Here is a 144,179-nt window from a genome sequence, read left to right as displayed (position 1 = left end):
TAATGATTGTAGAGGTTTCCTGGCATAATGGGTATTCAGCCAATGTTAGCTGCATTTATTGGAGAAGGAAATGGCAACCCACTCCAGTGTTCTTGCTTGGAGAATCCCAGGGACGGGGGAGTCTGGTGGGCTGCCATCTATGGGGTTGCACAGAGTCGGACATGACTGAAGCGACTTAGCAGCAGCTGCTGCATTTATATTATGATTATAGAATTCTTATTCATTCTTTAGGTTTATTTTTGTCCTGACTTTCCCAGTTGTTATATATTTACACACAAAAATTAAATGCATGGTCTCAGTGCAGTAAAAATGCATTAATTCCAGAGATTAAAGGTCATAGCCACCATTTTAACTGATGCTTTGAGAGGCTGCTTGGTAATGGTTAAGATCCCTGGTTTAGGGTTCAGATCTGATTTGGCTTCCAAGCTGGTCTCCGATTCATCGGATAATCTGAGTTCCCTTTTCTAGAACTGGACAAGACCTACCTCCTATGCTTGCAGGGAAGGTTAAGTGAGTTTACCTCTCTGCGTGCTTGAAAGTGTTAAAGGCACACTGGCTAGTACTATTTGTAGAATCACCCCCTATTCTCTCTGCCTGGCACATTCTAAGTGGCACAAGCTTGCCAAAGTGAATTAAAACAAACATTGCTTCATTCAAAGTGAAGCTGTAGCCAGAGAATCTTTTGAAGAGAATCATAAGAAAATGCTCTCTGGAAAGAAAGGTAAGGAAAAATCTTAGAGAGGATTCATTCTAAGGTCTGTCTGGTATGTGCTGTTTTAGGGCTCTTCTTTGGGCTTCGATTTTTTTTTTTTAAGGGTTGTTTCTAAGACCCTTGGCGACAGTGCTTTGAGATCTTGATAATCCTGTGGAATTAGGAAGGTGGCCCAACAGGGCGCCCCCAGGGGAGAATCCGGGACGCGCAGCTCCATGTCCTAGGGCGGGCATCCTAGAGCCAGTGGTTTCCTGAGTGGGCCGAGCTCCGGGTCATTTCTCGAGGACGGGTTGGCCTTGCCAAGGCTACCAGGATGCTGTCATCTCCATGACAACAGAGTGCGGGCGAGGAGACGCAGCGAGAGAGTGGTGTCATCCTCTGAAACCAAAAGCCCCCGCCCCCACAGAGGCCGGGCCCCTGGCCACAGGCGGTGGAATTCTTCTGGGAAGGCGGCTGACATCGCGGGCGGCCCCTGCCCCGGTCCTGGCAGCGCTGATGCAAGCGCGCCCCGCGCCTGCAGGCAGGCAGCCCCGGGGGAGAGCTGGCGCAGTGCTCCGTCTTGTTCCCTTCCGGCCACCCCACCCGGTTTTCCCAGCGAGGAGTCAACAGCTCCTGGGTGGTTCCGCATCGACCAGCCCAGTAGGGGGGTAGAGGCAGGGTGGGGAATGTCTTTGCCCAAACCAGTTCCTTCCCTCTGCTCTTCCCAGACATACTTCTAGGGAGAATCCGAGCATCCCAACCTGGCCACGTTTAGAGCAATGTGAAGGGCTCTAGCGGCTCGGAGTCATCCCCCGGGGACAGCCCAGGTTGCCCAAGATACCTGGTGCCAGCTGGCGCCAAGGAAACCGCCCCGATCACGAGGGAACCTTCTGTCTGGGTGGTGAAGGCAGCGAAGGGCCTCCGGGGTGGAGGTGATCCAGCCAGGGATGGTCTCCATCGCCCTCTGCTGGGCAAATTAGAGGGTTGCTCTAATGTTCCCGCTGGGACCTCCTAGATGCTTGGAGGGTGGGGTGGGGACTTGAACATTAGAGATCACCCTCCTCATACAACAGACCAGGAAACTGAGGCTCAGAGAGGATAAGGGAACTGTCATTACTTTTGCAGCTACTCTAGGACCAAGTCAGGACCAGAATAGAGACAGACCAGCATAGAGATCTCACTGCACGATCTCTATGCTGTTGAAAGTGGGAAGTCTTCCCGTTAGGACTCTTTTTCATTCAGAGCACCCTTTTAAACGCCACCCCACTGGGAGGCCTTTCTCCACTGCTAGATCACTTTGCGTCTCCAGTTCTAAGTGTGGTCTGCGTCGGACCCTCTGTGTGTGTTGGCGGGTGGGGCCGGGCCGACGATAGGCAAAGTCAGAACTATCTTTGTTACAATACGTGGTGGGTATTTGTCTTTTTCACTATTTCTTTCCCATATATGCGGTGGAGTTTTCCAAAGTCCACATGACATGTGATGTTGCAAAAGACTGAATGTAGAAGCAGATATGAAATCCAGACATCTTCTCTTAAGGTAAATATTTAAAGAGATCAGCAAACGTGAAACTATGCCACTCATTAATTCATTTGGTTTTAGGGAATATAGCTACTTTAATAAAATATATGTTAATAGGTAATGTCTACTATTTTAAAATGAATTACAATATTTAAAAATATTTTTCATTTTAGTTTCTAATATGGCAAATACTAACAGATATAACCCACATTAAGACTTCCCTGGTGGCTCGGTGGTAAAGAATCCACCTGCAATGCAAGAGACGTGGGCTCCATCCCTGGGTCGAGAAGATCCCCTGGAGGAGGAAATGGCAACCCACTCAGTATTCTTGCCTGGGAAATCCCATGGACAGCGGAGCCTAGCAGGCTACAGTCCATGGTGTCACAAAGAGTAGGACATTTCTTGGTATCTGAGCACACACGCACATAACCCACATAAAAAAAAAAAAAAAAAAAAAACAACAACTCAGCACTCTTTAAGAGTGTAGGTGAATCCTGATACCAAAAGATTTGAGAACAGCTGATCTTTATAGTCTATTCCCAGTCACTCTCATGTCACTCTCTCTTTTATTTACTTCAAGGTCCTTTTCACTAAAGATTGGGTTGGCCAAAATGTTCCACCTTATGGAACAACCCAAACAAATTTTTTGGCCAACCCAATATTTATCAGTGAGTCAACTGGAGATTTTATTCAAATGCAGATTGGGATTCCACAGGTCTAGGCTGGGGTCCAGAGTGTGCATTTCTAACAAGCTCCCAAATGTGTGATGCTAGCTGATGCTACTGGCCCAGGGACCACACTTGGAGCCACACTTCACTAGGGTTTGCTCTGTTCTTTCAGATGGTGCTTGTTGGGGACGCCTTAGGTGAAAACAGATCAGGTGGCCAGTCCCTGTGCAGTGAGGGAGAAAGTTTACATGGTGAGGACCACCCCCTCTTTGCTCGGTGCTCAGGGGCCTTGGAAGAAATTGAGGGTCATCTAATTTGCAAAGTGGGAGAGGCAGAAAAAATGGTGTCAAGAGTTTAAGAGGAACTTAACTGCCTTTGAAAATATGCATTGAACTTCAAACAATAAACTAAAGAGCAATTCAACTAATGAGCTTTAAATCAGATGACACTAGGGACTACATTGCTGAACGTTAGGCTTCTTCAGTTCCAGTTCTGGAATCAGCTAGAATCACCTCCAAATCTTTAAGCACATGGTAGGTAGTCGAATAATGGGAATTTCAGTTGTCATGAAAAAACAAAAAACCTTTACTGTGAGATGGGGAAAGATTCTAAATATGCCATATAACATTTTTGCATTGGGGTGGAAAATATGTTGAAAACCAAACTGCATGTAACTGCTTCTGCTATCTAATTTGGGGTGGTAGTATAATTTACATCAGTGGAAAATGAATCTCTAAAACTGGGTCTTTCCACTTAGAGAAGGGAAGAAAGAAGACTGACGTAAAACCTCTGCCAGTTGGGTTACACAGCCAGAGCAGGGATTACAACCTCAAATCCTTCCAGAGGGCAGACAAGTCACGCGAACTTGGGAGCCTGGTGGATTCTGGCGCAAAGTAGCAGTCTGAGCTGGCTACCGGGGCAGCCATGTCTCTACTTGGGCTTCTTGCTGCTGTGTTTGACCCAGGAGCCTTTGTTGCCCAATCTTCCCCATTTTTTTTCTTTTTTTGAGAGAACCCAGAAACCAGGGTTTTCGTGAAATTTATTTTTTATTTGAATTTCAGGAAGAAAATAAAATTAAGCACACCATCGAACAAATTTTTGTGCTGGGCAAACACAGCAAATCTTCCCAGCTCTGAGATAAATGAGGCAAGAGACAGGTTAGGGGGGGTCTTTCTCTGAGCACTGGTCTCTGGGTCCTATTGAGCAGGGTGGCGGTGGTGGAGGGTCAAGTGCTTTGCTTAATCAAATGATATTTCAGTATTTTTGTGGGAAAGGATCAGCTCAGAGGGAGGGGCATCTTGGGAAATAGAGGAGCAGAAAGTGTGAAGGAGAGAAAAAGGGTGTAGTTGTGTGTGCGCGCAAGTGTGCACATGCAGGGGCGAGGGGAGAGGGGAGGATCATACCTCTGTTAGGTGCAGGAGATTTGACTGGGGGCGGCCGGGGATGGGAACTTGAGAGGAGGCTGGGTTCCACCTGTCAGGGGCCTTCAGTCACTTTCATGTCCAAGGAGCAGGCAAGACCCCAGCAAGTACCCTTTGTAGGGTGCTGAACTGTTTCAGGTTTGACCCCTGGTGCCACTGTTCGCCTTCTCTGCAATTTGGGTGAGATCATTTAGCTTCTCTGGACCTCAGCTTCCTTTTAAAACGGGTAATAATAATATCTGTTTCACTTCCCGCATGGTTCTTGCAAAGGGCAACTACGGTACTTATTATATGAGCGATGCTTGGCAAGAAGAGGAGAACCAGATAAATGTGAGGTTTTGGCTGACAGTTGATATTCAACCAATCTGAATGACAATGCCAGTCCAATAGTAATAATAAAGCTGATAATAATAGTGACATACCCGCTGTGTGCTGGTTCCATACTGAGCACATCCCATGCTTTATCTGATGGATGCTTCATAACAATGACCCAATGCCATCACCTCCATTACAGGGAGAAGAAAACGGAGGTTCAGAGAGATAATGTAACCTGCCCAGGGTTACTTAGCTGGCAACTGGTAGAACCAGGTCTGAATGCCTGTAAATATTATATCCTTAACCGCTTATGTGACATGCTATTTCAAAAATCACTCTTAACATTATAGTTGCCTGCATATTGGAAAATATTAATTATGTGTGGAGTTTTTTCCTTGATAAAGTATTAGTATAGAAGTGGTGCTTGTTCAGTAGTTTTTAAAATATCATTTTGGTCCTTCATTCAAACTCATATCTAGTGAACACCTACCAAGTGCCAGACTTGGGACTCCAGATTAGGACTACCTTCAGCTGTAGAAGACATAGGGCCTCTTGCCTTCATGAAATTTACAAGGTAAGAGTAGAGAAAACGTATTAAACAATTACAATACTGGGTGCCAACGGGAAACCCCTTGGTTTGAGGAAGGAGGGGACATCTTAGCCAAAAGATTCAAGAGGAGTCAGACCAGAAGAGAAGGTGGAGGGTGAGACAGCTTTCCTCCAGGTGGAGGAAACACAGAGCAAGTGAGAAAGCCAAGGGGTGAGAGACGGCACAAGGCCAGGGAGGAAACGAGAGTAATGACACTCTGTGCCCAACTGGGAGGGTAAAGGGTGGGTGGTGAGACATGATGCTGGGCAGAAGGTCATGGATCAGATCACACAGGACCTTGTGAGTCACATTGTCATGCATATATCTGTTTGCTAAAGTGTTAGTCGCTCAATCATGTCTGACACTTTGCGACCCCATAGACTCCTCTGTCCATGGATTCTCAAAGCAAGAATACTGAACTGGGTAGCCATTCCCTTTTCCAGATGATCTTCCTGACAAAGTGATCGAACCCAGCCCTCCCGCATTACAGGAGAGCAATTTACTGTCTGAGCCATGAGGGAAGCCCCATGTATCTGATTACGTATATATGTGTATGTGTGTTTAAAATGTTTTCCTTAAAAACCAGACCAGAATCATGCCCAATCCTGCTTTTTAGGCTTTATTAAGATATAATTGATGCACAATAGACTACACACATTTAAAGGATATAGCTTGATGAGTTTTGACATTCATATACACCTAGAAAACCATCACCAGAATCAAGAGACTGAATTCTATCATCCTCCCAGGTCCTCATGCCCTTATAATCCCTCCCTCCTGCCACTCATGGCCGCTGACCTGCTTTCTGTTACTGTCAGTTTGTATTTTCTAGAATTTCATCAATTCCAGGTATCACATCAATGAAATCATACAGCATATATACTTTTATCGAATTTCTTTTACTCAGCATAATTATCATGAGATTCATCCACATAACTTGGCTTGGTTCCTTTTCATTGCTGAAGAGTATCCTATACTGTTTTCAGATCTGCCTTTATCACTTAATATATTAGGACAGCTGGCTCTAGGTCAGATTGCCAGAGTTCAAATATCAACCGTGCCATTTACAAATAAACCTCAGTATGTTACCCCTCAGACCCCAGTGACCACATCTGTAAAACTGAGATCACTGTAGTGGCTGCTTGGTAGGCATGTTGTGGGTGTTGAAGGAGATGTTCTGTGTGCCTGTGTCTAGCAATTGCTCTATGAAAGTCGTCAGGGACGTTATTACTGTTGAGTTCACAGCTGGTACAGTTTGAGAAAGCATCAGGTGCAGCTGTGGAACACTGACACTGAAGCTAGAAAGCAGGAAACGGAGGCCAAGTGCCCTTTGTGGTCCGCTCCAGGGCGGACCAAGCCCATTCCCGCACCTCTTTGCTCCCCAGACCCTCTCCCTTGAGCCCACAGTGACCCAAAATGGGAAAGAGCTTAAAGGGACTCGATGGGCAAGAGAAAAGGGAAGCTGGGTTAACTGTCATCAATTTGGTCACACAGACAGTTATGCTTCATCATCCCAGCCCCAGAGACCCACGTCTTCCTTGGTGGCTTGCTCTAATAACAGATTATATCATCTCCACACATAATGAGCGTGTTATATTTAAAAAGAGGTTTCTCTAAGGCTTGCCTGCAAAGAAGTGTCTGCCTTGTGTCCTGACCACAGTAATATAAAGTCTGCAAAAAATTATCTACATCAGGACTTGGCTGGTGGTCCAGTGGTTAAGACGCCACCCTTCCACACAGGGGGTGCAGGTTCCACCCCTGGTCAGGAAACAGATCCTACCTGTTGCATGGCCAAAGAAAAAAAGAAAAGAAAAAAAATTAACTACACTGATGTATTCCTTCCAGTGCTACATCATATCATCTTCTAGAACTTGCTGGTCAGTAGCAAAGAGGGCTATGTATCCTACTAGAAATATACCTAAAAGGCCCAGCTTTAGAGTCAAGTTGAGATCTGAGTTCAAATCCCAGTTCTACCAAATATTAGCTCTTGACTTTGAGCCAGTTATTTTAATTCCTCTGGTCTTCATCTTTTAAATGGGGGTACAAATTATCCCTAAAATCATGTGTGGGTTGTCAGGGCCAAAGGGGAAAGAAGAAGGGGTGTGTATAGGCCCAAGCACAGTGCCCTGACCCGGGGAAAAATGGTAGCCGTGGGAAGTAATGGGGCTGTCAGAAACCTCTGTGTGTTTTTCTTTCCTTTTCTTCTTCTCCTTATGTTTTTTTAAAGAATAAAATAAACACCTTCTTTAACTGTAAGCCTTCTGTCTTTCTGTCCCAGCTTAAGTCACACCTTGTACAGAAGTCTGTCTACTTTAGGCATCTCATCAGCTGGACATGAGGTCCCACGAGGAAGAAACTGAGGATGCTTTAGAAGGGAAGTTAAGTGGGACAGGAAAATTGTCTTCAGGAAGGGCTGCCCATCAGAAAGGTGTATTAATTTAGCTCTGTTTCACCCCCAGGGACTCAGATCCGTGGGTGGGTGTGGGTGTTACCACAAGGCTGATGAGGAACTATGTTGGTATCAGAAGAGTCTGCAAAAGGAAGTGGACTGCCTCGTGTCTTCATCAGCTGCCTGTTGTAAATGTGTCTGAGGCTCGATGACCAAGTATCAGAGATGTGATCAAGGTGATTTCTGATGTAGGAAGCTGGACCAGACACTGACTTTGAGATGGATGCAGGGGAGGTAGATAGAATCAGGATGGGGTGGGCAGGGTGGAGGGTCTCCCACAATTTCACAGCAACAAGGGCACTTCCTCTTTTATCTGTGTTATATATTTGGGTTTCTGAAGATGTGAAAAGAATGCTTTGGCTTCTTCAAAGTTTCTTATTGTTGCCTTTTTTTAAGCCACTGTCCTGGATGACCTTTGAGGCCTCTTTGAACTTTGGGCTCTAAGATGTTGGTTCAGAACTGCCGGTGACACTGTCGGCTGTGTGATTTGTCAGAACTCTTGGTTGCAAGTCTCAAAACTCCTCTCAACTTGGCTACAGAGAGCTGGGGAATGAGTGACTAGAGAAATTTGTTGCAGGGCAGTGGAGGTAGTTTGCAGAATTATAAAAAATAAAGGCAGCTGTGACAACCATGGCCTCAGGGACCGGGACCTGCCGCTCTTTGCTGCCCAAATGCTGCAAGTTCAGGGCTCATTGCTTCCCGAGTGCCAGCCTCCTCCGTGAGCATGGCTAGCAGCAGTGTGAGCCATGGGAGGGAGAAAATGCCTTGCTCACAGCATCTTTGTATTGATCTCAGGCAAGGATTATGAATCGTCCCTTAAAATCAATAGCCCACCCCTTGACGGGGATGGAGAGCTAGGATTGGCCAGGCCTGGGTCACCTGGCCCTTTCTATAGCCAGGGCAAGGACCAGCCTTACCAGACTGAAAGTACAAAAAGCAGTGGCTCCTTCTATCTTGGAAAACCTTGAGAAAGTGTGTACCAAAAAAAAAAAAAAAAAACCATGTAGGGAAAACTTCAGCAAAACTCTTTGGCACCCCCTTGGAGAGGGGTATTCCAATGAAAAGAGTTCCTATTCACTGGGTATTGGTTTTAGGTCATAGGTCATACACAATGCATTGCAGTCAATATAATGCCTTACATATATTATCTTTTAAATCTGTCACAACCTTGATCTGAGATGGACTTTTTTATGTATTAGTTTTTGCCATTTACCTATTTTTAATAGAAGGATAATTGGTTTACAATATTGTGTTGGTTGCTGCCGTACATCAACATGAATCAGCCATAGGTTCCATTCCTCTTGAACCTCCCTCCCACCTCCCACTCCTTCCCACCTCTCTAGGTTGTTACAGAGCCCCAGTTTGAGTTCCCTGAGTCATACAGCACATTTCCATTGGTTATCTATTTTACATATGGTAGTGTTTATGCTTCCATGCTACTCTCTCCATTCGTCTTGAGGTAGACTTTTATGATCATTTTGCTGATGAAAAACTAATGCCCAGAGATGTTTATCAGCTTTCCCAAGAGAAAGTAAGAAGCTAGAAGTAAGAGCTGGGGACTAGCTCAGGCCATCCTGTGGGCCTGCATTTTGAGCTCTCTTTCACCTCAAATGATGCAGAAGATGAGGAAGTGGGTAACTGGGCTTGGACACACATGGAACAGGCTTCCTTAAACACAAATGCTGAGAGCAGGGCTCATGTTCTGAGACTGATGAAGAAGAAACAGAAAAAGAAAAAAGAGACAAGAGACCTGAAATCGAGGCCCAACTCTGACTCTGTTACTGATCAGCTGGAGCTGGAAGAATCTTTTCAAAATGCAGTTCCAGCTGTGTCATCCTGCTGCTTAAAATGCTTCCCTGTTCTCCAGAGAACACCCAAATCTTTCACTAAGGCCGACAAGCTCCGGCGTGTCTGCCTTTCCCTGGAGCAGCTCTGCACCTCTGCGCCCTCATGACTCTTGACAGTTTCTTACAGGTTTGATGGGTTTTTTTTTGTTGTTGTTGTTGTAAATGCATCCCCTGTGCTTGTAATATCTCTTCTCTGCCTGCCTTCTGAAGCAGCACCAGTTTTTTTCTTCTGGTTGCAGGTTTCACACATCACCTCTTAGATAGAGGCCTCCTTGCTTGCCAGTGGGTCACAGTCCTCTGATAAACACCCAGCTTACTGCTTATACTTCTTTTCTTTCTTTCTTTCTGGTCACACTGTAAGGAATGTGGGATCTTAATTCCCAGACCAAAGATAGAACCTGTGCCCCCTGCATTAGGAGCACAGGGTTTTAACCACTGGACCACTAGGGAAATCCCTCTTTATTTTTAAAATTTATTTAAAAAATTTTTAAATTGAAGCATAGTTGCTTTACAATGTTGGGCTTCAGTTCAGTCAGTTCAGTTGCTCAGTCATGTCCAACTCTTTGTGAACCCATGAACAGCAGCACGACAGGCCTCCCTGTCTATCACCAACTCCTGGAGTTGACCCAAACCCATGTCCATCGAGTTGGGGATGCCATCCAACCATCTCATCCTCTGTCATCCCCTTCTCCTCCTGCCCTCAATCTTTCCCAGCATCAGGGTCTTTTCCAATGAGTCAGCTCTTCTCATCAGGTGGCCAAAGTATTGGAGTTTCAGCTTCAACATCAGTCCTTCCAATGAACACCCAGGACTGATCTCCTTTAGGATGGACTGGTTGGATCTCCTTGCTGTCCAAGGGACTCTCAAGAGTCTTCTCCAACACCACAATTCATTTACTGCTAAATAGCAGAGTGATTCAGTTATTCATTTATATATACATAATTTTTTTAATACTTTTCCATTATGCTTTATCATAGCATATTGAATATGGTTCTCTGTGCCATACAGTAAGGCCTTGCTCCTTATCCAATCCACATATAAAAACCCACACCTGCTAACCCCAATCTCCAACTCCATCCCTCTCTTGCCCCCCACCCCTTGGCAACCACAGGTCTGTTCTCTATGCCCGTGATTCTGTTTCTGTGTGATAGGTTCATTTGTGTAATATTTTAGATTCCACATACAAGTGATAACAGGGCTTCCCTTGAAGTTGGTAAAGAATCCGCCTGCAATGCAGGAGACCCTGGTTCGATTCCTGGGTCGGGAAGATCCACTAGAGAAGGGTTGGCTACCCACTCCAGTATTCTTAGGCTTCCCTTGTGGCTCAGCTGGTAGAGAATCTGCCTGAGATGTGAGAGACTTGGGTTTGATCCCTGCTTTGGGAAGATCCCCTGGAGAAGGGAAAGGCTACCCACTCCAGTATTCTGGCCTGGAGGATTCCATGGACTGTATAGTCTATGGGGTCGCAAAGAGTCAGACACAACTGAGCGACTTTCGCTTTCACAAGTGATATCATATGGTATTTGTCTTTCTCTTTCTGACTTACTTCACTTGGTATGATCATCTCTGTTTGCTTGCTTACACTTACTCCTGAACACTTAACACTGAGGGCACCTCTCTCAACGACAATGAATGATCCTCCTCTGGCTGGTCCCTGGGCTGCAAGCTCCATGAAGGTGGCTGCCATTGCTGCCTCATTCATGTGTATCCACAAACCTAGCATGATGCTTGGTACATGGTGAGAGCCCACTCAGGATTTATTGAAAGGCTCATCGGAAGTCAGAGCACCCACTCCAGGCCTCCTCTTCCAAGTCGTAAATGTCAGATTGTGTAGGTGTCAAATTCCAAGACTTCAAGAGCACCTGGGCAGAGAGGGAGCTCGTGTCAGTGGGTGGAATTCACTTACATCTCACAGGGTGTTGCAGTTTATTTGAAGCCTGTGAGAGAAAAGGCTAGCTGGGGCCATCTGCCCTGGTAACAGGTGGACTCAGAGATGAAGAAGAGAAGTTCACTGAGAAAGCAGCCCTGCCTGTAAAAAAAAAAAACTCACACTCCTTCCCGGAAGAAAGGCTGTCGCTTGGTTTCTTTCTATGCTTTGACATATGCTTCAAGCCCTCATTCCTAAATTGTGATTGGTATTCAGAGTTTGCTGCCATGTGAGGAGAGCTGCTGCGAGAACTGAAAATGGCTTCTGGGAGGGCAGTTAGTGGAAGGAAGGACTTAGTGTCGCCTTCAGACCCGACGCCTTTGCATAGTGTGGCAGTGGGTCAACCCTGGTCCCTGGGGGCTCAGAGCAAGGCAGTGGGGCTGGTTCTGTGCAGAGGAATGGGGTCTCCTGAGGCTTTGGCCTTTACAAATAGTCGGGGTCTGCTGGATGGAAACATTTGTCTTGGCTTCCCAGGTGCACAGACTCTGGAGCTAAGCTAAGTTCAAATCCCACCCCCTGCCCCCTCACTAGCTATGCAATCATGGACAAGTTCTTCAACATCTTTGGGCCTCAGTTTCCTCATCTGTGAAATGGGGGTAGTGATAGCATCTACATTAGTATTGTCTTGAGGATTAAACAAGTTCATTTGTGTAAAATTCTCCTGGTCCATAAATGTTTCTAGTATTATGTTTTGAAAATCTTCCCAATGCTTCATCTGGTGTCAGACCACTGGACTAGTGTTTCTCAAAGAACGGCCTGTGGGCCACCTGCATCAGAATCACCAGAGCCAGAGGTGATGTTCAAAATGCTAACCACAAAAAAGGTGAGGACCTCTACAGGTCAGAACTGAGAGTAGTTATGATCAGAGAGGCCCATCCTATGCCAGGCATCTTGGACCCACTGACTCATGCCGATTTGGGAAAGATCAGGGTAACAGGGGTGGCAGGGGACACTCTACTCCATTGATGTGGTTGATGACCCTCCTGCTTTTCCCAGGATGTGGCATTTTCATTGTTGAGACTAGGACATTCCCACAAAAACCTAGGACACTTGGTCACCTACACTCAGGTCCTGTGGGGGCAAAGTCTGTGGACCAAGTAGTTTAGAAATACGTCAGTGTTTTAACCAGTGCGGCCACGTCAGTGCCTACTGGTGGAATGTCAGCCCTGCCTGGGGCTGTAGGAAAATGCAGATTCTGGGGCCAAGTCCAGACAGGTTGAATCAGAATTTCCAGAGCCAGGAAATCAGCATTTTCAACATGCCCACCAGGTGAGTCTGATGCTTGTGTGTGTGTTGCTTTATGTCCAGGACTAACACAAGTAGGTCCTCAGTAAATATTTGTTTGAAGAATGGATACAGCTCATAGTGTTGTGAAAAGACTCCAAAGTGACTAGGGCTTGGGTTTTCCAGCCAGACTAAACTCAAATCCTAGTTCTTTTCTTTATCAGTTGGCCAACCTTAGGTGAGTTAATTGACCTCTCAGAGATCGTTTCCTCACCCAGAAAAGGAGACAGTAATAGTACCATCTTACACAGATGCGTCTTAACTAAAATATACATAAGGCAGTTAGCCACAGTGCCTGGAATAGAGTAGATGCTGAACAGAAAGTAGCTATCACTGTTGCTGTTGTTATTAATAATTCAATTTTCTTTAATTCAGCATACAATTCCTGAGCTAGATACTAGGCACAGGGCTGGGTACTGGGGTTTCCAAGATAAATAAGAAATGGAAATTCCCTGGCAGTCCAGTGGTTAGGACTCCATGCTTCACTTCCAAGGGCCTGGGTTTGATCCCTGGCCTGGAAACTAAAATCCCATAAGTCACATGACAAGGCCAAAAAAAGAAAAATGCTTTGTGTCTTAGAAACATAGGTAACAAATGTGCCAGGCGTAGCAGTGATATGGCCTCTCTCATATACATTGTTGGTGCCCTAAGTGGCAAGCCACCCAGCAAGGAATCAGAAAAAGCGTCAGGTGACATTTGAGGATGGAGAATTTCTGGAATTTGAATAATGAGAGACTTAAAGATGTAGCCATGGGGAAAGGATATGTCTTTCAGGAAAGGGCCTGCCATTCAGGGTGCCTAGAAGTGACAACTCATGGTGTTGAGACAGGCGAGTGGCCCTAGGCGACTGGCCTAGCCAGTCTTGGCCTATGGGCACCATGGCTGTGGGAAAATGAAAACCAGCCTAAATGTCTTTGTGAGCATTTGGTTGAATGACTCGGAGTTCACTCATATCTTAGAATGCACTGCAGTGCTTTAAAATGAAGTAATAGGTTTATTATGTGGAAAGATCTTCAAGATATATCTTTGAGCAAATAAAGCAAAATACATAAAAAGTATGATCCAATTTTTTTGTATTCAAATAATAAAAAAGACTACTTTCATTCAATTCTACCCCACCATTTATCAGCTGGGTAATCTTGCACAAGTTTCCTAACTTTGCTATGTCTCAGTTTCCCAAACTATAAAATCAGGATATTGAATTGAATTATTGTGAGGATAAAAGAAATAATAACCCACATAAAGTATTGAGCCTAATTCTTAGCATGGATGAGACTCTCAATAAATAATAGCTAGTATTATTTTATGTGTGGAGAAAACAGTCTGGATTTGTATACATCAAAATAGTAATAACTCTCTCTAGGTGATTGAATTATAAATGATTTTAGTTTACTTTCTGCCTTCCTGTATATTCTAAATTGCCACAGTGAACATAAATTACAAACAAGAAAGGAAATGAGCCTTTATGGTGACCCTGTGCAAAAGGTAAGTGCATAGTAAATATTTTTAGAATAACTGAGTGGACATTTATATGCCCAGGTCATACAGTTTCAGAGACTTTATTCACATCAAAATATAGTTCTTTACTCTTCAAATACTCCAACAAGGTGGGGAAAAAATGTAGGACATAGATACAACAAGATTGGCCAAATGCTGAGGCTCACTGAGTATGGGGAACATGAGTTTTTATGATACAATTATATTTTTGTGTATATTTGAAATTTCTCATAATGAAAATTAGAGAAAAAAATATAGTTTTTGGATTTACCAAGGATTATCATACTTCAAGTTTTAAAAATAAATGGTTTTCCCTAAATTCTTTTGGTATTGTTTCATAAATCACTTACTAAGAACTGAAGCTTTCAAATTTATAAGCCATTTCTATTAATGATTCAAAGAAAAAGATAAGGCTTTATATTGTTACCAGTTGTATTGGTGAGGACTTGTTTAGAAACAAGTTGCAAATATTCAAATGAAACTGGTTTAAGAAAAAAAATTTGTTTTAACTCATAAATAAGAGTCTTTTGGCTTTTTGAGGGGCCCAGATGATTTCATCACGCTCTCTTTATACATGGTAAATGAGATGACTGCCAGTGGCCCCAAGCTTGCAATCTGAAAGAAAGAGATCTTTTCCCAATGGCTCTGGCAAGAATCCCAAGCAAGCTTCTGATTGGTCAGGTCTGGGTCATGGGGCCACCCTTGGGAGGAGGTTGAAGGCAATGAACTGAGTGTGTTTATCATGGAATAGAATGAAGAATGGAACCCAAAGCAAAAATGTTGAATCAGACCAAAAAAACAGTCATTATTCATGAACAGACAGGTCCCTTATTCATAGAGGAAAGTATTAGTCATTCCGTCATGTCTGACTCTTTGCAACCCCATGGACTGTAGCCCACCAGGATCCTCTGTCAATGGGATTCTCCAGGAAAGAATACTGAAGTGGATAGCCATTTCCTTCTCCAGGGGATCTTCCCAACCCAAGGATTGAACCTGGGTCTCCTGCTTTGCAGATAGATTCTTTACTGTCTGATCCACCAGGGAAGCCCTTCATAGAGGAAGGTTCTGTATAAAATTCTTTGACTTCACAGGGAGAATAATGCTACATAAATGCAAGAAATTACAATTTTGCTGACAGATCTAAACTGCCATCCAGGTTTCAGTCTTCCTGGATTATGAAGAGAAAAGAAGCAGAAGTGACTATTGAAATATTGCCTAGTGATAAGACATTAAATTTGTGTGTCATACAGTAAATCTAGCTGTGACTTCTTGTTCTGCCACTTATAATTTTCAGGCCCCAGTTAACTTTTTGGTAAAATTAGAGAACTGGCTTTGATGACTTATAGCATCTCTTTCTGCTCAAAGATGCTATGATCCTGGACACCGCTACACCTAAACAAATTTTGCCAGAATTTCAAAGTAACTTTCATTTGCACAGGCCCATAGTTTCCAAAATACTGATCTTCAATGAAGAGTATTATAGAATGAGTTCTTAGGGAACAAAGAACATTGTTTATCTTTTAAAGTATTTTATTTTTCTATTTTGGGTTTGTTTTTTTTTTCCTTTGGAGTTATACGGGTATATGTTAAGTGGGCCAAGATTTTGTTTGCTTGTTTTGACTGCATTGTATGGCATTGTGGGATCTCAGTTCCCTGACCAGGAATCGAACCCGTGTACCCCGCAGTGGAAGCACAGAGTCTTAACCACTGGACCTCCAGGGAAGTCCTGAATATTGTTTATTGATTACCCACTGTGCCAAACCCTTTCCATAGATTACTTCATTTGGCTTTCACAATAATTCTTAGAGGTAGGCAAAATAATGGCCTCCCAATGCTGTCCACTTCCTACTCCTTGGAGCCTCTGTATATGTTAGGTTACACAGTGAAGAGATATTCAGGTTGCCAGTGGAATTAAGATTGCTAATCAGCTGATCTTGAGAATTTATCTTGAGTTATCCCACAGTAATCACAAAGGCCTTTATACGTCAACGAGTGAGATGGAAGAGTCAGAATCAGAGGAGAAGATGTGAATCAGAGGAGAAGATGTGATAACAGAAGCATAAGACTGGAGTGACACAATCACGGGACTGAAAGGCATAAAAGGGTCATAGACCAAGGAATGCAGGGCCTCTAGACAAGAAACGGATTCTCTCCGCAAACCCCCAGAGGGAGCACAGCCTGCAGACACCCAGATTTTAGCCCAGCGAGACTGATTTTGGACTTCTGACCTCTACCACTATAAGGTAATACCATTTATGTTGTTTTAAACCCCTCACTTGTGGTAATCTGTTGCAGCTGCCCTGGGAAATGAATACAAGTAGGTGCAATAAACCTAATAAACTGAGGAGGACACAGTCATAGAATATTTCAGTGACTTGCCCACGGTTACCCAGCCACTAAATGGCAGAGTCAGAATTTGAGCTCGAGTGTATTGGCCTTGAAGCCCATGCTCTTAACCACCACATGATAATCTCTGACTGCTGTGTATATGATGCAACTTTGGGCTGTGCAGGCTACAAAGAAGCACAAGAACATAGTGCTTAACCTTGGAGAATCCATGAAACTGCAAAGGGTCAAACAACCTGACAGAATGAATAATTACCTTGAACTGGAACAACTGACCACCAGGCACTTTACCTATGTACTGTTACCCCCATTGTGAAGAGGAAGGGTGTTACCCTGTCTTAGGGGCTAAATTGTGTCCCCCCTTCCCAAATTCATAATGTGAGGTCCCAAACCCCGGTACCTTAGAATGTGTCAGCATTTGGACAGGGACCTTGAAAGAGGTGAATAAGGTAAAATGAGGTCATTTGGGTGGGTCCCAATGCAAAACGACTGATATCCTTAGAGGAAGAGGGGATTAGCACCCAGACTCACACACAGAGGGAAGACCAAAGCCCTGCAGAGAGAAAGCGGCTGCCTGCAAGCCAAGGAGAAAGGCCTCAGAAGAAGCCAACCTTGCTGGACAGGTTGATCTTGGACTTCCAACCTCCAGGAGTCAGAAATGAGAATGCTGGTTTTTTTTTTTTTTCAGCCACCAGCCCCAGGAAATGAACACACCACTCATAAGTACATGGATCTCCTCTTACCCAAACTGCATACCTCATAACTAGAAGACTTGTTTTACTCCAGATTTGAGGGCCTAGTTCTAAATCAGGACAGAGGAACCCAGGAACGACCTCTATCCTCTAGCCAGTCCACTTCCAGCTCCTTGATCAGGTGCAAGACCTGAGTCTCAACACTCCAGGAGGGCCGTGTGACTTCCCTTCCTGTCACCTGAGCTTCTCTTTACCCCTCTGCCGCTCCTAGGCTCCCTGGGTTCATTCAGTCTCTTTAGTCCCTTCCTTCCACTGAAAGTCTGGTCTTTTCTTTCACTGGCTCTCTAGTGTGGCTTCTCTGTCTAGTTCTACTGATGAATGGAGCATGAATCTTAAAGGCAATGTGGGCAGGGGATAACAATTCTTTACAGTAGTCTGGCCTTAGAGTGAGTTATCTAAAAAGGAAGCAGATTTTTCACATCACATGCATGCTGAATCACTTCAGTCATGTCTGACTGTGACGCTGTAGGCCATAGCCTGCCAGCTCCTCTGTCCATGGGTTTCCCCAGGCAAGAATACTGCAGTGGTTTGCCATGCCTGCCTCCGGGGGATCTTCCTACCCAGGGAAGGAACCCGCATCTCTTATGTCTCCTGCATTGGCAGGTGGATTCTTTACTACTAGCACCACCTGGGAAGCCCTTTCACATCACATCCATTAGTAAATCCCTTATACCTCCCCCTGCCAGAGTTCCTGCTCTATTATTTGAATGCATCAATTGGATGCACTTTAGTTAGGAAAGGCTAGGTTGTACCGCAGTAACCAACACCCAACCCAACCTCACTGGTTTAACACAACCAAGTTTATTTCTTACTCATGTCACATGTACACTGTTTATCATAGTCACTGGGGAATTCAAGCTGATGGAGGCTCTATTTCCTTGATGGCTCAGGCAGAGAAAGAGGATGTGGAGAATCATCCTGGCACATACAAACCTTTACTTGGAAATGACACACAGTACTTCCCCTCACATATCATTGGATGAAGCAAGCAGAATATTTACTCCCTATGTCAAAGGAGGTAGAGAAATGTGATGTTATCATGTGCCCAGAGAGAGAGAGAGAGAGAATACAAACAACTGCAAACAGCCTTGACAACCACCTTGAGTTATCAGGGGGTCCACATGGGCGTGCTTTTGACTGCGTGTAACAAGACACCTGCCAGAAGTGGCTAAAACCAGGGGGAGATTTATTTATTTATTTATTTGGATTTTGGAGGAGAGACAGGTTTATTGCGAGGCGACTAGGGACGAGGTGGTTTATGCCCTGAAAAACACTGGGCTCCCTGAAGTGTTTTGGCAAAGCATTTTTAAAGGGCAGTTTCGGAGGGTGGGGGTGGTCCGCAGAGTGCAGAATCAGTTGTGCACAGTTCTCAGATTGGCTGATGGTGAGGCAGCAGGGTGGTATCACAGAGGTTAATATTATCAGTCCCTAAACTCCAGGAGTTAAATATATAGCCTTGACGTACTCCTTTTCCTATTTGGAACCAGTCTGTTGTTCCATGTCCAGTTCTAACTGTTGCTTCCTGACCTGCATATAGGTTTCTCAAGAGGCAGGTCAGGTGGTCTGGTATTCCCATCTCTTTCAGAATTTTCCACAGTTTATTGTGATCCACACAGTCAAAGGCTTTGGCATAGTCAACAAAACAGAAATAGATGTTTTTCTGGAACTCTCTTGCTTTTTCAATGATCCAGTGGATGCTGGCAATTTGATCTCTGGTTCCTCTGCCTTTTCTAAAACCAGCTTGAACATCTGGAAGTTCATGGTTCATGTATTGCTGGAGCCTGGCTTGGAGAATTTTGAGCATTACTTTACTAGCATGTGAGATGAGTGTAATTTGAGCATTACATAAAATGAGTGCAATAGTTTGAGCATTCTTTGACTTATTTAACTTATATTCAGAGTACATCATGAGAAACGCTGCACTGGAAGAAGCACAAGTTGGAATCAAGATTGCCAGGAGAAATATCAATAACCTCAGATATGCAGATGACACTACCCTTACGGCAGAAAGAGGAACTAAAAAGCCTCTTGATGAAAGTGAAAGAGGAGAGTGAAAAAGTTGGCTTAAAGCTGAACATTCAGAAAACGAAGATCATGGCATCTGGTCCCATCACTTCATGGAAAATAGATGGGGAAACAGTGCAAACAGTGTCAGACTTTATTTTTCTGGGCTCCAAAATCACTGCAGATGGGGATTGCAGCCATGAAATTAAAAGACGCTTACTCCTTGGAAGGAAAGCTATGACCAACCTAGCTAGCATATTAAAAAGCAGAGACATTACTTTGCCAACAAAGGTTCGTCTAGTCAAGGCTATGGTTTTTCCAGTGGTCATGTATGGATGTGAGAGTTGGACTGTGAAGAAAGCTGAGCGCCGAAGAATTGATGCTTTTGAACTGTGGTGTTGGAGAAGACTCTTGAGAGTCCCTTGGCCTGCAAGGAGATCCAACCAGTCCATTCTAAAGGAGATCAGTCCTGGGTGTTCCTTGGAAGGACTGATGCTAAAGCTGAAACTCCAATACTTTGGCCACCTCATGCAAAGAGTTGACTCATTGGAAAAGACTGATGCTGGGAGGCATTGGGGGCAGGAGGAGAAGGGGATGACAAAGGGTGAGATGACTGGATGGCATCACCAACTCGATGGACATGAGTTTGAGTGAACTCCGGGAGTTGGTGATGGACAGGGAGGCCTGGCGTGCTGCGATTCATGGGGTCTCAAAGAGTCGGACACAACTGAGCGACCGAACTGAACTGAACTGAAACTCCAGGAGACCTGGGGCTATGTGCTCAGGTCAGCAAGTAGTTTTTCCATTGGTGGGGAGACAGTGGGGTGGTTCACATCTGCAAAACTACTCCGGAAATTTGCATCAAATAATACTATCTAGGAACTTCAGAGAGGAGCTAAAGCAGAAGATATGTAGGAAAACCTGTCCTGAGGAAAGCCCCACAGGGTCCTGCTTGATTACAATTCCGAAGTGAGAGACTTGTTATCTTGTGATTACAATTCCAAAGCGAGAGACTCGTTATCTTACATGGAAAGGGCCCGTATACCGGAGAGTCTCTGGCTTGGTTCATCCACTGGCCGGTGCCATCACCCAGCACCCAGATTCCTCTAGTTTCTGCCCTGTCATTCTCAGTTTGCTGTCCTAATCTCAGAGGCTTGGTCTCTTCATGGTCCAAAGATGGCTGCCTTCTCTCAGCCACAGCACAGATGACAGCACGTGGAGATAGAAAAGGGAATATATCTGCCTCGTACCCTTTTTTCAAAACAGCGCAAACCTCCCCAGAGACTCCCCAGCAGATTTCCCCTATCTCTTTGGCCAAAGTTGTATCATGTGTTCTTGTTTAAACCACCCACTTGGCAGGAGGCCCGACACCTCCAGGGCTGGCTTAAATGAAACAAGATTTATTTCCTAGGGCTGCCTGGGGAAGCCAGTACTCCTACTCCCCAAAATAAAGGACATGGCCACTCAAAAAAAGAATGGATCTAGCTGGGATCCTGTTTCTAAGACAAAAGGGGTATGGAATTACCCCTGGATAGAAAACTAAGTGTCTGCTGCCACGGGCTCTAGGAAGCGAAAGGTGAGAGGGCAAACCCTTCTGTGTCTGATCTCACTGAATCTTCCCACTAAATTTATATCGCAGATTTTCTCACCCCATTTCACAGATAAGAAATGCAGCATTAGAGACACATGGGTTTATCTGACTCCAAAGTCCTACTTATTCTCCTTGGCCTGGCCATTTATACACCAAGTACGATTACAGAGCAGAAGGTCAAATTAATTTTTTTAAGTCCTTTGAGGAAAGCAGAGGATGATGAAGTGAATCCCTGCTTTAAGTTAATCAAAGATGAGCCCTGGTACAAAGAGGATATCCATGATCAAACTGGCTGCTGGTGAACTCTCTTACTAAAGACGTCAACCCAAGATCCCTTTTTTAACCAGGGACAGTGCTTACTTCGTGGCAAGGAAAAAAGAGCAGGTGTGTTAATCTGCAACTTTATCCAGGGCTAAAATTAGAAGAGGAATGTGGCCAAGTTATCTTTGAAGCAACTCTCCATTATTCCAGGGTTGAGGCAAAATGTTTTATGTCTCTCTCCTCAGCAAAATTTGTATTAGTTTCCTGGCCATTAAAAAAAAATGACATCAATTTAAAATTCAGCTCTGCCTTCAGCCTAAGCTGTGACTAAGTGGTGAATGTTCTAAGGGCCCAAACTTAAGAATCCAGTTGGATGGGTGGAGAAGCAGGGCAGGCAGCTCTTAGCATGGAAAGAACAGGCCAGGGACCCCACAGCCCATGCTGAATTGCTTGCTGCCCAACTTCAGTCTGGACACTTGACTTCACACTTCCGGCCAGATCATAAAGAAGTCCAGGCTCTATTCCTGCCCATGGCTGATAGATAGGACTACCCTTCACAGGGGCTTCCCTGGTAGCACAGTCAATAAAGACTCTTCCTGCAATGTGGGACACCTGGGTTTGATCCCTGGGTCGGGAAGATCCCCTGGAGAAGGGAATGGCAACCCACCCCAGTATTCTTGCTTGTTAAATCCCAATGACAAAGGAGCCTGGCAGGCTACAGTCCATGGGCTCACAAAGAGTCAGATACAACTGAGTGAATAAACCACCACCACCACCCTTTACGGACACTCTCCTAAGCCCCAGGTGCTGCGGTAAGCACACAGCTTGTATCAACACACATAATTCCTACTCCAAACCCTCTGAGGTGGGTGGCTTCCCCAGGGATGAGTAAACCGAAGCTCAAGGAAGTTTAGTGGCTGTTCCAAAATCACAAAGAAGTGACCAAGCTGGACTTCTGTCTCAGGTCTGGGTTGCAACCTTAATGCTCTGAACAACTGTACCCTACTTCTTCTCCTCACTGAAGAGCTGGATTTTATTTTAAAATCCCCTTGAAAAGTTGACCAGGTAGATATGGATATGACTATCTCATATTGGTTTGGAGAAGTTACACAAAACTTGCCCCAAGTTGCACAGTTAGTTGAATGGTGGAGCCAGAATTTGAATCCAGGGCCAAACAGCCCCACACCCAGGGGTCTTTCCATCCATGAATCGCCTCCCTTGGTATATGAGCTGCTGATTCCAGCTTCGCCCACTTCTGAGTGACCTTCCACCTCTTCTCTATAACAGAGCATTGCCATATTTTTAAAATCATGAGAAAAAGGATTCTGCTTGACATCACAGGCTGCTTTTGAGATACATATGTGTATAGATTTCCCCCTCTTGGAAATAGCTGCAAGTTTTCTAACGGGTCTTCTGCTGGTAAAAACACCCCATCCATTTTCCCAAGGTCCCTTCAGTTTGGTATATTTAAAGAAAGAAAGACTTGAACTTGTCACTCAGCTCTCACTTTGCATGAATCATAACAGAACTGTTTGTGGGGAAACAGCCTAGTTCTAGGAACTGGTAATAGAAGCTGGGGTTTGTCACCTTCACGGGTGCATCTCCAATCCCACTTGGGTGCTTGTCTGGGCCCCATATGATGCTGCACCCTTGACCCAAGGGGAACTGAGCAATTGGGCAACGGCCACCTCAGCTGATGAATGCCCAAGTCATACACACACAGCTGCCTCTGTGGCCAGACCCCGGGCAGAGGACAAAGAGGAAAGAATCTTCAGAGGGATGGCCTATACCTCCCTTCAAAACATTATTTCTAAATCATGAGTCATATTATAACGACAGTAACAACAATAGCAGGGAACCTGCATTGAACACTTAGTATGATTATTCTCACTAGTGTTATTGCTTCATTAATTGACTGAACAAAGTACCTTGTAAGTTGCAATTATTCTTGCAACAAAGTGCAGCACTTAAGAGTTCAGGCTCTGAGGGCAAAGAGACGGAGGTTTGATGTCACTGTCGCCTCTTGCTGGTCGGGTGAGTCTGAAGGTTACTTCAAATTTCTAGGCCTCAGTTTTCCTCATCTGTAAAATGAAGAGGATATTAGCATTCCCTGGAGGGGCTGGAAGGATTAAATAGAATCATTTATGTAAAGCAATTAACAACATACTTGTTAGTTCAGAATGAGGATTCAGAGATTTGGGAGAAGGTAAAGCCTCTGCCTGCAATGCTGGAGACCCGGGTTTGATCCCTGGGTTGGGAGGATCCCCTGGAGAAGGAAACGGCAACCCACTCCAGTACTCTTGCCTAGAAAATTCCATGGATGGAGGAGCCTGGTGGGCTACAGTCCATGGGGTCACAAAGAGGCAAACACAACTGAGCGACTTCACTAATGAACTATTAGAAGTGAAATGCTAGGAAATTGCCATTTCTCTTCCTTCAGAAAGAGCTGGCTTTCTTAGGTCAGCTGTTCTCTGCCTGAACTCTGTAAGCCCCTAAAAGGATCTGAGCTTCCCATGAGTGATGATAGAGAAAAAAATCAAAGAGCAAAGAATGAAGTGACCTCTAGAAACAAACTACGATTTCTTGACCATGAGTCAGAAAAGCTGCTCAGGTGTCTCACTCGTCAGATTTCAAAGGGTTGCAGGATGGTGGAGTGCACAGGGAAAAAGCCTGTTTTTTCAGTTTTTTAAATTGAAGTAATATGTTAATTACTGTTGTACGACAAAATGACTCAGTTACACATTATATATTAATACATTTGTTTTCATATTCTTTTCCATTATGATTTATCACAGGATATGGAATATACCTCCAGCTTTCATTTCTGCCTGGGATTTAGTCCTGAACGTATTTTCTCACTAGCAAGATCAAAGGGATGGTGTCCCTAACATCACTCATGGCATCTTGCTGGACAGCAGGGAGGTGGGGACACAAATCCAAGTACTTGCTACCAGTCACTTGTGTTTGAGGAGAGAGGATGGTATTCATTTTTGCTGTGGGGCAGGCTTTGAAATAGAGTGAGAAATTGCTGCAAAATGAATATTCAATTGGGGAATGTCAGTAGTTGAGTTTGTCTGTGGATCTGATAATTTTTCAGGACAAACCCAGTGACCCTGCTCTGAGTTTCAGGGTCCCCTCTCCTTTCCCCTAATATCTACTGAGCAGTAACCATGTACCAGGGCTAGGCTACATACCGCAGGATATGGGGTCATGGACTTGATGGAGTGTTTGCTTTCAGCAGTGTCCAATCTAGTCGGAGAGATAGACATTGAGCAGATTTTTTTTTACCACCAAAATTGTCATTGCAATAGATACGAGGAAGGAAAAGGCTGGAGGCAGTAAGGATAAGAATGAGGAAGAGGGCCACTGTACCTGGTCTGGGAGTTCAGGGAAAGCCTCTCCCAGGAAGTGATGCTTGAACTGAGAAATGGAGGGTGAGCAGAAATCAGTCAAGCAAAGAGCGTCTGGTGGGGATGTGGGTGGAGGAGCTCAGCGTTTTCAAGAAACGAGGAAATGGCCAGCGTGGCTGGAGTCCAGCACGCAGAGGGAAGAGAGACGTGGCCTGGAGCTGGTGCGGGGGTGGGGCAGAGGAGACAAGGCTGGCCTGCTTTCCTCTCACTTTGCATGGCTCCTTTTAGCTCTGACATGTACAGCTCCCAGAGGGGAACTGTCATGGGGTTGCGGGTCTGCAGGCCAGTGCGCTCCTCTGGCTCTAGCTCGGGCCTCCTCCCTGTGGCTGTCTGGCCCTGCCACCCTCGCTCGCCTGTGGTAGGTTTGTCTGCCATTTTCCTGGGGGCTCAGCAGCCCCCTGAGCACTGAGACCACAGCGGTCCTCACTCAGAGAGTCTGGGAGCCCTGGTGCAGTGTTATCCAGGTCATCTGGCTTCCTCTTGCATTGCCTGTGATCTGACGCCCCAGTAAAGAACCAAGTCCCCACTTCCTACCCCAGCCCCCAGTACTGGTGCGTTCAGAACAGTGGGAATGGTTGCCTTTCACATGGCTGGTTCAGAGCTGGCTCACTGGACCAGGGCTGAACTGTGGTTTCTCTGGGTCAAGTTCTCTGGGTACAAAGGGGAACAGACCTAGATAGAGTTCTGCTCGGGAGCAGCTTGCAGGCTACCAGGCAGTATGCTCAGCCTCGTGGCTCTGATCTTATCTCATACCCAGAAGGACCCCGTGCAGTAGCGACTGCCACTGGTGCCCATTTTAGAGATGAGGAGATTGAGTCAAAGAGGAGCTAAGCACCTGGCCCAAAGTGACACTTGTCAGTGGTGGCAAGGCTGGGATTTGAACTCGTCTGATCCCAAGGCCCAGGTTTTTAACCAGCATCTTCCACTCCTTTTTCTGAATTTTTGGAAGTGTCCTTAGACTGTGATTCTTCCACAGCTGGGGCCCTGTCTTCTGGATGTCTTGTGGGTACTCCACACTCCATGCTTCCCTGTGGCTGCAGCTCGCCTTCCGGTTCTCACAGGCAGGGCTTCTCTCGGTCCCTGCCATCTGCTGGCCCAGTTCCCTCCACTGGCCTGCTGCTGACACTTTGACTCCCAACTGGGTGACGGGGACACAGTAGGCACTGTAGTAACCCAAAGAATGACCCGAAGGCCTGAAGTTCTCCTAAGAGTTGTGTCTTCAAGGAAGTGTTTCTCAAAGCGGATGGCATCATCCTTAGAGGGTGTTTCCTGGTGACAGTGCTTTTAGTTTTCACAAGGATCGCAGTGCTGTGGGGATGGAAATGAGGAAGTCTCACATCCCCCTGGCTTTGAGGACCAGTATGAGACGGAACCGCGGGGCAAAGAGCTGTCCTGTGTCCCCTCAAGATTTGAAATGCACCCCTCCACAATGATATAGATTAAGAACTTATTTTTTTTTTAATTATTTGAGCACATATCTTAACTTTTTCTTTCTTTCTTCTTTTTTTCATATAAACACAAACACCAGCATGGTTTTAGTAGGCACCATGCTTCCTAGGAATGCTGCTGCCGCTGCTAAGTTGCTTCAGTTGTGTCCGACTCTGTGCGACCCTATGGACAGCAGCCCATCAGGCTCCTCTGTCCACGGGATTCTCTAGGCAAGAACACTGGAGTGGGTTGCCATTTCCTTCTCCGCCTAGGAATGCTACTTCTGTATAAATGGAAGGAAGGCTCCAGCACTTTACCAAGAGTTGTTCGCCATTTTGAAAATGACATCATGAACGGCAGTATCACATTCGGAATCTGAGTCACTAGGGCCACACAGTTACATCAGTTTTCATTTATAGCTATTTCATTCATGGAGAGTCTGCGTATGCCTCTCTAGCCCTTATTTGGAAATAGCAAATATAAAGCAAAAAGGTCAACAACATTCAGTCAAATATGGTCTAATTCCTCTGAAATCCAGATGTAATCCTTAAAAATAGGTCCAAACATTGACTACTCACCTATTCATGAATCATCTGAGCATTTTCATGTTACAAAATACTTATTATACTGTAAACTATATTTTTTGTATCTCCCTTATGTGACGAAACAGTACATTGATTTTTAGAAATTGTTTGTAGGTAGATTATACCAGCTGTGAATTGCAATTCAGGAAAGTAAGGACAATGTTACAAAAACATTGTTTTAAGAAAAAGGGGTTATGATGGAATTTTGAACTATAGTTTTAAGAAAATGAGATCGATTTCCTAATTTTGGCACAAGAATTTATAGAGAAAATATATAATTGCCCCATCCAAGCCTCCTCAGTAATCAAGAATTTACTTTATTGGATATTTTTTTCTCTAAAGACTTTCCTATTCTTCTCTTGGAAGTATCTTCAGAAACAAGGCAGGATTTTATTTGCACTCTGCCCATGCCCTGCCCCCCACTCCACCTTGAGAAGTTTCTAGGGTTTTGCTTATTAAGGAAGATTTTGGTATTTGAAAAGAGCCAATGGTTTTTCAGGCCAAATTGTCATGGCCAAGCCAGGTGATCAAGCTAGGGGATGATATTCTTGGTCACCGGCTGTAAGATTTGGGGGCAGAGATTGTGTTTGATCTATCTTTGCCTCTTCACCCCAGCTCTTAGTGCACAACAATAGTAGATGGTCAGTATTAAGATGAACCGAATTTGGCAAACATGTGACATGAACTAAATCAATCCATGTTATCATACTGTATTTAAATAATATAGCAGTGTGTACTGGACCAGAAAATGGAACTTCCTCCTCTGGATGTCAGTGAACACATTTAAAAGATGCTATGCTACCACCCACTCCAATAAGAGGGGACTGGGGGCTTTGACTAGTGGATCAGCCCAAGATGATGCATTTCAGTTAAAAATTAGTCCTTCTGCACTCTATCCATTCCCTTGGGAATCCTACTTTCAGAGGAGTAATGGCAGATTTTGAAAGTTCTTATCTCCTTACAGTAAACACTGATAACAATTTAGTGAGTCTGCTTCCAGACTCAAAATACAGACTTATGGCTTCTCTAGTCCCTCAATGGTAAAGAATTCATCTGCCAATGCAGGAGAGGCGAGTTTGACTCCTGGGTTGGGAAGATTCCCTGGAGAAGGAAATGACAACCCACTCCAGTATTCTTGCCTGGGAAATCCCGTGGACAGAGGAGCCTGGCAGGCATGGCGTCTCAAAGAGTCAGACAGGACTGAGCAACTAAGGAACAACAACAACTCCACATCCTCCAGGCACATTCGGGCGTTCAGCTAACCAGAGAGCGAGTCTAATGGTGCATGAGGAGTCCGTGGATATGGAGCCGACTGTCTTTTATAGAAGGGACATGAGAATCCATGATCTCGGTGTCCACGTCCTGGAATCAATACCCCATGAATACCAAGGGACAACCATGTTTCCATAGAAGATGTGTGTGTGAGGGAGGTAGGCTCAGGGAAAGGGAAAGTTTCATGTGTTTCTTCAGCTTGAAAAATGAGATGCTATCACAATACTGTTCTAAAATGCACTCTGTTTCTGTATCACAGTCCACTTAGAACTGTTATTGAGCCCAAGCTTGTTCCACTCACCTCACGACAGGCCAGTAAATTGGAAGACGATGTTTGAACAAGGAATAACGATTGTAATCGGAAAGCTACCAGACCCAGAAGATGGCAGACTAGGGTCCCAAAAAATATCCCCTCTCAGCCCTAATTCGGGGCTCCTTTTATACATGGAAGGAGAGGGGAGGGGCCCGCTGTGGCACTGACCAATGACTGAGTGGGGCTGTTAACGGTCGCTGGTTGGCAGTTGCTCTTGCTAACGGTTGCTTGCTTCGGGGAGGAGCCCACGGTGGCCTGATCAATAGCTGAGCGAGGATCATTTAGCTCAAGCCTGCCCTGCTGATGTTACAGAACCCTGTTGCTGTCAAATGTTTTCACTAGCCTGGCTCTGAAGGAAATTCCAATGCAGGAATGCCAGAGATGTTCTTAGGAAAGACAGGAGGACGATTTTAATGGAAAATATGACTTCAGATACTGGCTCAGATGGTAAAGAATCCGCCTACAATGCAGGAGACGCCGGTTCTATCCCTGGGTCAGGAAGATCCCCTGGAGAAGGGAATGGTAACCCATTCCAGTATTCTTGCCTGGAGAATTCCATGGACAGAGGAGCCTGGCCAGCTATAGTCCTTGGTGTCACAAAGAGTTGGACATAACTGAGCGACTAATACTTTCTTTCATGCCTTCCGGTACATGAGTTCTTATGAATGCCATCTTCCCCTCCTCTTTTGAAACACATTGAAACTTTGAAGTTGCTAGCTTTGAGTTCAAGTTACAGTGGAGAACAAAAATTTATATTCTAGTGTGAACAAATAAGGAAACACCATCACCTGATTTACAATCAGGGTCAGCATTCTGAAGGATAAAATAGTGTGATGGTCTAGACACTAGAAGAAGAGACCACTTTAGATAGAGTAATCAGGAAAGGCTTCTTGGAGGCCCTCACCTCCCCTAAAAGGAGATGAGAGATCATGCAATGGCCTGAGGTCAAAGAGAGCTTTGGTGTGCTTGAGGAACCACAGAAAGTGTAAGAGACTAGTGACCAACCAAAAACGCCCTGGGAGGCAGGAGCCTGACCTTGAAAGGTCTTAAACTTCCTGAAAGAGCTTGGATTTTATTCTAAAGGGGGTGACGTGCTCCTATGTGGTTTTATATGATCTCTTTGTTGAATGAAAGATATCTTTGGAGAAGGACAATGGTCAAAGCATGGGGACCAGTTAGGAGCCGTGTAGTTGTTTGGGTAAGAGAGGATGACAGCTTGGTGGAGGGAGATGTTGTGAACACAGAGAGAAGTAAATGGATTCAAGATCTCCTAAGGTGGAATCACCAGGGTTTGCTTATGAAATGATGTAGTGTGTGTGTGTGTGTGTGTGTGTGTACACTCTTTTGAAAACTGGCTAAGATTTGGACCTGAGCGACTTTGGGCATGGTGGTACTATTTCTAGAAATAGGGAAGATGAGAGAAGAGCAAGTTTGGGACACAGAGGGGTCAGGGAAGTGAGAGTTCCTTTTTGGTCAAATTTCATTTCAAAATGAATTTTTGACACCCACTTCAGATGCCAAGTAGGCAGTTGGATAAACACATTAAGAGATTCAGGGATGGTGGGTATCCACATTTAGATATTATTTAAAGCCAAGGGAGCTGACATTGGAAGGTGGCTATATTTTCCACTTTCTAAACATCTTTATCACAAAATTTCTGAGTAATAAGAAAAAGAAATTAAATCAAGGGGAAGAGAGAGAACAATTCCAATTTCATCTATAGCCCATGTCTTGCCACAGAACAAGTGTTTGGCTAATGCAAATGCCTCTGAGGATGACACACTCTTATGACACGTGGGACATGCACACCACCTGCTGGTCATTTCTGGGCATTTTCCAACACACCCTTCAGGCCAGAATAAGTCTTTTCGTTTCTAGTGTAAGCTGGCAGGAGAGTACAAAAGAAATCCAGGTCAGGGTTGCTGCCCTCCATAGCTAAGCAGGAGACCACAGATGCCACGTGTGTGGTGGCATAGTGGGTTTGGAGCAGAGAGAGCTTGTTTGGAATCTCACCTTTGCGTAAGCAGATGGCAAGGCTCTTGCCCCTAGAGTCTAGAGTAGCACGTCCAACAAAACTTTCTGTGTTGTTGGAAATGTTCTGTCTCTTCTGTTCAGTGTGGTGCCACTAGCCACCCCTGACGGTTGAGCCCTTGAAATGTGGCTGGTGGAACTGAGAATCTGACTTTTAAAATTCTAATTACTTTATTTTTTTCAAACTTTATAAACTTTTTATTTTGTATTGTGTGTTAGTTGTTCAGTCATGTCCAACTCTGCGATCCCATGGACTGTAGTCTGCCAGACTTCTGTGCTCATGGGATTCTCCAGGCAAGAATACTGGACTGGATTGCCATTCCCTTCTCCAGAGGAGCCTCCCGACCCAGGGATCAAACCCTGGTCTTCTGCATTGTAGGCAGATTCTTTACCAATTTTGTATTGGGGCATGGCCAGTTAACAATGTTGTGGTAGTTTCAGGTGAACAGTGAATGGACTCAGCCATCCATATACATGTATCCATTCTCCTCCCAACCCCTTTCCCATCCAGGCTGGCACATAACACTGAGCAGAGTTCCATGTGCTATACAATAGGTCCTTGTTGGTTATCCATTTTAAATACACCAGTGTGTACATGACCTTCCCAGACTCCCCAACTATCCCTTACCCCAGTAACCATAAGTTCATTTTATGTCTGTGAGTCTCTTTCTGTTTTGTAAGTTCATTTGTATCATTTTTTTAAGATTCCGCATATAAGGGATATCATACTATAGTTCTCATAAGTTTAAATATCCACCTGTAGTTAGAGACTGCTGTATTGAATAGCAGAGTTCTTTGTTTGGATTTTTTTTGGCTATACCACAAGGGATGTGGGATCTTAGTTCCCTGACCAGGGATCAAACTGATGTCCCCTGCATTGGACGCAGAGTGTTAACCACCTGACCACCAGAGAAGTCCCTTGAATAACACAATTTTAAAGGCTTAATTTCTTCACCTGTGCAAGGGGGATGATAACACATATCTACGGGATCTTATGCAAGTTAAAGGAAATTTTTTGAGAGGACTTCTAGCAAGATGCATGGCTTATAACAGGCAGTTATAATGTGTGTTTGGATATACACCCACTGGAATCTGTGGAACATTCCACCTGCACACCCATTGCTAAATTTTTCATTAATCTCCTGCTGTGAATTCAAAAGGAAAAACAGGGAATATTCATTAGCACCACAGGTCTGTCTCTCTTAAAAAAATCTGTTTGGAATGAATCAGTCAGTGTGGTGTTTTGTATTTTTTTCACCCTCTCTCTGAGATGGGAGACTATATCAGCTTATGGTAAAAGAGTCATCCCAGTCAATGAATAATCAGAGGCAAAGCCAAGCAGATGAGAAATCTTGGCCTCCATCCTGTGAAGCCACCCCCTAAGCAACGTTGAATAAATCTGTTAAGGCTTAGCATATTTTTCAGGGTAATTGGCTGCAGTTTTCTCAGAGTCTTCAATTGGTTAACCTTAAGTTGGACTTATGCCAAGCTAATGAAACAGAATGAAGTAAGTTCTGATTTTTGTTTTAAGTTTCAGGGAGGGGACTATGGCATTAGACTTGACAGTGCTGAGACCAAAAAGAAATGTTTGTTCAGGCTTCTTTACCCTGAATGCAAGCAACATCTGGGTTTCTGTTATTTTCCCAGATGGTTCCCTTCTCCTTGGAGAGGGCTACAGGTGACTTAGAGAGAACTTCACGGAATACCATGTAATTAAACTAATTATGGCTCTGTTGAGGCGGGATGTTCGCATTTGAAATCATGGGGTGAGGAAGCTGTGAAGATAAACAAGTGACACTTTCTAGAAATGGTTAACTGTGTGGACTTAAGAGTCAGGAGATCTGGGTTCAAGTACTAGCTTCTCCCTTTGGCCACTGGGTGACCTTGAGTAACTCATTAAGGTCTCAGAGCCTCTGTCTTCTTGTCAGTAAAATGGGCATAATGCCACCTGCCTCAACAGACAAGGAGAAATAAGATGTTGCGTGTGAAGCATCAGCATAATGCCTGGTATGTGGTAGAGACTAAAACCATGCTGGTTGGTTTTAGGTTTCCTCTTCTTTAGGGTGATACAGTGATGCTTCTGAGAAAAAAAAACTCACAATGTAGCCTTTCTGTGTCTCCACATTGTTATGGGCTGTTATGTTTGTTATGGGTTGCATCATTTCCCCCAAAATTTGTATGCTGAAGTCCTAACCCCCAGCAATTCAGAATGTGACTCTATTTGGAGACAGGCTCTTTAAAGAGGTGATGAAGGTAAAATGAGGTCATTAGGGTGGGCCCTCATCCAGTGAGACTGGTGTCCTTTTAAGATGAAGAAATCTGGACACACACATGCACCGAGGAAAGACCACGTGAAGACAGAGGGAGAAGACAGCCATCTGCAACCCGAGAAGAGATGTTTTAGGAGAAACCAACCCTGAGCCTGGTTGGAGGCCATCTATGGGGTCACACAGAGTTGGACACAACTGAAGCGACTTAGCAGCAGCAGCAACCCTGCTGACAGACTTGTAGCCTTTAGAACTGTGAGAAAATATATTTCTATAGTTTAAGCCACCCTGTTTGTGGTAGTTAGTTACAACAGCCTTGGCAAACCAATGTATGCACTCTCCCTGGTCCTCAAGCATTCACTGTTTTCAGCAAATATTTTTAGGCCTACTGTGTTCTAGGCTCTGAATATACAAAGATGAACAACACAGTTTCTATGCTCACGAAACAGATCTTCTAGTCGAGCCAACAGATGAGATCATTCCTTAATCTGACCTGCATTAAGGAGTTAGGTGGGTGAGGGAGAACAGTTATGAGATAAGGTTGAGGGGACAGGAAGTGTGCGCCCAGTTCATCAACTACAAGTTTTTATGTGTGTTGACAGGACGTGTGCACCCAGCTCATCAACTGCAAGTTTTTGTGTGTGCTTTGTTTATAAAAAGCCAGCACTGGAACTCAGTCCACCCATTGTTGTCCTCATGAACACCACTGTGATTCTTGTTGCGGGTTGAGTGTGCTGGGATGCACCACTCAGATCCTCCTTCTGCCCCAGGAGATGGGAATGGTGCTGAAAGACAGCCGTCTGTTGTCACCCTGCTTTGGGGATCATATTAATTGAAGAAAACTGCCTTGCTTGGTCACACTTCCTTCCAAGGTCATGAGGAGGCAATGCACATCCAGTGACTAGGAAATGTGAGGGTTTAAAGCTGACCATCTTGATGCAAATCAAGACAATTCTGGAAGGCCAGCACAGCTTCAGAGCTGCCCATGAGATTAACTGAGACCTCTAAGCCCACCTCATGGGTCAGCTTTTCCCTCCGTCCAACCCTGCTTCTGTCCCTTCCCTTTCACAAGTCTCATCTCCAAAACCTAATAGTCATGCTGCTACCAGTCTTCATCCCAGAATCTGCCTCTTGGGAGTCCCATCTGTGACAGTGTTCCTACTGAAAATCAAGCATAGATGACTAGCAAACGCAGATCTTCAAGGCTTCCTTCTTTATGGTCCAGCTCTCACAACTGTACATGACTATTGGAAAGACTATATGGACCTTTGCCAACAAAATGATGTCTTTACTTTTTAACATACTGTCTATGTTTGTCATAGTTTTCCTGCAAAGAAAAGGGAAAAAAATATTTATTTATTTATATTTTTGGCCTTGTGGCATATGGGATCTTAGCTTCTCTACCAGGGATTGACCCTATGCCCCCTGAAGTGGTAGCAAGGATTCTTAACCACTGGACCACCAGGGAAGTCCCCAGAATTTGTATTTAGAGGAGATCATGGCTCCTCCAGAAGTGCTTGCAGTACTCCCAGTCCCTTCCCAGGGGTCCTTTATGTGTGGGCCACCTCATGATTTTGCACCTTGGATCCAGCTGCTTGGACTAGGTGTCAGACCCAAAGGCAGTCTTCTGTAGGTGGGCCAGCAGCCAATGAGATGGTGCTTTGCAAGCAGTGGGTCTAACAGATGACCCCCATCTACCTCTCCAGACTGTTCCACACCGTGGTCTCTACCTTCGCTTTCTGGGGAGGCTGACTTCCTGCCTCTTCTCCTTGGTTAAGATATCTCACATGCCATGGCCTCTGCCTAGAGCACGAGGCATTCCCTCCTCCGCATGCCTTCACAGAATGACTCCTTATCCTGTTATCTCCTAAAAGTTGCTTCTTTAAGGAACCAATCCCTTACCACTTCGGAACTTTTTGTTGTTTCCTTCACGTAAGGACCCCAGTTTGTAAACTGCTATTGGGATTAATGTCTGTAAGCCACACTGGGCTGCCAGCAACTTGAGGGTAGAGTCCACTGCTCGCCACTGTACGCCCAGCTCCACCATGGTGCCCAGAACACAGGGAGACCCAGCACTATTAGCTGAATAACTAATGTGCATTTTCTTCTTTTTTATTTATTTTTTAAATATAAATGTATTTTAATTGGAGGCTAATTACTTTACAATATTGTATTGGTTTTGCCATGCATCAACATGAATGCACCACGGGTGAACACGTGTTCCCCATCCTGAACCCCTCTCCCACCTCCCTCCCCATACCATCCCTCTGGATCATCCCAGTGCGCCAGCCCCAAGCATCCTGTATCCTGCATCGAATCTGGACTGGTGATCTGTTTCATATATGATATTATACATGTTTCAATGCCGTTATCCCAAATCATCCCACCCTCTCCCTCTCCCACAGAGTCCAAAAGACTGTTCTATACATCTGTGTCTCTTTTGCTGTCTCGCATACAGGGTTATCATTACCTTCTTTCTAAATTCCATATATATGCGTTAGTATACTGTATTGGTGTTTTTCTTTCTGGCTTACTTCACTCTGTATAATAGGCTCCAGTTTCACCCACCTCATTAGAAATGATTCAAATGTATTCTTTTTAATGTCTGAGTAATACTCCATTGTGTATATGTACCATAGCTTTCTTATCCATTTGTCCGCTGATGTACATCTAGGTTGCTTCCCTGTCCTGGCTATTATAAACAGTGCTGCGATAAACACTGGGGTACACGTGAATTTTCTCCTTGAAGGGTGACTGAATGAGCCAAATCAGTTCCCTCTTCTTCAGATCACAAGTTTAAGTTAGGTACTTCCCTGGTGCTCCAGTGGGTAGGACTTGGTGCTGTCAGTGTTAAGGCCTGGGTTTAATCCCTGGTCAGGGAACTGACCATGGACATCACCAGATGGTCAATACTTAAATCAGATTGATTATATTCTTTGCAGCCAACGATGGAGAAGTTCTACAGAGTCAGCAAAAACAAGACTGGGAGTTGACTGTGGCTCAGATCATGAACTCCTTATTGCCAAATTCAGACTTAAATTGAAGAAAGTAGGGAAAATCACTAGACCACTCAAGTATGACCTAAATCAAATCCCTTAAGATTATACAGTGTAAGTGACAAATAGACTCAAGGGGCTAGATCTGATAGACAGAGTGCCTGAAGAACTATGGATGGAGGTCCGTGACACTGTACAGGAGGCAGAGATCGAGACCATCCCCAAGGAAAAGAATTGCGAAAAGGCCAAAAGGTTGTCTGAGGAGTCTTTACAAATAGCTGTGAAAAGAAGAGAAACAAAAGGCAAAGGAGAAAAGGAAATATACTTATTTGAATGCAGAGTTCCAAAGAATAGCAAGGAAAGATAAGAAGGTCTTATTCAGTGATCAATGCAAAGAAATAGAGGAAAACAATAGAATGGGAAAGACTAGAGATCTCTTCAAGAAAATTAGAGCTACCAAGGGAAATTTTCATGCAGAGATGGGCACAATAAAGGCCAAAAATGGTATGGACCTAACAGAAGCAGAAGATATTAAGAAGAAGTCACAAGAATACACAAAAGAACTATACAACAAAGATCTTCATGACCCAGATAATCACGATGGTGTGATCACTCACCTAGAGACAGACATCCTAGAATGTGAAGTCAAGTAGGCCTTAGGAAGCATCCCTAATGACAAAGTTAGTGGAGGTGATGGAGTTCCAGTTGAGCTATTTCAAATCCTAAAAGAGGATATTATTCAAAGTGCTGCACTCAGTATGCCAGCAAGTTTGGAAAACTCATCAGTGGCCACAGGACTGGAAAAGGTCAGTTTTTATTCCAATCCCAAAGAAAGGCAATGCCAAAGAATGCTCAAACTACCACACAATTGCCCTCATCTCACACGCAAGTAATGTTCAAAATTCTCCAACCCAGGCTTCAACAGTACATGAACTGTGAACTTCCAGATGTTCAAGCTGGATTTAGAAAAGGCAGAGGAACCAGAGATCAAATTGTCAACATCTGTTGGATCATCGGAAAAGCAAGAGAGTTCCAGAAAAACATCTACTTCTGTTTCATTGACTATGCTAAAACCTTTGACTATGGGGACCACAACAAACGATGGAAAATTCTTCGAGAGATGGGAACATCGGACCACCTTATCTGCCTCCTGAGAAATCTGTATGCAGGTCAAGAAGCAACAGTTAGAATGGCCATGGAACAACAGATTGGTTAAAAACTGGGAAAGGTATATGTCTAGGCTGTATATTGTCACTCTGCTTATTTAACTTATATGCAGAGTACATCATGAGAAACACTGGACTGGAAGAAACACAAGCTGGAATCAAGATTGCCGGGAGAAATATCAATAACCTCAGATATGCAGATGACACCACCCTTACGGCAGAAAGCGAAGAAGAACTAAAGAGTCTCTTGATGAAAATGAAAGAGGAGAGTGAAAAAGTTGGCTTAAATTTCAACATTCAGAAAATTAAGATCACGGCATCTGGTCCCATCAATTCATGGAAAGTAGGTGGAGAAACAGTGGAAACAGTGACAGACTTTATTTTGGGGGGCTCCAAAATCACTGCAGATGATGACAGCAGTCATGAAATTAAAAGACTCTTGCTCCTTGGAAGAAAAGTTATGACCAACCTAGATAGCATATTAAAAAGCAGAGATGTTGCTTTGCCAACAAAGGTCCGTCTAGTCAAAGCTATGGTTTTTCCAGTAGTCATGTATAGATGTGAGAGTTGAATTATAAAGAAAGCTGAACACTGAAGAATCAATGCTTTTGAACTGTGGTGTTGGAGAAGACTCTTGAGAGTCCCTTGGACTGCACAGAGATCCAACCAGTCCTTCTTAAAGGACATCAGTCCTGAATATTCTTTGGAAGGACTGATGCTGAAGCTGAAACTTCAATACTTTGGCCACCTGATGTGAAGAACTGACTCATTTGAAAAGACCCTGATGCTGGGAAAGATTGAAGGTGGGAAAAGAAGGGGACGACAAGATGGTTGGATGGCATCATCGACTCAGTCGACATGAGTTTGAGTAAACTCTGAGAGTTGGTGATGGACAGGGAAGCCTGGCGTGCTGCAGTCCATGGAGCCACAAAGGGCCGGACACGACTGAGCAACTGAACTGAACAGGGAACTGAGATCCTGCAATCCATGAGGCGTAATCCATCTTAAAGAAAAAGTTTAAATTAGAAAAATAAGGTGGGATTCATTGGGAGATTGAGATTGACTTATTACACTAGTATGTATAAAATAGATATGAGAATCTATGAAATAGCACAGGGATAATGAGACTCAACTATATAGCACAGGGACTCTACTCAGTGCCCTGTGGTGACCTAAACGGGAAGGAAATAAAGAAAAGAGGGGATAGATGTATACCTATAGCTGTTTCACTTCTGTAAAAGCAGAAACCGATACAGCATTGTAAAGCAACTATTCTCCAGTAAGAAAAAAAAAAATAAAGAAAAACACACACAGAGTCAGAGTTGATGAGGTTTGGGGGGGATCAATAGTTCTCCAAGTGTGGTCCAGGGACCCCTTCTCCACCTTTATAAAGAGCACCTTTCAGGAGGTCTACAAGGTCAAAACTATTTTCCTCTTAAATCTAAGATATTACTGTGCCTTTTATCACCCTCATTCTCTCATGAATATATATTGCATAGAATATGAAAAGCTCCTTTTATAGTTTCACATTCCACACTGTAACAAATCTTTAAGAAACTACCACTTGTCAAGTTTTGGGAAAAATGCCAAAAAAGAAAACCCACAACTCTCTAAAAAGTCTACTAAAATCTCCGTCTTTTTAAACAATACATATCTCTGTGAGGCCAGGTTTTCTTCATATACTTGAACCAAAACAACATATGGCGATGTCATGATGAAAAAACATACATGAGAATTCAGCTACGTTCTATTAAGCCAGACACTGCAAAAACATTGAAAAAACGTAACACAGGGGAATACTTCTCACTAAATATATTGTTTTGGGAAAATAAAGTTATTTTTCATAAAAAATGTTATTTGTATTAACACCTAATAAATTTGTTGTTAGTTTTGTTAAGTGACACTACAAAATTTTTTAATTTTAATTTATAATATGATAAATATCTATAAAAATAATTCACACAAACAAAAACTCTTTGAAGTGCAAAGATGTCCTGAGACCAAAAAGTGTGAGAATTATGGGGGGTCAAGTATCACCCAGAATTCTGAGTAATTTTGCAAAACTTTGATATAGTTCCATGTATTTTGGCATCTAGTATTACTGCTAAAAGTCTAGAAAATTTATTATCTTAATGATTTTTAAAAATTGAATGATGTTTGAAACTTCTAATTCAATTCTGAGAATATAAAGAAACACTGCTGCTGCTGCTGCTAAGTCGCTTCAGTCGTGTCCGACTCTGTGCGACCCCATAGATGGCAGCCCACCAGGCTCCTCCGTCCCTGGGATTCTCCAGGCAAGAACACTGGAGTGGGTTGCCATTTCCTTCTCCAATGCATGAAAGTGAAAAGTGAAAGTGAAGTCGTTCAGTTGTGTTCGACTCTTAGCGACCCCATGGACTGCAGCCCACCAGGCACAGTCCATGGGATTTTCCAGGCAAAAGTACTGGAGAGGGGTGCCATTGCCTTCTCTGTAAAGAAACACTGTGTTGCTTAAAAAAAAACCAGGAAATTAATATGTGATACAATATTATTAACTAAAGTACAGAATTTCAAATTTCACAAAATTTTATGCTAGTGTCCAGTATTTATTTTCATAGCTTATTCAAGACTCTAGATTGTATTTAAGTGCATTGAGCAGATTCAGCTGCATGCAACAAATTCTGGTAAATTCTCTTTCCATTTTTATTCTGTTACAAATATTTTCTAATTTTCATTGTTATGGCTTCTTAGATACACCCATCATTTAAAAATGGACATTCAATTTCCAGATACATAGGATTTTTAAAAGTATCTTTAATATTAATTTTTCATTTGATAGTAATTTCTCATTTAAATGCTTTCTTTTCTGCTATCACCCTCTGTGTTTTTTTTCAGTCTTTTAACTTGATTGAGATTTTCAGTGGCTAAGTCAAAGATCTCTCTTGGCAGATGTCACATAGCACTTGAAAATACATAGGTTATTTTCAAATATCTTTTGATATTGATTTCTAACATAATTTCTAACATAACATATAGTGATAAGAGAACAAGACTTTGTATGAGTTCAATACCTTTAGTCCATGAAACTTTTGCACCTTGTTTTATGTCCCTGGATATGTTTCAGTGTCTTCTAGTTTATAGTCTATGGGAATTTGAATAGAATTTTTTCCTACTGTTGTGTGAAAATTGTTTACATCATTATTATGGATACACTTGAATTGGTTCATACTGCTTTTCAGGTCTACTATAGCCTTCTACTTCTCTGTATAGTCATTCTATTAATTTTTGAGAGTTTGATTTTGAAACTCCAACTAAAAATCTTAATTTATCTACTTAAAATAGCTATAATATATAGCAGAACTATATGTAACCTTGTTTGGCATTTTCCAATTCTCCTGGAAATGTGTTATCATACTCACATGTATACCTGTGGTGGATTCATTTTGATATTTGGCAAAACTAATACAGTTATGTAAAGTTTAAAAATAAAATAAAATTAAAACAAACAAACAAACAAAAAAAGTACCATTTTAAAAAAAAATAAAAAATAAGAAAGAAAGAGGAAAACATAGCAGTGTCAAAAAAAAAAAAAAAGAATTCTGAGTAATTTTGGATGCAAGAGACAAACTCAGCTCAAACAGCCATAAGCCAAAGCCTGTCTCTCTTCACCTCTTGGTCCCTTACCCCCTATTATTGGCTTCATGTTGGGCAGGCTTTCCTCTAAAAGCAGATAATGATGACTGTCTGCAGCTACAGGTTTAGGTCCTATTAGCTTAGCAACCATAGCATATCCATTCCAGTAGTTCTAGCAAAATCCACAGTGTAGACCCTCTTTCCATTTTCATCCCTGGGCCAATCCCCATGACTCTGCTTGGTCAGGTCTTAATCTTCCATTCATCTCTGTGATGATGAGTTGTATGTGGTCAGTGTTCAGTGAACCATGTGGACCAAGGAGGGTAGCTCATCAAAGGAAACTTAGAAGCTTTTACCAAGGAAAAGGTAAAAGGGTGTCATGTGGGCAGGTAACAACTGTCATCTTGGAAAGATTGGGGTAGAAGGCTGAGAAAATGAGAAAAGTAAGTTTTCTCTAAGGAGAATTCAGTAGAGGTGAAGAGATTAGGGAAGGCTGGGTTGAGTGGCACGTGTTGAGACAGGATTGGTGGAGGGAAGCATTGCTGGTTTCCTGTTCCTGTCTGACTCATGAGGCCTTGATGATGATGGAAAAAGGGTAGCTGTGGCCTGTGTGGACTGGATATAACATCTTCAGCATTTGGGGGCTCTCTTTCTGCTTCCCAAGACAAACTGGATCACACCTCATGCTCTGATCACCAGACTTACCTATCCTGAGTAATGTTGCCTGTAACCTCTGATCCACATTAGGGAACCCTGAGGCAGAAGAGGTAACAGTATAAGTGTTAGGTCAAGACTAGAGTTTGGAAGGAAGATTCAGGATTTAGAGTCCTTTGCTGCTGCTGCTGCTGCTGCTAAGTCATATCAGTCGTGTCTGACTCTGTGTGACCCCACAGATGGAAGTCCACCAGGCTCCTCTGTCCCTGGGATTCTCCAGGCAAGAATACTGGAGTGCGTTGCCATTTCCTTCTCCTTAGCATCCCACAAAACAAAACACCAACCATGAAAGACGTTGCATGTTACTGCTGCAAAGGAGAAAGCTACCCAAGGAGAATTAATCCTTAAGAAGTTTACCCTCTCCCTCTGCTCTCTCATGGACAGAATTTCACTGTGGACTTTCACATGTGAAAGATGAGACGTGTTCCACGTGGACCCAAGACAGGAAAGAGAACCAAAGATGAGAAATAGAGGCAGCTAGATTTTGTCTCAGTATAAAAGAAAACGTTCAGTCTCATCATCCAAAGCTGGAATGGGTTCCTTCAGGTGTGTGTTTGGAGGGGACAGGTCAATTATGTGCTAATGCATGACCTCATTTTCTTCCAGGTCATGAGTCTGGGGAGTGCTGAAAACCAGAGTTTGAGGTAAGCACAAGATGATTTACTCTTTACTCTGAAGAGCTCCTTCTCTTTCCTTCCCTCCCTCCAACTCCCCTCCCCCCTCTCTCCTTTCTTGCTTGCTGTGGTGAATATTGATACTTTATTTTGGCATAAAGAGAGGAATCTGGAAAATGCCTTATATTTGAAATTTTCTTGATTCTCCCTCCCATGGTGGAAACCCTTCCTTCATCTGTTCAGATCCCAAATACTTGGAAACTGCAGCAGCAATACAAATGCACGACCAAAGGTCAGCCAGGCAAAAAGTGGTGTCACTCGGACAGACACCAGGGTGCTAGACGGGAGCCTCTGTTTCTGCTTTTCCTTTTTTGTCCCCAATTCTCTCAGAGAGGGCGTCAGAAGTAGCTGGTGGATCTAGTGTTGTGAAGGCTTTTCAGTAGCTTGGCTGGAGGCATCTGGCGCCGGCAGGGATCTGGCTGTTCTCATCTTTCTCTGGCGTGGTTTGGAGCCAAACATCTGCATTTGCTTTCCAGCCCTTAGAGTCTGGGCAAAGGAAAGAAAGGGCGAGTCTCCTTTCAGACTCCTGAGGCCAAAGGAGGACTGCCCTGGGGCAGAGGGTGACAGAGGGGTCAGCAGGAAGTCTGTGTGGACACTGCACTTCTGCTAGAAAGACCAAGGGAGAGGGTGCCCTGGCCCCGAGTGCAGTCAGTGAGCAGGTGTAGGAACCAAAGGAAGAAACTGCTGACTCTCCGGGGGAGCACAGGCTTCTCACCTGCCCTGTCATCCCTTGCTCTGCTCCGTCTCCCTCCCAAGTTCCCAGCTGCATTCTCCCACGCCTTCACTTCTCTGAGTTACCTGAGAGCACCTCTGGGATTGTCTTAGAGACCAAGGGGGAGGGCTCCATTTCCTGAGGCTCAGTCAGAGATGGACCTACCCTGGGAGCCCTCCATCCTCTCATGTCTCACGTGACCTCACCTGTGCATCGTGGAAACGATAGCTCCTATCTCATCTCTGCTGAGGGCCCCTGAGTGTTGTAAGATGTGTTCGTGCCCAGAGATTTTGATGCTAATTCCTTCTGGGTTCCTGGTACCCCAGTCTCCTAGGGCCTATGCTGCTATTCCAACCACCCCACCCAGGTTTCTAAGGTCCTGACAACTAAATAGGGAAGCTGCTTCTATGCCTCAGTTTCTCTGACCCTCTGGAAAGTGGCAATACAACAAAAACCTGCTTATCAATCTATTTAATATTATCACCAGCGTGTGTTATATGATCACTTGTATAATGCCAGTAAGAACAAAAGCCTTCATTTCTTGAATACTTAGTGCCTTTTGTATGCAGGTCAAATCTGTATGCAGGTCAGGAAGCAACAGTTAGAACTGGACATGGAATAACAGGCTGGTTCCACATCAGGAAAGGAGTACATCAAGGCTGTATATTGTCACCCTGCTTATTTAACTTATATGCAGAGTGTATCATGAGAGATGCTGGACTGGATGAAGCACAAGCTGAAATCAAGATTGCCAGGAGAAATATCAATAACTTCAGACCAGCACATGATACCACAGTTATGGCAGAAAGTGAAGAACTAAAGAGCCTCTTGATGAAAGTGAAAGAGGAAAGTGAAAAAGTTGGCTTAAAACTCAACATTCAGAAAACTAAGATCATGGCTTCCGGTCCCATTACTTCATAGCAAATAGATGAGGAAACAGTGAGAGACTTTATTTTTTGGGGCTTCAAAATCACTGCAGATAGTGACTGCAGTCATGAAGTTAAAAGATGCTTGCTCCTTGAAAGAAAAGTTATGACCAACCTAGACAGCATATTAAAAAGCAGAGACGTTACTTTGCCAACAAAGGTCCCTCTAGTCAAAGCTTTGGTTTTCCTAGTAGTCATGTATGGATGTGAAAGTTGGACTATAAAGAAAGCTGAGCACCAAAGAATCAATGCTTTTGAACTGTGGTGTTGGAGAAAACTCTTGAGAGTCCCTTGGACAGCAAGGAGATCCAACCAGTCCATCCTAAACGACATCAGTCCTGAATATTCATTGGAAGGAGTGACACTGAAGCTGAAATTCCAATACTTTGGCCACCTGATGCAAAGAACTGACTCATTTGAAAAGACCCTGATGCTGGGCAAGATTTAAGGCTGAAGGAGAAGGAGATGACAGAGGATGAGATGGTTGGATGGCATCACCGACTCAGTGGACATAAGTTTGAGTAAACTCTGGGAGTTGGTGATGGACAGGGAGGCCTGGCGTGCTACAGTCCATGGGGTTACAAAGATTCAGACACAGCTGAGCAACTGAACTGAACTGAACTGAACTATGTGAATGAGGTCCTTGACTTCTCTCAACAACATTATGACCTAAGTACTACTATTATGCCCATTTTACAGATGAGGAAACCAAGGCTCAGAGAAATTAAGTGGCTCGGCCAAGAACACGTAGCTAGTTTAGTATTGAAAATGGAGTTAAAAAAAAAAAAGGTTTGCAGCTTTATATTTCTGGTTTTGATCATAATATATTTTTGCTTGTTCTAGATTTTAAAATAAATCAAACCATGAAGTATGTAGAAAAATGAATAAACATTGTTGCATTCCTGAGAAAAACAACAAAAATATTAACAAAATTAAATTCAAGGCCTCATCTGCCTGACACCAGTGTCCATGTTCTTAGCCATCATACCAAGTGCTTCTGGTTATTCCTACTAATATCCCTGAGAGGAGTTTTAAAGGGAGTTAAAACATTAAATGGAGAGAGGAAGATGGAAGTTGGTCTCTGTGTTAATTAGGGAAGTGCTAGCTATAGTAGCTGTTAAACTGCCAATTTCAGTGGCTGAACACAGTAAAAATGTATTTGCTACTCACGTAACAATCTGATGAAGATTTGCTACTCACGTAACAATCTGATGAAGATTGCTTCTGGCGGCTTTCACCCATGTGGTGATTCAGGGACCCAAGCATGTCTCTCTCTCTCTATTTTTTTCCCTTTTGAACTTTTTATTTTGTATTGGGGTATAAAAAGCAGAGACATTACTTTACCAACAAAGGTCTGTCTAGTCAAGGCTATGGTTTTTCCAGTGGTCATGTATGGATGTGAGAGTTGGACTGTGAAGAAGGCTGAGCGCCAACGAATAGATGCTTTTGAACTGTGGTGTTGGAGAAGACTCTTGAGAGTCCCTTGGACTGCAAGGAGATCCAACCAGTGCATTCTGAAGGAGATCAGCCCTGGGAGTTCTTTGGAAGGAATGATGCTAAAGCTGAAACTCCAGTCCTTTGGCCACCTCATGAGAAGAGTTGACTCATTGGAAAAGACTCTGATGCTGGGAGGGATTGGGGGCAGGAGGAGAAGGGGACGACAGAGGATGAGATGGCTGGATGGCATCACTGACTTGATGGAGGTGAGTCTGAGTGAACTCTGGGAGTTGGTGATGGACAGGGGGGCCTGGCGTGCTGCGATTCATGGGGTCGCAAAGAGTCGGACACGACTGAGCGACTGAACTGAATCTGAATCTGAATCTGAGTAGCTGATTAACAATGTTGTGGTAGTTTCAGGTGAGCAGTGAAAGGATTCAGCCATGCATGTATATGTATCCATTTTCCTCCAGACCCCCTCCTCCCATCCAGACTGCCACGTAACACTGAGCAGAGTTCCATATGCTACACAATAGGTCCTTCTTGGTTATCCATTTTAAATATAGCAGTGTATACATGACCATCCCAAACTCCCTAACTATCCCTTCCCCCCAAAAACCATAAGTTCATTTTATGTGTCTGGGAGTCTCTTTCTGTTTTGTAAGTAAGTTCATTTGTATCATTTCTTTTTAGATTCCACATATGTGATACTTCTTCTCTGTCTGAGCCTTATTTCACTCAGTATGACAGGCTCTAAGTGACCCAGGCATGTCTTATCACATGGCTTTGCCATCCCTTAAAGGCTTAAGCACCTCTGTACCCAGGACGAAGGGGAGAGGAGAAGAAATAACATAGCCTATTCTTAACTGTTTTGGCCAGAAATGACACATGTTACTTCTGCTCACTTTCTTTTGGCCAACACTAGTCACATGTCTATGAAGGGGCCTTAGGAAATATGTTGGGTCCCTGGGCAGACATGTTTCAGCATCAACGCTGCAGCATGGGACAGGGAGCACAAAATATTCAACAAAAAGTTATTTCTGCCCTGATCTTAATGACCATAAATTCCTTCTATCCCATAGGTTCTCTGGTTACATGATGTTATTTGTCTGAAATACATGAGAATTTGATGAGGGTAAAGGTCCTTTCAATAGGGCAGTATTCATGTGAGAAATGGCCGAGACAGAAAATGTCTATAGTAAATGTTCTCTATGGCCTGAGGTTTTCAGCATCTGAAAAATGAGTGTCTGGATCTTTTACATGTGGTCCATTGTAGGATTCCGTTGCCAGCATGGACTCCAGAGGCAGCAGCCTCACTTAGGCTCCATGACTCACTGCAGAGAGAGGTACCCAGAGATGTGGTTTTAACATACTGTTTAGAAATAAGCATCTGAGAAGTGTGGAAACATGCCGTCCTGATTTGCTCAGCTCTATCGTTAAGCGCTGGCATTAGCACCATCTGCCAAAATGTGGAAGTTGCTTAAAAATGAGTCACCTGGCACCAGAAATCATTTCTGCACAGAACCTCCCCCACCATCTCCTGGTATCAACAACAAGTCTCTGCTGCTTGTAAGTTCTAAGAAGCCTGAGAGAATGTGAGTCCCCCACCCACCGTCCCCACCAGGTGACACTTGGTTATTAATCCTCCAGGGCAAAGGCATCAATTTCCTTGAAACTTATCAGCACACTTACTTTTCAAAGATGCTGAATCATATTGCATGGACAAAGGCAGTATTATTTCTAAGTTCATGTCAGTGCTAGCTGAATTAGACTCCTTTTCATCTCTTTCCCATTTCAAACCCAGTGTTTCTTCTATAGGTGGCAGCTTAAACAATGAGAAACATAATACAATTTGTCTCATACATCCAGAAAGATGCCAAATCCTCCACAGTCCATTTTTGGGTGGTTTCTTTTCTAGGTGAGTCAATGTCTCTTGGATATCCTGTAATTTAAATAATGAAATATGAGATTAACTCCTATAGCTCAGATGGTAAAGAATCTGCCTGCAATGCAGGAGACCCAGGTTCGATCCCTGGGTCAGGAAGAGTCCCTGGAGAAGGGGAGGCCACCCATTCCAGTAGTCTCCTTGCCTGGAGAATTCCACGGACAGAGGAGCCTGGGGGACTCCAGTCTCTGGGCCTGGGGACCCCCAGACTTCATGGGGTCCCAAAGAGTTGGACACAACTGAGTGACTAACACTTTAACTATTAATACATCTTATGTTAAAGTCTAGAGCAATGAAAGAGGGGGAAAACTGGTTGGTATATAATCCCATATATTCATGTCAAAAAAGGAAGAACACTCACGACTATTAATTACAGTCCTGGCTTCTGTGCCCGGTCTGTGATCTTAGCTGATATTTATAACCACCATATTCCTTCACCCACCACACATTCCCTTTGCCCTTAGCAAGCATTGGCCAAGGTCTGTGTCACCTTCATTTGTAACCCTCTGACTGTGTAACCCCAAAAGCCATGATTTTCTTCGGGGCCTAGAACACCAGAAGACTATGGTAGAATCAGGCTGCTGACTGCGTGGTGCTTGCATGCCTGCTTGGCAGAGGGATGCTGTTCTGAGCCACTGGTGTGCCTCCTACAGGTGCCTCCCAGCAGAGCACCTTAGGATTTGGAGGCAAAGCTGCACCATTCAGTTTTGGAGGCAAAGCTGCTCATTCAGTTGCTTTTAAAGAGACTTGGGGCCACCAGGTTACCAGGTGACCTTAGGTGACCATAACAACGGGCATTGTGCTGACATGGTCTTCATCAGCTGGGAAATATCAGAATATGTACCCATATACAACAGCCAATTTTATCACAAGGATTTCTGTAAAAGTTATCAGGGGACCTGAGCTATGATTCTAACTGGTGTTGCTAGCCAATTTTGTGACTCAAATGTCCACTTCCTCATCTTTGAAGAAAGGGCCCACACTCACTGACAAAGGACCAAGCTTACCTGGTTTAGAGTGGGGTTCTATCTGCTGGGTCTGTAGAGCAGTGGATCTGCTCCATAGGGGATAATACATAGGGGATCAATAGAATACAAAAGGATTCTATGGTTAAACCAGGTTGCTAAGCCTAGTCATGTCCATTGCTGTCTTATATGACTTTTTATCACCTTTAATTTTCTAATGTGTATGTGATAGGCAGGTGCAGAGGGACATTGTGAGAAGGGCATATGTACCATTTCCCAAATGTATCATGAATATATATATTTTACATGTAATATAAATATGAAAACTGGTTTAAAAAAACACTTTTTATTGCAGACACCTGAATCAAGATTGCCAGGAGAAATATCAATAACCTCAGATATGCAGATGACACCACCCTTATGGAAGAAAGTGAAGAGGAACTCAAAAGCCTCTTGATGAAAGTGAAAGTGGAGAGTGAAAAAGTTGGCTTAAAGCTCAACATTCAGAAAACGAAGATCATGGCATCCAGTCCCACCACTTCATGGGAAATAGATGGGGAAACAGCGGAAACAGTGTCAGACTTTACTTTTCTGAGCTCCAAAATCACTGCAGATGGTGACTGCAGCCATGAAATTAAAATACATTTACTCCTTGGAAGGAAAGTTATGACCAACCTAGATAGCATATTCAAAAGCAGAGACATTACTTTGCCAACAAAGGTCCATCTAGTCCAGGCTATGGTTTTTCCTGTGGTCATGTATGGATGTGAGAGTTGGACTGTGAAGAAGGCTGAGCGCCAAAGAATTGATGCTTTTGAACTGTGGTGTTGGAGAAGACTCTTGAGAGTCCCTTGGACTGCAAGGAGATCCAACCAGTCCATCCTAAAGGAGATCAGCCCTGGGATTTCTTTGGAAGGAATGATGCTAAAGCTGAAACTCCAGTCCTTTGGCCACCTCATGAGAAGAGTTGACTCATTGGAAAAGACTCTGATGCTGGGAGGGATTGGGGGCAGGAGGAGAAGGGGCCAACAGAGGATGAGATGGCTGGATGGCATCACTGACTCGATGGACGTGAGTCTGGGTGAACTCCGGGAGTTGGTGATGGACAGGGAGGCCAGGTGTGCTGCGATTCATGGGGTCGCAAAGAGTCGGACATGACTGAGCGACTGATCTGATCTGATTAATATCACCAGGAACCAGGTTTCCATGGAATACAGAATAGGAAATTCTGTTAAGTATTCTATAAAAATGATAAACAGCTGTTAAACTTGGTTAGTCCAAAGTCTGAATTTATATGTGAGAATTTTTATAGAAAATAGATTTAGGTTTAAAAGGAGCCAAAGATGAAATTGCATGTGCATATTGATGATAGGGGAATTACATCTAAGTACTTTGCAGAGGAGAGGAAATGAGTGAGGTCGTATTTGAGAAGCACAGGACTGTTTTTCCATTGAGTGATGTCAATGATAGTCTAACAGATTAAGTTATCAAGTGTTAGGCTTGGATGGGTGTTTTTTAAACAACGCTCCAGGTGGCCAAGGGTAAAGTCAGGGTTAAGGGGAGAATGAACCAATGAAATCCACACTCTGCTTTAACTAAAACACTCTGCTTCTATCTGAAAGTAGAGACACAGGCCCTGGAGTCAGGAGCCCTGCCTTTGAATATCACATGCCACAACCGCTGGCAACATGACCTCAGCCATCTCTCTGACCCTTGGTGTTTCCCTTTTTCAACTGGAAGATAAGGGGAAAAAAACAAACCTCACTTTTAAGGTTTTAGACAGGATGAAATGAGATAATTCTGGCAAAGTGCAAAGCACAGTAATAGGCCCTATGAACTATTATTAAAATTCTTTCACAGAATGGTTTTTCACATAGATGTGTGAAGAAGGGGCCTCCCAAGTAAAAGGGCTTAAAAACACAAGACTAGATGATTTTTAAGGTTTTTTTCATGGTTAAGAGTCTGTGGTCCAACAATATAACAGATATGTCCTATGACAGAAAATTTCCCTGTTTCTACTTCTTAGTTGTCACTTCTGGTCAAAAAGAGGAAAAAAAGCAAGCAAAAAAAAAAAAAAAAGACATTTGTTGTATAGTTCCTCAATGCTTGTTTTTTGCTAATTTCATTTGGTTTATTTAGAAGAAAATATGAGAACTGGCAGAAGAGTCTGAAGGACTGCAGTTGGTCTTGAAACCAAGGCACACTTAGCTCTTGATTCACTGAGGGAGAGAACAGGTTCACCAGCTTGTGCTTTCAATGTAAAAATTGTCCACTTGAAAAATAAAATTGAGTATAAAGCATCTACATGTTAGAAAATATCTAAAAATGGACATGGTTTCTTTATAGAAATGCGCTCCCTCTTTGCCAGTTGTACTCACAAAGTGAATTAAAATTTTCATGGTGAACAGATTGTTTAAGGCTTAACAGATAGTGAATTCAGGATGTTCACTGGGTGGGTAATTCTCCATTTGCCCCTAGATCTTTTCTCCACATTTCTAGACTCTGCTCTGAACCCTGGAAAGCTGATCCCTATGAACCATGTTTGTCACCCAAGTCCTCTTGCCCCCTGACTTCTAGTTGGCCAGTAGGAGGCACCAGCTGGAGGTTTGAGCACGGAAGAGGGAGAAAGGTCTGGATATTCATTCCTCCTGCTTTTTCATGACTTGGCCTGATTAGGGCTGCATCTGTATTCCTTTGTGACTTCAACCTCCCTCAAACAGCCCCTCTGCATGGTGTTAACTCTGAACCAAGCTCTGGAAACATCATTTTTCTTTTTTTGACTGTGTTGGGTCTTTGTTGCTACATGCAGGCTTTCTCTAGTTGCAGTGAGTAGGTGCTAATCTAGTTACCGTGCAAGGTCTTCTCTTTGCAATGGCTTCTCTTGCTGCAGAGCACAGGCTCTAGTGTGTGCTTGGGCTTCAGTTGATGTGGTGAACAGGTTTAGTTTCCCTGTGGCATATGGGATCTTCCAGACCAGGGATTGAACCCATGTCCCCTGCATTGGTAGGCAGATTCTTAACCAGTGGACCACCAGGGAAGTCCTGGTAACACCTTCCAGCCTGCAGGTGGTAATGGCTTCTCAAGTTGCTAGTCCCTGGGTACCTTGGCATCCCAGTTACTTCCTTGAACCCTGGCCACCTCTGTAAGTAGTTGCTCAAAGTCTGTTTAAAAGTACTAGCTGGTTATTCCAACTGTATGACATTTTGGAAAGAGCAAATCTATGGAGACAGTAAAAAGATCAGTGACGGTCAGGAGTTAGGGGCAGAGAGATGGTTGAAAAAGCAAGAGTGCAGAGGATTTTTAGGGCAGTGACAATACCGTGCATGATATTATAATAATGGATATGTGTTACTATGTTGTTGCTATTTAGCTGCTTAGTCATGTCCAACTCTTTGTGACCCTATGGGCTGCATCCCACCAGTCTCCTCTGTCCATAGGATTTCCCAGGCAAGAATTCTGGAGTGGGTTGCCATTTCCTTCTCCAGGGAATCTTCCCCATCCAGGGATCGAAACTGCATCTCCTGCATTGGCAGGCAGATTCGTTACTACTGAGCCACTAGGGAAGCCCATGTGTCCCTATACATTTGTTCAAACCTATAGAATGAACAACACAAACAGTGAATCCTAACATAAACTACACACTTTGGGTGATTATGATGTGGTAATTAATGTAGGTTCATCAAATGTAACAGTCTGATTGGGGGGATGTTCATGGGGGAGGTTGTAAGAATGGGGACAGTGGGTATATGGGAAATTTGTACCTTCTCCTCAATTTTGCTGTGTTGTAAAGAAAAAATCAATTAATTAAATTCCTAGCTGTATATACCATTTCCATGACTATTGTATGGCTTTTTGTGTATACACTGAGTAACAATGGCATCATAAGAATGATGGCTGTAGAGGAGGAGATAGACCTGGGCAGCAAAAACAAGACAGCGGATGACTGTCCCAGACTGTAGGAGATTTGAATACAGTGCAGAGACACAAAACTATGGCTTCAACAAGAGCCATGTATCCGTCTCACGTAAAACTCTATGCACTTGTCTTTCAGATGGAGGTGATGGTGGGGCCGCCTCCCTGAGTTGTTATGAGGATTCGTGGAGCTAATGTATGAGAACTTCATGACCAAGAAGGAAGTCCTGCTTTGAACTAAGCAGCACAGGGTTGATTGCTAGTAAGAGAAGTAGAATATTTCCTTCCCCATTTGCTCTTGTTTCCCATTAAAGAAAAAACAATGATATGAAACAGTACCAAAAGTAAAAAACTTTCCCATGATTAAAAATAGTCTTAGCACACTGCTGTGCTAAGTCGCTTCAGTCATGTCCAGCTCTTTGCGATCCTATGGACTGTAGGCTGCCAGGCTTCTCTGTCCGCGGGGATTCTCCAGAGAGCAGCTAGTGTATAATAAATGTAGCTTTTATTGCTATTGTCATCGTCACCCTCTGTCATATCTCCCCATGTCTGCCTTGCCCTACTCCTCCTTTTGATTCTGTTATGTGGGAAATTAAGCCCTTTATGATGTGCTAATCTAGCTTTTGATTTTATTGTGTTCCAACTTTCTTGGTAGTTAGTTTTGGAGGAAGGAAATCTTTGGGCAACCAAAGGAAGATTAGTGGCAGAAGGAAGGTGGTCAAATAGCAATTAAGGACTTAGATATGGCAAGTGTCCCACATTGGTGAACACTTCAGTTCGGTTCAGTTCAGTCGCTCAGTCGTGTCCGACTCTTTGCGACCCCATGAACCCACTGGGATGACCCTGAGGGATGGGACGGGGAGGGAGGTGGGAGGGAGGGTCAGGATGGGGAACACATGTACACCCATTGCTGATTCATGTGAATTATGGCAAAACCCACCACAACATTGTAAAGTAATTAGCTTCCAATTAAAATTAAAAAAAAAATCTATTGTCTATTTTAAATGAGAAGACCATTTAGCTCCTGCCAAGCTAAAACACGTCTGCCTCTTTCAGTGTGGTGGATACTGGAGCTGGGGGTTGAGCAGTGAATGCCAGTATGAGGGATGACATCACCTGGCCCTTCAGGATGGAATTCTGGTGAGACAAGGTAGATCCCCTGGATGCCGCCAGCCTGGTCACTTCTTCACCGTACCACCTAACCTACCTCCCCATCTGGGAAGCAGGATAAGCCTAAACCTGAAATAACTGAGGAAACCAGGAGCTGAGATTTCATTTCCTGCCATGTGGCAGAACAAGGGTTCAACAGAAGCTTACTACCAAGTGGAAGTAAAGTGAAGTGAAAGTCACTCAGTCGTGTTCAACTCTTTGTGACCCCGTACGGTCCATTGAATTCTCCAGGCCAGAATACTGGGCTTCCCTGATGGCTCCATGGTAAAGCATCCACCTGCCAATGCAGGAGATGTGGGTTCAATCCTTGGGTCAGGAATATCCCCTGGAGAAGGAAATGGCAACCCACTCTAGTATTCTTGCCTGGAGAATCCCATGGACAGAGGAGCCTGGTGGGCTACAGTCCATGGTGTTGCACAGTAGGACATCATTTAACAACTAAACAAAAACAATCACCTAAATCAAGATATTTTAGAAGAAATTTCAGCATGAAAAATTTCCCCCTGAGCTCTATCCCAGTCAAAATTATGCCAAAAATGAGAACTATTCTTATTTCTAATCCATAGGTTTTTTGCTGTTCTTGAATGTCATACAAATGCAATCATAAATATATGAATATTTAATTTCCTTACATGACTTCAGATCAGATCAGATCAGTCGCTCAGTCATGTCCTACTCTTTGCGACCCCATGAATCACAGCATGCCAGGCCTCCCTGTCCATCACCAACTCCTGGAGTTCACCCAGACTCACGTCCATCAAGTCAGAGATGCCATCCAGCCATCTCATCCTCTGTCGTCCCCTTCTCCTCCTGCCCCCAATCCCTCCCAGCATCAGAGTCTTTTCCAATGAGTCAACTCTTCGCATGAGGTGGCCAAAGGACTGGAGTTTCAGCTTTAGCATTATTCCTTCCAAAGAAATCCCAGGGCTGATCTCCTTCAGAATGGACTGGTTGGATCTCCTTGCAGTCCAAGGGACTCTCAAGAGTCTTCTCCAACACCACAGTTCAAAAGCATCAATTCTTCAGCGCTCAGCCTTCTTCATAGTCCAACTCTAACATAGTTATTTGGGTTTAGATAATGTGCTCAGGAAATGCTGAATACATGCTTATGGCAGGCATGAAGGGCTCTTACTTCTAGTGACACAAATAAAGCTTTATAAATATTTATTATAATAAATAATAATATAAATAAATAATAAATATATATAATAAATAAATATATATATCTCTCCTGCATTGCAGGCATATTCTTTACTGCTGAGCCACCAAGGAAGCCCTAATCTATTTATAGATTCTTTTTTTTTTATCATTCATTCATTCAACAAACATTTGTTGCTTGTTGGTCAGGTTCTCTTGGAGCAGACATTGAGTTGGACTTTGAGCAGCAAAGTATTTATTAAGGATGCAGAAGAATTGATGCTTTTGAACTGTGGTGTTGGAGAAGACTCTTGAGAGTCCCTTGGACTGCAAGGAGATCCAACCAGTCCATTCTAAAGGAGATCAGTCCTGGGTGTTCATTGGAAGGACTGATGTCAAGCTGAAACTCCAATACTTTGGCCATTTGATGCGAAGAGCTGACTCATCTGAAAAGACCCTGATGCTGGGAAAGATTGAAGGCAGGAGGAGAAGGGGACGACAGAGGATGAAATGGTTGGATGGCATCACCAACTCAATAGACATGAGTTTGGGTAAACTCCGGGAGTTGGTGATGGACAGGGAGGCCTGGTGTGCTGTGGTCCATGGGGTCGCAAAGAGTCAGACACGAATGAGCAACTGAACTGAACTGATATCTTCTTTTATGAAATCTTACTTTAAAAAAAAAATTGATTTAATTGTTTTCTACTACTGAATTATAGGGTTCCTTTGCATACCCTAGATGGAAATCTGTTGTCAGGTAAATGTTTTGCCAATATTTTCTCCTAATCTGTAGCTTGCTTATGTCTCTGATGAGAAGTTTGAAATTTTAAGGAAATCCAACTTATCAAATTTTCTTTTGTGATTTCACTTTCTGTGACCTAAGAAACCTTTGCCTATCCTCAAGTCCCAAAGGTATCCTTCTGTATTTTCCTCTAGAAGCTTTATGATTTTATCTTTGATTTATCACAGGTCATGTTAAAGGTACATGGACAAATATTTTAAAAATTTAGTTGTACTGCTTTAAAAAATTGTTACGGTTTTCATTTTATGACAACTTATACTTGTTTTTCATTTAGAGTCAACATACAGGTTTCTTTATTTTTTTTTGTCTTATGGTCACACCCTGCAGGTTGTGGGATCTTAGTTCCCTAACCAGGGATTGAAACTGGGCCCTCGGCAGTGAAAGTGTGGTATACCAACCACTGGACCTTAGGAACGCCAGGGACTTTCCACAAGTTTCTTTTTCAAATAAACTTATTAAAGTCAAAACAGTGAGAATGAAAATATTAGTGGAATGGATGATAGCTAACAAAAATCATGAAGATGACACTTGATTTTGGAAAATGTTGAACTACTGTGTAAAGGAAGAAACTTTAGCTGTTGTTGAGTCCAGATGACAATTGATTTAGTTTCTTATCGACAGCTGAAAATAACTTCTCCATTGATCTTTGCATTAAGATTTGGCATGATTTCCATTATATTTAATTTTGGCTCAGGTCTAGTCCAGGCCAATACCATTTCCAATGATTAACAACTTCCAATTATGCAGAACATTGGTGAAAAGAAAAGCAGAGAGGACTAAAAAACAGTGATACTATATTTTAAAATCAACATTTGACACCAGTCATCTTTATTTGGCCTTGGAGTACAGAATGAAGCAGAGCAAAGGCTAATAGAGTTTTGCCAAGAGAATGCACTGGTCATAGCAAACACCCTCTTCCAACCACACAACAGAAGACTCTACACATGGACATCACCAGATGATCAACACCAAAATCAGAGTGATTATATGCTTTGCAGCCAATGATGGAGAAGCTCTATACAGTCAGCAAAAACAAGACTGGGAGCTGACTGTGGCTCAGATCATGAACTTATTGCCAAATTCAGACTTAAATTGAAGAAAGTGGGGAAAACCACTAGACCATTCAGGATTTGACCTAAATCAAATCCCTTATGACTATGCAGTGAAAGTGAGAAATAGATTCAAGGAACTAGATCTGATAGAGTGCCTGATGAACTATGGACGGAGGTTCATGACATTGTACAAGAGACAGGGATCAACCATCCCCAAGAAAAAGAAATGTAAAAAAGCAAAATGGCTGTCTGAGGAGGGCTTACAAATAACCGTGAATAGAAGAGAAGCAAAAGGCAAAGGAGAAAAGGAAAGATATACCTATTTGAATGCAGCGTTCCAAAGAATAGCAAGGAGAAATAAGAAAGCCTTCCTCAGTGATCAGTGCAAAGAAATAAAGGAAAACGATAGAATGGGAAAGACTAGAGATCTCTTCAAGAAAATTAGAGATACCAAGGGAACATTTCATGCAAAGATGGGCTCGATAAAGGACAGAAATGTATGGACCTAACAGAAGCAGAAGATATTAAAAACAGGTGGCAAGAATACACAGAGGAACTATACAAAAAAGATCTCCACAACTCAGATAATCATGGTGGTGTGATCACTGACCTAGAGCCAGACATCCTGGAATGAGAAGTCAAGTGGGCCTTAGAAAGCATCACTATGAACAAAGCTAGTGGAGGTGATGGAATTCCAGTTGAGCTATTTCAGATCCTAAAAGATGAAGCTGTGAAAGTGCTGCACTCAATATGCCAGCAAATTTGGAAAACTCAGCAGTGGCCACAGGACCGGAAAAGGTCAGTTTTCATTCCAATCCCAAAGAAAGGCAATGCCAAAGAATGCTCAAACTACCACATGATCGCACTCATCTCACACACTAGTAAAGTAATGCTCAAAATTCTCCAAGCCAGGCTTCAGCAATATGTGAACCATGAACTTCCTGATGTTCAAGCTGGTTTTAGAAAAGGCAGAGGAACCAGAGATCAAATTGCCAACATCTGCTGGATTATCGAAAAAGCAAGAGAGTTCCAGAGAAACATCTATTTCTGCTTTATTGACATGCCAAAGCCTCTGACTGTGTGGATCACAATAAACTGTGGAAACTTCTGAAAGAGATGGAAATACCAGATCACCTGACCTGCCTCTTGAGAAACTTGTATGCAGATCGGGAAGTAACAGTTAGAACTGGACATGGAACAACACACTGGTTCTAAATAGGAAAAGGAGTACGTCAAGGCTGTATATTGTCATCCTGCTTATTTAACTTATATACAGAGTACATCATGAGAAACGCCAGGCTGGATGAGGCACAAGCTGGAATCAAGATTGCCGGGAGAAATATCAATAACCTCAGATATGCAGAAGACACCACCCTTATGGCAGAAAGCGAAGAAGAACTTAAGAACCTCTTGATGAAAGTGAAAGAGGAGATGAAAAAGTTGGCTTAAAGCTCAATATTCAGAAAACTAAGAGCATGGCATCCAGTCCCATCACTTCATGGCAAATAGATAGGGAAACAGTGGAAACAGTGGCTGACTTTATTTTTTGAGGCTCCAAAATCACTGCAGATGGTGATTACAGCCATAAAATTAAAAGACCCTTGTTCCTCGGAAGGAAAGTTACGACCAACCTAGACAGCATATTAAAATGCAGAGACGTTACTTTGTCAACAAAGGTCCATCTAGTCAAGGCTATGGTTTTTCCAGCAGTCATGTATGGATATGAGAGTTGGACTATAAAGAAAGCTGAGCACTGAAGAATTGATGCTTTTGAACTGTGGTGTTGGGGAATACTCTTGAGAGTTCCTTGGACAGCAAGGAGATACATCGAGTCCATGGGTGGATCAGTCCTGGGTGTTCATTGGAAGGACTGGTGTTGAAGTTGAAACTCCAATACTTTGGCCACCTGATGTGAAGAGCTGACTCATTTGAAAAGACCCTGATGCTGGGAAAGATTGAAGGTGGGAGGAGAAGGGGACGACAGAGGATGAGATGGTTGAATGGCATCACCAACTCAATGGACATGAGTTTGGGTGAACTCTGCGAGTTGGTGATGGGCAGGGAGGTGTGGCATGCTGCAGTTCACGCGGTCGCAAAGAGTCGGACACAACTGTGCGACTGAACTGACTGACTGATCTTTATTTGGAGCATTGTACTTATTCTGGATAAAATCAATGAAGAAATTTCAAGGACAGTACATCTTTTTGCTTTTTTTAAAAAAAGGGGGTTAGGATAGAGGAATGTTGCATGTGTTTGAGTTTAAATTAAAAAGAAAAACTTTTCCAAGATATGAAAAAGAAGAGAAAATCACGTCACAGAAGGTTTTTAGAGCAGTGAATACTCTTATGAGGCTATCATGATCGATGTTTATCATTGTACATTTGTCCCAACCCATGAAATGTGTGACATGAAAAGTGAACCTAAAGTCTATTTGGGTGATTATGTGTCTGTGTCAGTTCATCTTTTGGAACAAGTACACCACTCTGGAGGAGGGAGATGCTGATAAGTTGGGAGATCATGCAAGTGTGGGGACAGAGGGCATATGGGGAACCTCTGTACCTTCCTGTTAGTTTTGCTGTGGACTTAAAACTACTCTTTAAAAGTAAAAATTTTATTTTGAAAAAAGAGAAATTTTTAAAAAAAGAAATTAATTTGTCTATTAGTGACTTTGTTCTGATCAGCAGTGTGGATTATGAGGGCAGCTTTTCTAGACAACTCAGTTCTGCTTATATAGTCTCATCCTCAGCCAAGGTTGATAAGGGAAATAGAAGGGCCAACTCATTTGAATTTATTTAGACCAGCACTCTCCAAACTTTTTTTCGTCTTCTACTTTATCAGCAGAAAACTTTGAGCACATGCTCCCAATATATGTTTGTACATTTATCTATTTATAAATTATATATAGGCTCCTCTACTCATACAAATACCTCATAAAACATACCTAAAATGGAATTTTAAAAGAATGAAACAAGGATAAAAGTATTTTATTTAACTTGTTATTAACATTAAAAACTATTTCTTCTCCTCTGTAGCTGATCTATTCATCTGGAGTATAAGAAAAGAATCACCTTCTCTGTTTCCTATCATCTTGTGCTTATATTCTCAGTTTGTCTTCCATCAGTAGATTTGCTGCATGAATCTATTAACAGTATTTTTCTGTGAAGGTTAATTTTATTAAAATTGAAGGAGAAAAATCTGTAAATCCATATAAGTAGGAACATAGTAAAATATGCTAGAGACAGATGTCTTAGCCAGGTTTTCCCCAAAGTAGAGCCTGGTACAAAGTCTTATTTGCAGCTAGCTTACTTGGGAATGTGATCCCAGAGAACAGTGATGCAGGAAAAGGGAGTGAAACAGTAGGGAAACTGGTACAAGAATGTCTGGCCAGGCTGTCTCTCTGACTGCCCTGAGTAAGGTAAGTTGGTGCTTCAACTCATTGCAACCTTGTGGGGAGCATTATGGAGTTCATTTCACAGCTGTGTGCCCTCAGGACAAAAACAGAAGACTTTAGCCATCAGCTCCTCTCCTGAATTGATGAAGAGTGGCTTTCTGGGCACAGACATGCTTTTTTTTTTTTTTTTTTCTGGATTAAGCAAAGGAGGATCCCAAGGAGTCGGGAGAGGGAGCCACCATGTTGGCCATATCAGAGGCTTTTGAAGTGATACAGAAGAAGTCTCCCAAGCAGCAGAAAAACCCAAAAGAGTGCATTTATAATCAGAGTGATCCAATACTATACTGCCAAATGGTCATTTGGACGCTGAGTGAACGAAAAGCTTTATTTCCTTCCTTCCTCCCTCCCTTCATCTCTTCTCTCCCTTCCCTCCCTTCCCCTTCCTTCCTTTTCTTTCTTTTTTTAAACCTAAATATAAGTGAAAGTTGTAATGACTTATTGTCTTACCTTAGTGTACAAAAATTCTTCCATCCTGTACTCCATGAGTGAGTTCCCATGCTGATCAGAGGATATAGACAACCAAGAAAAAGATACTAGAGGAAGTAAATTTGCTACTATTGAAAAAAAAATCCAAGCAGTATAATCCAAAAGCCAAAAAGCATTTAGATTTCCCAGTCCTTTTTAATTAAAAAATGTCCAAGATTTGGAACAATTTATGTCCTAGAGTGGATGATAGAGTATTGGCAGTATAGAATTTGAACATTTATCATGTATACAAGATAATAGCTGCTATTCGAAGATGTTTATAAGTGGTGAGACGATCTATCCTTGTAAGTTTGGGCATTGAGCCAGACTATTAGAGGGTGACTTTCTTGAATTGTCTTGGTCTCTGAAGGAGATATTTTATTAAATTTATGCTTTGACATCATACTCGTGGCTTGTGTTGAAGAAAATCATAAGAAACAGCTGAAAGTAACTCACTGCTATATTTGCTTTAGAGGTGATGTTGGAGGAATAGCCATTACATCAGCCAATAAGCCCTTTATGAAGACTTATGAAGAAATCAATGCTCAGGCATCAATACTAGTTTTTCCAGAACAACGGGTACAGTGACTGGGGTGTGTGTGTGTGTGTGTGTGTGTGTGTGTAAAATCAATCAAAATTTATTTAAATCTTGTATTCAGTGATCAAAATCAGTATTGAAACTGTTTTTCTTTCTGCTTTGGCCACCTGAAAGTTTAGTATTTAATTTGCTGCCCACTTTTAAAAATTGGACAAGACCATAAAGCATGCTTTATCTTGTTATTGGGCCTTGATTTTCCATACTCTGCTTCTTAAAGCAAGAAAGAAAATCTTGCGCAATTACATGCATTTTTTTTTTTTCAAAGCAGCCTCAAGTATGTTTAGAGTTAGACTAGGAGCAATTTTATTTAAAAAATTATTTATTTATTTATGTATTTTTGACTGTGCTGAGTCTTGGTTGCTAAGCATGGGCTTTCTCTAGTTGCGGCAAGCAGGGCTACTCTGCAGTTGTGGTGTGCCGGCCCATTGCAGTGTCTTCTCTTGTCGAGGGGCGTGGGCTCCAGGGTGCATGCACTTCAGTCGTTGTGGCACGTGGGCTCAATAGCTGCGGGTCCTAGGCTGTAGAGTACAGGCTCAGTAGTTGAGATGCACGAGCTTAGTTGCTCCGCAGCGTTTGGGATCTTCCAGACCAGGGATTGAGCTCGAATCTTCTGCACTGGCAGGTGGATTCTTTACCTCTGAGTCACTAGGGACGCCCAGGCTAGGTGCAATTTTAAAAATAAGAACACCATTTCAATATCCTGAGATTCATATGATGTAAATAAATCATTCCAAATGATAGGTATTTTAGCATTTAAGATCACGAGAAAAACTAGACTATGAACATTTATATGCTGCACTATTTTAAGTCTCTCATTTTTTTTAACCTTGATGCCAATAAATAACATTCCTTGATTCCTTTCCCAGTTCAAAACAGTTGTAAAATAAGACACAGCAGAGAGACAAATGGAGATAAAGATTTATCTCTATTATTGACGAAAGTGATTGTAGACCATGGCTTCAGATCTGTGTCCCAGAGGGCTTGCTAACACTCCACTGGAATTAACAGACTTTCCCACCTAGCCTGTGATACAGAAGGACTCCAGGTCTTCCCATAAGAACAGAGCCTGCTGAGCAGTCCACTGCCCAGTGAAGTGTAGGCTGCCCCTGTACAACCTTTTCAGGCTGGCAGGTCGCAAGGCCTGATCCCAAGGCCTGATTCCACCATGGCCTGAGCTACCCTCCTCATTCCTTCTCCCAGAGCCACCAGTTAAGAGAGGTCACTGCTTCCCCGGGGCAGGCAAGGAGGTGGGCAGAGAGGACGGAGTATTACCCTAGAGGGGTGTTACTGAATGGTTACCATGGCTGTGTCGGGTAGGGCAATTTCTGGTTGAAGGATCCTACACATTGTACGATCTTTAGCATCCTTGACTTGTGATTCAACTATTTAACAGTCAAAATACTGCCCACGTATTTCTAGATGCACCTCTTTACCTCACAGAGTTGAGGACCATACTTGAGAGGAAGTTCCTCCATGGACGCAGGAGGCCTATGTGTGACTGTGAAGGGGAGTGAGTGAGAGGGGTCAGGTTTCTTGTTTACATTAATGCCTTTGTTGTCATATACTTTCTATCAGCTATGAATTTTTTAACTAATCCCTTAGAATGATAGTGAGCAAGTTGGTGTCATTCTGGCCTTACCTGGTGTCCCCAAGAAATGTTCAACATGGCACAGTGAGGCAGCCAACCTTCAGATTTGCTTCAGTGGCTTCTCACCCCTCCAGTTGGTAGTTCCCACATGTGATCTCAGGAATCGTCATATGGGAACCTTGGTGGCTTAACTTCCGACCAAAAATCCTACAAAGCTAAAGCAGAAGAAGAGGGCAGGCATAGCAGATACCAACGGAAAGCTTGGGGAGGAATGGGGAGGCTTTTGCCTCTCCCACCAAAACCACCCTAAACAAACAAAAAATAAAAGCAAACACACCCCTGAATCAGACAGCAAATTTCTATTGGCTATCTACTTTACATATGGTAGTGTATATGCTTCCATGCTACTTTATCCATTCATCTCACCCACTCCTTCCTCCCTTTCTATAAATCTGTTCTCTATGTCTGCATCTTCATTGCTGCCCTGCAAATTGGTTCAAAGAAAAAAAAATAAATTTAATATCTGCTCCATCATGGTCCCAATTTTAGCCATCTAAAGGAACTAAAAAGTTAACATTTTTTAACTTCCATCCTTATCTTGAATCCATCACTCACTCTCAGAGATGACAATTTTTCATTATTTTTAAGTTCTACAGGTAGTTAGGGTCTTACCTGATGGCTCAGTAGGTAAAAAACCCTCCTGCCAATGCAGGAGACACAGGAGATGTGGGTTTGACCCCTAGGTCAGGAAGATACCTTGGAGGAGGGCATGGCAACCCACTCCAGTATGCTTGCCTGGAGAATCCCATGGACTGAGGGGCCTGGTGGGCTACAGTCTAAAGGGTCGCAAAGAGTTGGACACGACTGAGTGACTAACACTTTCACTTTCACTTTTTTCCACAGGTAGTTAATATTTATTTCAAACACTATTGCATATTCATATCTTATCAACTGTAGATGGTATCTGTTGTCTTCAGGCATGAGTTATGAAGAACACAGCGCATTTTCTCTACTACCTTTGTACCTGAAACTCTTCTTTCCCCCTCTAGGTGTTATCTTTAATTTTTATAATGGTGATCTTCATGATCTAAAATAATATTATCAAACCTCAGTTTATTTTTGAAATGTAGACATTTGTCTATTGACATTCCCCAGTGATGGAAATGGAAATCAACTCACGAACATCTCCATTGAGCTCTCACCTCCACACACCTTCAAATTTTTATTTTTCTTCTTTTTTACTGGCAAGATGATAATTCTTTTCTTATCCATTTCAAGATTGAGTCTAAATTTCAAATTTAATACAACTATTATAATATTTTCATTAAGCAATCACAAGTTGTGCTGTGCTTAGTTGCTCAGTCAGGTCCGACTCTTTGTGACCCCATGGCCTGTAGCCTGCCAGGCTTCTCTTGTCCATGGGGGTTCTCCAGGCAAGAATACTGGAGTGGGTTATCATGCCCTCTTCCAGGGGATCTTCCTAACCCAGGGATAGAATCCAGGTCTCCCACATTGCAGGCAAATTCTTTACCATCTGAGCCACCAGGGAAGCCCAAAGAGCTAAATTAATCTAATTGAATCCATGGAGAAGAAAACGTAATCTTGTGCCCTTAAACTTCAGCTACCTGGCAGGAGATGCCTTGACCATCAGTGTTCAAGGGTACCTCCCTTCCTTGCTTTTGAATTTTCCTCTCTTCGTCTGAATCATACTTAACCACACTGCTGCTTTTTTGTCTTACTCTATGTTCTTGCTTGAATTTTCTTTTCTCATTTTGCTAAACTGTCTCCTTTTTAATTACTATGTTGTTCTGGACTTCTGTTTATTTTATTGCAGGATAATCATAAACGCATCCTGTGAGCACGTGAGTGCTTTCATTTCTCCAGGAGGTCACTGCGGCGTGAGTAAACTGTAGGAGATGCACATTCCTATTTTGCTGGCTGAATTTTTACCTTGTAATTTTCCATCAGAGACTGCAGATTGGAATATGAGTTTGTTAGAATGCCCTCCTTACGGCTATCATCGAAAATCCTCACTTACTGATTTAAAAATATTAAAACAGACAATTGGCAACTTTGGTAGCTATTGATAGTACGGAGTTACTTACAACAAAGTCCATCCTGTCATCATGAGCTGTTGGCTGAGAACTCCAGCTCTGACGCTTTTGTTCATGACCCTTTTATTCTCAGGCTCAGCTGATAGTATTAAAGATTCCCGAGAATCATATTTGTGTGTCAGCCCTCCCATCTCTCCCTCTTTTTACACCCAATCATTAAAACTGGTGAATTTTATGTCTTGATTTTTTTTTTCCTATGTAGATACCTTTATGGAGGCAGTTTATGTAGAGGAAAATGCCCAAATCTTAAGTGTACAAATCTCAGGACAAACAACATTCCTATTACTCTGGAAAGTTCTCTCATGCTCTTCTTTAGTTAGTTATTTCCTCTCCTCCGAGGTAACTCCTATTCTGACTTCTAGCACCATAGTTTATTTTGACCTCTTCTAGAACGAACTTAGGAGAAGGCAATGGCACCCCACTCTAGTACTTTTGCCTGGAAAATCCCATGGATGGAGGAGCCTGGTGGGCTGCAGTCCATGGGGTCACTAAGAGTCGGATACGACTGAGTGACTTCCCTTTCACTTTTCACTTTCATGCATTGGAGAAGGAAATGGCAAGCCACTCCAGTGTTCTTGCCTGGAGAATCCCAGGGAAGGGGGACCCTGGTTGGCTGCCGTCGCACAGAGTCGGACACGACTGAAGTGACTTAGCAGCAGCAGCAGCAGAATGAACTTAAATGGAACTAGACCTTTGGAGTCCTTTGTGTCTTATTTCTTTTGCTCAACATGATGTTTTTTGAGATTTATCCATGTTGTTGTGGGTATCTGTAGTTCGTTCTTTTCTACAGATGAATGTTATTTCATGAATATACAAAAAATCTTTTTTTCCCCATTCTTCTGTTGATGGGCATTTGGATTTTCCCTTAATTTTGGCTATTATGAAAAAAGCTACTATGAGCAGTTGTGTATAAATCTTGACGTGCGCTTATGCTTGTATTTCTTTCATTTATACACCTAGGAATGCCTTTTGCTAGGTTATAGAGTAAATAAATGCATGTGAACTTTACAGAAAGGTGCCAAATTGTTCTCCTGTAGTGGTGGCAGCATTTTATACTCTCACCAGCAATATATGTGTTCCTAGTTGCTCCACATCTGCACCAATGCTTGACTGTTGTTGTTTTTTTAATTTTAGCCTTTCTGGTGTATGTATAGTAGTATCTCATTGTAGTTAAATATTTCTTTTAGAATTTTATTTTTCAGTTGAGAGTATATGTACCCTAGCATGTATGAATATGTCTGCATGTGATTCGTGTTGGCTGTGTATAGAAATCTAGGATCAAAAAAAAAAATCCATTCAAAACTAGAGAACATGATGTCTCTGACTTTTTGAATCATGTTTGCCGAGAAGTTCAGTGACAGTAATGGGTCTCTGCTTTGCAGATAAACAGTACTGGTACAAAGAATGTGAGTATTTCTTGAAGGATTTTTTTCTTTTATCTTAGAAATCTGAAGTTTCAATTGTGTGTTTCTATTCATGAACTTTTTATTTATTCCACTTAGCACTCAGGGACCTTTTAGATTCCCAGATGGTCCCATCTTTTTTTTTTAATCTTGACATTTTCCTCTATTTAGGGAGATTACTTTCTCCTCTTTGTGGTGGCTGCATCTCTTTCTGATAGTCCTAGTACATAACAGTTGTGACCTAGTGGACTTACCTTCTGTGGTCTTTAACTTTTTAATCTTTTACATAACCTCCTCCATTATCAACATCACTAACCAGAATGATACTTAAAAAAAAAAATCAGAGTGACCATACACTGACACATCATAGTCACCCACAGTCCATAGTTTACATTATTGTTCGCTGCTGGTGTTATATATTTTGTGGGTTTGAACAAACACGTAAAGATATGTATCCATCATTACAACATCATACAGCGTTATTTTCACTGCTCTAAAAATCCTCTGTGCTCTGTCTGTTCATCCCTCTCTCCCTTCCCTCAGCCATTGGTGACCACTGATCTTTTTACTGTCTCCACAGTTTTGCTCTCTGCAGAATGTCATATGGTTGAAATCACACAGTATGTAACCTTTTCAGATTGCCTTTTTTCACTTAGGAATATGCATTTAAGTTTCCTCCATGTCTTTTCATGGCTTGACAGCTCATTTGTTTTTAGTGCTGAATAATAATCCATTGTCTTGATATATCACTGTCCATTTACCCATTCACTTACTGAAGGACATCTTGGTTGCTTCTAAGTTTTGGCAATTGTGAATAAAGCTCCTGTATACATCTGTATGGAAGCTATTGTGTAGACACAAGTTTTCAACTCCTTTGAGTAGATACAATCTTTAAAAAAAAAAAAAAGATTTTCCACCTCTTTGCTTTTGCTCTACATCGTAGGGGATTTTTTTCAAGATTATCTTCTAGGTTGCAGTCTTTGCAGCTTCCTGGGATATTCCTTCTGCACACTGAAGTTTGAGAACCTATACATGGGTTCAATCCCTTGGTCGGAAAGATCCTCTGGGGAAGGAAATGGCGACCACTCCAGTATTCTTGCCTGAAAATTCCACGACACAGGAGGCTGGTGAGCTATAGTCCATGGATTCGCAAAGAGTCAGAGATGCTGAGTGACTAAGCACAAAATACAGGTAGCTTTCTTCAAGGATGTGTGTGTGTGTGTGTGTGTGTGTATGGGGGAGTGGTGTATGCACAACCTGTGTGTCAAGGGTTATGTGGTGGCCATTCTTAGCAAGGGTCCAAGGTTTGTGGGACCAACCTCTTGCCTAGAAAAGAGGGTGAAATTAGCATTTTATTGGGTTGACCAAAAGTTCAAATGCTCTCTGATAAGTTCCCTTCGGGAATAAGAAGGAAGCAAGTGATGTCATTTCCACCAGACTGCAGAGCCCTCACAGAGGTAGCCCCTTTGAGGAAAGGTGATCTCATGGGAGGATGTCTGTAAGAACTGTGTTCAAATGTTGTAGAGTGCAGTGAAGGGCTCCTTGGATCAAGGAAAGGAACAAACATAATCTACATTTCTTCAGGGGAAGTGCTGTCTAGGGCATGAAGTGGGGCAAGCAAGAATCCACTCCCACTGTCACCAGCCCCACTTGACAGACAGGCCATCAGTGGGGCCAGGGACTGCATAGGTGGTTGACATACTGAAATACTTTTGTAATGGTGGTTCCTGTAGCCACTGCCTCAATCCCCTGTCCCCTCCAGCGTTCTCTCCTGACAACTCTACCCTTGCTTCCTCCTCATCTCCAGTATCTATGATCTAATGAACAAAGATTAAATTCAGGAATGATGGGGGTCCCAGCACCCTCCCTGGCCCGGTAGCTGGCTTGTCTTCTGATGGTTGGTGCCAGGCAACACAGATGGTTCATTATTTGGGGTCACAGTTGTAGTGGGTGATTCATTTCTGACAATGACATCAAGTGATAGCTTGGAACATTAGTAACTCTGGTCAACTCTGAAGTGAGGATGCTTCCTGTTGAGCAGACCCCCTTCTTGGATTCTAACGTCCCCTGTATAATCTTGCATGCCAAGGCCAAGAGAGTACCCCCAACAGACAGATACCAGACTCCCTTCTAAACTTGATAGATAGGCCTGTGAACAGCTCCTAATTCTATTTTAAAAATAAAGACATAGAGTCACTGCAAACCCCGGGGTCAGGAAGCAATTCATACAGCTTAAATAAGCATAAGGAATTATTATTTTTATTAAATTACCATGTATGTCACAGAAAGGTTACTGAAAACAGATCATCAGGGCCTGTGGTTTCATGGTCCATTGGAAGTTCAGACCAGCAGAACAAACATTCCAAGAGGGTTTTCTTTTTTCTGTTTTGTTCACTGAGATCCCATTGCCTAGGGACTAGGACAGTGCCTGGCACATAATAGGTGCCCATCAAACGTTTTTTGAATGATACCACAATTTCTAAGGATGCTCAGTTGTTTTGTTTCAGCAAAGGTAAGAAGAAATAAGCAGGACATAAGAGATCGATTTTCTACATAGAAACATGAGAATTTAGAATCCCTACCACTGTAACTGTGGGATTCTCTATTAGCACTTAAATATCCATGGCTTCAACTTGCAACCTCTGCTTTTCAGGCCAATTGCAATTTACTATGTAGAGTAGTACTCTATATGCGTGCTCAATTGCTCAGGCATGTCTGACTCTTTGTGACCCCACAGACAGTAGCCTACCATGCTTTTCTGTCCATGGGATCTCCCAGGCAAGAATACTGGAGTGGGTTGCCATTTCCTTCTCCAGGGGATCTTCCCAATCCAGGGATCAAACCCATTTCTCCTGCGTCTCCTGCATTGGCAGGCGGATTCTTTACCACCTGGCCACCTGGGAAATACTATAGTACTCTAAAGAACTGACAAAAACAAAAACAAAATAGAGATGTCCTCATTATTCCAGATTTGCACTTGAGCTCTGTGGAGAGGCTCTCAGTAAAGGCTCACTCAGTGACAGGCTCTGGGCAGATCTAGACTCAGGAACCAAGTTCGAGAGGCCAGAGGGATTGATGGATGAGATGAAAGACTATTTTTTAATTAATTTATTTTTTAATTGAAGGATAATTGCTTTACAGGATTTAGTTGTTTTCTGTCAAACATCTACATGAGTCAGCTATACGTACATAGACTTTAAAATTTTTATTTATTTTAAATTATTTTTTAAACTAAAGTTAATCTCAAAAACGACAGAATGATCTCTGTTCATTTCCAAGGCAAACCATTCAATATCACAGTAATCCAAGTCTATGCCCCAACCAGTAACGCTGAAGAAGCTGAAGTTGAATGGTTCTATGAAGACCTACAAGACCTTTTAGAACTAACACCCAAAAAAGATATCCTTTTCATTATAGGGGAGTGGAATGCAAAAGTAGGAAGTCAAGAAACACCTGGAGTAACAGGCAAATTTGGCCTTGGAATACGCAATGAAGCAGGGCAAAGACTAATAGAGTTTTGCCAAGAAAATGCACTGGTCATAACAAACACCCTCTTCCAACAACACAAGAGAAGACTCTATACATGGACATCACCAGATGGTCAACACCGAAATCAGACTGATTATATTCTTTGCAGCCAAAGGTGGAGAAGCTCTATACAGTCAGCAAAAACAAGAGCAGGAGCTGACTGTGGCTCAGACCATGAACTCCTTATTGCCAAATTCAGACTTAAATTGAAGAAAGTAGGGAAAACCACTAGACCATTCAGGTATGACCTAAATTAAATCCCTTATGATTAGACAGTGGAAGTGAGAAATAGATTTAAGGGCCTAGATATGATTGATAGAGTGCCTGATGAACTATGGAATGAGGTTCGTGACATTGTACAGGAGACAGGGATCAAGACTATCCCCTTGGAAAAGAAATGCAAAAAAGCAAAATGGCTGTCTGGGGAGGCCTTACAAATAGCTGTGAAAAGAAGAGAAGTGAAAAGCAAAGGAGAAAAGGAAAGATATAAACATCTGAATGCAGAGTTCCAAAGAATAGCAAGAAGAGATAAGAAAGCCTTCTTCAGCGATCAATGCAAAGAAATAGAGGAAAACAACAGAATGGGAAAGACTAGGGATCTCTTCAAGAAAATCAGAGATACAAAGGGAATATTTCATGCAAAGAAGGGCTCGATAAAGGACAGAAATGGTATGGACCTAACAGAAGCAGAAGATATTAAGAAGAGATGGCAAGAATACACAGAAGAACTGTACAAAAAAGATTTTCACGACCCAGATAATCACGATGGTGTGATCACTGACCTAGAGCCAGACATCCTGGAATGTGAAGTCAAGTGGGCCTTAGAAAGCATCACTACGAACAAAGCTAGTGGAGGTGATGGAATTCCAGGTGAGCTATTCCAAATCCTGAAAGATGATGCTGTGAAAGTGCTGCACTCAATATGCCAGCAAATTTGGAAAACTCAGCAGTAGCCACAGGACTGGAAAAGGTCAGTTTTCATTCCTATCCCAAAGAAAGGCAATGCCAAAAGTGCTCAAACTACTGCACAATTGCACTCATCTCACATGCTAGTAAAGTAATGCTTAAAATTCTCCAAGCCAGGCTTCAGCAATATGTAAACCATGAACTTCCTGATGTTCAAGCTGGTTTTAGAAAAGGCAGAGGAACCAGAGATCAAATTGGCAACATCGACTGGATCATGGAAAAAGCAAGAGAGTTCCAGAAAAACATCTATTTCTGCTTTATTGACTATGCCAAAGCCTTTGACTGTGTGGATCACAATCAACTGTGGAAAATTCTGAAAGAGATGGGAATACCAGACCACCTGATCTGCCTCTTGAGAAATCTGTATGCAGGTCAGGAAGCAACAGTTAGAACTGGACATGGAACAGACTGGTTCCAAATAGGAAAAGGAGTACATCAAGGCTGTATATTGTCACCCAGTTTATTTAACTTCTATGCAGAGTACATCATGAGAAACGCTGGACTGGAAGAAACACAAGCTGGAATCAAGATTGCCAGGAGAAATATCAATAACCTCAGATATGCAGATGACACCACCCTTATGGCAGAAAGTGAAGAGGGACTAAAAAGCCTCTTGATAAAGGTGAAAGTGGAGAGTGAAAAAGTTGGCTTAGAGCTCAACATTCGAAAAATGAAGATCATGGCATCCGGTCCCATCACTTCATGGGAAATAGATGGGGAAACAGTGGAAACAGTGTCCGACTTTATTTTTCTGGGCTCCAAAATCACTGCAGATGGTGACTGCAGCCATGAAATTAAAATACGTTTACTCCTTGGAAGGAAAGTTATGACCAACCTAGATAGCATATTCAAAAGCAGAGACATTACTTTGCCACCAAAGGTTCGTTTAGTCAAGGCTATGGTTTTTCCAGTAGTCATGTGTGGATGTGAGAGTTGGACTGTGAAGAAGGCTGAGCGCTGAAGAATTGATGCTTTTGAACTGTGGTGTTGGAGAAGACTCTTGAGAGTCCCTTGGACTGCAAGGAGATCCAACCAGTCCATTCTGAAGGAGATCAGCCCTGGGATTTCTTTGGAAGGAATGATGCTAAAGCTGAAACTCCAGTACTTTGGCCACCTCATGCGAAGAGTTGACTCATTGGAAAAGACTCTGATGCTGGGAGGCATTGGGGGCAGGAGGAGAAGGGGACGACAGAGGATGAGATGGCTGGATGGCATCACTGACTCGATCGACATGAGTCTGAGTGAACTCCGGGAGTTGGTGATGGACAGGGAGGCCTGGCGTGCTGTGATTTATGGGGTCGCAAAGAGTCGGACATGACTGAGCGACTGATCTGATCTGATCTGATCTGATAGTTGATTGACAATGTTGTTAGTTTCAGGTATACAGTAAAGTTTTATACACACACACACACACACATTTATATTCTTTTTCAGATTCTTTTCCCTTATGCTGCTGGGGCTGCTAAGTTGCGTCAGTCGTGTCTGACTCTGTGCAACCCCATAGACGGCAGCCCACCACGCTCCCCCGTCCCTGGGATTCTCCAGGCAAGAACACTGGAGTGGCTTGCCATTTCCTTCTCCAATGCATGAAAGTGAAAAGTGAAAGTGAAGTCACTCAGTCATATCCTACTCTTCTCGACCCCATGGACTGCAGCCTGCCAGGCTCCTCCATCCATGGGATTTTCCAGGCAAGAGTACTGGAGTGGGGTGCCATTGCCTTCTCCCTTCTCCAGTGCATGAAAGTGAAAAGAGGAAGTGAAGTCTCTCAGTCGTGTCCGACTCTGAGACCCCATGGACTGCAGCCTACCAGGCTCCCCCGTCCATGGGATTTTCTAAGCAAGAGTACTGCAGTGGGGTGCCAGTACCTTCTCCGTCTTTTCCTTTATAGCTTATCACAAAGTACTGAGTGTAGTTCCCCACGCTATACAACAGGTCTTTGTTGGTTATCTATTTTATGTACAGTAGTGTGTGTGTTAATCCCAACCTCCTAATTCATCCCTCTCCCCTTTCCTCTTTGGTAACCATAAATTTGTTTTCTATGTCTATGGGTCTGTTTCTGTTTGGGGATTAGGTGACAGTTTTTTTTTTCTTTAATTTTATTAATGTTATTACTTGGATTCTCTGGATCTGAATTTCACCACATGAGATCTTTTAGTTGAGGCATGTGGAATATAGTTCCCTCACCAGGAATCGAACCTGGGCCCCCTGCATTGTAAACATGGAATCTTAGCCACTGAACCATGAAGGAAGTCCCTGAGGGGGAAGGCTTTGGACTTGATCTCCTGTTGTCAGATTTCTTCTTGGCATTTCACCTGTTTTGTATTTTCTGTTTGCTTCTCTGAGCCTCATTAGAAAGTAGCTTAAACATTAATTAGCAGCTATCTATTATTTCCCTCCTCTTATTGAGCCCACAAAATCAAGCTCTCAAAGCAAAATACCCAGAGAGAACTGGCAAGCCCTTGAAATTCAATAGATTTTAGTTGCATTAGGATGATTGCATTAAATGAAAACACACACATACACACACCCTTCTCTAACAGTGGTACACCTGACCATTAACTAGGAATGCTAATCAGGATATTAACAGTTGTAATTTCTTGAGTACTTACTATATACCAGGCAGGTATTTCACATCCATAAGTGAACTGTCATGTTGGTGAAAACATGGAAACTGAGGTTTAGGGAGATTATCTTGTTCAGTGAAATGAAGCCAAATTAGAGGGCTACTTACAGGCTTTAAATGTAATATGCTTTTGTGAAAGTAGCCAAATTATAAGGCTACTTCTGGTTTAAAGGTGCCTCTAATGTGTTTAGTGAAAAAAAGCAGATTTCACAAAAGCATATTATACTTAATTTCATTAATAGAAATTGTACATAAACACATACACACGCACTCACATATCTTCATAAACACATGAGAAAAATCAGCAGAAAGTTGCCCAAACTTAACGCAAATTACCCACCTTCTGTATGCCTTAGTTTTTACATCTGTAAAGTGGGTGTGGTAAAAGTATCCATCACATGAAAAGGACATACTGGTTAAATGAAGCAGTCTATATAAAGCGTTTAACACAGTACCTGACACATAAGTGAGTCCTTGATCTGTTTTTGCCATTATTATTTTTACTATCACTACTATTACTAAAGAAAACTCAGTTCAGTTCAGTTCAGACATCAGTCACTGGTGTCCGACTCTTTGCGACCCCACGGACGACAGCCCGGCCAGGCTCCTCTGTCCATGGAATTCTCCAGGCCAGAATACTGGAGTGGGTAGCCTATTCCTTCTCCAGGGGACCTTCCCGACTCGGGAATGGAACTAGGGTCTCCTGCATTGTAGAAGGATTCTTTACCAACTGAGCTATCAGGGAAGTCCTATATAATTTACACTATATATAATGTAAATTATTTTATAAAAAGTACCGCTCATGTCAAAATTTATTTCCCCAAGCGCTTTTGTCTTCTCTCACAAACATCCAGTACAATAATAATGAACTCTTAAAAAAAAAAATCTGAAAGGTCTATTCAAGTGTTTCTGTTCCACAGCGTATTTTTGGCGCAGAGCAGTTTGTGGAACCCCATGTCATTAACAAAGTTTTCTTTGGCTGCCTAGGATCAGTCTTCCCCCAGTACATCCGCAGGGCAGGCCACCTGCCTGAGTCTGGTCAACGTCGGGGTGTTTTGGACTGACGCATCTATTCTGAAAGCTTCCAGGCCGCTTTTGAACTTGGCTTGACAGCCGATGAAACTCTCCCGGAGCATCCCAGACGATCCCGCGGCGCTTGGGAACCGTGTTCCTCTCTCTAGCTGCCAGAAGGAGCCCTGCAGTGCGCCCGGCAGCCGCCAGCTGGAGCTCAAAGGCAGCGGCGCGGCTCGGAGACCGCGGGGAGCCTCGCGGTGGGGGCGCCTCGGCTCCCGCCGCCCAGCTTCCTGCGCGCACCCCGCCTGCGGGAACCAAGGGCATCCTTTCCAAAGCTGGACGGAAGTTCACTTACATCTCCCTGTTCTACGCCTGTCTATTGCATTATCACAGGTTGTTTTAGGGGTTTAATACGACCAAACTGAAACGTTGTCAAAGGAGAGAGATCCGCATGTGGAGAGGACTGGAAACTGGCCATTACTTCATTCACTGGCAAACATTTACAGTTTCCCTTGCTAGGTCTCAGGGAAGATAGGATCTTCCCTGGTAGCTTAATCGGCAAAGAATCTGCCTCAGTGCCACAGACCCCGGTTCGATCCCTGGGTTGGGAAGATCCCCTGGAGAAGGAAATGGCACACCACTCCAGTATTCTTGCCTGGAAAATCCCATGGACAGAGGAGCCTGGCGGGCTACAGTCCATGAGGTCACAAAGAGTCAGACACGACTTTGCAACTAAACCACCCACCAGGTGTCCGACCTGCCGCCAAGGGCTGGGAATGCCAAGTAAGGCCAACCTGCCTTCCCAGACAGAGGGCCTCAGTCTGGTTAATAATAATAGAGTAAAAAATGGTTTGGATGAAACTGGTTTGGCTTTTGGCCGAAGTACCAAAACCAAAATTCATGTCACATATCAATGAGATGTGTGAGATCGCCCTGCAGAATTGTAAAAAGAGATGGCTTGGAGGCGCTGAACTCTTCACCCCCACTGAGGGTAGGAAAGGGACCTAGAGAGGGAAATTGAAGGAAAAAGTATTCGAAGAGAGCTGTTGACGAGTTGAATCCCCCCCACCCCCCAACCTTACAGCCAGGGAGCGGGCATGTGAGGCTAGTTCTCTTAGCTTAAAACCAAGGGGAATGGGCTTTAAAGGGACCATTTAGAGAGGCCATCTGGGAAATCTAAAACATGTGGCCTGGGTTGACTAGCTGTTCTGACTGAAGAGGAAAAGGTGTTACCACGCTGGGGGTGAGCTTACCCCCAAAGTTTGTGAAGACAAAGTACAGTGAGTGTTCCCAGGGGAGCAGATGTGGTTTTCCAGTGGAGAGAACTAAGGTGGAGCTGCCTTAGGTCTTGTCCGTGGAGACCTCCTGGTGGAGTGAGGAGATCTCAGCAAAAAAAGATAAGACTCCTAAGTGCTCTGATTCTAAAGGAAGGAATCCTTAAGGCACCTGCTAACACAGAGAGGCATTTGCCTGAATCCAGTGAACTGCAAGTAAGGTACTTCCAGTGTACCACGAGGGGCACTGTCAGCCCGAAACACCTGCCATGCCTGGAGAAGGCCAGTCTACCACAGCCATGCCAGTCAAGCCAGCACTTTCTGCTCCCCACGCCTGGCTCCCTGTCTCCACGGCATCTGTGCTTCATGGGTAGGGTGACCGTAGACCTCAGTTTGACCAGGGTGGTTCTGATTGACTTCCAAAGTTCTGGCATAATTATTAACAGCACCCCCTTTCACTCTCAAAAGGATCCCATTTAGATGAGAAATTTCATGTTCAACCTACTGATGGGAGGTAGCCCCTTAGGCAGGTCTAACCTCCAATGCCTCAGACTGTAACCTTATTTGGAAATGAGGTAATCAAGTTAAGATGAGGTTATGAAAGTGGCCCTCTATGACTGGTGTCCTTATAAAAGGAGGGAATTTGGACACAGAGTCAGGCATGCACCCAGGGAAGATGCCATATGAGGATGAAGGCAGAGATGGGGTGATGCCTGTACAAGCCATGGAATGCCAGGGGGTGCCAGCAATCTACCAGAATCTACCAGCAATCTACCTCTCCTGCGGGAGAGGCCTGGACCATGCTCCCTTACAGCTCTCAGAAGGGACAATCCTATGACAGCTCAATCTGAGACTTCTGTCCATCAGACTGTAAAACAAAGCATCTCTGTTTTCTAAACTTCCAATCTGCTATCCTTCTTTATAGCAGCCTTGGGAGATGAAAACACCAGGAAACAGAAGGTGCCAGTCTTATCCTCTGTCCCCTTCCCAAAGGTCCAATCTGCAGCTCAACCTAGGCAGCAGGAGAAATTTTGCCTAAAATAATTTGTTTTTTTTTTTTTCAGTTTTCTTCAAACTCCATATATTTGTTTCTGAACCTGAAGTATGTGCAGGTTATTTTTGACGGTGTAAGAATATGGGTGCGGGGGGAGAAGCCTAACCCTAACTGCACCAGAGCAATGGCACAGCAGCAAGGGGTGCTGGGTGTCCCCAGAAAGGAGCTAGTTGTCTGGAGAGAAGATAAACCCAATAGTAAACCAGTAGCAAGTAAGCTGTTTGTTAGTATTTCTGCGCTGCAGTATTGAGTGAGGTTGGTGATAAAATAGTCCTCCTACCTGGATGCCACTGCTGCTGCTCCCACCTCTCGGTACACCATTGCCCCAGGTTGGATTTGAAAGACAGCTCGGTGGGAAATAGGAAAAAACAAACACCAAAGAGTAACGTTGAATCCAGCGGTTTTTCAGGTGGGAGCAGTCTTGCCCCTAAGGGATGTCTGGAGCTATTTTTGATTGTCCTAACTGGGAAAAAGGTGTGCTACCAGGGCCTGGTAGATGGAGGCCAGGGATACTTTTAGAGATTCTATAGAACACAGAACAGCTGCCCACAGCTGGAATTCTGTGGCCCCAAATGCCCATAGTGCTGAGGTTGAGAAGCTCTGGCTTCGACACTGAAACCATAGGATGTATCTTAAGTGCTTCCAAAGTGCCCCTGGAAACAGACAGGACCCCCAGGGCATGTGACTGTAGAATGGGAAGCCTTAGGAAGGGACTGTGTTGGTCACTTGCTGGGTAGTGTGCTTGTCACAACACAGAACTTCCATGTGAGGCATTGGGATCTCGGGTGTGAGAAGCATCAGTAGTGGCATTTAAGGAGCTTCTGTGCACAGAGCTCTGCTGAGAGGCAATGTTGCATTGTTTCATTTGACTCTTGTGACAACCCTAAGTTGTTTTTTAGTCTCTAAGTTGTGTCCAACTCTTTTCCGACCCTATGCACTGTAGCCTGCCAGGCTCCTCTGCCTGTGGAATTCCCCAGGCAAGTATACTGGAGTGGGTTGCCATTTCCCCCTCCAGGGGATCTTCTCAACCCAGGGATCGAAATTTTGTCTCCTGCATTGGCAGGGGATTCATTTCCGCTGAGCCACCGAGGAACTCCAACAGCCCTGACAGGTAGATATATTTCCATTTAGGCTCAGAGAGGTGTAGTAATTTGCCAAAAGTCAGAAGGGAGAAAACTGGGATGCAAACCTACTCCTTGACTCCAGAATGTGTGTTTTCTTACCTTACAACTGGATTTGCCTCTTAGTGAGAGTTGAGCCCAAAGACACAACTAAGCCAAAGAGCCGGAGAAAAGAGGTTTTATTACTTGCAGCGAGTAAGGAGAACACAGGGATCTTTCCCAGAGCGGTGCCTCCTTGAACAGCAAAACTTTAGTTGAGGACATGCATATTCATGAAGGGGCTTGCACAGTGCGTGCATATTCATTAAAGGGCTTGAGCAGAAGAGAATTCAGCCTAGAATTGGGGCAAAGGTTGCCAGGATCCACGTTTTGGTTGATTAAAGTCATGGGAGTCAGAAGAGGTCAACATCATCATTCCTTAGGTTCCCACCAGTCTGGGGTCTCAGCATGTGGGGACCTTAATTCCTGCAGAACTCAGAGATTTGTGTCAGATTGTTATGTATAGCTCTTGAAGAGGAACTGGACTCTGTTTTGTCCCTGAACTGTTGTTTCTTGACTGCTTTCCCCTTGTTCCTGCCTTCCCTTGTTTCCTTAACATCATTAATTACTGAGACTTGCTCAAAAACAAACATTGTGGCCAGGCTTACATCACAAAATGACTTACGCCAAAGAATGGCTTCTTTTGCAACAAGAAAGAGAATAGACTGGCTCAAAATTGGGAAAGGAGTACATCAAGGCTGTGTATTGTCACCCTGCTTATTTAACTTATATGAAGTGTACATCATGTGAAATGCGGGCTGGATGAAGCACAAGTTTGAATTAAGATTGCCGGGAGAAATATCACTAACTTCAGATATGCAGATGACACCACCCTTATGGCCGAAAGCAAAGAGGAACTAAAGAGCCTCTCAATGAAAGTGAAAGAGGAGAGTGAAAAAGCTGGTTTAAACTCAGCATTCAAAAAACAAAGATCACGGCATCTAGTGCCATCACTTCATGACAAATAGATGGGGAAACAATGGAAACAGCAAAGACTTTATTTTGGGGAGCTCCAAAATCACTGAAGATGGTGACTGCAGCCATGAAATTAAAAGAAGCTTCCTCCTTCAAAGAAAAGCTATGACAGACCTAGATGGCATATTAAAAAGCAGAGACATTACTTTGCTCACAAAGTTGGTCTAGTCAAAGCTATGGTTTTCCGAGTAGTCATGTATGGATGTGAGAGTTGGACCATAAAGAAAGCTGAGCAGCGAAGAATTGATGCTTTTGAACTGTGGTGTTGGAGAAGACTCTTGAGAGTCCCTTGGACAGCAAGGAGATCAAATCAGTCAATCCTATAGGAAATCAGTCCTGAATATTCATTGCAAGGACTGATGCTGAAGCTGAAGCTCCAATACTTTGGCCACCTGATGAAAGAACTGACCCACTGGCAAAGATCCTGATGCTGGGAAAGATTTAAGGCAGGAGGAGAAGCGGATGACAGAGGATGAGATGGCATCACTGACTTGGTGGACATTAGTTTGAGCAAACTCCAGGAGTTGGTAAAGGACAGGGAAGCCTGGCATGCTGCAGTCCATGGGGTTGCAAGTGTTGGACATGACTGAGCGACTGAACTGAATTGAACATCAAGAAAGCCTTGCTGGTTCTCTTTCTCCAGGACCCATCCCCTTTCTTATCTGGTTAGACTTTTATCCCCGAAACCATAACACTGGCCAGTAATCAACTCCACCAAAAAGCAGTGATGACCTGGATGAAGGAGAGATCCATCTGAAAAAAGTTAATGCTTCTATTTTGTACCTGCATTCTTTTCTTTTTCTATTTTTTTCTACTTTGTTGCATTTTATTTCATGTCCTTACCTCCCTTTGTACCTTTCATAGATACTGGAAACTAAAGCCCAGAGAGGGGACATGACTTGCCCAAGGTCACTGTTTAGTCTTAGCCAGAAGAAGAACTTTTAATTTAAGGCTTTTTCCTGTCAGCAGAATGCTCTTTTCATCACTCAGTGTTGAGGAGCCTTGGAATTCTCTAATGATTGACTTTTCTTACAATGGGGTTAACTAACTCAGTTTTAGAATCATGATGAGTGTTCCTTCTAAAGAGAACTCCCTGGGACTTCCCTGGTGGTTCAGTGGTTAAGAATCTGCCTGCCAACGCAGGGCACGCAGGTTCAGTTCAGACCCTAGTGGGGGACCTAAGATCCCACATGCTAGGAAGCAACTAAGCCGTTGTGCCAACACTAGAGAGTCCATATGCTGTGGTGAAAGATCCTGCGTGATCCATCTAAGACCTGACGCAGCCAAATAAAAAAAAAAAAAAAATAGAACTCCCTAATTGTTCCTTGCCTCCCTGTTCCTGAGGCCTACCCTCCTTTTAAAAGACAAAGCTGACATTCTTCCCCTTGTCAATTTCGAAGGACTCGCTCTATAACCTGGGCTGACATCCACGGCTAAGAAAACATTCTGGCTCCTTGACTGACTTGGCCAAGATGCAGCCATGTCCTGCGGAGAAGGCTCAGGTGCTGTCATTTTAAGACGCTGTGAGGCTGATAGTCAGGCCAGTGGGAACATATGGAATGTGTCACACCCATCTTCTTCTTTGTCCAAAACTATTATCTCATTAGACAAATGTGAGGCTCACAAAACAGACAGCTAAGACAACTAACCACCTATTTTCTCGGAACGACTTATTTGGTTTAAATCAAAATGGTACTTGTTCTGAAGGCAATTACAACTTAAAATCATGTCCCTAGCTGTGATATTTCCTCCTCTGTGTCTCAGTTTTGTTTTGTTTTCTTTTTCTTTGTTTGCCTTTTTCTTTTCTTCTTGATTATTTATTTTTGAGATCGACGCAGTGCAAGCTTTGTTCAGTGGCCAAAGAATGGAGAAGCTGGGACAGATCAACTTCTCATACACCTGGCAAGAACGAGTCATTCTGTTTTTATTTTTAACTTTTTATTTTATATTGGAGTAGAGTGGATTAACAATGTTGTGTTAGTTTCAGGGGTATAGCAAAGTGATTTACTTGTACATATACATGTATCTTCTTTTTAAAATTCTTTTTCTGATAGCTAAAACTAGAGTGGTCTTCAGGGATGCCTCTAGCTCTGATGCCATAGAATTTTCCTTTTCTTATACAACAGTCATATAGCAAGCACATGCGTCATTCTGATTTGCCTTGTTCTCTTCATCCACGTTCTCAGGACACTGGGATTCCTGACCTTTCATGTGACCTGGGAATGATCTGAGCACATGATCTGGCATTCCCATTTTTAAAACTTAATTCTAAATAAAGTTCAAAGGGAGGAGTACCCATATAGGACTTTGGTTAAAATATCAGATAAAGGTGGTATCTTTACCCCTGTTTTTCAGATGAGAAAATGAGCCCCTATATTGTTAACTAAATGTCCGGAGTCACTATGTTCCAGAAATAATAACTAGCATTTCGTGAATGTGAATGCTGTGCCAGGCGCTATATGAAGAGCTTCACGTGGACTCATTCACTTGCTGCTCACAATAACCTTTTGAGGCTGGTAACAATTCTCTCACTTCACAGTGGACAGAGGCGCAGAGAGACTGAGCGACTTGCACAGTTCACACTGCTGATAGGCGGACAGGGTCATACCACAAGGTTCCTTCTTCTGTAAACGCTGTAAATATACCAGCTTGCCTTTCATTACCTTACTTCATCTAATTTGCAATTATTTTACTTCATTCTCATTTGAATGCTACGAATTATGTATTTACTCTCAGTGGTGTGCCAATAAATGTCTAATAACTGGCTCACTGGGGAAGGGAGGAGCCTAATTTGTAGTGTTTGCCTATTTCAGTGGTGCAAATATCCCCGGTGGTTCATCTCAAGCTACTAATGAGACATCGATGAACCCAGACTTTTGAAAAGAAATGTTCTCCGTTACAGGGTATTTCCATTCTGTGGATACATGTACATAGCTTCAAGAATTATAGCTAATAGTAAACTGTATTAAATTATTAGGAAATGATGTTTTGAATATTTGAATTTTATTTTTAATGAAATGTATTTAACTGTAGGTGAACAAAGGAAGCTCAGAATAATACCTACAACATGTGCCCATTTTGGGGCTTAAGAGAAAATTCTCTATGCCATATATGTGTATAAACATTTGCTGGTGCTGGGTGCTTAGTCACTCAGTCGTGTCCGACTCTTTGCGACCCCATGGACTGCAGCCCACCAGTCTCCTCTGTCCATGGGATTCTCCAGGCCAGAATACTGGAGTGGGTTGCCATGACTTCCTCCAAGGAATCTTCCCAACCCAAGGATTGAATCCAGGTCTCCTGCATTGCAGGCGGATTCTTTACTGTCTGAGCCACCAGGGAAGCCCATAAATGTTTATTTGAGCAATAAAAAAGTAAATTCTTCAAATGGGTTACATCAGAGATGGGGAAGTGAGGATGCCCACAGACAGATTATGCCTCTGTACTTCTTGATTGTTGTACAACCATCATACTGTGCTTTTATGACAAAAAATAATTTATAAAGTTTTTAGTTTTAGTTTTTTGGTTTTCTTTTGTTTTTGCTCCCACTGCACAGCTTGCGGGGTCTCAGTTCCCCACCAGGGGCTGAACCTGGGTCGCAGCAGTGGAAATGCCAAGTCCTAACCACGGGACACCCAGGGAAGTCCCGATATAAAGTGTTTTTTTTTTTTTTTCTTTTAATATGAAAGTAGAATCAGGAAGTAAGAAGTGACTTTTCTATTAAATGGAAAAGTGGTGGTTTCTTGGCCATTTCTTGGTGTTCCCTGGCTTGCAGCTGCAACACTCCAGTCTCTGCCTCTGTCGTCCCGTGGTTTTCTCCCCTTCTGTGCCCATGTATCTTCTCCTCTTCTTATAAAGGACACCAGTCATTTTCGATTAAGGGCCTACTGTACCCTGCTAAGACCGTCTTAACTGATTATATCTGCTTTGGTCCTCGTTTGCAAAGGTCACATTCTGAGGTACTGGAAGGTCAGGACTCCAACATATCTTTTGCAGGGACACAATTCAATCCACAGTGTCTTCCTACTATCATTGCTGCATTGAACTGCCAGAGCAAACTTTTAAAAATATAAATTGGTTCACCTTCCCAGTTCCCTATTACACCGAGATCGAACTAGAGCCCCCATGCCTTCCTTCTTCTGATCCCAGCCTCTGCCTCCATTCATCTCTCTTCCCACTCTCTGTCTTATTAATCTGAGCTGACAGCACTGAATTCTGTTCCTAGAGCATTCTAAACACCTCTCCCCTTCATAGTCTTTGCTGTTCCTTCTGTCTGGAATGTGCTTCCACCGGATGAGCGCCTCGCTCTCCTTCTCATGGCCTCTAGGTTATCACGTTGAGGGTCACCTCCTCTGAGAGGTTTAGTCTGACTACATCAGGGGCCACTCCCTGTGGAAGGTAAGCTCCTCAGAGGGAGGGTTTTCTAAAATCTGAAAACCTTGCAGACATTTTAATGTACCTTTTAATTAAATTAAACTTTTCAACAGGCAACTCATTTATATGATTTAAGTGAAAATGATATAAAAAGATATTCAGAGAAGTCTCATTCCCATTTCTGCCTTTGACCATCCAGTTTACCTCACCCCAATAGAAAACTGTTTTTATTAGTCTTCCAGCATTTCTTTATGCAACCATAATATGTGTTTTATATATGTACATGTGTATTCTTGTTTTCCCATATTATACCAAAAATATCATATAATGCATAGTTGGTGCCTTAGTTTATGTACCTTGAAAATACTTCCTGGACATCATTACATATCAGTTTACAGAAAACTTTCTCATTTTTTAAAAAACAGTATTCAGTTTTGGGAATGTGCTAATCACTCCTCTACTGATAAACACGTGTGGCTTCCATCTTTTGTTACGTAGGACAGGGATTTTCATGATGAAACCCGCAGAGTTTTGAAGTCTACATACAGAGCCGACAGTCAGTAAACAACTGTAGAGAAAATGAATGATGAATGAATCAACAGGAATGAGCCAAGGAGTATAGTAGGAAAGGAGCCCAAGGGCGGCACGCTGGTGCACGGTGCTGCACGGAGGCTCCACCAGGTGGCGCTGCAGGCGGCGGGCGCGCCTGGCCGGACGGGCCTTGCCGCTCTTTCCGTGGGCGCCGGCGGCGGCGCGGGGACGAGCGTGGGGGGGTAGGGCGAGTCATATGACCGGCTCGGCTTCCTGGCTCCGGCCGCCGTCGCCCGCCAGTGTCCGCCTGTGTCGCGCCGGGGCCCCGAGGAGCCGTTGGCGGGGTCCGGGCCGAGGCCCGCTCGTGTGCAGGTCGTCGCCGCCGCCGCTGCCCGCCCACTCGCCCGTCCGTCCGTCCTCCCTCCCGGCCGCCATCATGCTGGCGCTCATCTCCCGCCTGCTGGACTGGTTCCGCTCGCTCTTCTGGAAGGAGGAGATGGAGCTGACGCTCGTGGGGCTGCAGTACTCGGGCAAGACCACCTTCGTCAATGTCATCGCGGTGAGTGCCCTCCCGCTTACCCTCCCGGGGCGCCGCAGCCCGCGAGTCCGGCCCGGCGTCTGCTCGAAGGCCGGGCTGGTGGTGGGGGGGTGGGGGTCCCCTCAGCGCGGCCGGGCTCTTGGGAGTGTGCGTGTCGGGGGAGGGGGCAGCTGTGCTGGTCGCCTCCCCGAGCGTCAGGACCTGGAGTTTCCCGCGTGTTGGTGGCTGAAGTGTATCGGTGCGGTCGGCAGTTGAAGGGTTATTTCCATTTAGTCGTCTTCTTCCAAGCGTCGTGTCCTCGTCGCGGCCGGGGTTTGGAAAGGGTGTAATTGGCCTTGTCACATTTTTAAGGCGCTTGGGGGGTGGGGGTCTGGGATTTCCTTCGAGTTTGGTCTTTTCGGGCCGCGCAGGGGTTAACTTCAGCTTGTCACTTGCCGAAGGGTGGGATTTGGCGAGTCCGTTTGTCCCGTGAGAAAGCCTAAAATAATTGAGATTGTCTCAACTAGCCACTCGGGACGGAGAGCACCAGTGTGAGCAAAGCAGGGGACCCGTGTGGGTTCATCCTTCAATTCTTTGGGCAGCTTGTCTCGTGTTATTCAGTTAATTGGTTTTCTCACCCGTTCCCCGAGGGGCCGAGTAGATTGTGCTGCGTTCGCCGGCAAAGCTAAAGACAGACATTTCCAGCCAGTCCATAATAGTGCACAGCTTTTATTTTTTAAATTAATTTGTTTATTTGAAGTATAGTTGATTTACAAGTGCACAGCTTTTACTAAGCCAAGAAGTTGGGTGGGTGGGTGGGATCTCTGTATTTCTAGAGCTAATTGTCCTCGTCTAGAGGATAAGATTTGTGGTCAGCATAAAGTTGGAAAAGAGATGTTGGTCTTTTGTAATGGTTTTTCTTACATACAGAGAAAGGAAGGGACTGGGTAGAAACATCCACGCCCAGGGAATGAGTTTCTGGGAGGGAAAGACATTGCCCTGGGAACCTATATACAGCGTGGTGTTTATTCATTGGTGATTGAGGGAAGGAGGATAATTAAATTTTGCTCGTTTGGTTGGCAGGGGAAGGAATAAGAGTGAACGATTCTCCTCAGTCTTCATTTAGAGCCCAGGAGTTGCTGTGACTCAGTCTTAGCTGATAGGGAGTTGAGCTTGTCAGGGATGAACTTTTGAGCTACTCCAAGGAGAGATGGCAGCAGTTTTTCCACCGTTTAGATGATGGGTGAAATCCTTTTTTTATTGGCGACTTGCTGTCCAACTGGTTTGGTTAGTGGAATGATTCAAACACGCCTGTCTTGTTGGAGAACACAACTTGTGTAACTTGTGACTCTTAGTCCTTGCAGTGATAGAGCAACAGGAAGGAGAAGTAGCGATGAGCAGACATCCAGACTTGTTTTGAGGAATATTGCATATAAGCATAAGGAAAACTTGCCTACTTGTTTGGCTCTTATAATGTTATTGGGCTGGAGGCTTGAGATGATTGTCTTTTCATCAGGCCTAAAAGAGTGGATTGGATATCTAATACCACTGAAATTAGTAAGAAAAAACTTCAGGCTTTGGCTAAGTATCCATATTCGAACTCCTTATATGATGTGGAAAAGATAAGCTGAGCTCATTTAATTGTAAATTTTCTGATACTGTTTTGGGATGTTGAAGAATTGATGTCTCTTCCTAAATCCTCTCTTTTTGAGAAGACTTAATTATAGTGTTTTGTAGGTTTATTACTACAATCAGTTGTATTTGTTACAGAGAAATAGTTATGGTTGGGAAACCTAAAAAGATTTTAGTAAATCTTGAGGAACTCCTGAAACCATAAGCTCGATTTTCATGCTTGTGTGTTTAGTAGACAGGTTAGCTTGACATAATGAGCATGAGCTTTGAAGTCAAACAACCCTGGATTTGCAATCTGGCTCTGCCACTTAGCAGCCTTGTATCCTCTTTCAGTCCTTGCTTGCCCATCTATTAAGAGGAGTTAATAATAGGTTTCTTACAGAGTTGCTGTGAGTGCATTAAATGACAGATGTTAAGTGATGAGCATCGTGCCTGCCCGTAGAAGGGGCTAGATAAATGCTAAGTGTTGTATTATTTGTAGTGGGTACAGTCATTTAATGCAGAAATGGCATTTTGAAAAATATTTAGAAAGGTATTAGCTGAGGTCATTCCTTTGCATTTGTGTAGGTATTCAAATGTGGACTGCTGTAGTGGACTCATAGATCATGACAAGTAATCGCAGCGTGTCCTCCCTCTCCCCCGATCTGTTAACATCTGGAAAGCTGTTGAACTCAAAGTGAACTAGTGTTTTAACGTTAGACTCTTATTTTTGTTTCGGTTTGTGCAAGCTGTGCAGCTTGGAGGATCTTAGTTCCCTGAGCAGGGATTGAAGTCTGACCCTTGGCAGTGAGAGCTCTGCGTCCTAACCGCTGGACTGCCCGGGAATTACCTAGACTCTTCTTTCTGAATGTGGGTTGCAGATGCAGTCTTAGTCACTCAGGCATGTCTGACTCTCTGCGATCCCATGGGCTGTAGCTTGCCAGGTTCCTCTTTCCATGGAATTCTCCAGGCAAGAATACTGGAGTGGTACCCATTCCCTTCTCCAGGGGATCTTCCCAACCCAGGGATCAAACCCTGGTCTCCCACAGTGCAGACTGAGTCTTTACCCTCTGAGCCACCAGGAAAGACCGTAATGTGACTAGGTTCTGTTAAGAAAAAAATTATGACTGTGATTGCCTGTGGCCTTTAAGATGATGGAAAAAAGTTGTCAGTTACTAAGTCCTGTCCGACTCTTTTTCGACCCCATGGACGCCCACCAGGCTCCTCTGTCAATGGGGTTTCCTAGGCAAGAATACTGGAGTGGGTTGCTATCTCCTTCTCCAGGGGATCTTCCTGACTCAGAGATCAAACTGGAGTCTCCTGTGTTTGCAAGTGGATTCCTTACTGCTGAGCCACCAGGGAAACTTGGAAAAAAGAGACCTCAGTAAATTTTTTTTTTAAACCTCAGGCTTTAACCTAATCCGTGTTTCTTATATATCGAGGGTGAGGGAAAAGTTAGTAGTCTATAGTGAATTTACAGAGTTTTAGATAGAAACAGTATGTCTAAAATAGTAAATTTAGCTTTATTTTTAAAAAATCAACTGCATTATTCTTTGTATAAAATGTTTGATTTATAGACTCAGAGATTCAGACGTGTTGAACACTATGTGTCACTTTAGAAAGATGGCCATTTATTTCTCAAATTCAAAGTAATTTTCCAGGTATGAAAAGCTTCAGGTGAAACTGGTTTTCTTAGGTAAATATCAACTTTTTGTAAACATCACATTAAAATGTGACTATATTTACTGCCTTAAAAGTTAATAAGACTGAGAGACGTTATTTAACTTACTGTAGAGGTTTGTGAAGCTGAATTACTTACATGTAGAACACCTCCAAGTCTTTAATTTTTTGATTAATGTTAGAAAATGAAATACTGCTTATTGCTAAGTATTACGGCAGTTATTGCATAATAAATCATGTGTCTTGTATGTGTAATTTATGTTGAGTAACCTTTACTCTTAACTGAGACTCTTAGATGGGTTATAGGATAGTTATGAAGAAATGTTTGATAGGATTTACCAAAATGGATGAGATAAGTTTTATAGACATTGTGTATTTTTGAAAGTAGTAGTAGTATAAAAAATTTCTCTACATTTTTGTGAAGTGTTGATAGCTCATAGGTTAATCAAAGGAAAAGTTTATTACTCCTGAGAATTACGAAAAGGAGATACTTGGAAAGACTGTAGAAATTTGGACCTAGAATAATTTTTTTAAGTTTGTTAAAAAAAAAATTAAGTGGTCTACTTTTATCCTTGTTTTATAGATGTAGCCAGGAGATCCAGAAAGGTTAAGTGAAATTCCTAAGGCTAATTAGTAGCAGAGATAAAATTAGAACCCAGGGCCAGTGCATTTTCTCCTTACCTACCTGTGTAGACCTGAGATCAGAATCATAGAGCTGTGAATCGGGAGATCTTAATTCCTTAAATATTTATTTTGAATGTAAGCATACTCCTCTTACGAATATGAACAGCATTTTAAATCCAACATCTTAAGCGTATTGACTACCATTTGAGGACTACACATGCATGCACACACACACATACAGTCTGTGTGTGTGTGTGTGTTTGTGTGTGTGTATGCGTGCGTATGTGTGTATTTGAAGACATGAATTGGGGGAAAGAATGATCTGCCCATGAATTAGGGGCAAGTAGGCACACAGCAACTCAGCAGTGGCCACAGGACTGGAAAAGGTCAGTTTTTATTCCAGTCCCAAAGAAAGGCAATGCCAAAGAATGCTCAGACTACTGCACAATTGCACTCATCTCACACGCTAGTAAAGTAATGCTCAAAATTCTCCAAGCCAGGCTTCAGCAATACGTGAACCGTGAACTTCAGATGTTCAAGCTGATTTTAGAAAAGGCAGAGGAACCAGAGATCAAATTGCCAACATCTGCTGGATTATCGAAAAAGCAAGAGAGTTCCAGAGAAACATCTATTTCTGCTTTATTGACTATGCCAAAGCCTTTGACTGTGTGGATCACAATAAACTGTGGAAGGGAATACCAGACCACCTGACCTGCCTCTTGAGAAACCTATTTACAGGTCAGGAAGCAACAGTTAGAACTGGATATGGAACAACAGACTGGTTCCAAATAGAAAAAGGAGTACGTCAAGGCTGTATATCGTCACCCTGCTTATTTAACTTATATACAGAGTATATCATGAGAAACGCTGGGCTGGAAGAAGCACAAACTGGAATCAAGATTGCCAGGAGAAATATCAATAACCTCAGATATGCAGATGACACACCCTTATGGCAGAAAGTGAAGAGGAACTAAATAGCCTCTTGATGAAAGTGAAAGAAGAGAGTGAAAAAATTGGCTTAAAGCTCAACATTCAGAAAACTAAGATCATGGCATCCGGTCCCATCACTTCATGGGAAATAGATGGGGAAACAGTGGAAACAGTGTCCGACTTTATTTTTTTGCGCTCCAAAATCACTGCAGATGGTGATTGCAGCCATGAAATTAAAAGATGCTTACTCCTTGGAAGGAAAGTTATGACCAACGTAGATAACATATTGAAAAGCAGAGACATTACTTTGCCAACAAAGGTCCGTCTAGTCAAGGCTATGGTTTTTCCTGTGGTCATGTATGGATGTGAGAGTTGGGCTGTGAAGAAGGCTGAGCGCTGAAGAATTGATGCTTTTGAACTGTGGTGTTGGAGAAGACTCTTGAGAGTCCCTTGGACTGCAAGGCGATCCACCCAGTCCATCCTAAAGGAGATCAGTCCTGGGTGTTCATTGGAAGGACTGATGCTGAAGCTGAAACTCCAATACTTTGGCCACCTCATGTGAAGGGTTGACTCATTGGAAAAGACTCTGATGCTGGGAGGCATTGGGGGCAGGAGGAGAAGGGGACGACAGAGGATGAGATGGCTGGATGGCATCACTGGCTCGATGGACGTGAGTTTGAGTGAACTCCGGGAGTTGGTGATGGACAGGGAGGCCTGGCGTGCTGTGATTCATGGGGTCGCAAAGAGTCGGACAGGACTGAGCGACTGAACTGAACTGAGGCATACAGCACAGTGGAATATTATTATGTTTGAACATTTAAATAACTGGCTAACAGGCGTTGTTGGGTTATTGAACTATGTTTTATTGTTTAGTTGCCAAGTCTCTGCAACTCCATGGACTGTAGCCCGCCATGCTCCTCAGTCCATGGGATTTTCCAGGCAAGCATACTAGAGTGGTTTGCCATTTCCTTCTCCAGGGGATTTTCCTGACCCAGGAATCCAATCTGCATCTTTTGCATTCGAAAGCGGATTTTTTTAGCACTTAGCTACCGGAGAAGCTGAACTATGTTAAAAAAAAAAAAAGGAGAAATAATTCTGTGATCAGAGTGTTTCTTATTGAATTACTCTCGGGTAAGAATGCCAAAAATAGTTTTTATATTCACCTGTAAAGTTTAGCAAATCTGAACTGTGACTATAGGAGCTGGCCTTCCGGGTTGCCTTCAGATAGAGATTCGAAATTGTGGAACAGGAAGCAACTTGCTAAGGAGCATTTCTTCCAACTTCTTTATCCTTTTCCCCCTCACTCATTGTTTTTTCCAATGCAGGCTTAGAATCCCAGAGCAAAATGTTCTTGTTAAAAAGCTGTTAAGAGTGCATTAAGGCATTTTAAATTACTATCATAGAGGATATTTCACAACTTAAAGCACTTACTAAGTTTCTCAAATGTTAAGTTTCTTTTAAGATAAAGAATGTCACTGCACATGGATACAAAATTCATTGTACTATAGAAAATAGTTACTATTTTTAGAAGATTTTTTCCCCTAATTATCAAACTATCACAAAGTCATTAGTAGATATTTGGAAAGAATACTATAACATAGAAACCGCTTGTTATCCCTACCATCCAGGATTAACTACCGTCAGCATATCAAAGTATTTCCTTTTCGTCTTTTTTTTTTTTTTAATACTGTGTATATCCAAACCCTTTTTTTTTTTTTTTTAAGTTTTGAGATACTATTTATAATGTTTGTATTGTGGTTTGTTTTAATTATCATGTACACATTCTTCTGTTCGAAAACCATCTTTAATGCCTTCATAATTTATTCTGTTATAGCATATCTTGTGGATATACCATAATGTATTTGATCATTTCCTCATTATTGGACATTTGAGTGGTTTCCAGGGTTTTGCTGTTGTACATCAATTTGATCTGCATTTCCTGGGGATGGATTCCAGAGTTGGCATCACTGAATCAAGGGCATGAACATATTTTATGTCAAATGGCCAAAATTGTTTTCCGAAAAGTATGCACTCCTACTTAGAAGGTCTTCTGAACAGATTTTATATACTACGTAAACTTGGACTTCATTTAAGCACTGTGTCCTATGGTATTTTTAGGGCATACTTAGTTTTGTTGTAAAGTTAACCAGCAGTATTTTTAAACTATCCTATCAGATAATTGCTCTGTTTTCATGTTTTCATGCTTCCCTGGTGGCTCAGACAGTAAAAGCGTCTGCCTGCAATGCAGGAGACCCGGGTTTGATTCCGAAGGGTTAGGAAGATCCCCTGGAGAAGGAAATGGCAATCCACTCCAGTACTCTTGCCTGGAAAATCCCATGGACGGAGGAGCCTGGTAGGCTACAGTCCATGGGGTCGCAAAGAGTCGGACACGACTGAGCGACTTCACTTCACTTCATCAGATAATTGCTCTGTTGTCATGTTTTAAGAAGTACCATTTGTGCTTCAGCAACTGCTAAGACTAAGACTGTAGAAAACATAATTCCTTTTCAATTTTCTTTTTTTAATTGAACTTTTAGGCAACCCATAAAAATACAGCTGATCCCCTTTAGCTATCACAGTTTAGTTTTAAACTTACTGGTGGAGTGCATCAGCAGTTTGTATTCCAGAATTGTGATGTATTTCCATGCAGTCCTTACCCAATCTTGCCCTGTTATAGTGGGATGCTGCTTTTTAAGGGAGAGGTGTTAGAAATATTTTTTTTCTAAACCAGAGTCTAAAGAAGTTTGCTACATAGATCACTTCTTGAAATTATAGCATATGACATTTTTAAACTTGTAACTTGAGTATCGTTTATATTTGTAAAAGTTGATTCATGTCGTTTATATTTGTAAAAGTTGATTCATGTCTTTTGAGCTCTTGTATGAAAAAAAAGGAAAAAGTATTAATCTGTTTGCTAAATAGGTCAAAATCAAATGATAATTTAAGGATTTTAGTTTTTCTGAGATGGGACAAATCAAAATTGAAATCTGTAATGGAGTAATTTGAGTTCATTTCTTTCTTCAAAGTCAAAAACCACAGGTCTTATATTCTATTGTGCTTTTTTTTTTTTTTTAAGGTTACACTGTTTTCTTAAATTAGACATTGAATGTGCTATTTGGATCTGATTTCATAGTTTGCCCAGTTTTATTTAATAGAGGAACATTCTTATTTCATATCCTGACAGGAACTTAAAAAAAATTAAAATAGTAATAAAGCTTTAGGGTTCATTTAGAAATGATCTTCAAGAATACTGTAATTTAAAAAATCGTAATACTGGCAAAATAGTTTTAGGATTCAGATATCTAAGTTGTGACACCTATCTTGAAAATTGAGGCTTTTTCTCCTAGACTGGGGTTAGAAAAGTAATTGTTGTTAAAAAGGAAAAATTGAATGATGATTGGCAAACTGATTCTAAAAATGTCCTTTGTATCAGTTTACTTGATAGGAATTAGTTAAGCATCCGCCAGAATAGTATTACTGTGAGAATATATTTTGAGCCTAAATTTGTTGGCATATAAATGTGGTATAGTTGAGTTTATTTAGAATATGTTTAAGTGGCTCCTTGAGTTAAATTGGCAGGGAGGTTAGGAGTTGAAAGCCAGATGATCTAGGTTCACATCCTGACTCTTGTGTTATTTTGGGGAAGTTATTCAACTCATTATCTGCTTCCTTATTTGTAAAATGGGAATAATAGTCATTTCTTAGAATTATGTGGGTTAATACTTGTAAAACACTTTGAACAGTGATCAGGATAAGGCATGTGTTAGCTGCTAGGTTACTGTTTATATAATGTGATCTCCTTGGAAATTCTCTTTATTTGTTCTCTCGAGTATAAAAGTGCCTTAAACACTGCCTGGCACATGCTTGGTACTCAGATGTATTTACCAGTAGACAAACATTGCATTTAAAATACAAAATTAAGAACAAATGTCTTTATGAACCCATATTCATATTTCAGTGTGCCAAGTGTAGCGTAGTTAGGAATGAGAGTTCTGGAGTCTGACAGATTTGGATTTGAATACTGACTTAGCTATACATCACTTTTGTTAGCATCTGTGTTTAATTTTTCCTCCTCTGTAAAAAGTAGATAGTCAAAGAACTGCCTCCTGAAGTGGCTTTCAGAATTAAATGAATGTTTGTAAAGTGCTTAGCCTTGTGCTCGGAGGAGGCAATGGCACCCCACTCCAGTACTCTTGCTTGGAAAATCCCATGGACGGAGGAGCCTCGTGGGCTGCAGTCCATGGGGTCGCTAAGAGTCAGACACAACTGAGCGACTTCACTTTCACCTTTCACTTTCATGCATTGGAGAAGGAAATGGCAACCCACTCCGGTGTTCTTGCCTGGAGAATCCCAGGGATGGCTGAGCCTGGTGGGCTGCCATCTGTGGGGTCACACAGAGTCAGACACAACTGAAGCGACTGAGCAGCAGCAGTAGCCTTGTGCTTAGCACTGTGCCTTGTACATAGAGGGCACTCAGTAAATGGTAACTAAAGAAAATGGTGACCGCTGTGTGTCGGGAGTAATGTTGGGTGTAATCATCAGCTTTATGTTAAATTACTGCTTATATTTCTCTTGATTATATTTAACTGTAGCTTTTGTTTAGGAAGTAAGCTTTTGTTTTGTTTAATTGTTTGAAAAATCTTGAACGTTATATTTTATCATGTTGAATTTTTTTGATAGCTGAAGTGGGCTGGTAGGAAAATGTCTTAGCCTCCTGGATAGGCTAGTAATTTTTAATGGACCTACTTGTATAATTCTGTGTGTGTGTGTGTATGTAATTGCAGTTTTTGTTGTGAAAACAGTTTGAACTGGGAATTGGAAATATGAGTTGTTCTTTTGTTTGTCCTACTACTGACTAATAGCGGGACTGTGGCCAACTCATTTAACTTCTCTGTTCTTCAGTTGTGATGCTTCTAAAGAGTGAATAAGCACTGAGAACCTTATTATTTGAGAGTGTAGTGGTGGTTTCTTACACCTGGAATTGGACCTTTTATTCAGAGACCAGAGGATAAAATGAAAGTATAAGGCTCCAATATAAGATAGTTATAAGATCTCAGCCTCTTCCCAAAAGAAAAATTGATATGTAAAAGGTGGAAAGGTAGATTGAACCTAATAGGAAGAAGAGTGGCCCTTTTGAGTTGTACCTGCTCTCTAGAATATAGGTATCCTGTACAAGTGTATGCACAGAAGACAATTTTAATTTTGGACAAGACCATAGTATTGTTTCTTGCATGTGTTTGTCGTAACTTTTAGCCAGGATTTAAGGGTCAAGTGGGTTTAAATCACCGTTGACTGCTGTAAATTTGCAAGTCCCAACAGACGGTGCTGTATCTCTATTGGCCTGTTCCCCTAGATGAGAAGTGGGCTGTGTAGACTGCATGCAGACTGGGCCAGAAAGGGCTTTTGGCAGTGTTTCCTCTCTGAAGGTGCCTTAAGGTCTGGTTTAGACACTCATCACTAGGCCTACTTTTTCTTTGAAAGGTCATTTTGTCTGGAGAATGGTTTAGCAAATGTATAGATTTGGTCATTTCTGAATAGAAGGAAATTGAGGGGAGGAAATTCACTTTTTTTCCCCTTCCACAATCTACCTGTTTCACTCCACTAGCTGTTGGTTTCCTTATTTTGGTTTTATTTCTTTATTCAATGGCTCAATTAAAAACCTTAAAACAATGGGGAGGAGTGGAAGGGAGACTCAAGAAGGAGGGGATTTATGTGTACTTACAGCTGATTCACATTGTTATACAGCAGAAACCAATTCAACATTGTAAAACAGTTAATCTCCAATCAAAATTTTGAAAAACCAAGAAACCGTAGAATGTTTGTTTTTTTAAAAAAACACCCCAAATCCATATTGTTTAAATAGTGCTGATACAAATAGGAAAAAATAATAATAACACCATTAAGGTTCAATTACTGTTAATATTAAGCTGGGTGTCCATCACATTTTCCCCCATCCCTTTGTATATACAAATATATACTTTTAAAAATTGACATAGTTGACATGTAACATGAATTTGGGGTGTGTAACAGTGATTCTGTGTTTGTACATATTGTGGAATAATAACCACAGCAAATCCAGTTCACATCACTAACATCACTAGCCTTACATCGTTACAGTTTTTTTTCTTGTGATGATTAACTCCCAGCAACTGCAAATATACATACAGCACAGTATTCTTAACTGTGGTCCCATTTCTGTACATGGCACCTCATGACTTATGTATTTTGTAACTGGAAGTTTGTATCTTTTGATCTCCTTTTGTCTGCTCCCTATCCCATCTGTTTTGTGCCTGCAAGTTTGGCTTGTTTTGCTCTTTGTTTAGATGCCATATATGCGTCTTCCTCCGTGTGACTTATTTCACTTAGCCCAGTCCCTTAGCCTAATGCCCAGAGTCCCTTGGACTGCAAGGAGATCCAACCAGTCCATTCTGAAGGAGATCAGCCCTGGGATTTCTTTGGAAGGAATGATGCTAAAGCTGAAACTCCAATACTTTGGCTACCTCATGCGAAGGGTTGACTCATTGGAAAAGACTGATGCTGGGAGGGATTGGGGGCAGGAGGAGAAGGGGATGACAGAGGATGAGATGGCTGGATGGCATCACTGACTTGATGGACGTGAGTCTGAGTGAACTCCAGGAGTTGGTGATGGACAGGGAGGCCTGGCGTGCTGTGATTCATGGGGTCGCAGAGTTGGACACGACTGAGCGACTGATCTGATTTGATCTGATCTGAATGCCCAGTACATGCTTTCTTGATAACAGTGATGGGATCATGCTGTACAGACTGAGTGGTCTCGTGTGGTCTAGTCTATTTGATTTACCTTCTGTCATGGTGATAGGTGACTCAAGTTCAGTCAGTTCAAGACAGAACTCTTGATCTCTTCCTCTCTCAATCCAAGGATGGATATCTTTCCCAGTCAGGATTGCTCATATTACCTCCATCATAATTTTCGTCACACTTATACCACCATCAGAAGTTATCTTGCCTTTTGTCTTCATCTGTTTTCTGTATATAAGTTCCATAGGGGCTTTTTCCTTTTTTCACTGCTGCATCCCAATGCAAAGAACAGTGCCTGGCACATAATAAGCTCTCTAAATGTTGAGTAAATGAATGAATGAATTTAACAGTAAACTAGTGTGTCTGTTCTGTTACACTCAAACTGTGTGCAAGGCATAGTGGTAGGAGATGATTTGTAAATGTACCAGACAAGATTATTTATAGTAGATTATGTGCCTTATAGTAGTCATGTGTAGGTTAGAAATATCAGCTGTCTTAAAATTTTCTCATAATGCTCTGGAAATCTCCCTACCCTCATGGAAGACATCAGAGGAGTTCTAGAAAGGCAGTTTGCTGGCTTTTTGTGGGACTATGCTGAGAATGGCTGTCAAGCTAAGCTTTGATTAGAGTAGTTTTTATTCATTCAGTAGTTATTTAAGGCATTGTTCTTCATCATAATGAAGGACAAAACAGACATGTTTCCTTCCCTCCTAGAGCGTCCAGTGCCATGAAGGAACAGTAGGAGAAGCAAAGGAGAAGCAGAGACACGATTGAGGGCAAAAACTTTTGTCAGATTAATTATAACCTGTGTGAGTGCATGCTCAATTGTGTCTAATTCTTTGCGACCCCATAGGACTGTAGTCTGCCTGCATGAAGGAAAGAAACAAAAGACTAGAAAAATAGGCTGATCTAGTTCACAAAAAGCCTTGACTAAGTTTGAATCTGTAGGCGTGGGGAGGCATTGAAGATTCTTGTTGAAGGGAATGAAGAACTGTGTTTCCAAAGGATTAACTTAGTAGCAGTGTAGAGACCATTAAAAAGTTATCAGCTCATTACAAGGATCTAGTTGAGAGAGAATGAAATGGGGATAGGGAGTCAGGGAAAGTAGTGAGCATTATTATGAAAGTGGAGTGAGTACAGTTGAGCAGTTGAATCAGATAGGTCGAGCCAAGGGAAATTCATACATAGTCAAAGACCTTTTAAGGATTTAAGTGAATGGTGGGAAATGTGATTGTGTGATGAACAAGTAGCCCATATGGGGTAGAGAAGAGAGGGTATGGTGAAGAGAAGGGGATGTGTTGAGTATAAAATGTATTATATAATTAATGATATAAAGGGAATGATGTTTGGGAATTAGTGCTATGTTTAAGTACAGTGGAGCTAAAACTGAGCATTGAAATTTCATTCCACGTCTTGGCCAGTGTTTTGTACACAAGGACCAAGCAGGGTATCTCCACTTCTTTGAATTGCAGTTGGACTATCTTGACTTATTTTTGGTGCTTAGGGACGTTAATCTGTGCCCAGAATGCAGGCCGTCAATAACAGGTCCTTTAGACAGCTGAATTCAGTGACTCAGACTCTTATAGTCTTGGAAGCTTTTGCTGCTTAATTTGAAGGGGATATTTCTATCCCAGGAACATCCCTGGTTTAGTGTCTTTCTTCTGAGAGAAAAGTCGGTATGTGTTTTTTGTGTGCTTTCAACATGCAGGGCTGGATGGAAGCACAAGCTGGAATCAAGATTGCCAGGAGAAATATCAATAACCTCAGACATTCAGGTGACACCACCCTTATGACAGAAAGCGAAGAGGAACTAAAGAGACTCTTGATGAACGTGAAAGAGGAGAGTGAGGAAGCTGGTTTAAAACTCAGCATTCAGAAAACAAAGATCATGGCATCTGGTCCCATCACTTCATGGCAAATAGATGGGGAAACAATGGAAACAGTGACAGACTTTATTTTTTGGAGCTCCAAAATCACTGCAGACAGTGATTGCAGCCATGAAATTAAAAGATGCTTACTCCTTGGAAGAAAAGCTATGACCAACCTAGACAGCATATTAAAAAGCAGAGACATTACTTTGCTGACAAAGCTTTGTCTAGTCAAAGCTATGCTTTTTCCAGTAGAGTTATGTGTGGATGTGAGAAAGGGAGAAGTGAAGGTGAAGTCGCTCAGTTGTGTCTGACTGTTTGCGGCCCCTTGGACTGTAGCTTACCAGGTTCCTCCATCCATGGAATTTTCCAGGCAAGAGTACTGGAATGGTTGCCATTTCCTTTGTCAGGGGATCTGCCTGACCCAGGGATCGAACCTGGGTCTCCTGCATTGCAGGCAGATGCTTTTACTGTCTGAGCCACCAGAGGAATGGATGTGAGAGTTGGACCTTAAAGAGGGCTGAAGGTTGAAGAATTGATGCTTTTAAACTGTGGTGTTGGAGAAGACTCTTGAGAGCCCTTTGGACTGCAAGGAGATCCAACTAGTCCATCCTAAAGGAGATCAACTCTGAATATATCATGTCCGACTCTCTGTGACCCCATAGACTATATATGTAGCCCACCAGGCTCCTCCATCCATGGGATTCTCCAGGCAGGAATACTGGAGTGGGTTGCCATGTCCTTCTCCAGGGAATCTTCCCGACCGAGGGATCAAACCTAGGACTTCTGCATTGCGGGCAGATGCTTTATCCTCTGAGTCACCAGGGAAGCCTGAATATATATTAGAAGGACTGATGCTGAAACTGAAGCTCCAATACTTTGGCCAGCTGATGTGGAAAGCCAACTCACTGGAAAAGACCCTGATACAGGGAAAGGTTGAAGGCAGAAGGAGAAAGGGATGACAGAGGATGCAGTGGTTGGATGACATCTCTAATTCAATGGACATGAGTTTGAGCAAGCTCCAGGTGATGGTGAAGGAGAGGGAAGCCTGGTGAGCTGCAGTCCTGGGGTTGCAAGAGTTGGACACGACCGAGCAGCTGAACAACAACAGCAGCAGCAAACATATAGAGTATCTGATCTTTTGTGGTTTAAGTTGGGATTTTTCTTAGGTGTTGGGTAAGCTTGTGGATAATATTAGGCTCAGAATATCATTTTTTCTCTTTGTTATTTTACTGTGTAGTTGCAAAGACAGAGTGTAGTCCTCAGTCCTCATATCTCAGGCTGTTTGATGTCTGCTTAGAAACTCCCTTGGCGTGGTCTGTTGTGGATTTATGGTGCTCGCAGTGCTCACAGACACCAGTGCATTTTGGAACATGTGGACATTACCATAAAACAAGACAGGAAATGGCTGTGCCAACAACACCATGTCGTTCTCAACGGTACTTAACATGAAGGATGTTCCGAAACATCCTACTATTTCTTTATCATCCTTTTCCTGTATCTCCGTTACACAGGGCATTCAATAAAAATCATTTCATTTATTTAGTTAAGGAAACTGTTTTAAGAAGTGCTTTCACACACAAGGCGCTATACTTTTTTATTGGTTCATTTGTTGAGTGGATATTAATTATATAAGGTAAAGAAAGGTGTAATAACACAGGTTTTAGCTAAAGCTGGAATTCAGCTTCAACTCTCAGGTTGAATGTTCTGTTCCATAAAAATGGTGAGCTGTGCTGAATCCATGTTTACAGACAAATCCTTTAGGCTTGCTTTGCCACCTGATAAGTACTGCTCTTCCAAGTCTTGCAACTGAGACTAATTTGGAAATTAGCTGTGATCTCGTGGTGGTCCATTTGCAGTTTTAGCTTTCTTTGGCCGTTTGTTGCTGTATGCTTTCAGTCTGCTTTACTAGTCCCTATTTTATTGTTCGTAAGAGCATTTCTAAATCTTAGTGTTGTGTTGTGCTTTTGTGACACTTCGGAGGAGATCTTAAATTTGCCAGTGAAAATCAGCAACGTGGATATGGGGAGAAGGATGGAGGCATCAGGCCTTTGAGTACATGTTAGACTCTGGTAATGAAGGAGAATGAGACATCCATTCTTTTTTGGCCTATACCTTTCTTTATTGGACTACAATACAGTTTTTAGCTCCCAGTGTTCCTTTTCCCTTAGATGAGTCTGTCTTATGTATTGTTTAGGGCCCACGTCTGTGAACCCTTGCCCCAGCTCTTCTCCCAGGGAAAGTTAATTGTCTCTTGCTCTGTTTTCACAGTACTTTGTTCAGAATTGTATTTGTGCCAGTTATCTGTTCATCTGTGCTTACTTCCATACTGTAAGCTTCCTTATTATTGTTTTGGCCACTAAGTTAGCTCTGGGCCTGACCCAATAGCTGCTTCGAAATTATTGACTTAACAGAGTGAGGCAGTGTTGGATCATGTTTAAATGCGTTGGATCAGACCTGCCTCAATTTGAATTTGTGATCTGCCCAAGTTCTGTGACCCCCTCAAAGCTTCAGTTTGCTCACTGGCAATTTGGGAGTGACCCTGGGTATCCCGTGCACTCATGGTATGAGGTAAGATAATCAGCACAGTGCTCCACGGTTGGTAATTATCACTGTGGTTGATGTGACATTTGGGGATTCAGACAGGGGCATGTGCTCCAGCTAAATGGTAGGTGAAATGGAAAGCCCTCACTCCTTAGTGAGCACTGAGCAGGGATCCTGTTTCAGCGACTCCTGAGTTTTAGGGTAGAGGTGTAGTGGGCTCCGAGGACCAGTTTCTGAATGTTGATGTAAGTTTTCCAGTATTGTGAGAGAGAAACTAAAATAACAGACTATTCTTTGCCCTAATCCACTATAGATGTGCTAGGATGTTTGGAGTAACCCTTTGAAAAATTTGCTACTCTGTTTGGTTTGTCTTCCTGTTTGTAACTTTGTGGTCACTAATTTTGGCTTGGTGGAAGAAAGAGATTCTGATCTGCTCTAAGTTGCTGTTTTACTGCACATGCTAGTAGATTACTAACATAGTATCCATTCAGATTTACAACCTCTCAGTCCATGGGGTCGCTAAGAGTCGGAGCTGACTGAGCGACTTCACTTTCACTTTTCACTTTCATGCATTGGAGAAGGAAATGGCAACCCACTCCAGTGTTCTTGCCTGGAGAATCCCAGGGACGGGGGAGCCTGGTGGGCTGCCGTCTCTGTGTGTTGCACAGAGTCGGACACGACTGAAGTGACTTAGCAGCAGCAGCAGCAGTTGATCATTAAGTGTGTTTTTTGTTGTTGCTGTTGTTGAACATCCTAACATTGATTTCAAGCTTCGTACAAATAATGACCCTTCCCTGTCAAATAACCCTCAAATGCCCGAAGTATTTTTTTTCAACTGGAGTGTAGTTGCTGCACTCGAAGTATTATATTCGGATAGAGAGTAACATTCTGGCTTTGAAATTTAGATCTGGGTTCAGATTCCAATTTTGCCACTCTTTAGCTGAATATGTGATCTTGAGACCTTGACTTCTGGTTTCCTTTTTTGTAAAATGAGGCCAGTGAAATGACAGATGTGCCACTATTGTTATTTTTATTGTTATTAATAGGGTAAGCCAACAGCATGTATCCTAGCTAATAAGTAATATGTTCTTGATGCAGTGAACACATATCACTGGAGAATATTCTTGTTACTTCAGTCTCTTTCTGCACTTTCCATTCTCTGCCAAACTCCCCACCCAACTCCCCACCTGGATGGTAGTAAGTGGGGCTGCAGGCAGCTACTGAATAAATAATGATGATAGCCTCTTGGAAGGCACGCAGTTTGGAACTGAGCAGTGTGCACGCAGTGTTCATGCCTGGCCACCATTTAAGGGCTGCGTTTCAGTATGAAGCAATCCTGATAGTACTGACTGGGCTAATGGAATAACTTCACAGAGTGTAATGTTTCTTTGGGGACACCCAGCGATCCAGAGGGTAAAAAACAACCATGAGAGAGAATGTATTCAGACCATGGCATTCTGTGCAGCCATGCCAATATACTGCCAAACTGATAAATATTGAATCAGAGATGTCTCTACTGATACGCAGATAAACAGATAGCTAAAAGAATTGATATACTCTAGTTTAAAACATTGAGGTGAAATTACTGACTTTGATTTTTTAAAAGGTAAACAGTGCTGCTAAACATTTTACAGTGAGGGAAGACAGAGCAATCCACATGATGTTATTAGCGGGTGAGATAAGGTTGTAAATCCACAAGGCTGGGAAATTTAAAAGTAGGCAATAAAGGGCTAGTACATTAAAATTCATGTTTTAATGTATCCTAAAGATAGGTCTCACAGTTTGTTTTCTCAGAGTCTGACATCACAATTATGTTTAGAAACATTTTCTTGCCTCCACTACTGCTGTCTAGAATGCCTCGGCTAGTCCTTAAAAGATAAGGGAGGCTTGCCTGTTTTATGAAATAAAAACCTATGGAGCAGGGTTTCAGTAGCTTCATTTATACCTTCCAGATGGAAAAGGAAACTGATAAGAGATCATGCATGTGCTGTCATCTGGCATGATATGCTGTAATCCTTGGTTATATTTAGAGAATTTTTCATACTAACATTTAAGGGTTCCAAGTAGCAGTAAGAGTCACAGGTTAAATTCCAAACTAGGAGACAGTTTCTTTGTACTTTCTCAGTAATTGGTATTTGTTTCATTGTAGATCTAAAAAGCAACTAATGGATATTACAGTTTCAGTGAACAGTGAAATTTGTTTCCCTGGAAATAGAGTGAGGCAGACTCAGAAAATTGTGTTAAATGTTGTCAACGGTTACATGGCCCAGAGAAACAATGGAGATGAACAGGAAGCAAAAATAGTTAATGGATATTATTGGACCTGGGAGTTCTGAATGAGTCAGTTCAATTCCTCATGGGTGTTTTGTCTAAGAGAAATTAGGGCAGTTTGTGACACAGAGTTTGTGGGGCTCCCAGTGGCCTTCCTAGTCATGTTCTTTCAGAGGTGGCGTTGGTCATGGCATCATCTTCTATACAGGATGTGATTAGTTGTTTTCTTCACTTTGGGGACCATGTGTGGCAGTTTTAAAAATAATGCTCTCATGGTGTTTCAGGAACTAAGCCTCATGGATAAGTTCCAACACAGATTAATCTTGTCTTTAATTCTCTATGTAGTGAACGTTGGAACAGATTTTAACACTCCTTAAAACTGAAGCATGGGTACAGTCAAAAGAGAAAAGACACTCTCAGAGAAGCAGCTCTATATGTGGAACTGTGATTTGCTGTTGAAAATTAGAATTAATTTCAGAGATGTTACCACCAGAAGCCAAGGGGCTTGGCGTGCTCCCACTCCCCTCCCTCCTCCCCCAGCATTTGGTTCGACAGAACTGCCCGGTTTTGACATCTAGACCATTCAGCATATCATAACCAGTGAGCCATTCCTCTTCCTTCTTGTTCCTGTCTTATATTTTATATTTATTTTCGGACAGAGTATCAACCTTTGTGTATGTTGTAAACTATTTTTGGGTATCAAGATAATGCTGAACTTATAAAATGAGCTGGGAAATATTCCTTGAGAAGGAAATGGCAACCCACTCCAATATTCTTGCCTGGAGAATCCCATGGAGGGGGGAGCCTGGTAGGCTACACCCCATAGGGTCGCAAAGATTCGGACACGACTGAGCCACTTTGCTTTCGCTTTAATTTTTAGGGAAGAGATTTTGTAGAGTTTGTATTGTTTTGGTAGAGTTCCCCAGTGAAAATATCTTGGTCCAGAGATTTCTTTTTAAGAAGATTTAAAATTACTAATTCCATTTCTTTAATAAATTGTTGCTGTTGTTTAGTCGCTAAGTTGTGTCCAACTGTTTTGCTACCCTGTGGACTGTAGCCTGCCAGGCTTTTCTGTCCATAGAATTCTCCGGGCAAGAATACTGGAGTGGGTTGCCATTTCCTTCTCCAGGGGATCATCCCTACCCAGAGACCGAACCCCATGTCTCCTGCATTTGCAGGCGAATTTTTTTTACCACTGAGCCACCAGGGAAGCCCTCTTTAGTAAGTAGAGGACTGTTAAAAAGGGCTTCCCTGGTGGCTCAATGGTAAAGAACTCGCCTGCAGTTCTGGTAGATTGTGACTTTTAAGGAGTTGGTCAATTTCACTGGAGTTGTTAAATTTGTGTGGGTAGAGTTCATAGTATTTCCTTATTATCCCTTTACTACCTATTGAGTTTAATAATATTTCCTTTGTGGATGTTTGTAATTTTTATCCCCTCTTTTTTCATTGGTCGGTTGTTCATCAGTTTTATTTATCTTCAGAGAATCAGCCCTTGGTTCCTTTGATTAATGTCAGAGGATTTTCCAATCAGTGTTATTAACTACTGCTCTTACTGTTTCCTTCTCCTTGTTTTGGATATTTTTTTCTCTCCCACCCTGCTTTCCTAGTTTTATTGAGATATAATTGACATAAGCACTGGGTACATTTCAGGTATACAGCATAATGGCTTAACTTTCATATATTGTGAAATGATTATCACAACTTTAGTTAATCCCATCATCTCAGATACAAAAAAAAAAAAAAAAAGAGGGAAAAAATTTTTTTTTTCTTGTGGTGATTAACTCTTAGGATTTTACTCTCTTAACAGCTTTCAAATATACCATACAGCAGTGTTAACTATAGTCACTGTGCTGTACATATTTGTTCTTTTTTTTTTAATTTCTCACATTGTTAATTTGAGGTTCTTCTTATTAGAGAAGAATATAAACATTTGAGTCTTACTTCTAAGCATTGCTTTAGCTGCATCCCGCAAATCTGGATAAGTTTTTTATTTAGTTTAAAATACTTTGTAATTTTCCTTGAGACTTCCTCCTTGCCTCAAAGACTATATTTGGTTATTCCTGATACTTTAGTATTAATTATTTCTAGTTTAATTCTATTGTAGTCAGAGAACATAGTTTCTATGACTTGAACCTTTTAACATTTCTCCAGTGTTGTTTGATGGCCAGTATTTGGTTTATCTTGAAAGTTCTATGTTTATTAAAAAGAATGTGTATTCTACTCTTTTTGAGTGTTCTATAAATGTCGGTTACACCTCGTTTGTTGTTGGTTATTTAACTGCATCCTTGCTGGTTTTCTTGCTATTTGTTCTTTCAGTTAACATGAGAGTAATTCCACAGTCACTATAATTGTGGGTTTATTTCTCCTTTTAGTTTCATTAGTTTTAAATTTATGTATTTTGAAGCTTTGTTAGGTGCATACACATGCAGGACGTTACATGCTCTTGGAGAAATGATTCTTTTATCATTACTTAGTGTTCCTCTTTATCTTTGGTAATTTTTCTTACTTTGAAGTCTATTTTCTTTGATATTAATATATTTACTCCAGCTTTCTTCTGGTTAATGGTTGCATGGTGATACTCTTTCTGTCCTTTTTCTTTTAACCTACTCTGTCATTTTATTTGAAGTGGATTTCTTGAAGATAGCATATGGCTGAATCTTTGTAAAATATATGTATTCTGGCAATCTGTTGTTCAGTTGGTGTGTTTAGATGACTTTACTCTCATTATTGGTATGCTTGAATTGAGTTCTACCATTTTGTTTGTTTTGTTTGTCTCCCTTTTTTGTTCTTTTTCCTCTTTCCTGTTTTCTGTTCATTTAGACTTTTTTAGAATTTTAATTTCTTGAGGTTTTGGCTGTTTTCTTTGTATAGCTCCTTTACTGGTTATTCTTGGGATTAAAATACATATGCTTTACCTAATTTACTTAAAATTATCATTTCATGTGGAAAGTAGAAACTTACCACCATATAGATGTGTTTACTTTCTTCTCTTTGTGTTATATGTGTCATATTGTATCTATAGATGTTGAGAACCATACCAATGTTATAATTTTTTCTTTCAACTATCAAATATTTTATAGTAAAGAGAAAGTTAATAGTTTATTACATTTATCCAAATATTACCATTTCTGTTGCTTTCTTTTAATTACTAAACTCTAGGTTTCCTCTGTTAGTTTCTTTTATAGCTGAAAAATTTCCTTTAGTATTTCTTTTACAGCATGTCTGCCAGGTGCAAATTCTTTTTGTTTTCCTTCCTTTGAGAGGGTCCTTATTATCTTCATTCCTGAAGGGCATTTTCACTGAATATAGAGTTCTAGGTTGACAGTTCTCCCCCCTCCTCCAGCACTTTTGAATAGACTTTTATTACTTGTGATGAGAAGTTCATTATCATTCAAATTGTTACTCATAGACATTCTAATTGCTATTTTCATGTATCATTTCTCTCTGGGGCTACTTTCAAGATTTTTTTGTCTGATCTCAGCAGTTCAATTATGATGTATCTGGATATGGATTTCTTCGAGCTTACCCTGTTTTGGATTGGTTGCACTTCTTGGATCTCTGTCTTTGACCAAATGTTGAACATTTTCAGCCATTCTTCTCTCTTTTTTTCTTTATTGTGTAGTTGGCATACAATGGTTAGTTGTATAATCTGAAGTAAAATGATTAAATATTCATATGTCTTGCAAAATGATAACCACAATAAGTGTAGTTAACCTCTATCACCTTTCATAGTTGCCAAGAAACTTTTTTTCTTGTGATGAGAACTTTGAAGATTTACTCTGGGCAGCTTTCAAATATTTAATACAATACTATTAACTTTCTCACCATGCTGTACATTATATCCCTATGACTGACTGACTTTATAATTGGAATTTTGTGACTTTTGACCCTTTCACCCATTTCTGGCAACCACTTGTCTGTTTTCTGTATCTGTAAGCTTATATTTTTTGCTGTTTTGTTTTTAAATTCCACATGTAAGTGAGATCATTTAGTATTTGTCTCTGTCTGACTTTTTTCACTTAGCATTACTCTTGAGGTCCACCTGTGTTGTTCCAAATGGCAGGATCTCATTCTTTTTAAAGAATGAATAATGTTCCATTGTGTGTGTGTGTGTGTGTGTGTGTGTGCACGCGCGCGCAACACATGTGTATATAACTGTCTCACATTTTAAACGTCTTCTCATTTGTCACTGGATGCTCAGGTTCTTTCCATATCGTGGCTTTTGTAAATAATGTTGCACTGAACATGGGGATGCATGTATCTTCTTGAGTTAAAGTCTTCATTTTCTTCAGATAAGTACCCAGAAGTGGAATTGCTGGGTCATATGGTAGTTCTGGAATGTCAGGTCCATGAATCAAGGCAAATTGGAAGTGGTCAAATAAGAGATGGCAAGACCGAATGTCGACATTCTAGGAATCAGCGAACTCAAATGGACTGGAATGGGTGAATTTAACTCAGATGACCATTATATCTACTACTGCGGGCAGGAATCCCTCAGAAGAAATGGAGTAGCCATCATGGTCAACAGAAGAGTCCAAAATGCAGTACTTGGATGCAATCTCAAAAACGACAGAATGATCTCTGTTCGTTTCCAAGGCAAACCATTCAATATCACGGTAATCCAAGTCTATGCCCCAACCAGTAACGCTGAAGAAGCTGAAGTTGAACGGTTCTATGAAGACCTACAAGACCTTTTAGAACTAACACCCACAAAAGATGTCCTTTTCATTATAGGGGACTGGAATGCAAAAGTAGGAAGTCAAGAAACCCCTGGAGTAACAGGCAAATTTGGCCTTGGAATACAGAATGAAGCAGGGCAAAGACTAATAGAGTTTTGCCAAGAAAATGCACTGGTCATAACAAACACCCTCTTCCAACAACACAAGAGAAGACTCTATACATGGACATCACCAGATGGTCAACACCAAAATCAGACTGATTATATTCTTTGCAGCCAAAGATGGAGAAGCTCTATACAGTCAGCAAAAACAAGACCAGGAGCTGACTGTGGTTCAGACCATGAGCTCCTTATTGCCAAATTCAGACTTAAATTGAAGAAACTAGGGAAAACCACTAGACCATTCAGGTATGACCTAAATCAAATCCCTTATGATTATACAGTGAAAGTGAGAAATAGATATAAGGGCCTAGATCTGATAGATAGAGTGCCTGATGAACTATGGACAGAGGTTCGTGACATTGTACAGGAGGCAGGGATCAAGACCATCCCCATGGAAAAGAAATGCAAAAAAGCAAAATGGCTGTCTGGGGAGGCCTTACAAATAGCTGTGAAAAGAAGAGAAGTGAAAAGCAAAGGAGAAAAGGAAGGATATAAACATCTGAATGCAGAGTTCCAAAGAATAGCAAGAAGAGATAAGAAAGCCTTCTTCAGCAATCAGTGCAAAGAAATAGAGGAAAACAACAAATGGGAAAGAGTAGGGATCTCTTCAAGAAAATCAGAGATACCAAAGCAACATTTCATGCAAAGAAGGGCTCGATAAAGGACAGAAATGGTATGGACCTAACAGAAGCAGAAGATATTAAGAAGAGATGGCAAGAATACACAGAAGAACTGTACAAAAAAGATCTTCACGACCCAGATAATCACGATGGTGTGATCACTGACCTAGAGCCAGACATCCTGGAATGTGAAGTCAAGTGGGCCTTAGAAAGCATCACTACGAACAAAGCTAGTGGAGGTGATAGAATTCCAGGTGAGCTATTCCAAATCCTGACAGATGATGCTGTGGAAGTGCTGCACTCAATCTGCCAGCAAATTTGGAAAACTCAGCAGTGGCCACAGGACTGGAAAAGGTCAGTTTTCATTCCAATCCCAAAGAAAGGCAATGCCAAAGAATGCTCAGATTACCGCACAATTGCACTCATCTCACACGCTAGTAAAGTAATGCTCAAAATTCTCTAAGCCAGGCTTCAGCAATATGTGAACTGTGAACTTCCTGATGTTCAAGCTGGTTTTAGAAAAGGCAGAGGAACCAGAGATCAAATTGCCAACATCCGCTGGATCATGGAAAAAGCAAGAGAGTTCCAGAAAAACATCTATTTCTGCTTTATTGACTATGCCAAAACCTTTGACTGTGTGGATCACAATCAACTGTGGAAAATTCTGAAAGAGATGGGAATACCAGACCACCTGATCTGCTTCTTGAGAAACCTGCATGCAGGTCAGGCAGCAACAGTTAGAGCTGGACATGGAACAACAGACTGGTTCCAAATAGGAAAAGGAGTACATCAAGGCTGTATATTGTCACCCTGTTTATTTAACTTATATGCAGAGTACATAATGATAAATGCTGGACTGGAAGAAACACAAGCTGGAATCAAGATTGCCGGGAGAAATATCAATAACCTCAGATATGCAGATGACACCACCCTTATGGCAGAAAGTGAAGAGGAACTAAAAAGCCTCTTGACAGAAGTGAAAGTGGAGAGTGAAAAAGTTGGCTTAAAGCTCAACATTCAGAAAACGAAGATCATGGCATCCGGTCCCATCACTTCATGGGAAATAGATGGGGAAATAGTGTCAGACTTTATTTTTCTGGGCTCCAAAATCACTACAGATGGTGACTGCAGCCATGAAATTAAAAGACACTTACTCCTTGGAAGGAAAGTTATGACCAACCTAGATAGCATATTCAAAAGCAGAGACATTACTTTGCCAACAAAGGTTCGTCTAGTCAAGGCTATGGTTTTTCCTGTGGTCATGTATGAATGTGAGAGTTGGACTGTGAAGAAGGCTGAGGGCTGAAGAATTGATGCTTTTGAACTGTGGTGTTGGAGAAGACTCTTGAGAGCCCCTTGGACTGCAAGGAGATCCAACCAGTCCATTCTGAAGGAGATCAGCCCTGGGATTTCTTTGGAAGGAATGATGCTAAAGCTGAAACTCCAGTCCCTTGGCCACCTCATGAGAAGAATTGACTCATTGGAAAAGACTCTGATGCTGGGAGGGATTGGGGGCAGGAGGAGAAGGGGACGACAGAGAATGAGAAGGTTGGATGGCATCACTGACTCAATGGACGTGAGTCTCAGTGAACTCCAGGAGTTGGTGATGGACAGGGAGGCCTGGCGTGCTGCGATTCATGGGGTCGCAAAGAGTCGGACAGGACTGAGCAACTCATCTGATCTGGTCTGATGGTAGTTCTGTTTTTAATTTTTTGAGGGACCTCCATATCATTTTTCAAAGTGGCCAATAGTGCGGATTTATATTACCACCCAAAGCAAGAGTTTCCTTTTCTCCAGATCCTTGCCAACACTTGTTATTTGTTGTTTTTTTTTTGATAATAGCCATTTTAACAAGTGTGAGATGATTTCTTATTGTAGTTTTGATTTGCATTTCCTTGATGATTAGTGATACAGACCGCTTTTTCATCTGTCCATTGGCTGTCTATATGTCTTTGGAAAAATGTCTTCAGATCTTCTGTCCATTTTTAACCAGTTGCTTTTTTGCTAGCTGTTGAGTTGTATGAGTTCTTATATTTTGTATATTAACCGCTTACCAGTTACATGATATGTACATATTTTCTCCTATTTGCTACATTGCTTTTTCATTTTGTTGATGGTTTCTTTTGCTTTGCAAAAGCTTTTTAGTTTGATATAGCTCACACTTGTTTATTTTTGCATTTGTTGCTTTTCATGTTAAATTTTAAAAAATTGTCAGCAAGACCTGTCAGGGAGCTTGCCACCTGTGTCTTCCAGGAGTGCTACAGTTTTAGGTCTTATGTTAAAGTCCTTAATCCACTTTGAATTAATGTTTTCAGTGTAATGTAAGATGGTGGTCCACTTTCATTCTTTGGTCAGTGGTGCAGTTTTATGGTTGTCCAGTTTTCCCGGTGCCATTGATTGGAGTGACTGTCTTTCTTACTGTATATCCTTAGCTCCTTTGTTGTAAATTAGTTGGGTGTATATGCATGGGTTTATCTCCTAGTTCTCTGTTTTGTTCCTTTGATCTTTGTGGCTTTTTATACGCATACCATTCTGTTTTGATTACTGCAGGTTTGTAATAGAATTAGGAATCAGGAAGGATAATGCTTTGTTTGATTTTGGCTATTTGAAGTCTTATGTGGTACCATTCTTTTTCTCTTATCCTGGGATTTCAGTGACATGAATGTTAGACATTTTTATATTATCTTAAAGATCCTTGAGAGTCTGTTGACTACCCCCCCCCCCCATCTTTTCTTAGTTCAGCTAATTTCTCTTAATCTATATTCAACTTCATTGAGTTTTTTCTTTTACCTCCATTCTTCTGTTAGCCCATCCAGTGAGGCCAAACTTAAGACCAGAAACTATAAAATTCCTAGAGGAGAACATAGGCAAAACACTCTCCGACATACATCACAGCAGGATCCTCTATGACCCACCTCCCAGAATATTGGAAATAAAAGCAAAAATAAACAAATGGGACCTAATTAAACTTAAAAGCTTCTGCACAAGAAAGGAAACTATTAGCAAGGTGAAAAGACAGCCTTCAGAATGGGAGAAAATAATAGCAAATGAAGCAGCTGACTAACAACTAATCTCAAAAATATACAAGCAACTCCTACAGCTCAACTCCAGAAAAATAAATGACCCAATCAAAAAATGGGCCAAAGAACTAAATAGACATTTCTCCAAAGAAGACATACAGATGGCTAACAAACACATGAAAAGATGCTCAACATCACTCATTATCAGAGAAATGCAAACCAAAACCACTATTAGGTACCATTTCACGCCAGTCAGAATGGCTGCGATCCAAAAATCTACAAGCAATAAATGCTGGAGAGGGTGTGGAGAAAAGGGAAGCCTCTTACACTGTTGGTGGGAATGCAGACTAGTACAGCCACTATGGAGAACAGTGTGGAGATTCCTTAAAAAACTGGAAATAGAACTGCCTTATGACCCAGCAATCCCACTGCTGGGCATACACACTGAGGAAACCAGAAGGGAAAGAGACACGTGTACCCCAATGTTTATCGCAGCACTGTTTATAATAGCCAGGACATGGAAGCAACCTAGATGTCCATCAGCAGATGAATGGATAAAAAAGCAGTGGTACATATACACAATGGAGTATTACTCAGCCATTAAGAAGAATACAGTTGAATTAGTTCTAATGAGGTGGATGAAACTGGAGCCTATTATACAGAGTGAAGTAAGCCAGAAAGAAAAACACCAATACAGTATACTAACGCATATATATGGAATTTAGAAAGATGGTAACAATAACCCTGTATACGAGACAGCAAAAGAGACACTGATGTATAGAACAGTCTTTTGGACTCTGTGGGAGAGGGAGAGGGTGGGATGATTTGGGAGAATGGCATTGAAACATGTATAATATCGTGTATGAAACAAGTCGCCAGTCCAGGTTCGATGCACGATACTGGATGCTTGGGGCTGGTGCACTGGGACGACCCAGAGAGCTGGTACGGGGAGGGAGGGAGGGTTCAGGATGGGGAACACATGTATACCTGTGGTGCATTCATTTCAATATTTGACAAAACCAATACAATATTGTAAAGTTTAATATTGTAAAGTTTAAAAATTAAAAAAAAAAACATAAATAAAAATTTTGGTTATTGTATTTTTCATTTTTAAGATTTCCATTTGGTTCTATTTTATGGCTTCTGTTTACCTGCTGAAACTTTCTGTTCCATTCATTTCTAGAGTATGTATCCTTCTTGGAGTATGGTTATGGTAGCTATTGTTATTTCCAATATATTGTCATCTTGATGTTGGCATCTTTTCATTGTCTTTTTCCCTTGCTTGTTGAAATTTTTCTTAATTCTTCATATATTTACTTATTCTAGATACTTAGAAACAAGACTCTGGGATTTTTTAAAATTCTTTGGAGAATGTTTTTTGTTATTCTGTTTTAGCAGGCAGTTGACCCAGATTCAGGCCAGAGGCTCCAATTTGCCTTTTTCTGTGGGCTTTGGTTCTAATGTCAGTCCAGTTTGCATTAGTGCTTTTGGGATCATTCCTGCCTGTACACTACTGAGGGGATTAACTGGAAATCTGGTTAGTGGTCTACATCATAGTTTAGCTCTCAAGGCTTTTGATAAGTTGTTCAGGGTCAGGGTCACATATCACAGTTTGAGGATGAGCTCAGGAGTTTGTATACAACTTTATGGGGTCTATTTACCTAGTCCTTTCCTTTATGAATCTCTGATACTGTCTTGACTCCACCCCCATCCCCATCCCCCACCCCCTACCCCTCCCCACCCACCGCTGCCAGAAAGTTGTGGGTGGATGGATGGATAGATGGGTTCAGTCTCCCTGCTTTGTTATGTCCTTCCCTCAACTGAATCTGTTTCAAGGACTAAGTGGTAGAAGAGAGAATGAAGACCCTGCCCAAAACCTCAACAGGGATTTCTCCTGTTTCTCCTACCTCCTCCCTGTCCATCCCACTCCCAAGTACTATTTGGACCACAGTTTCTTTGGTTAGAGAAGATTCCCTTCTCTCAAGGTACTTGCCTGGGCATAGCTGCTGTTAGGTGCTCATGGCTTCCAGACTTGATTTGTGTGGGGACTATGGCAGGAGAAAGGAAAAAACCCAGAGGATTTCCATTTTCTCTGTCCTGTTAGCAACCCGTCCCTGCCCCGCCCCACCCCGCCCCCGCAGAAACACACACACGCACGCACATGCACCCATACACCGTCCTCACACCAAAATCAGAAGGCTCCTCCTTGAGCTTTCTCTGTCCATGCTTAGTACACGTTTCTGGCAATTGGGCTGCCTTTGATCCAGGCTCTGGGAGATTGAGAGGGAAGGAAAAAGCAGCTATGAAATGGCATCAGATTGCTTGTGTTTTGAGTTCTGATTTCCTTGTCTGATCTATCTGCTACACCTCCTTTCAGAGTTCTCAGTTAGCTGCTGCATGTGTTCAGTCCATCGTTTTTAGTTACATTCAGTGAAAGAGCCAGGGTGGAGTGTGTTTACCTAAACTTAACCAGAACACCATGAACTACTTTCTGACATCACATTTCATGGACCCTGTGTGATGTTTGTTGATGGTAACAAATATTCAATGCTTCCACTGTACCTGTAACCAGTGCCTGAAGCAGGCGTTGTTCTAAATGGTGTATATATTTTAATTTAATTAACTTGAGATAGAGACTTGTTATCTTCATTTTACATTTGAAGAAAGAGGGACATTGCAAAGGTAAGGAACATATAAGAAGGACCTACAGCTAGGCAAGTGGTAAGACCAGGCTAATAACCCAGTATGATTCTCTCAAGAGTCACAGGCATAACCAGAAGACTAACATAAACATCTATTACCTGAGAAAATGAGCACGACTTCTTACAGTAAATCTACAGCCCCTGGGATAATTTAAACTATACTCAAATGATTATTAATCAGTTATCTGGCTTTACTTTTCTATGATGGGCCTTTTTAATTACATTCAAAAATACTCTTTTTTTTAATTCTTTTGATTCTGGCTTACTGTAATAGATCTTCAATAGATCAACAAAGACTTGATTTTCTTATTTTGTTTTAAAGAGTTCAAAATTCATTGTACCATTTGTGGATTGCGTATTTGTTGTGATTTCCACCAGTGTTTTGCTTAAGACTAGGAACTCTTGGTACGTACATAGCTCATTGATTTTGTAGCTTTTGGTTGGTTCTAGGGATCTTCCTTTTAAGTTTAATCATGGAAGTCTATTTCAGGATTTGAAAGAAAAATTTTTATTTTTATACTTTTTTTTGAAACAGGCTCTATGTGTACACACAGAAGGGCATACAGTGGAAAATAAGTCTCTCATTTTAGTTGCCTGAATACCCAGTTCTTCACCGAAAGAGGGAAAGGAACTTTTAAATAGAGGAAATGACTTATTTGCTTGGCACATGTGTCCATGGTGCAGAAAGTCAAACTCTTGACAGTGGTCGTTTGCAGCAAAGTCAGGATGTGTTACAGGATGCCAAGCAAGGGAGTAGGAGGCAGGCCTCAGATCCACTCTACTCAGTGTTGAGTTAGGCTTTATTTTTTGATTTCCAAAGGAGGAAGAACAAAGAGGCTGGGATTAATCATTGTCATGTGACATTTCTGTGACATTACTTAATTGTAGATTTGGGAGTCTGGGTTAGGATTATCTGGCCAGATGGTCCATGGCTTGGGGGCCTGTTGGCTCATCTTGCCCTGGAGAACAGCCTGAGTTTGTATGTTAGTGATGATATGTGTGATAGTAGTTTTAGGACATTAATGATGTTATCAACAGTAGCAGTTTTAGTCATCCAACTCTGGTTGATTAGTGTTCAGTTAGCACAGAATTGAGGTCAGAGGTTCCATGAAAGGGAATAAGGTTTTGAATAGAGTAATCTTAAACTTTGTAAGGGAACTTGGTTTTAGGGAGACTCAGTTTCAAGTATGGGTTCGTTTCTGGGCTCTGTTCTGTCCATTGATAAATGTGCCTATTTTTGTGCCAGCACCGTAGTGTTTTGGTTACTGTAGCTTTGTAGAGAAGCTTGAAATCAGGTAGTGTGACATCTCAAGCTTTGTTCTTCATTTCAAGATTGTTTTGGCTACTTGGGGTCTTTTGTGTTTTCATATAGATTTTAGAATTATTTGTTCCAATTCTGTGAAAACTGTCATTGGTATTTTGATAGAGATTGCATTTAATATGTAGGTAATCGTGGGTAGTACAGTTATTTTAATATTTACTCTTCCAATCCACAACCATGATATGTCATCTTCCATCTTGTGTCATATTCAATTTAATTAAGCTTTTTATTTTGTATTGGGGTATAGACAGTTAACACTGTTGTGATAGTTTTAGGTGGACAGCAAATATTCCATTTCTTTAATCAGTGTCTAATAGTTTTCTGAGTAAAGGTCTTTTACCTCCTTAGGCAGACTTATTCCTAGATATTTTATTCTTTTTGATGATTTTCTTTTTCCTTGCTTTCTCTTTCTTATAGTTCATTGTTAGTGTGTAAAAACACAACAGATATCTGCATATTAACTTTGTATCTTCACCTTTACTGAATTCTTGATGAGTTTTTTGGTGGTGTCTAGGATTGTTTTATATGTAGTACCATGTTAAATGAAACAGTGACAATTTTACTTTCCAATTTGGATTCCTTCTATTTCTTTTTTCTTGTCACTTCCTCAATGAAAAGGTATTTGTTAAAAAGGAAGGTAAAAATGAAAAAAGTAGGTGAATTGTCTAGAGACTAAACCGGTATGATAGTATGAAGGCCTGAAATGTGGAATTGCAGCTGAGCTATTTCAGATCCTAAAAGATGGTGCTGTGAAAGTGCTGCACTCAATATGCCAGCAAATTTGGAAAACTCAGCAGTGGCCACAGGATTGGAAAAGGTCAGTTTTCATTCCAATCCAATCCAAAAGAAAGGCAATGCCAAAGAATGTTCAAACTGCCACACAGTTGCACTCATCTCACAAGCTAGCAAAATAATGCTCAGAATTCTCCAAGCTAGGTTTCAATAGTACATGAACTGAGAACTTCCAAATGTTCAAGCTGGATTTAGAAAAGGCAGAGGAACCAGAGATCAAATTGTCAACATCCGTTGAATCATAGAAAAAGCAAGAGAGTTACAAAAAAACCATCTACTTCTGCTTTACTGACTATGCCAAAGCCTTTGACTGTGTGGATCACAACAAACTTCGTAAAATGCTTCAAGAGATGGGAATACCAGACCACCTTACCTGTCTCTGAGAAGTCCTTATGTAGGTCAAGAAGCAACAGTTAGAACTGAACATGGAATGACAGACTGCTTCCAAATTGGGAAAGGAGTACATCAAGGCTGTATATTGTCACCCTGCTTATTTAACTTACATGCAGAGTACATCATGTGAAATGCTGGGTTGGATGAAGCACAGGCTGGAATCAAGATTGCAGAGAGAAATATCAATAGCCTCAGATATGCAGATGACACCACCCTTATGGCAGAAAGCGAAGAGGAATTGAAGAGCCTCTTGAAAGGGAAACAGGAGAGTGAAAAAGCTGGCTTCAAAAAAGACAAAGATAATGGCGTCTGGTCCCATCACTTCATGGCAAATAGATGGGTAAACAATGGAAACAGTGACAGACTTTAGTTTCTTGGGTTCCAAAATCACCTCAGATAGTGACTGCAGCCATGAAATTAAAAGACACTTGCTCCTTGGAAGAAAAGCTGTGACCAACCTAGCATATTAAAAAACAGAGACATTACTTTGCCAACAAAGGTTCGTCTAGTCAAAGCTATAGTTTTTTTCAGTAGTCATGTATGAATGTGAGAGTTGGACCATAAAGACAGCTGAGCACCAGAGAACTGATGCTTTTGAGGTGTGGTGTTGGAGAAGATCCTTAAGAGTCCTTGGACTGCAAGGAGATCCAGCCAGTTCATCCTAAAGGAAATCAGTCTTGAATATTCATTGGAAGGACTGATCCTGAAGCTGAAGCTCCAATACTTTGGCCACCTGATGCCAAGAGCTGACTCACTGGCAAAGGCTCTGATGCTGGGGAGGATTGAAGGCAGAAGGAGAAGGGGACGACAGAGGATGAGAAGGTTGGATGGCATCACTGACTTGATGGACATGAGTTTGAGTAAGCTCCAGAATTGGTGATGGACAGGGAACTCTGGTGTGGTGTAGTCCATGGGGTCGCAAAGAGTTGGATGTGACTGAAGTGAACTGAACTGATGCTAATCCCCACCCCCCAACCCTCACGCTTCTGAGTTTAGAATCTGCTTGATCCCACTTGTGAAGATTATGTAGGATACTTTTTCTTTAATGTAAAGATACAAGTGTATTTTACAGATGTATCGTGGACTCTTGATGTTCATGGAAGAAATAAATACATGCAGACATTAATGACTTGACAAGTTAGCAAATTCTGTATATGCTCAAGCGCTCCAGCACTGATTTCTTTGGGAGCCGTTTTCTCACATTGTTATTATATCATCAGAATTTCTGACAGAGTGAAAAGTGCACTGTGATGTGGTTGCCCAGTGGTTGACTAGGATGCTTACTGTCAAATTGTTCTACAAACAAGTTGAGTTTTCTTCAGCAGTTCTTTGGAGATACTGTGTTGGCACAAAAGTTCTTTTAAGTTTTTCTGTAAGATGGTAATGGTACAAGACCCTGAACGAACTTTTTGACCAACCCAGTAGATGTGTAAAACCATTACTAATGTGCTGTTAATGCAAGTTATGATGAAAATTATGATGGATATATGAAATAGTAATTAGAGACTTTTTGAAGTGAATTTTCTTCAGGAATAGAGGTTTGCAGGAATGAAGGTTTTCAGGCTCCTAACAGAAGTTGTGGGTTTGAGGACATTTTAATCCTCAGGAGTTGTCTTTGTAAAGGAGATTGATGCAGAGTAGCTGTCTTGGTATTAGCAGTGCTAGTGGTAAAGGACTCGCCTGCCGATGCAAGAATCATAATGAGACGTGGGTTTAATCCATGAGTTGGGAAGATCCCCTGCAGGAGGGCATGGCTACCCACTCCAGTATTCTTGCCTGGGAAATCCCACGGACAGAAAATCCTGGTGGGTTACAGTCCATAAGGTCACAAAGAATTGGTCTCAGCAACTAAACAACAGCCACAACTCCTATTGGACCATAAAGAAGGGAGTGAACAGTCATAGGTGTTTGTGAATCAGTACAACCTAGATTCATCATCTATGTCTGCTGCTGCTGATTGGATCATCTATGCAGCAGAGTTTTAGAACTGGCCTGCCTCCATCAGAACATCCAGACCAGAGTTCATAAATGCCCCATCTATGTGGATAAGACAGATGAAGGAAGAGCACAGCATTCACTGTGCCCAGGTGGAAGCCGCTGCCAGTCAGCTGGAGTTGGCAGAGCAGATGGAAAATATTGACATCTAGAGCAGAGTCTACACAGGGGGCCTGTCCATGCCAGATCCTAAGGATGCTTTTTTATCTTTTTGGCTAGTGTTTTTGAAGAGTGAGAAGCTTTTTTGACTATTGTTGCAAATTTTGTCCTTTTTTGAAGGATAACATTATAAATTTATGATTTTGCTCAAGGGTTTATTACTTGATTTGCTTCAGAAAAATAACTTAGGAGTTTAGTTTATTTAGAGTGATAGCTCTTTTTCAGAATTTGGGCCATTTGAAGATGAGCGGCCTTAATTGACCATGCCCCTAAGAAACCTGAAAATTTTGTGTGCTACTTAATTTTGTTTGGTAAGGACTGAAGAGAATCCCTCCATCTTAAAACAAACTAAAGTCAAAACCCACTGGGATTTTGAGAGATGTTATTCTTTGGTTAGTAAGATTTAACTCTCAAATGAAGCTTAAATTTGTCCTAAACTGATGTCCTGTGGGAAGGAATTATGTCTGTAGTTGGAAGTAATTCTGGGTTTGCACTTAAAACTGATAACAAATTACAGTTTTTTGGAAATTAAGGAAAATTGTCCAAAGATTTCTAAAAAGAAAATGAACATGATATGATCCTTGATATACTGTTGTACTGAATGATTATACGTTTTCTAGCCCCTTAAAAAAAGAGAGCCTCAGATATGACATATGTGTTCACAGTGGAAACTCTGAAGTGCTGAGAGAGAAGAGAAGAAGAATATGTATTAAGTGGGATAGTTTTCACCCAGAAAAGGAACTTAGACTTGGGAGAGCACACTGTGTTTAATTTATTTCCCAGCTTATACGTAAATATTAAAATATAGAAAATCAGAGTAGATTTAAAAATGCCAATTTCAAAGCCTAGAGGCTTTTCCTTTATATAGAAATGATTAAATATGGATTTTTCTATTAGAAGACATTTTTTTTTTTTAATTAGAAGACATTTGTAAGTCAGTATCCTTTTAGAACATTGAAGGACAGAACTAGATTAGCAATGATTTGTTCCTGAACTAGTTGTCATAATTTCTTAAGACTGAGTCTGTTCATGAGTTTCACTAATATTATAGTAGGAAATTTATTTTTTTAATTCTAGATGTGTCCTAGATATGATACACAAGAAGGTGATATTTGATTATCCTGTTTAAGAGATCTTTCTTTGGAAACAATTTCAAATTTACAGAAAATTTGCAGGAATGAAAGAACTCCAAAAAACATTTATAGACCCTTTGTTGAGGTCAGACATGTCACCTCATTGCTGTAGCCTTCATGTACTGTGTATGTCACCCTGTATAAGGAAGATCTCTGTGCCGTGCCCATTGTTCCTAGATGTTTACATTTGTATTTTCTGAGTTTAGGAATATTCTCTTACGTGACTAATTTAGTTGCCAACTTTATTGTGTTTTTTAAAAAATGATATCTCATAGATGTTATCTATCACTATTTTGTCAGTTGACCCAGTAATGTTGCTGATAGTTTTTTTGCTGCCCAGCAGAGGATCCAGTCTAGGGTCAGGTACTGCATCTTTAGCACCTTCTGTCTAGTCTGAAACATTTTAGAGTTTTGATCTTTATGACATTGGCATCTTTGAAACTCCTCCTCTCCCCCTGCCTTTTAAATAGAACGTTCCTCTGTTTCAGGTCAGTCTGACGTTTGTTCATGATTAGATTTAGTTTATGCCTTCTCAGTTGAAATACATGGAGGGATGTTGTGTCCTCACGGTAATACTTCTGTGGGCACATGAAGTCCATTTGAGAAGTCCGTGTGAAGTCAAGATTTTGTCTTGAGTTCTTCATTGTGTAATTACTTGTTTTTCCCTCTGCAGCTGATGAGTAGTTTGTGAGGTATACTTTAAGACCGTTTAAGGAATGGAAATACCTTATTCCTCATCAAGATTTTCTCCTAGATCTACCTTTCATTTTAAATAATTCCAGCAAAAGTGGGTTACCATTCTTTTTTTTTTTTTTTTAACTATTGTAATTTGAAACATAAGAGTAATAGTATTAGCAGTAATTTCACTTATTAGTGAAATACAAGAACCAAATAATTATACAAACTAGGAAAATGGGTATTAGTAATAAGAGTTTTCCAATTGAATTAAACGTTCTTGGAAAGAAAAGTGAATTACTTGTATATTTATTTGCTTTATCTTCTCACTTGTCAAATGTGTAAATTTTGGCAATTTAAATGATTTGCGTCATAGTTATGTTGTTTAAAAAGAGAAGATTGCTCTGCTTAGCATGTGAAAGTAGTTTCTTTTCGCTGAGAGGAGAAATGTAGTCTGAGTCTTTTGTTCTTGCTCTTTATTTCATTCTGTCTCTACAAAGTATCTTGATAACTAAAGCCTTAAATTAAAAAATAAAAAGATTCTTAGAGAAAAACCTGTGAGAGATTTGTCAAAGCAGGTGTTTTTCCACTTGTGTTTAAAGTTTATTGAATTGGATCAGACTGCTACTAGAGAGAAACAGATCAAGCAACGAGAAGCTTCTCCCACGTTGTTCACAGCTTGATTTCTGCATTTGTTCATTTATGAGAGCAACTGTAAAATCTAATCTGTTGCATTTGGAATCTCTATTTTAAAGCACTGAAATGTATGGGTATTTCACTGTGTTCTCACAAGTGTCAGAGACCGTGGTATATGAGCAGCCAGTGCTTGCATGGTGCGTTTCTACCTTAATCTGGTTACAAAGAATAAACACCTTCCCCATTCTTCCTGTCTTAGAGTATGGTCAGTGAAGTGTCCTTTCGCTAGTCCAGGTCCTCTGCCTCATGTTTCTGCCTTCCTGGGGCTAACTATTACCTTGGTTCTTCTCTTTCCTTTTCTTTTTGCCTTACTTCTGCGATCCACAGTAATAAATTTAGGTAAACTCTGTGTACTGGAGTTGACACAAATAGAACTTTATGGGACAAGGTCTGCTTTTAGCCTTTGGTATACTAATGATTTTGGGGGGAGAAAAAGCCACATTTTTCCTACTCTTGAAGGCATTCATCACTTAACTATATTTTATTCAATTTTAATTTTTTTAACACCAAGAACATTTTATGTTGGGTTATAGCTGATTCAGAGTGTTGAGGTCGTTTCACTTGAACAGCGAAGGGGCTTAACTATCCACGTACATGTATCCATTCTCCTCCAAAACCCCTCCAATCCAGGCTGGTACATAACACTGAGGAGACATCCTTGTGCTGTACAGTAGGTCTTTGTTGGCTATCCATTTTAAATGTAGCAGTATATTTTAAATGAGAGGCCTGTGAATAAGCATAAAATAAAAAGCAAAGACATTCCTTTGCCGACAAAGGTCCGTCTAGTCAAGGCTATGGTTTTTCCAGTACTCATGTATTGATGTGAGAGTTGGACCATAAAGAAGGCTGAGCACCAAAGAATTGATACTTTAGAACTGTGGTGTTGGAGAAGACTCTTGAGAGTCCCCTGGACTGCAAAGAGATCAAACCAGTCAACCCTCAAAGTTACCAACCCTGAATATTCATTGGAGGGACTGATGCTTAAGCTGAAGCTCCAGTACTTTGGCCACCTGATGCAAAGAACTGATTCATGGAAAAGACTGATGCTGGGAAAGATTGAAAGCGGGAGGAGAAGGGGACGACAGAGCATCACATGGTTGGATGGCATCACTGACTCGATGAACATGAGTTTGAGCAAGCTCTGGGAGTTGGTGATGGTTAGGGCAGCCTGGCGTGCTGCAGTCCGTGGAGTCGCGAAGAGTTAGACACAGCCGAGCAACTGAACTGAATTGAACTGATGAATAAACATAAAACCATAAACGCTAGAGCTGTAAGTGACTTTGGAGATAGTCTTCCAATTTCCTTTACTTCTAGTAAGATAGCTTAATCCTGAAGGTAAGATGACTTGTGTGTGGTTAGTAGTTAGTGTAACTGGTAATAAGATTCCTCGATCTCGAGGGTATTTTACCATCTTATTTTGCTTCAAATTTATTTTGTCCCAGCCAAACAAATTCCAGAGATACAACCTTGTGACTCTAGGTGTGCATAATAGGTGCAGTTTCATCCATTGTCCCAAAATCACTGTGAGTGCCACTCATGATCTTGAATTTGTGTTAAGTGAAGGTCAGTTTATATTTGATATGCTGTTTAAGAAGACAGGTATGAAAACATACTTTTATTTCTCTTTACAGATCTTAAAAATAATGTGACTTTGAGCAAATAGCTTAACCTGTCATTGCCTTGGTTTTCTCATCTGAAAAATGAGGATATTGCTACATATTTCATAGGGTTGCTATAAGGATTAAGTAAGTTAATATTGATTAATATTTACTAAGTATTTAGAACAGTGCTTCATGCTGTGTCAGTATTTGTTAAAATAAAGAGCATGATACACAATTAAGTAGTATTTTTAAAACATCTACTTGTTTCCTAAATTGCTAGTCTCAGTTTAGTGGCATTTTGACAGCATAGAAATAAATTCTGTTATTTAGAGGACAACTGCCAACTGAGTGGTTTAGTCATTCAACACAAGCTTTGAAAAGTGACAATTAAGATTTGACACTAAGAAAGAAGTAGAAAACACTTCCAAATCTATAAAGTTGTTATTCCACAAAATCCATTCATCAAAGCCAACAAATGTTTTTTGAACATTGTGCTGTACTCTGGACAGTACAGGTTTTTAATTTTTTGGAATTAAAAACCCAAAGATATGATTACCTAATTTTCAGCCTTTGCAGGTTATCAGTGGCAGGTGAATGAGGGAAACTATGGTTAACATCTGCCAGCAGTGAGAAGTAATGGTGAAGAAAGAGATGAACAACTAAGACAGTTCAGGGTCAGCTGAGTATACTGCAGCCCCTACATCATGATGGTAATCATAAAATTTTATTGCCAGAAGGGCCCTTGAGGATTATGGAGTTTAGTTTTCTTGTTTTACAATTTGTAAAATGACCCTGAACCTCAGTCATATTCCAAGGATTGTGAAAAGTTAGCCAAATATGTACTGCACCTTAGAAAGCTTTGTGTGCAAGCTGTTGTAGAAGTTTTGGTACCAAAAAAACTTCAGCTACGATTTCTGCCTGCCTCATTATGTATAGCTTCTTTTCCTAATGATATCAAATAAATGAGGCATTATCTCAGACCTTGCCTCAGATATTAATTAATTAAAGCCTATTATAATTCACAGTGGCGAACTTTAAGAAAAATAATCAACCACTGTTGAGCAGTGTAACCTTGGGAATTTATTTCCTGTTCCATAAAATGATAATGATTGCCTTCACTTACGTCACACAATTTTTTATAATTGTAAAATGCACAAGATATAAAATTTACCATCTTAACTATTAAGTGTATAATTCAGTACTAATAAGTACATTCACATTTCTGTGTAGCCATCACCACTCTCCATCTGTAGGACCTTTTATTTACCCAACCTGAAATCCCATACCCACTAAGCATTAACTCCCTGTTTCCACCGCTCTAGCCTTTGGCAACTACCATTCTACTTTCTGTCTTTATGAATTTAACTACTGTAGGTTTCTCATATAAATAGAATCATGAAGTTTTTGTCTTTTGTGCCTGGCTTGTTTCACTTAGCACAGTGTCCTCAAGGTTCCTCCATGGTATAGCATGAATAAGGTTTTAAGGCTGAATAGCATTACATTGTAGGAATAGCCCACGCTTTGTTTATCTGTGCATCATCAGATGGACTCGCAGGTAGCTTCCGCATTTTGGCTATTGCGAATAATGCTGTGAGCATGGTTGTATAAATATCTCAGATTCCTACTTTCAGTTATTTTGGGTATATACTCAGAACTGGAATTGCTGGATCATTTGGCAATTCTGTTTTTAGTTTTTTGAGGAACTGCCATATTGTTTTCATTCTCCCACCCCTGACAACTACTGATCTTTTTATTTACTGTTTTCTTTTTTTTCATAATATCATATTGTTGGAATCATGCAGTATGTAGTCTTGCCATATTGGGTCTTTCATTAAATATGCATTTAAGGTTCCTCCATGCTCTTCGTGACTTAGTTGCTCATTTCTTTTTAGTACTGAATAATACTATATTGTCTGGATGTACCAGTCTTATCTGTTCACTTACTGAAGGGCATCTTGGTTGTTTTAGGTTTTAGCAATTATAAACAATGATGCTGTAATCATTTAATGTGTGGATTTTTTTGTGGACTTAAGTATTCAAGCCCTTTTGGTAAATACCAAGGAGTGTGATTGCTGGGTTGTATGGTAAGAGTACGTTTGGTTTTGTAAAATACTGTCAGCTGTCTGCCAAAGTAGCTGCACCATTCTGCAAACATATCAGCAGTGACTGAGTGTTCCTCTTGCTCCATGTCCTCATCTGCATTTGATGTTATAAAAAAATACCAGATTTGGGCCACTCTAAATGGTTTGCAGTGGTATCTCATTGTTCTGAATTGCATTTTCATGGTGACATATGATGTGGCGCGTCTTTTCCTGTGCTTCTTTGCCATCTGTATATCTCCTTTGGTGAGATCTTTGGCTTATATTTTAGTTGGATTGTTTTCATATTGTTGAGTTTTAACAGTTCCATTGTATATTTCCAGTAATAGTCTTTTATCAGATGTCTTTTGCAAATATTTTTCCCCTACTCTGTGGCTTGTTTTGAGTCTCTTTGACATTGTCTTTTTCAGAGCAGAAGTGTTAATGAAGTTATTAGCTTATTTCCTTCTTAGAGCATGCCTTTGATGTTACCTTTGCCCATGTTTTAATCAGGTTATATGTTTTGTTCTTTTGTCATGGCTAGTTTTGATATATGTAGTTTTGATATCACAACTAAATCTTCACATATAAATCATATATGTGAAAGTTCTGAAAATTATACTGTTTGACAGGTGTATATAAAATAGTGATTATGGTTGTATTAACATTTTTTCTAAAATTAGCCCAAATGCCACTGAACAGTAGGGGAAAAGAAAAAGAAGTAGAACATTTTGGGGGTTATGTAGAAGAAATTAGCTTGTGAAATTGTAATTCATTGTGCTCAGTATTTGTAGACATTTTGAAATGAATGTGTGGCTAACAGTTGGCCGATGTTAGGGACTTTAAAATAGTCCCATTTGTTTAACGAGCCCCGTGTTGATAGAGTTCATATTCCCAAGTCGTGAAATACATAATATTAATATATAAAATCAGTATTAATGTGACTCATTAGGTGTACTTCACTGGAGGATATAAAGAATGTTTGAGTGGACAGACATATGTGCTTGGGTGGAGAGACTTGGTTCAATATCAAGAGTTGATAAAAGGTAGCCAGTATTGTAACAAATAATTACTTTCTAAAGTTTATTTCAAATGTGAGCAATGAACCACATTTCTAAACATTCCAAATTCTTGATCTGCTATTTAGAATAATATATAGATAAGCTACAGTAATTCATGTAATCCTAATTTATTTCCAATTGGAAAAAAACAGACTAATGGAAAAGAATTGAGGACTCAGATATAGAACTGCCGCTATATGAAATTTCCCATTTCACGTCAGTCTAGTCAGGAAAGTGTGGATTTATAGGTCCATTTGTAAAATGGACCTTTGTTACACTGTGTAATCATAAACATTTAAAAATATAAATAGTATTAGAAGATACTTAATTTTGGTCTCTGACAGGAAGGTCATAAACCAAAAAGAGAGTGGAATTGAATAGAATAGAATCCTACAAAAAAGGAGGATCATCTTTATGAAAAAATACTTTGTAAGCATTATTAAAAAGCTGACTCAGAAGAGCAACAGTGAATTTTGACAGTATTGTCAATATAATTTCAGTGCTACAAATAGAAAACTCTGACCATTTGCTTCTGATTTACTTCTACCTTGTATATAAAAATGTATGTATAGGTGGAGGAAATTTACATAACAGATTTTTTAAGTAGTTGTACAGTATTTTTCTTAAACTTAAAAATATGTAAAATTTGCATTAGTTTCGAAAATATCTTTAAAAGGAGAATGTCTGTGAATGAAAAAAATGCACCTCTTCAAAATCTATGGCTATCAGGAGTATTTTCTTAAGGTTACCATCACTAAAAAATTAGTTACTTGCTTAGAGCCGAAGAATTGATGCTTTTGATCTGTGGTGTTGGAGAAGACTCTTGAGAGTCCCTTGGACTGCAAGGAGATCCAACCAGTCCGTTCTAAAGGAGATCAGCCCCTGGTGTTCTTTGGAAGGAATGATGCTAAAGCTGAAACTGCAGTACTTTGGCCACCTCATGCGAAGAGTTGACTCATTGGAAAAGACTCTGATGCTGGGAGGGATTGGGGGCAGGAGGAAGAGGGGACTACAGAGGATGGGATGGCTGGATGGCATCACTGACTTGATGGACGTGGGTTTGAGTGAACTCCGGGAGATGGTGGTGGACAGGGAGGCCTGGCGTGCTGTGATTCATGGGGTCGCAAGGAGTTGGACAGGACTGAGTGACTGAACTGAACTGAATGTGGGTACAGAAGTAAAGTTGATGTGAAAGGTTATACAGTATTGCAGTTTTAATAAGTAACAATTAGTCTAACTTCAAATGTTTTCTTTCATTCAGTCAGGTCAGTTCAGTGAAGATATGATACCTACAGTGGGCTTCAACATGAGAAAAGTAACTAAAGGTAACGTCACAATAAAGGTACGTCAGCTGCTTGCCATACTTGATGTAAATTGTTAGCACATACAAATTAGGAGTTTTTCTGTTTGTTTCTTTGGTTTTTACATGAGTATTGGCAGTTCTTAATTGGGCATGTTCCCAGAGTGTAAATTAATTTTTTTCTTTCTTTCTCTAATAGATAAAAATGTTTAAGTGTTGAAATGTTAAGTCTCATAAAAACTTTGCATATGGGTTGGCAAAAGTAATATTTGGGATTTAGATGTTCCTAGGAAATAAAAATCCCATATTCAGAGTGTTTGGAATGTAATATTGCATATATTTCATGAATAATTTATGTTGAAAGAGAGTAACTGTTTATAATATTGGTAATTTAGTATTGTATTTATGGTAGCAAATACGGTAACCCAGTTTTCCTTTCTTTACTACTAAGCCCTAAAATTAAAACTATAAAACAGTAAAAAATTAGTTTAACATTATTTTGTTTCTAGAAAAAGTTTGATAGGTTTGCATTGTGGACTGTTGGACCAGTTTTTAATTTATTTTTATTATTTTTGACTCCTTTGTTCATAGGGGAGTTTTGCTTCTACAGCCTGAACCCTTATGGCCGTTTTACCCAGTTCTTGTGGCTCACAGAAGCTGTTTACTAAATTCTTTCTGTAGCTTATCTAATGAAGCTTCTAATGTCTCATGTGTATGTCATTATGCATGCGTCCAGTGTTTGTAGCTAAATTGGAAGCTTTTTGAAGATAAACATCATGACTTAAGACCTTTACATAGCCCTACAGAGTAGCCATAATGGTGAAATGACTGTAGTCAGTGGCTTTCATATGGATAAAATAATTTTATATAAGAAAAGCACCTAGGTAGGAATATTTTCTATGTTATATACAGAATAATTGAAAATGATTACATTCTAATATATATATACCCCATCAGACAATTAAACTTTAATAGATTCTGAATGAAGAGTTTTTTTTTTCTCTTGGACTTCAAATGTGGATGATGCGTGATCATGCAGATTCTAAGAGTACTATTTTTTAAAAAATAGGTTTTCAGTATTGGAAATCTATTGGTTAACAGGCAAAGAAAGTATTGCCCCCAAATGAAATCTTTGCCAGGCAGCACCTATTAGATCTAATGTAAACATATTAAATACGGACTTCAAGTTCAGAAATGGCCCCAAGAACTTCCAGGTCAAGAGTTTGTTTGAGCTCAATTTTTTCCAAAGCAGTTTGGCTCTCACATTGTGGAGCTGAGCATATCTGCTTCATTTTTTCCCTTCTATCTGCAGCTGTTTTCTTCACTGTGTTATTTAAATATTGTTATTAAGATTTGTCTATCTTGATTTGAAGATTTGGGACATAGGAGGACAACCCCGCTTCCGGAGCATGTGGGAACGGTACTGCAGAGGAGTCAATGCTATTGTGTAAGCTGCCTCCCTTCCGCCGCCCCCAACCCCCGCCCCCATCCCCCCTTATAGTCAGTTTAGGTTTCAAGGGAATAAGTCATTTTTCATACTTTTAAAGGCTTAATTTTAATTTCTGGCAGTAAAATCTTTTTTAGGTATTTTCTTAGTATAATTTCCCATTAACATCAGACTTTAAAAACTGTTTTTTTTCTCTATGTTGCTAAGAGCTAATAGATATATATACATGTTTTACTGTCATGTCTTAGCCCCCTAAAGAACAGTCTATTTCTCTGCTTATTTTATTGATGTGTAGTTGTTTAACAGTATTAGTTTCAGGTATACAGCATAGTGATTCAGTATTTTTGCAAGTTATATTCCATTATGGGTTATTGAAAGATAATGGGTATAATTTCCTGTGCTATATAATACATCCTTGAAGCTTATCTAATTCTGTATATAGTAGTTTGTATCTTTAGGACAGTCTAAGTATTTTGGGGTGATAGCCTTTTAAAATATAGGAATTAATTTTGATCAATAAATTAAGAAAATTAAAAATTTGTTCATTGTGATCATTAAAGAATATGGTGGAGGCATTTTGAAATCACTTTTTTTTTTTAAGTTACATGATAGATGCTGCAGATCGTGAAAAGATAGAAGCCTCTCGAAATGAACTACATAATCTTCTAGATAAACCACAGTTACAAGGAATTCCAGTAAGTATGGTTAATTTCACATTATATGATTATAATATTAGTAGTTACATTATTAAAAGTTTAATTATGCATTTTTGTTAATTATGTTTGAAATCAGTAGAGTGTCTTATTTGTTTTAAAGTTGGGACAGCTTAAAGTTACTGAGTATCCATCATATGCTGGGAAGTGTGCTATTTAGTCATTTCTTAACAAGCTGTTTAGTGAACTCTATGTAGTAGAAGCAGTGCTTAGTCCTGGGGAAACAGTAGCGAACAGAAGTAGATAGAAACATGCTTCCTGCCATCATGGAGCTTATGGTTTAATAGGAAACTAGGTAGATGATATGAAAATGGCTTGAATAATGCAGCTCTGATAAGTGCTATGAAGGAGGGATTCAAGGGGCTTATGGAGTTGTAAGTTACAGGGCAGATTTGATACAGTTTGAGAGAAGAAGAAGGAAAGATTCCCCAAGAAGTGCTACTTGAGCTGAGGTGTGAGGGATGTGTAGGCATGTGAGGGATGTGACAGTTGGAGGAAAAGAGAGTTGCAGGCAGAGGCTCTTAGGCAGGAGGATTTGGGGTTTGCGAGGAGGCTGGTGTCTCTAGAGCACTGAGCAGAGTGGGCGGGAAGAGCATTGTGAGCCTGTGACAGCAAGGGTACTTCAGGAGGCTGTGCTGGGTGGGACTGGGTGTTTGAAATACTCAGACTTATCTAAATCATTCTTATTTCAGTTTAAAAAATGGATTGCACGGGGACTATTCCCAGGTGGTGCTAGTGGTAAAGAACTCACCTGCCAGTGCAGAAGATGTAGGAGACACGCGGGTTCGATCCCTGGGTTGAGAAGATCCCCTGGAGAAGGGCATGGCTACCCTTTCCAGTATTCGTGCCTGGAGAATCCCTTGGACAGAGGAGCTTGGCAGGCTACAGTCCATGGAGTGGCAAAGAGTCAGACACAACTGAAGCAGCTTAGCATAAGGAGGACAGTTTTAGGAAGCTATTGAAACAGTTTTCAAGTTCAAGACAGTTTTGAACTTGTCTTGGCAAAATAGAGTACCATGGATTGGGGTGGTCATAGATAAGGTTGTGAGAAGGAAGTAAATGTGGAGGCTATTTAGGAAGACAGTCCACCAGACTTAGCAGGGAAGATAAACAGGATAATTCCTAGTTCCTGGCTAATATGGTTAGATGGGAGGTGGTGCCATTTGTTGAGTGAAAGAATGCTGGAAAAGGCCCAGGCTTTACCCTCATGACAAGGTCATGAGTGTCAGATCTCTGAAGTATGTTATCTCAGTTAATCTTCACAGTGTACTGAGGTTGATGGTGTGATCCCTCCTGGTAACAGTTGTTATTTGCGCAGGATCACATGGCGACTAGTGTATTGCACAGCCAGGTTTGAATCTGTTTATTTCTGACTTCAAGGCCTGACCTTTTTCTTCAGTATTAACTAGTTCTGCATGTTGTTCAGTTGCCTAGTCATGTCTGACTCTTTGTGACCCCATGGACTGCAGCATGCCAGGCCTCTCTGTCCCTCACCATCTCCTGAAGTTTGCTCAAATTCATGTTCTTTGTATTGATGATGCCATCCAGCCATCTCATCCTCTGACACCCTCTTTTCCCTCTGCCCTCAATCTTTCCCAGCATCAGGGACTTTTCCAGTGAGTCAGCTGTTCTCATCAGATGACCAAAATATTGCATACCATAAGTAAAAAAAAAAAAAAATCTTGTTCCCCATGAGAGTTCTTAGTAGCAAACAGTAGAAAGCTGTTTAAGTAGAGAGGAATTCATTGAAACAATACTGGGTAGTTCACAGAGTCTTGAGAAGGCTTCCCATAACTGTGTTGAGAAAACACACTGGAACAAGGGAAAGCTGAGCAGCTGCTAGGACCACATCCAGATTGACATCATACAGTAAGTCTGGTGACCCCACGCAGTTGGTGAACACCAGACACAATCGCTCCAGTTGGAAGAGCATTTAGTTGATGCCCCTTCTGTAGCAGAATGGGTTCAGTATTCCTGCTTTCTTGTAAAACTGGCTCTGCATTCAGAGTTTTGGTTGATCGTAGATTATATGTCCATTCTCTAGCAGAAAAGAAGGCTGGAAAAGAAAGTATCTACAGAAGCAAGTAGCTTTATTGGGAGGCAGAGTCATAAGGTGGAAGATTTCTTTGTTTGTTTTTTTGAAAGACTTTCTTAAATGTAGGAAGAGGACTAAGATGCCAGGCAATCCCAAAACTGAGAACTGATCACAAATGACCGGGATGTATTTTTTCTTAAACTCACATAGATCCAGGTTGAGAACCTGGGGTGACTTAGTAAGACTAGTGAAAGTGTTAGTCACTCAGTCGTGTCCGACTCTGTGACCCCATGGACTGTAGCCATGAGGCTCCTCTGTCCACAGGATTCTCCAGGCCAGAATACTGGAGTGGGTTGCCATTCCCTTATCCAGTGGATCTTCCCAACACAGGAATCAAAACCTGGTACTTGCATTGCAAATGGATTCTTTACCTTCTGAGCCACCAGAGTTTGGAAAGGGGTAAGAATGGGAGAAGGGAGGACAGGCTGCCCAAGGGTGCTGAAATTTGGCTTTTGGCCCTCTGACCCCTATGATTTCAGCATTGTTTCGAGAGCTCTTGGTGCTCTTTGCACTCTGTGCGTCTTTTCTTGGCTCTTCTTTGTGAGAAAAAGAGTCTAGGGCCTGTGAGTAGAATCAGTCAGTCACAGTGTCTGGAGTTGAGGGTGGGGATGGGACTTGTATTAAGTGAAAGAACATAGGTTTGACACGTGTTTGACAAGGCGACAAGGTAGCCATGGTGTGCACTTTCCTAGGCTTGGTCAAAGATACAAGTTCTTGGAGAACATTGACTCAGTAAGGATGTTATCAAATACATTATGTGTACTCATAGTTTTTGCTTTTTGTAAGGCAGAAAGGAGATACCTGGGAAAGACAGATGGTTTTGGAATGCCCCTCTCCACTTTCCTCTTTTTGCAAAGCACATCTAGTAATCACATGACACGTTTGTTCTCAGAGTTGATGGCTATTGTATTTATCCTGGTTCCCAAACTTACCCATTGTCTTAATATTTATATATGATATTTTATAGGATGGATATAGAATTTTAAAGTCTTATTTACATGTTTACTGTTAGATTAATGCCTAACAGGTAATAGTGGTTGAAAATCATGCCTCCGCCCTTGGCAGTTAAGATCATATTCACATTTTGATAAAGATTTGTTAAGAAATAACAGAATGCATATCATAGACTTAGAATATCTTAAATAGAAGTTGGTAGCCACGTATTGAATTAGACATCTACGTGGCATTAATAGAAGTTAGAGTAAATGCTTATTTGAATTACGAAGTGAATGAGATAGGCCACTGGTCATGTAAATACGCTTTTAATACTATGTCATGCGGTAACCTCCTAATTTTACTGTGGACACATGTGAATATGCTTCTGTGACATTTTCTTACATAAAATTTACTCAGTGACTTTTCTTTTTAAAGGTACTAGTACTTGGAAACAAGAGAGATCTTCCTAATGCCTTGGATGAGAAACAGCTAATTGAAAAAATGTATGTCTTAAGAATGAATGATGGGTTTTTTTTTTTAATTGGTTCTATTTTGCCCACAAAATGTACTATTTTTTTGTATTGTTTAGCTTTGCTCCATTATTTAGTAATGATCATAGCCCTGTTTTGGGGTAGATAAACTTGACATACTAGAGAAGTAAACCTGTAAAATTTTATTAGTAATAACATAATTTCTTCAGTATAATAATTTAAAAGAACAAGTAATATTGAGCATAGAGTGATAAGATGACAATTGTTTTAAAAGCCCAGACTTACTTTCCTAATTCTGCTTCTTACAGGAATCTGTCTGCTATTCAGGATAGAGAAATTTGCTGCTATTCAATTTCTTGCAAAGAAAAGGATAATATAGGTAAGAAATGACTGATATTTGTGGAGAAGTTGATATCAATAGAAGGGATGTCTCTTTCTTTTTACTGTTTATTACGTTTATTTCTGTTTACTTGATTTCTCCTATAAAGTACTACTGCTTTTGCCTCAGGAAAAAGAGTAGACATTATACCTTTTAGCAACAAATACAGTATCCTGACTCTGCTTTGTGCTATTTAAAGAAGTAAATGCAGTAAAGACATGAGATTAATTATGTGCTATCAGCTTATTGCATTTTTGCAGAGCTAGTGTCTAACTGTGCTTTATAACAAAATGATGTTCTTGAAATAAGACTTAACAGAAGTTGTTTATAGGCACTGTAAGGATTTTACATTTATCAAACCACTAAATTACTGCAGTATGTTAGCACTCGCAACTATAAGCCAAAAATAACCCTTTACCTACTTAGTGTGCTGTATTAATTTCCTAGGACTGCAAAGTACTACAAATGGGGTGGCTTAGAAACAGCAGAAATTCATTCTCTCAGGTTGAGGAGGGTGGAAGTTGGGTATCCGTGTCAGCAGGGCTGTGCTCTCTGTGATGGCTCTAGGGGAGGATCTTTCCCTGCCTTTTCCTGCCGTGGGGCTGCCAGCAGTCTTTGACCCTCCTTGATTGTAGCTTTGTATCTCCACCCTCTTCCTCTGGTTTCAACGTGGCTTTCTCCTCTGTGTGTATGTCTGAGGGTCTATTTTCTCTTCTTACAAGGACAGATGTTACTGGACTAGGGGCCAACCCTAATCCAGAATTACCTCATCCTATGTCTGCAAAGACCCAATTTCCAAATAAATTCTGAGGTTCTGGGTGGATGTGAGTTTTTAGTGGTCACCATTCAATCCAGTACAGTATCCGTAAAGAATAAATATGTCTGACTCAACTTCAGTCTGTTAATTTGGTGAGGGATTATTTAATTAAAGTGTATTGGCATGGAGAAGATCAGAAGGTTAAAAAAAGAAAAGAGAAGTGTTTGACAAGATGAAAAGCTTTTCTGTGTTAGTTGCTCAAGTGAAAAGACCCATAACAGTGCAATAAAAAATACTCCCTAGTAAAAGATAACTTTGTCACAAAAGCTTGTCAAGCCATCTTGTCTGGCATGACAGACTCCACTGAAGTCTGAAAGGAGAGTTTGATGCGTGTGCCTTGAAGCAGATGGGTAGGAACCTAGGGATTTTCATGGCTCCTCACTTCTCCCAGTTGGTGGTCACTGGTGAAAAATTTTCTCTCAGTGGGTCACTATAGAAAAAGAGGCTCTCCATCAGGGCTGCATTGTGGCTAGAAATAGCGTGGGCTTTGGAGTAAGGCAGCCTCAGCGTGGAACACCTGGTCCTAAGTTACTTTCTCATTGGCCTTGGACAGAGCACTTAAACTCCCAGATTTCTGCATTGTACTCATCTGTAAAATGGGGATGGTGGCAGCAACTTCAAAACTCTCTTGCAGGAGTGAGTTAAAAAATGAATTGCAGTGTTTAACTTGTGGGGGACATCACAGGAGTATATTCATTTTCTCTTGCTGCTGTCAGTCAGAAGCCTGTCACTGACCTCACTGAGCTAAAGTCTAGGACTAAAGTTACAGGCGAGCTCCTTCTGGAGACTGTAGAGGGGAGAATCCATTTCTTGGCCCTTTTCTTCTTCTAGAGAGTGTCTGCTGTCTTGGCTCATGGCTCCATCCCCATCTTCAAATTCTCTCGCTCACCATTCTTCCATAGTCATTTCATCAATTAAAAAAGTATATCAGAATAAAATGTAATAAATCAGTAGTGCCAAAACAGTGTGTTTAAAAGGTTTTTTTGACACTTTTTCTTTAGCCTTTATTCAATATGTATTGTTTCTCCCTGTACTTAACTTTTTTTCCCAGTCATTTCCAGTCTGTATCTCAGCTCCTGCCCTTTTCCCCTCAGACCTGCTCTAATTCGCTTACAGTAATAATGGTTTTTGTCACTGATTCTGGGCTTCCTTTAAAGACCACCCAGAGCAGTCTGAGTCCACTACATTGCTGATGGACACAAACTCTCCTCTGTTAATTAGATAGAATAAGTGACTTGTTATTTTGGGATCATCTGGCTCATTTGAGAACAGACTGTTCAGCAATTAGGGTTACTTCAAGTTTATTTAAAATGTTTTTCCTATATTGAGGGGAACTCTTGTTAAGTTTTACGCTGTGCCCCCAAGAGAGCATTTACTTCCACAGCAGAGGTTTTCACGGAGGGATTATTTTTCTCCCAGAGACATTTGGCATTTTTTCCCCCTGGAAACTCTTTCAGTTGTCTTAGGAGGAGAATGATGCTGGCATCTAGTGGGTGGAGACCATAGTGGCCTTAAACATCCTCTCGCCTCCAGAGCTGAGAAATGTTCGGCCTAAAATGTCAGTAGTGGCAAGATTGAGAAACCCCGTTCTATACTAACCAGGATTTTTAGTATGTTGTGCTATTCTGTAAATCCATTACTCCCTTAAAACCCTTATTTTCTGCTGTGACAAACTAGTCAGGTACTTTGCTCATTTATGAAGGAAATGCAGGAGAACTGGTGAGACCTTCTTAATGCTTTTTAAGCCTGATCTTCACAGTTTACTTTAGAGCTCCATGGTCACCAGGTTTGTGATCGTAGAACTCCTCGTTCACTTCATGTTATTATCAAGCTCAAGGAAACTGATCCACTGTTAACTAGATTCAAAATTAGTTTGTAAAGCCTGTTTATTTGGAGCGAGAAGTGCAACAGCCAAGTCAGGCTTCTTGAGTGAAAAATCTCAGAATACTCTCTTTAATTTCAGCTTTTGTAATATGTTTTAGTACCAAATTTATGAATTTTCTAAATTGCTCCCCAAAGTATTCATTGCACATGGGTTGGGTTGCGTGTTATACTTGCAGCTTTCTAATGGGGAGCATGAGGTCCCTTAGTTTCATTAGTAATATGTCCTCAACCTACGCATGAAGTGAAGTCGCTCGATCCACTCTTTTTGACCCCGTGGACTGTAACCTACCAGGCTCCTCCCTCCATGGGATTCTCCAGGCAAGAATACTGGAGTGGGTTGCCATTTCCTTCTCCAGGGGATCTTCCAGACCCAGGGATCGAACCCGGGTTTCCCGCATTGGAGGCGGACACTTTAACCTCTGAGCCATCAGGGAAGCCCTATGCGTAGGGTAGATTATTTCAAGGAAGATGGTCTTTTTGAAGATGGTTGATACTTGTGGCCTTTTTTATCATAGAGGTAACTACTCCTTCATCTGAATATCTTACTTTTTGCCTTTTAGTCTGGTCTTAAGGATTCATCTGTCTTTAGGGTATGACTTAAGTCCAGCGTCCATAGGTTGGTTGGTTTGTTTTTACCGTGTGTTTCTTAAATACTTAAACCTTGTCATTTCACTTTCACATTTCGCTTTGCCTCCTTTCAGTTCTAGTGATTGTGGCTTTGCTCATATCACACACTGCTGTCCTCCTTTTGAAGTGCAAATGACCTGCTTCAACATTGTTTCCCCAACTCTGAACAGGTTGTGTCTGTTCACATCAGCTCTAGGCTCTTCTTTATATACAGTGTTTGGCTTACAGTTTCTGTAATGAATGTTAGCTGGAAAATTGGGAGGTTGAATATTCTCCAGGCTTGGAGAAGAGAGTGCTGCTTCTAGTAGATGCTCGGGTATCCTTTATGCAGGTAACACATTTTAAAGAACTCAAGGGATAGTAATTCAGTGTTTTGATTTAGCTGCCTTCTGTCAAAAGTGCTTTTCCTGCCTATTCTCAGCCACTGTAGCTTCAGTTGCCACCTCCACAGTGGTGTCTCCATTTCTTCCTCAGATCTGTATAGCTGAAACTACCTGCTGAACATCTCCATGTGTTAACCTTCTGTACCTCAAACCTGATGTGCTCACTGCCGAATTCTTTGTCTTTTTCTTTCCCAAATCTGTTCTTCCTTTAGCCACTGGGTTAGTCAGCAGCTGCATGATAAACACACTTATTCAGGCGAAAAGATTATTTCTTACCCACTGCATTTGGTCAGTCCTGTTAGTTCTGTATTTTAAATATGCTTCCCATTGTATTCCTCTGTTCTTACAACACCCGATTTGCTTCAGGCCGTTGTCCCTTTGCTGTTCTGTTGTGAATGATCAGTCTCTGTACCGGCAGCCCTCCCAGGGGCCCTCCTCCGTTGCCGTTGTTGAACTTGCTACAGTGAACTTACAGTTACAATAAACAGTATAGCTTTCCTGCTTAAAATTCTCCAATGACTTCCTATTGACTTGAGAATAAAATCCCAACTCCCGAGCCTCTTAGAATGGCACATAAGGGTATCGGGCTCTCTCTAGGCCTGTGGTGCTCAACTGAAGACAGCTGTGCTCCACAGGGGCTGCTTGGAGATCCCTGGAGACATGACTTGTTTTCACAGCTGAGGGTGGGGGTGGTAATAATGGCATCCTATGGTCGGAGTTATAGATGTTGCAAAATATTCTAGTATACACAGGAAAGACTCTCCCCTCCACCTTCCTAGCAAAGAATATTCAGCCCCCAACGTCAGGGTGAGCTTGAGAACCTCTGCTCTAGCCTTAGCAGTGAGCGGCATCCCTTCCCCATCCCTGCGCTTTAACCACCTATCACTTGTCATCTATCCAGAGCTCAACATAGTTTCCTGCCTTTGTTTATTCTTTTGCGCTTTCTTGTGCCTGGAATTCTGTGAGGGCCATCCTCCAAACCCAAATGATACTTGGAAAGTAGAGAGGGGTTCTCCCATCTCTTTGGATTCCTGGAACTTCACATACAATGCCTGATCTTACAAGCAGTCATTAAACTTTTGAATGAATAAAGAAAGGCACATGCTATTCTGTACACAATTTAACTTTTAAACTGGAGACTGTTCAGTTCTTCCTGTTTCCAGATTAACCTCTCAAAGGTCAGGTAATGAAGAAGAGTAGTACAGATACAGATATCTATGTATTATAGTAGTAGAGAGGCAGAAAAGAAGAGGGCGGGCCTGACATATGCTTTGAAATAGCCACATTTTAAATATTATCTCTCATATCTTGTTTCTTCACTTTGATGTCTTAACATCTTCACTTTTTTTCCCTCCATCTTTAGATATCACACTTCAGTGGCTTATTCAACATTCAAAATCTAGAAGAAGCTGAAGCATCTCCTGAAGTCTTCCAGTCCTTCCTGGCTCTAATCCTAGAATTATTGTCCGTTCCTCTGAAGTACTTCCCAGAATACGGTCCTTCCTAAACCCAAGAAATTGCCTTTTTCAGAGTTTATTTCTCATGTGCACTGCTGAAGATGTATATCCCTAATCCTTCATAAAGAATCAGCTAGAGTTGTCATGATAAAGTCAACACACACAAAAAGACTTCCTATACATACTTGTCTTTAACAGTGTGTAGAGCTTTTTTTTTTTTGAACAAAACAAAACACACTTTTGACCATCTTAAATCAAGAAAAATTGCATACTTCTGTTCTGGTCTTTCTGGGCCAGGTTTTTCTATTGGTTTTCAGTAAATGTCTATCTATGATATTTCATTATAGAGTCCAGTAGCTTAATACTGATACTGACTTGATACAGCATGAAGTTTCTAGTGCCACACACAGTATTTAGCAAACCTTTAGCCTGACTCCTGTGGGATAGAAACATAATGTTTATATATCTCACAAATGCATGTGAAATGTATAATTACACCTTAGGAATTTAAAAAAATGGTCTGCAAAGAGTGAGCAGAGGCACCAGATCAATGTTGTTACTGGTTCTTTACACTGGGAAGATCTTAGGCAATGAATTTTAAACACATTCTGCTCCGTGAGAATTCTTCATCTCCAGAAAGCAGTTGGGGGTACGGGAGGAACTGAGGCATGCTGTTTTGTATCTGTCCAGATCATTACTTCTATATTTTTTCTCCTTTTTTTTTTCCTGGTTCAACACACTTTTTTAAGGGGTTGGGAATTGAAGATTTTCTCAAAAGCTTTCATGAATTTAGAGCATTCCAGCCAATATAATAAAACGTGTTAAGAATGTCAGACTGTTCACACACCTGTTTGTTCTTTCTCTGTCCAGTTATTAAACCAGTGTTGCTGCATGACACTCTAATTCTTGACTTTTTATATCCAGTCGTAAAGTTGACTTTCAGCACAATAGATACTTAGAGACAAATAAAAAGTCTTATTTTTCTCTCTTACCGATACAAGCTTTGGCACTGTTTTGTCTGGTGCCGTTGGACATCCTGATTATTGTGACAACTCTAGACCTGCCTGCTTTCTCTGATGTAATCATGCCCAGTGTCCGCAGGTTGTTGAATAATCACACAGAGAGCGGAGGAACCAGTGCTGTCTATTGTTTGCTTCTATGCTACGGAGATGTGTACAGACTTCCATGAACATGTTTTGTAGCTTAGTGATCTCCATGCACATAAAGGGACATAGGAAAACTGGATCACTTGTAAATCGTTACTTACATAGCCCACTGTAGTAGCTAAAAGTCTGTGGTACACCTGCTTATGTGTCGCCTCACACTGTGTGTGATTTTGTTTCTTTTGTTAAGCAGCACTCATGTAGACAGTGCATTTCCAAACGTGTTGAGCACTCAAAGTGCAGTCAACCCTAAGTTCTTTTAATGATACCAGTTTTAATTTATAGACTGCCATGGCCTTAAAAATATTCTGTACAAAATACTGCACCGTGTTGCACAGACACTACTTGCTTTCCTCCACTCACATTTTTATGAGTAGAACCTCAGCTTTTAAAATTCTGTTCTTACTCTTTGATGCATGTTGCATACTTCCCTGATGGGATGGATGGTTCTGTAAACAAAGGGATATGTAGACTTGCTACTGTATATCAACACCATTAATGGTCACTGTGAACCATTACAAAGAATGTGGCAACTTGCTTGTGCCTGAAAGGAGGAACCAGAACTAGAATGTGTGACTTTGCGGGGACTGTGACTTTGTGGGGACCGCATAGGTTCGTTTAATTGACCTACAGCTAAACCGTAACGTGTTTGTGTGTCTCTTCATTGCTTCCAGCGTTTCAAGACATCCAGACACTACTACCAACATTTTCCTGTGCATTAACTTCTGCATGTGAAACCTAACAGTTACTGAACTTTGTAAATACGTGAATTTTTTTAATTTAGGTGGATGCATTTTTTTTGTCTGTTTACTGCTCTTCTCAGCTTTATTCAATAAACTTGCATTTTGAGGGTTGTATTGACAGTTTGAACTTAAAATCTGCATCATGATGGAAGGTGCTGACACATTGGAAAGGGGTTGGAAAGATACCATGAACACAGTCTGTAGAACATGTGCTAGAAAGAAATCAACTCAGCTCTTGAAGAAGTGGGTCTGTGGGACAGTTAAAATTGAAATAAGCACTTAAATATTCACAGGACTGACATTGCGATTTGTGGGGTGGGATGGAGGCAATGATATTACTTGTAATGGGCTTCCCTGATTGATGGCTCAGTGGTAAAGAATCCACTCCCAATGCAGAGACTTAGGTTTGATTCCTAAGTCGAGAAGATCTTGTAAACTGTCATAATACACCAAATTTAGGACTTTTTGAAAATAAGTGGCAAGAGCTAGTTAAGCATTTTGTAATCCAGTTTTTAAAATCATAATGAAACTATTAATAAACTGAAATTGCAAGACATGTCTCCTTACTGACTTCAGTTCCAGAATGAAAAGATTTAAAATAACAAACGTGGTTTTCCCAGAGGGGCACACTTCTAAAGTAAAACATTTGATCTGTTTTGTTTTGTATGTTATCCTTCACACTGTGAAAGTGAACATTTATTCCATCAAAGCTATTGGGGAAATGATCTTATGTATTTTTTCAGAGAAGTTCAACTTGGCTTTTCTTCCATATCCATACTGTCACTCTGTACAACCATACAGTGTTGGTCAGTGACATGTGTGTTTTTACATTTCTAGGATAGAAGTAACTGGGCATCAGGTTTAAGTTTTTTATTGAATTGGTGGAACCATATAGTCAAGATACCAATTTGGTCCTCAGCAGCTTCCTACTAAAGTAGTATTTTGAAGGAGGTGTGTTTTAGGAGCAGGGTGGGGAGAGGATATAAATTTAGCTTACTTTACCCTCAGTTCTAACTCTATGTTTACTTTCAAAAGTTGAGACTTCTAAAATTAGTCCCTTTGATTCTGTCAAGTAAATGCATGAATTGGACTGTGTCTGCTTTTGTGTTTATTGTTTTTGACTAAGGAACTAATTGTCTCGTGTACTCTTTTCCTGTAGGATCCAGTTACACTGAAATGTTGCTTTGATATTATAATTCAACCTTTCTAGGGACTGGAGGATTGAGAACTGGAGCGTTAATTTTACTGTAGCTGGAACCCTATCTGTAACATCTGGTTGGCTGAATGTGTGTGCATGTGTGCTAAGTCGCTTCAGCTGTGTCCGACTCTGCTATCCTATGGACTGTAGCCTGCCAGGCTCCTCCGTCCCTGGGATTCTGCACGAAAGAATACTGCAGTGGGTTGTCTTGCCCTCCTCCAGGGGGTCTTCCGGATCCAGAAGATCCACATCTGTTAGGTCTACCTGCATTGGCAGGTGGGTTCTTTACCACCAGGGCCGCCTGGGAAGCCCAGTTGGCTGAATGCTTTTCTCTAGAAATGTGTCGTTGGGGGAACCACTATGTTCAGTATGTGAAATATTTTCATTTTGTTCCAAACTTTAAAGGTTGTACAGTCAGCAACATATACATCAGTGAAGATACTTGAAAAGGAAGACAGTTAAAGCAAACACTAGGCTTGCCCGATTTCCCTTCAGTTTGCAGTTCTACAAATAATGCAACCTACGGCAGGTGCATCCTGTTGATTAGTAAATATTTTCCACACAATTTCTGTTTAAAATTCAGCTATTAATAAAAATAGGTACTTTTGTAATGGCTGCTGCTTGAATGTCATTAGGAAAACTAGTCATTGACGTCCCAGACAGACTCAGTGGAAAGTTCCTTAATCCGAACAACAGCCAAAGTCATTCATTATTCCATTTCATTAAAAAGCTGTCTCCGGTAAGGTAATTTTAAAATCCCAAGGTAGCCGGTGATTTAGGTAATGTAGATTTCCTGGCAGAAATTGGGAAGGAGGGGATACCTTAACTTCATTTTACTGGGACTTGGAGGTCTTGTATTCATCAAAGGATTGTGGTGTGAAAAAATTGTCACCTTAAAATGCTTCCTTAGCTTGGTTCCATGTGCTGGATGGGTGTTTAAGAGAATGAGTTCTTTTCTTTGCTGTTAACGATTGTGTGACTGGTGAGTTGCTGAGCCCCCTTTGGCTCTGCAGTTTTCCCTTATAAATAGTAGAGGGTGTCTACTCTAATTTCTCCCACTAACAAGCTCTGGTTTTAGCAGCCTAGAGATCTGGATGGTGGTGAGACACAAGGCAGGGAGGGAAGAGATGAAAATGCCCACTGGTCCTGGTGTCCCAGTGATTATGTTAGTGGTGTGTGTGCCTCCTAAAACCACAGAAATGCTTACATTTCATAACTTTAATTTTAATGTAGTTAAGGGCTAGAGATCACAGACATTTTACAGTATGACATAATAACTTACATTTTGTCTGAAGGAAATGCTGTAGCCACATGGGCTTTGAAAGCCATTAAAAATTTTCAAGCATTTCTCCCAGACTGCAAAAAAATATATTCTGGTATACAGTGTGGAAAAATATAAACCACATATATACTACTAATTTGGGGGCACATATTTAGAGTGAATGTTTAATACTTTATAACTGCTGTGTTGCTAGGGTTCTGCTGGCATTTATCTAGAGCTTGGAGAAACCTGGGGCAGTTAGAAAATACTTCCTTTAAAATAGGGAGGGGGAAATCCCCCAGCAAAAATTATGCTCCCTTTTGAGCTGGGGGAGTAGAACATCAACAGATTGCTAATTATAGTATGTCTCCAACCAGCTCTTACATAATCTACATCCTTCAGTTTTGTACAGTCTGTATTACATAATGTACTATCTTGTTTCTACGTTTTAAGAGAGTCCATCTTTTCTACTATTATGCAATACATGAATTAGATGACTCCTTTTTCTACTTGTATAATCCCCTAAGGAAAAAGAAATTGTCTTGCTAGTAGCCACCTTATGAAATTGCTAGCTCTCCTCATTTTTTAAGAGTTAAAAATTTGTATCATTCCTACCTTTTCTAGATGCATCAATAACTTAAGGGCTGGGGCATGTGGCATATGAATGGTGGTGATGAAAATCATTTCTTGTTGGAAACTTGATGTGTTTGATTTAGCAGAACATGTGGGCAAGGAAGCTCACCACGTTTTTTCTAAGTTCCATTTATTTTCCCAATACTTTGATTTTTTTCATAAGCCCCATTATTCACCCATGACTGAGTTACCACTCTTCCATTACCATCCCTCTTAATATCAATTTCTTATCTTTTATAGTGTTTTCTTATTGAAAAAACAAATATAAACTTTTTGCTTTTATAAACATTACTCCAGTGGATCATTATGTCTACGTGCAGCAATTCACAGAAACATGGCTGGGTCAAAGGGTACATGCCTTTACATTTTCTCTGGGAATTGCCACTTTGCCCCCCCTCAGGGGATGTACTAGTTTTTATTTCCAATAGTCTCTGTCCCCTGTGTGTTGCCAACCTAGTGTGTTGACAGACTTTGAGACTAATGCCCTTACAACAGGTACGGATGATAATTCTCTACTGTCCAGTTTTAAAACAAATGTGAAATTTAGCTTTTCTTACCTAGCTAAGGAAACAGTATTACTGAATTATGGAGTTGGATCTTTACCAAATCAATCATGAGTTACAGGTATTCCCCCCCACTCTTTATTGTTTGTTTATTCTCCGTTACCCCCACCTTTATAAAGCAAGTATGTATTGCTTCAGAAAGAAGCAGTGGTCAGAATTTTGAAAGTCATCATCTTTTTTTTTTTCACATTATTGTTTTGGGTAATAAATCACTTAAAACTTCTTAGGGGAGGAAAAAGCCTTCCTTTTAATAGACTATTTTAGTCCTGATATTTCACATAGGAAGCTCTGAGACTACTCTTTAGGGTCATCAAAAGGCCAGAGGTTTTTTTCTGGCTTTGCAGTTTTAGGCGGCTAGTGCATTGATTCACCCAGGCAGCCTTACAAAACTGATCCTCAAAACTGTAATGTCTGTTTACAGTGGAGGATATCTTTGAAGGAACTGAAATAGATGTAAGCAGTCATCTTCAACTATCAAAGTTGGACAGAGAGTGAATGGACCCTGATGTGTGGAAGCTGGAGCAGGTTGAGTTAAATAGAGCTGGAATTAGACTTGATTCAAAGCTTTTTCAACTGTTCTTAGACTATGGTGAGTTTTAGCCCTTGTCTTATTTTATACTCGGTTTCCTTAGACACATTTTTTTTTCCTCCTAAAATAATGCTTTGATAATAGAGGCTTAGTTATTTAATTCATCCAACAGACCTTGGCTGTTGATGTTCCAAGTACTTATACTAGATGCAGGTCTTAACCCAGAGTTCATGTGTCATAATAATAGAGCTCAAGCTTCCTGTAAAGAATCCGCCTGCACTCAGGACATGCAGGTCCGATCCGTAGGTTGGGAAGATCTGAAGAAGGAAATAGCTACCCACGCCAGTATTCTTGCCTGGGAAATTCCATGGACAGAGGAGCCTGCCTACAGTCCGTGGGGTCACAAAAGATTCTGACATGACTTAGTAACTGAACAGCAGCAATGATAGGGCTCACCATGTCTGCAGCACTGTTGTAGGTACACTATATACAATAAACTTAATTCTCAAAACCATGTGTGGTAAGTAACTATCTCATCACCCTCATTTTACAGATGAGAGAACAGGTCCTGAAAAATAACTTCCCAGGGTTACTCAGAGGGCAGTGCTAAGATCTGAAGACCTGGCAGTTCGACTTCTGAGTCTGGGTTCTTAGCTGTTATCTCTGGTGTTACCCATTTTTATTCAGTGTTCCCTTTAATCAGTCCCCTGATGCTTTTGTGAGATTATGTATGGAAACATCTATCACAAGACAGTTACTTAAGGAGTTGATTTTTAAGATTGGGTTTTCCTGTTAGAGCTGGGTATTGTTCCAATCTTAGCTACATTTACCTTGAGGGGAGTCTAGTCTAAA

General features: G+C 41.5%; 1 protein-coding gene and 1 long non-coding RNA gene across 2 annotated transcripts; both read left to right on the top strand.

Moving 5' to 3' along the window:
- Positions 1 to 40,752: 40,752 nt before the first annotated feature.
- Positions 40,753 to 44,128, top strand: LOC129635283 (uncharacterized). The gene is made up of 3 exons (XR_008706203.1): positions 40,753 to 41,006; positions 41,560 to 41,597; positions 42,909 to 44,128. It is a non-coding gene; the product is annotated as an uncharacterized LOC129635283 (long non-coding RNA).
- Positions 44,129 to 83,014: 38,886 nt separating this feature from the next.
- ARL8B (ADP ribosylation factor like GTPase 8B) lies at positions 83,015 to 139,257 on the top strand. The gene is made up of 7 exons (XM_055558396.1): positions 83,015 to 83,359; positions 125,970 to 126,050; positions 127,382 to 127,455; positions 128,057 to 128,150; positions 131,635 to 131,702; positions 131,999 to 132,069; positions 137,144 to 139,257. Exons 1-7 carry the CDS (start codon positions 83,057 to 83,059, stop codon positions 137,191 to 137,193), a joined length of 741 nt encoding a protein of 246 aa, XP_055414371.1. The 5' UTR covers positions 83,015 to 83,056; the 3' UTR covers positions 137,194 to 139,257.
- The last annotated feature ends 4,922 nt before the right edge of the window (positions 139,258 to 144,179 follow it).

The sequence above is a fragment of the Bubalus kerabau genome, chromosome 20 (genome assembly GCF_029407905.1).
Source record: "Bubalus kerabau isolate K-KA32 ecotype Philippines breed swamp buffalo chromosome 20, PCC_UOA_SB_1v2, whole genome shotgun sequence".
NCBI classification, from domain to species: Eukaryota; Metazoa; Chordata; class Mammalia; order Artiodactyla; family Bovidae; genus Bubalus; species Bubalus kerabau.
This window is presented reverse-complemented; position numbering and strand designations above follow the sequence as displayed.

Excerpts from the sequence above, each read along its gene's own strand:
- ARL8B (XM_055558396.1), top strand. The coding sequence starts at position 83,057 with ATGACCGGCTCGGCTTCCTGGCTCCGGCCGCCGTCGCCCGCCAGTGTC. Across the intron at positions 83,360-125,969 it reads CCTTCGTCAATGTCATCGCG|TCAGGTCAGTTCAGTGAAGA; the intron begins GTGAGTGCCCTC and ends TCTTTCATTCAG. Across the intron at positions 128,151-131,634 it reads CACAGTTACAAGGAATTCCA|GTACTAGTACTTGGAAACAA; the intron begins GTAAGTATGGTT and ends TTCTTTTTAAAG.